General features: G+C 42.3%; 2 long non-coding RNA genes and 1 pseudogene across 3 annotated transcripts; 1 reads left to right on the plus strand and 2 right to left on the minus strand.

Annotated features, from left to right (window-relative positions):
• Window positions 1–20,769: 20,769 nt before the first annotated feature.
• LOC144372685 (uncharacterized) lies at window positions 20,770–34,717 on the minus strand. The gene is made up of 4 exons (XR_013432613.1): window positions 34,139–34,717; window positions 27,509–27,675; window positions 24,645–24,723; window positions 20,770–21,121 (listed from the first exon to the last, which is right to left on the minus strand). It is a non-coding gene; the product is annotated as an uncharacterized LOC144372685 (long non-coding RNA).
• A 10-nt stretch (window positions 34,718–34,727) lies between these two features.
• Window positions 34,728–99,291, minus strand: LOC144372684 (uncharacterized). 2 transcript variants are annotated; one of them, XR_013432611.1, is made up of 7 exons: window positions 96,225–99,291; window positions 85,719–85,866; window positions 82,416–82,564; window positions 76,787–76,958; window positions 72,108–72,176; window positions 46,217–46,378; window positions 34,728–35,348 (listed from the first exon to the last, which is right to left on the minus strand). It is a non-coding gene; the product is annotated as an uncharacterized LOC144372684 (long non-coding RNA). The 2 variants fall into 2 exon arrangements; XR_013432612.1 differs by lacking the exons at window positions 34,728–35,348; window positions 46,217–46,378; window positions 72,108–72,176 and adding an exon at window positions 75,317–76,180.
• Window positions 35,254–36,538, plus strand: LOC101969755 (ras GTPase-activating protein-binding protein 2 pseudogene; annotated as a pseudogene).
• Window positions 99,292–144,179: the final 44,888 nt, after the last annotated feature.

Genomic DNA, 144,179 nt, shown 5'->3' on the forward strand with positions numbered 1-144,179 from the left:
ATCACCAAGAGACTGAAATTAACACAAATCCAACCACAACATCAGCAGGTCAAAGAGGAAACACAGAATCTTACACACACACACACACACACACACACACACACACACACACGAAAAAAAATGCAGAATAAATTCATTTTCTTGTCACCAAAATTTCCTCAAATGGCTTTTTAATTTCTGTCAAAGCAATAAACTGAAAAACCAAACCAAAAGGTTTATAAGAGTTAGGATGGCCTGTAAATATAAATAGCAATTGAGATTATTCCTGAAAACCAGAAAAACACAGCATTTTGCCTACAAGGAAGGTGCAGAGAAATAAGAATATACCAGCCATGTGTAATTAACTTGATGGGTATCACCAGTAAATGTTCAGAACCACAGCTAACTTTTGAGTGTCTGTGATGTGCATCACAATCGGGTTTGCACTGTCCTCTGGGGTGATTTCTTACCCAGTCTTGGAACAGCCCAATGTGGAACGTACAAAGCCATCCCTATTGTTCAGAAGGGGAAACAGAGGTACAGGAGAGTTAAATAGCTCTTCCCAAACACTCGGAGGATGGGAGATGGATGAGAACCCACGTGGTCCGCCCGGGGAACTGGACCTTAGGTGAGCCTAGGTGCTTTACAGGTTGCCCAGCCCCTCACGCACGCTCAACCCCCGTCCGCGGGAGCGCGCCACCGCGCACGTGCCGGTTCCAGCTGCTACCTACGGGTCCTGGGGGCTGGGGATCCCTCCTGCCCGCACAGATGAATCCCCAGCGCCCTTCTCCAGGGGCTGAGCCAGTGGCTGGCTCCCCGCAGAAGCGCCTAGCGCCGCAGCACGCACCTTCCACTGCACACCTGCCCGCCTCCTCTGCCCACAGCCAGACCACCCACCCTACACCCGGGGGATTTGGGTACCTGCCGCTGCTTCTCTTCCCACGGGTTTTTGCAGGAATTCCTCAGCCCTGCTCCTGGCTGGGCAAGGGCAGATCACTGAGAGCCAGAGTGGGAATGGAGAGGCCGGTGTTTCCTGCCTCTAGGCTCCAATCCCTGCTCTCCAAATTAATCACTTTCTGCCTGCTCCCTCCCCACGCACACTCAGAGAGAAAGAGGGAGAGGGAGAGCGAGGCACAAAGAGGAAAAAGGGATCATCCGTGACTGGCATCTCTAGCTCCCCAGGCTCGGCTACCAGGGAGCCATGGCAACCAGACCCCCTGGCCTGCCCTCTCGCCCCCACATGGGTCTGGGGGAGGTGTAGCGCCTGCGCCTCCTGGTTTTCTCAACCCACCCTCCTAACCCATATCCCTAGATCCCTATTCCAGGCTGCGGGCATTTACGGACCCCTATACGTATCTAGCTAGAATCCTCTCCTGAGAATAGGAGCAAGAGAAGGAGTGGGGGGCAGGTGGAGAGCGTCACGGCCGAGAGATGGCCAGGGGGACAGAGGCCAAGACTGATCCCCCTCCTAGAGAGGGCGGAATCTACGGGAGGGTATGGAATCCTCTCCAGAGGGTGGGATGGACACTGGGGGTGGAGGGAGACTGAGTGTCAACCTATCCGTGACCAGAGGTAGTAAGGGGGAGCTGGAGGATTCCAGGAACCCAGTCCAAATCCAGCCTCAGCCACCTCCCGGGCTGAGAGAGGAGGTGTCTCTACCCAGGTTAGGGCAGAGGGACCTGCAATCGCTTCTGTTTGGGGCAAGGACGCAACCGTCTATTGCTCACCATTTCTTTTCCATAAAGGGTTGACCCTCTCCGCCCAGGCGCCAACCCTTGCTTAACCCTCCCTCCATCTCGCCCAGAGTAGGCTCCCGAGGAGTGGGAGAGCCCCCAGGGCTAGCAAGAGCCATGCAAAAGGACACACCTGAGTCTCCTTGGACACCCGATCGGTCCGGTACCTTCCCTCCAGGAAACTTCTCCCCAAGCTGCCCAGGAGTGAGGAGAGGTAGGAGCAGAGTCCGGAGTCTCATGGAAGATCCAGGGGAGTTTCTAGCCGGCCGCCCTCCGCGGATCCACACCGGTGTCTGCACGCAGAGATCCCGCCTTTTCCCTCCAGCTGTCAGCGCTGGTTTCTCGAAGACTGGACCTGTTCGGGCTTGCACCAGGGTCCACACCCTCCTGCCAGAGACTGTCTCACAGCCTCTCCCTCCTCTTTTTCCTCGGTTCTGCTCTGCCACCCCTCACCCACGCCACTGATTTTTCCCTGCCTTCACACACTCCCTTGGGACAGGGAGAGTTGCAAGCTTAAGACTTTTTATCTGTCACTCCAAGCAAAGAGCCTAAGCCAAAACTTGTCATTTGCAACCTCTCTTGGTCAGAGGAGGTAGGATCGCTGCTCCCCTTTGATCTGCAAGAGAGAAATTTAAAAGAAACCCCTCCTCTCTCTCCCTCCGGAGGGTTTCCCTCAGTTCATATTCCGCTCATGGGTTGCCAGTCTGGTTTTCAATGCTCCTGGTTGGAGGAGTGTGGTGCCATGTGTCTATTTAAAAATCCCCTTTTGGCTTTCCTTCGCCTTTAGAGGCATGGTGGGACTACTGAATTTACAGAAGATGGCACTACCATGGGCGATCAGATCAGTACATACAGAAATTAAGAGACCTTCCACTGCCAGAATACTTCAATTCTATGTTCACAATGTTGTTCTGTAAGATTCTTCTTGCATGCTCTCTATTATAGAAGAAATCCCTGTACGCTCATTCTCAAAGCAAAAAAAGACATTTCTGATGCTTTATCAACTCCATGGACAGATAGAAATGTTTATTTTAGAAAAGCCCCAACATAGCACTAAGTTACAGGCTTGGGCATTGTATCCAATTCACACAATTCTTTCATTTTCTTCCTCCACCATGATATTTTCCAAAGTATGCACACAAAAGTATGGAGGGGAGGGGGGGATCCTGTTGCATTTAAGTTCTCTTTGATGGTAACAGTCTTATTGACTTCAAATTTTTACTCCATGGCGGCTGTGAGATTGACCTAACAGTCCCATTTTGTTCTCAGGGAGGGCTTCGAACAATGAAGACATTTAGAGCTGAGAACTCCCCTCGGACTTGGATGCAGCTACAGAGAAGGGTACAGGGAGGAGCAAGAAGAAGGGGAACTCAGGATTCTGTGTCCCAAGCAATTCAATGGAATATTCTGAAAATGAATACACACACGTTTGCATTTTAGTTATTGGTAACCTTGGGGCCTGTATTCTGTCAGTTCTTGTGTGGGCAAGGTTCCTCCCCACTGCCTTGGCAAACTGCAAATGCAAGTGAGGACAGGATTCGTCCTAACTTTAAACTGTGCTGCTGGAGTGATTTCCTTCCCCCGGGGGCCATCATTATTCATGTGGCATGTTTTCTAAAGAAGACACAAAGAATAATGAATAAAATTCCAACAAGGAAAATATTTTGCCTGTAGGAAACCGTTTCCAGGTAAAGAAGCCACTAGAGAGAGACACAGTTCAGTTGGTCTCAGGACTTTACTACCTTCTGGGGAACCATCCAACTGGGCAAGACCCAAAACTCCAATTTTGGCCAGAGCAACAGTGTACTCTTCGCCATAATAGCTCTTTCCTTCTCTGTAATCTGTTTGCCTGACATGAGGCTAATTGGAAGTGTGTATGTATATGTGCGTGTGTGTGTGTGTGTGTGTGTGTGTGTGTGTGCACTTGTGTGTCTGGAGAGAGAGACAGAAAACTTATATTTATTAATCACTGAATGCTTTGGGTGTTAGGGTTATGAAAGGAAACTCAGTAGACAAGACCCATCTCTTCTTTTTAAATCAAATATCCAAAACTATGTTAGCTAACACCAAGGCCCAATACCCCAAACAGGGAGATGAAGTATTGGTTGTTAAATACAGAGGTTTTTCTTAATAGGTGTCCTTCTGAGTATCTGATGTTGCATATAATTGTGGAAATGATACCCACCTCTGGCTCACTAAGAACGATAATTAAGTCAGCATATATGCAACACACTGTAGCCTAGGCAATGAAATTTTAACAAAGAAGAAGAGAGGTAAAGGTAAGGAAGAAGAGAAGGAAGGAAGGAAGGAATAGAGGGAGGAGGGCAGAAGGCACCGAGATGATGAATAAAGAAAAAAACATGTTTGTTCAGAGGTGTGCACTGTGGAGGCCTCTAGCTTTAATTTTGACATCCAAAAGACACCTCCTACCTATTATCTCCAAGGATGGGCTCATATTTTTAATATATTATCAAACACAGACATTCACACGAGGTTTTTCTGGCCCTGGCATCTTCTAGCTCCAATGTTCAGCCTCCAGGAAAGTCAGAGGCAGCAGACAGCTCTCAGCCAGAGCAGTTGTGTGCAAAAGACACCTTCTGCTGTTGCTGGGGACCTCTCTCCTGGCCCTCTTACACTGTCTGACACTTTATTCAGACCCAGTTCCCACTCACACCCAATCCTAATCTACCAGGTGTCACCTAGCTGCCCGTAGGCACTGGAGCAAGACTCCAATTCTGGGGTGTCACGTGGACATGTATCACATGAGCTTGGAGAGGTGTGAATTCTCTCCCATGCAATTGAGGAAAATCATGTCAAGTGAAAATACTCCTCCTTGGGAACCACCCATGGAACAGGGGAGGAGGGAGGAAAGGGTTATCTCCTGAATGGAAGCAGAAGGTGAGCGAGACAGGCCAGTCAAGTGGGAAGACATTAAAGACAGGAAGAGCAGGGGTATTTTTCAAAGCTTTTTCCTGCTGATTTACTGCCCACCCTCTGCCTGAACCATCATTTGGTACCATTCCCAGAGCAGGGGCCATTGGAGGAGTGTCGCTTCCTGGCAAAGCAGTGTTGCTAGTGATAGGGCAGCTTGCCTAGAAAAATCATTTAGCAGAAGAGCGGTAGTTTTGGAAATGCCATTTCAGTCTAGCAGCTGCGAATCGTTGTCGTAGATCGACAGGGGCTTTCTGGCCAACTGCTATCATCAAGGAAAGCAGGCTGTTCCACCGAGAAAGGCGTCCTTCAAACACAACCTTGGAAGTGCAAAAGCAGCCGCCTTCATTCCCTCTGCAGAGTCTCACTGCCAGTCAAGAGTCATTTTGGAGAATCCGAGAGCATTAATTCTGGAACAAATAAAAAGGTAAAATATTCTGACTCATATCAGGGAATCATTCATACCTCTGATTTGGCCCTAGGAGGTCATGAGAACCCTGGCTTTTAGCAGGGATTTCTTCATTTTACAGGCATTAATTAGATTATCCCATGTATCCAAGATAATGGTGTTATCGAATCATATGCCGTCAGGCCTCCATTGATTGCTTGTACAAATCAAAAATATTTGTCACCCTCCAATCAGAGGTGGCTGCCACGGCTTTCCTCTTGGTCATCTGCTGCAGATCCTTGCAGTAAATTCTTATCTCAGAGGCCTGTGAGCTGGCCTATGAAGCAGAAAAACTTTCTATATGTTCTGGGAGAGTCCTGGTATTTTGGGGGGAGGAGGGAATTACCGGGTGTGGGGAGCCATTCTCACACGTGACTGGGCAACTCCAGGTTTGGGTCTGAGGCGCTCTGGTTAAACTGTATCAAAGCTTTCCTGACCCTCTCCTGGTGCGAGAGCCAGTCCGTGTGGGGGTGTGACTGACCACTGGCCCCGGGGGCCAATCACTGACCCTGACCTTGGAGTGCTGCCCCCCCCTCAGCCTTCATTAAAATTGTTCTAAAAAGTTTAGCATAAATATCGACAGGCGTAGGAACTGACTTTTGTTGTTGATGTTTGTTTTGAATGATGATACAAAGGTACATTCTTTGTAGGCGTATTTTTAGCAGTTTCAAAAAGTGCTGTGGAACCAGTTAGTCTATGGAATATTTAGAGGCCACAGTTCATTCTTTTAATTAAACTTTCTTTGCTGCAAAATAAACATATTAATTAGCAGACACGTTCTGCAATCACAGAATACTATTTTGTAATACTCTGTGTGAGTCCAGAGAACACATTGGACTCATTTTCTTTTGAGGGTTAATTAAGAGTTGGAAATTTACTTTTTATATTGTTTTTCAGAATATAGTAAACAGAACCACTAAGACATTCAAAATGCTATTGCCACAGTACAATGAGCTCACAGCGATGGTTCCAAATCTCCTGTTTGTATTGACATAAAAGATTTGTCTTATCTTAGTTTCTTTATCTTCTGCCCTGTCCTTCCTGTTTTTCATCCATGTAATTTTTATTTTTTCCAGGCTTACTAAAACTTAGGTCACATGGCCAGGCATGAGCTGTACTGACCACTTGTATTTCCTACGTATAGCATTTATTCTAGGCAAGAAAGATTTATGGGTCTGGATGTCTTCTCAGCCCATTTATAACAATACAAATGTGAAATAAGTTTGAAATAATTCCTTTCTTGCATATAGGAGCTTCTTAAAAGTTTCCTAAGAGTAGCAGATTTGAATGTCTCAAATGTGAGTGAAAGTGGAAATTTCATGATGAAAATCTCAAGTATCCCTAAACATCTAAAATGCTCTAATACACTTGTCCAAAGAAGAGACGAAGAAGATAACAAACATTACAGAATATATTCAATGTAAATAATAATGAGCCAATACATATCAAATTAAATAACATTTTGCCAATAAAAATATAGCAAAGTCAAAATATAACTGGATTACCAGTTTCTGGATGGGTGCCATTTTGGATACCATAAATGCATGCAAAAATTCTAGAAAAAAATCACATTTTATATCATTTAAATTAAATGATACTGTCAGCTATTTTATTCCAGAGGTTTCAAGAGGTACATAAATTTGGAACCAAGCATTTCAATGTGAGACTCCATGCAATACAAATAACCTGAAATAAAGAATATTTCTATATGTCTATAGATATTCAAGGATAAAATAAATTATAAATACATATAAGTGTATTTACTAGCCTGAGTCATATGAAACAGCCACCATTTCACCATTTCTTATGAAAATGGTTATAAATTTGACTTATAAAATTGACATTCAATTGGTTACAGAATACTGTTCAACCTAATAAATTATTCCATAATCCTATGATGAAACAGTTAATAAAATGATGTTTTCAAAGATGTATAAGATGAGGGCTTGGATTGTGGCTCAGTAGTGGTGCACTCACCTACCACATATGAGGCACTGGGTTTGATCCTCAGCACCACATAAAAAGAAAATAAAGGTATACTGTCCACCTACAACTAAAAAATAAATATTAAAAAACCAACAACACTAAAGATGTATCATGAAAAATTATTTGCAATGCAAAGTTACAGACTTTAAGAGATAGATCCTTTTCAGGACCGGATGTTCTGCAGACAAAACCATGATAGACAAAATACAATAAATACTGAGGGCTCTGGAATGAGACCCACATCAGGAAGTTGCTGAACTAGGGAAGCAACTCTGGGAAAGAGACAGTCCCAGCTGACTTTCCTGATCTGCAGATCTAGTTGGAGGTCAGGATGCAGTCTACCTATTGTAGGTGAATAAAATAAGGAAAGAAAACACATGGTTACTAGCTTCAAGGAACAGAAGACACAGTTTAGGAAACCTGAACAACATAAAAAAATGGAGAAACCTACCAAGCAGACAGCCAGAGAGAGGCTTCTCCAAATTCTACCAATAAGTGCTGTCTGGCATCTGTCCATCCTCTGGAATGAACATTACTAGGTGCTAAGGAATGAACAGTTGGGCCACCCCACCCCCCAGATCCTTACTTTGAAAATGAATCCACAATGAGATGGCGTTTGGACATAGAGCTTGTTGGAGTGACGGGATCATGAGGATGGAGTGTTCACCAATGGATTTAGTGCCCTTGTAAGGAGCTCCTGGAGAGAACATCTAGCCCTTCCACCATGGGAGGAGCTGGTGCAGAGACGGTGCCTATGAGCCAGGAAACAGATCCCATCACACCAGCCAGCCAGCACCTAGAGGTTTGGCTTTCTGGCCTCCAGAACTCCAAATTTCTGTTGTTCATACACCACCAACCTATGGTATACTGTGATAGCAACCAGAATGACATAAGAAAGCCAAACCATCTCTGTATGGCCCTGCTGAGGTTAAAAAAGTTGAACTAAGATTTCAACAACCAGGGGCTGGGGATATAACTCAGTTGGTAGAGTGCTTGCCTCGCATGCAGAAGGCCCTGGGTTCAATCCCCAGCACCACACACACACACACACACACACACACACACACACACACACAAGTATTTGAGATTTCAAAAGATTCATTGGTAATTATCTTATATACAAGGAAATCAGCAAAATTCTTGTACTTCAAACAAGTTTTATTGGCTTTATTGAGTGAAAGACACATCTTGGGGTAGCAGCTTTTTATTCTCAAAATTAGATGGGATAATGAACATTAACATCCCAAAGAGGATGATTATTTGAAGATCAGACACAATCATCTTAAACCAAAAGAAAAAAGAAAAATAATTTTTTTCATGCCATTTCATCCTGTATGGTACCATCCATGCAAGAGTTAGATATCATCGGCAGAAAAGTATCATTTTTAATTTTTCATAATGATGAAATAACCAATTACCTATGAAGGTATAAGTGTAATGCATTTTTATGAGATTTCAAAGTGACAGGTAACTGTTAAGAGTCCCTGGTTACAGGTAGGACAGAAATTCTTAAAAAGTTTGTTTTATTCCCATAACTCTTTTCTTTCCATTACTAAGGGGTTGAAGGCAGGTGTGTTCTACTATTGAGACACATCTCAAGCCTTTTAATTTAAAAAAAATAATTTTATTAGTTGTTGATGAAATTTTTATTTATTTATTTATATATGGTGCTGAGAATTGAACCCAGTGCCTCACATGTGCTAGGAAAGTGCTCTACCACTAAGCCACAACCCCAGCCCCAGGCTTTTTAATTTTTTATTTTGAGACAGTATCTCACTAAGTTTCCTAAGCTGGCCTTGAACTTGCAATCCTCCTGCATTATCCTCCTGAGTTGCTGGGATTACAGGCATGGAGCCACTGTGTCCAGCATAAACTTTTTCTTTATAAAGTATATGTTTAGAGAATACTGTGCTTTTTAGTACATATAAAAACATCTCAAATCTAATGTGACAGAAATAATAGAGAAAAGAAAAAAATAGTTTAATTCATACGAAAATGCCTCATGTAGTAAAAAAAATTTCTACCTTTATTTCATATTTCTTGAAAAATATGGACCTATCAATAAAATGTATAGAAAATACAATTTTCCTTTAAATGATACTTAAATAAAATGCTAAATGTTTTTATACTGGGATAGTATCTAGCGATCCAGTTCAAAACTCAGATACAGTAAAAAAAAAAAAAACTAAATTGCTTCTCAAAACATGTAACAAAGCATAAATAACACATTTTGGGGAAAAACAAAACAAAAAAAAACTTCTTTTGAAATAATGTGTATTTTGGTAATAAGTGTTTTTACTAGGGGTAAAACTGCAAAGCTCTGCTAACTAATCCTGTCTCCACTGATTTGAATATCAAAATTCTGGTGCCAGGTTTTGAAGGTGATGGTTGGCAATGAACTTTCTCTCAATGCTCGGGAATCAAAGCATGGTATATGTTTCACACTTGTCGGATTTGCACACATCCATTACAAGACCTCCAAAAAAAGGCATCCCTATGCCAACCTTCAAACCATGGAGGAAAATCTGATCCAGCCATAACTCCCAGGGATGACATAGCAAACCCCCATAAAATGGGGAACTTCAACAAAGGGAGTGTTTGCAGAAAGGTCAGATGAGGTTCCCTTAAAATGTCGTGGAAGCCCAACTGTTTTGTCCTGTTTTATACCTAACCTAATAAACTCCTAAGTTATAGGGGTTTCTCACGGTCACATGGTCCAAGATGGAAGTGTGAAACACAGCCCCTTTCTGAAGGATCTCAAAGGGGGAAAATACAATAGGTTCCCTGAAACCATGACTCTGGTTTTGTTCACAGAGTTGAGCAAAAGAATTAGCCTCCTTGGGAATTCAGAGTTAAACGGAATTCCAGACCTGGAGAGCTTCACTGGGTTATGAGCCGAGTTCTGTTGGTAGATGCAGTGTTGTGTATTCATTGAAGGTGGCTAACTTTGGTTTTGCCCTTGATTCCCAAGAGATTTAGCTTTAGTACAATGGTATATGAAGTGCAGTCTAAGAGGGCAATGGCAGTGCGTGCTAAAGTCAGGAAAAAAAGAAGCCTGGAAGGTGAGCCAATGTTGCCTTCCTAAATTAAGTAGAAGTACCAGGAAGAAAAAGGGGGAAAGAAAAATCATAAACAGCTCAACATATACTAAAAGATACTTCATGTAGAAAACACATTTTTATATATTTATCTCACATTCCTTAAGAAGTCATTAGCCCTATCTATAAAATATTTGGTATTTGGGGGTTCAAGTGGTAAACTTAACATGAAGTCATCAAGAATTTAAAAGGGAATGAGGAAATACACCCAGACCCATGATGGACAGAGAGTCAGATGCATTTTATGAACTTTATACTTTACAAGCTTTTTTTGGACCTGCAAGTGAAGAATTAGATGAAACCATATTAATGAAGTCATTGATCTTTTTTAAATTAATTTAGTTTTTTCTATTTTATTAGACATGACAGCAGAATGCATTTCTATTCATAGTACACAGAGCAGAATTTTTCATATCTCTGGTTGTTCACAAAGTAGAAGTCACACCATTCGTGTGTTCATACATGTACTTAGGGTATGATGTCCATCTCATTCCACTGTCTTTCCTACCCCCATGCCCCCTCCTTTCCCCTCCCTCCCCTTTGCCCTACCTAGAGTTCCTCCATTCCTCCAAAGCCCCTACCCCTATCCCCAGTTGGAGAATATTTTGCTAAGTGAAATCATTGTTCTTATAAATTATAACAGGAGAAAGGAACAGCATGGAATACCCACCGGATCATTGTCCAATACGAGCAGCACATATACACACGTCCATAATACGCACATAGTCAACACGGTGTCTCTGCTTGAATGAGAATAATTTCCTTTCTAAATATTTGGAACACAGGGGCCATCAATAGGTCTCGAAATTTCCTCTGTGATTAAAGGAGTTGAGATGAAAATGGCCACGACCCTCTTGAATATATTAAGGAAACAATAGCTCCTTTCTGTATCCCAAACCGGACAAAGTCACTACCTAATCCTCACCCAAGTGGTGTCCCGTGGAGATGTTCAGTGTGGACCACTATAGGGATTGCTTTCAGCTCATGAGGCTCTGGACAAGAGGACTTGGGAGGATGCTCAGAGCAACTTGCAGCATGAGCTGCAGAGCATTGGCACCCTACAGGGCCAACTTCAAGGCTCTAAGGACAGTGGTCTTTCCTTAACAGATCCACACAGCTCTCACCAGGTGAAATGCTTTCCCTGTTGCTGATTCAACTTCCAGGACACAGTCTCCGGGGTGCAGACCTGATTCTTCTGCATTACCATTTCATTAAGGCCCTCAGTAAACATGGGCTTGACATAGCAGCCGGCCAAGTTCTGCACAACATTTATTGTCTTCTGAGAGGTGAACTGTTTTAAGTAGCTGTTTGGCATTTATAATCACAGATTGTGATCAAATCAATGGACACATAAAATCGTGCCAAATAAGAGACTTCCACTTAAATTAGGGACTTATTCTCAAAATGAAGAATAAGAGTGAGGATGTTCATACGGAGGCATAAGTCAGTAGAATAATTAAGTTCTCAAAATGGAAGAGTGCTTCTCGGAATGATAATCAACTGATTTTGTACTTTAATTTACTTTTATCGCAGTAGAAATGACGTGGCTGCCATCTGAAGACTTTTTCTTTTTTTTTTTTCTTGTAAGAAAGCACCACACACATTTTTTTTGGACCATAAATCAGCTTCTATTTACTGAGAAAAAACCTAACCCTGGAATAAAATGAAGTCACCTCCCTGATACAATGTGATCCCATGAAAATCCTAAACTATCAGTTCCGATCAAAGAAATTCTATTTCAATCAATGGTGAGTTGCTGAATAGCTCCTCTATACCAAGAGAGGAACCCTTCCCGCAAAAAAGACACAAGTCCTTTATATTCCTCAGGGAACAATGAGATATATAAATGGGAAAATCTGTAATCGGCCTTAACAGAGGTCAACTAATAAGATGATTTTTAAAAGATTTTAAAATAATTTAAAAACTGATTCTATCGTATTTCTCTCCTGCTTAAAAAGTCTAAAACGCCTTTGCATGGTGAACAGGAAGAAGTTCACACATCTGAGTTTATGATCAGGTCATTGGCCACCATATTCTCTCCTTCTCAGTACCACTCTCCAAGGTGAAAACCTGTCCTGGGGTGTCTGGTCATCCAGTAAACTGGCCCTGAGGGCCACAGCTCACCTGTTTCTCTGAACCATCGTAATTCTAGAGCACTGGGTTGTTAGTTGGCAGAACAGTGCAGTAATAGTGTTCTTCTTAGTTTTTTTTTTCAGTGATAATGGTAATGAGGACCATACAGCTAACTTGTATTGAGGGTTCCTTATACATCTGGCTCAGTGCTAGAGCTTAGACACCTCATGTATACTCACAAAACATATATAGTATTTGCATCATTGCTGAGCATTTCTCAGAACTGTTGAGAGCCTTGTATAAATTATGGGTTGGTTTGAGCCATGAAGGCCAGAAAGTTGCTTTTCTGGGACTCCTAGCTAAAATTTCCCAGTTCCAGAAATCCTGGATCTTGCTGGCACCCTGTCTTAGCTCCCAGACTTAGGATCAAACACAGATGCTCCGAGATGGGCATAACTTGCCAAGCCCCAAGCAACCTGGTTTTTTTTTAAGATCCCTGCCACACTGAAACCTTTGATGTACTTCCCCTCAAATAAAGGCTTGGGGCCTTGCTCAGTTGTTCAGTTCCAGTTCCTATGAGGGCTGGAAGAGCCATCAGATGCCCACCTTTTGAATCCAATTTTGAGATTTGTCTTTTATTCCTTACTGATTATTTCAGACTTTTTATTTTCATAGGTGGCTCACACCCTCCAAGCAGAGATCTGCTGTACCTGGGGTGCTGGTAACCCCCACACAGAACCATGAGAAAATGAGCCAGGAAGAGAGAGGTCAATAAATAACCTAAGGTTACAGAGGTGGAGGGATCCAAGGTTTTGACATTAGACATTTTGACTCCAGGGTTCTGGCATGTGGTCAGTGTCCAGACTTCCCCAAGAGAATATATGTTTTCACAAGCTGGGGTGGATTCAGATTTCATGTTTCCCTCATAGTTAAGACCTCCAAAGACTGGACTTGTCCCGTATTGGTAGATTAACAATTGCTGAATTGTTGAATGAATGGATGTGTGGTAGGATGGTGGCGGGGGCGGGTAGGTAGGAGGGACAAGGAAATAAGATTTTGGGGGAAGGGGTGGTACCAGGGATTAAACTCAGGGGCCCTCGACCACTGAGCCACATCCCCAGCCCTATTTGGTATTTTATTCAAGGACAGGGTCTCACTGAGCTGCTTAATGCCTCACTTTTGCTGAGGCTGGCTTTGAACTTTCGATCCTCCTGCCTCAGCTTCCTGAGCTCTGGGATGACAGGTGTGTGTCACAATGCTTGGTGGAAATCAGATTTTGATGCAGAAGTTCCACACCTTTAACAGGCCAGTCACTCCCTCTGCCAGTCTCTCTTTCAGATCTGTCACTCCAAATACCTGGGAAATATAAAAACCAATCTGTGCACTATTAATTAACCTGGTAACAAATAGATTAAATAAAGACAGATGTGATATTTTGAGAAATGTATGATTTAGGGAACTTCTCAGTGTGATCCACTAAGAATGAAGACCCTGTAGGCCTAAAGACCTGGAAATTGTCCAGGTTACCAGAAACTCTCTTAAAACTACCAGATAGACCTAACTCCTCCATGCCTGGCAATATCTACCCCTCACCAAGCTTCCTTTAAAAGAAGAGCCATGAAACCTTTAATCACATCTCTCGCTCTGAAGATGGTCCTCATTCTCCTATGAGCATGTATCCTTTGCTTTACTCAAAGAGAATCTACCTCTCTCTCTTAAGATTGGCCACATTATCCCTTGAATATGTACCTGCTCTCCTAAATAAACCCATGTCTCTGAGAATCTCTCTCTGAGATTCCTGTTCATCATGTAAGTCAAGGACACCTCAGGCCCTAAGGTCAGTTCCCCGCTTTCTCAGATCCCTCTTGGGAGAGACCTCTTCGTCCATGACAGATGGATGGGTGGATGGGAGGTCAAGTGCGGAGATGCTGGAGGGAGAATTCAATGCAGTTATGAGATCTAACGTGCTTGTAAAGGAGATGAGGAAGAAGGATGTCATTGTTGGAATTTAAAATGCGCCCCCCAAGTCCCTTTTCTCAAATTTTTATCTCCAGCGTGTGCTTCCTCAGAGAGGTGGTAGAACCTTTAGTTGAAACCTAGTTTTAAGAGGTGAGTCCTTGGAGTCATGCCCTTGAAAAGTATATTTTGTAATTGGACCCTTCTCCTCTCTCTCTCTCTCTCTCTCGAGATATATATATATACATACATATATAATTTATATATAAAATATATAAAATTTATATATAAATTTATATAACATAATATATATAAATTTTATATATAATTTTTATATATACATTATATATAAAACTTATATATAATATAAATTATATGTATATAAAACTTATATATATAAATTATATATATAACACTCATATATATTTACATATATATTTATTTTATACATATATATGTATAAAATCAAGAAAATATTTACCAAAAATATATATAGAGAGAGCAAGAGATATGAACAAACTAGAAACTAAATGTCATCTTGAGAAGTACCTGAAATATCGATGAATGGTTGTCTCCCATAAAAAAAAAATCATAGCCACTCATTTTAATGCCATGGGTATACCCAGTAGAGTGAATAACTGAGATATTATCCAAATAATTCAGAACCAATCCATTTTAGGATGAAATATCCTGGCAATTTTCCTTTCTGAGTTACTCTGTTAATTGATTGTACTGTGAACTCCAATTGTGTGGAGAGCCTGCAGTTTCCAAATCAATATCACTATTAAATCCGAATCATTAATTAGGTATACATTTTCAAAGTTGAGAAGGAAATTCCATGAGTCGGCTCCCATGTGCACAAGGGGTTGGCTCTGAAGAAAGACAAGTTTTATGATCGACACAGTAACAACACTAACGAAAAATCAGAGTGATTGTCCAAACTGATTTATTTGAAACCACAGAACTGTGTTTGCATGCATACAGTAGCTTGAATCTCACTTTCTCTGGGTGTGAAGAGCATGGTGGCGAAAACTGATGGCTCAATCCACAAAACTTCATTTCCCCAGGTGTATTCTGTGGCAGGAAAATGAGTCTCTGGGCCCCAAATGAGCATCTTTACATTTCCAAGGAACTGTCTTTGTCTGACGAAATGCATATGGACAAAGATATATGGGGTGGTGGCCTTTGATTCTTCCAAATGAGGAGATGCTTACAATGCATGTAGAAGGCATGTTGGCAAAAGGCAAATGAGATCTGAATTTAGCTCGAGCTGGGGTGCATTGGATAGAGTGATTATGGCTGTTCATTCTGATGAGGTTAGTAGCTTGGATCGTGACCTCCTGAGAAAAACTAAGATGGAGCGTTCTAATGGATTTTCCTTAATCTAATGTAGAAATGACATTGAATGATGGTTCCTAATTAGCACCCTCCTCTTCACTCAAAGTTGGTAGGAGACTCCCACGTTTGCCTATGTGTCTGGGAAACCCAGAGCCCAGCCTCAAAAGGCCAGGTCCTGGGAATAATTGACAAATTTAAATTGGTTCTGTGCAAACAAAGAAAGAGGTGTTGGCTTCTCACTTTCCACATGCAGCACAAATTTGTCTTGCTATGTGATAAGGATCATGGAAAGTGGACCTCCTCTCATACATCTAATTCCTTTTTGAAATTACATGGGTCTTGAATTTGTCACTCTTCAGATATATAGCATTTTGAAAAAAAAAAAAGCAGAAAAAAATGAAGTGGGTATCGACTGTTTACAAACACTTTGTACTCCAGAGTGGATGCCTATCTACCCTATGTTTAAGGATACTAGGAATGGGTGCCAGATTTGTTTTCTCCTTATTGCTTAATGAAACCGCCTGTTACCCATCATTCCCCTCTGTGAAACCAGAAAGGATAAAATATGCTCAAAGCCTTTCTTCAATTAACTCAGCATCTGATTTTTAATCTTTCTCTAACATGGTCTTTTTCTCTGAAGCATTTATTTAGGTTTCTTTGAAGGTTTTCCTGGACTGAGGCTACTGAAGCTCTTGGGAAGAGTAGGGGGTTTTGTGAGGGTCAGGGGGAGAAGAGGAGCTTGCTTTTCTGACCCCTGTTTTAAGATAACCCCATATCAGGAATTGAATTCAACATTCAGAATCCATTCTAGTTTCTTATCTTTCAAGCCACCTAGAGCTGGTCATTTGGAAAAGCCGGATGGATAAATGGAAAACTAGATTCTGATTTCCTCAGGAGGATCAGGCTGTTAAATCCCTGTAGGATCATGGAAATTAAGTATCCCCCCCCCAACACCAAACTTTTCTTTTGCCCTAGGATCACCTGATCAAATTTCTTGGCTTCATTTTGTCTGTGCGGCCTGCAATCATGTGAATCTGCAGAGGCTCTGGCAGATCTAAAGCCCATTTCAAAGGAGGGCTAGATCCTCAGGGGAAAGGCGTCCACACAGACTGGAGACCATGTTAATAGTTAAATCTCCTCTTCAATTGTCACCAACCATCTTAAGAGAAAGCAATACAGGCAGCACGCAAAAGAGAGAGAAAAAAAATAAAGCAGAAACGAATAAGGAGGGCACAGAATAGAGACAGAGGAGAATCCGTGGGGAACACAGTGGCAAATAAAAGCTCCTACATGTTCTAATAATCTAGCCACAAGTGAGATTCTACCAGCTCTGCACAAATAATATGAAACATTCTTTAGGCTGATATCTGTGTGAAAATATTAACTGAACGTGGTATTTCAGATTCCTCAAGTTATTTAATCAGATGCAAAATTTCGTGGATATTTTCATAGAAAAAATATTGTATTTAAATAACACAATAAGAATCACTAGGGGAAATAGCTATTGATTTATTGACTTCGTGATACTTCATTTGGTAACATTGACTTTCAAATCCGTTGTGTTGAGGGGGAAAATTTAGCTAGCAGCTATTAGTAGCTGTTAGCTAAATAGTAGCTTTCTATAGTGTTGCTATTAGAGATTATTATTGTGAATTATATTATGTATAGAGTGTTAAATACTATGCTAAGTGTTATGCCACAGCAGTGGAACAACCTCTGCTTCTAGAGACTTAGGAGGATGAGGCAGGAGGATTTTTTTGAGACCCTGATTGAGACCCCCATCTCAAAGTAAATCATAAAAAAGGGCTGGTAATGCAGCTCAGTGGTATAGCGACTCTGGTTTAGTCTTCAATACCAAAATTAAAAAAAAAATACTGTCAAATATTAAAGTACTATAAGGAGAGCTACTTGAAGATATTGTAGCATTATATGAATATGAATGTCGAATAAAATATCATTATTGAGAAAAGGTACAGAATAGAACTATTATTATCTAAAGATCTGTTATTTATTTATCCGGTTAAAATGAAGTGGGAACAAAAGAATCAAAAGGTATGCAGAGGTTAATCTATAAATCCAACATAAATTCAAAATAAAATACCGCAAAATCCACATTGAAATTATTAAGAGCACTGTTTACTTAGGCAGCTTCTCAACAGCTTACTTGAGCTTAATTTATTCTGAAATTCTCAAGGAACCAAAGGAAAAACAAAGGTTTATTTTCAGTTGTTTAATGATCCAAGATATGCAATATGCAGAATACACAAGTCACAATTTCATGCCCAAAGACCACTCATATCCTCATTCATGGGCCAGACACATGGGGGGGGGTGCCATTGTTTATCTTTCTTGCTCTTATGTGTGTGTGTGTGTTCTGAGAAGCTCCCTTTTCCTTTGTTTGCATCAAGTGTAAACATCTAGAATACCAAATCATTAGAGTGACAATCACTGCACAACCTTCATTGGTCATTGCCTGTCTCCTAATTAGGTGAACAATAGTAATGCTTCCAGATTTTCTTCTTTCTCGGCTGCATTTCCATCCTTAATCCATTATGGTTTTGCAGACGGAGCCAAGTATTTAATTAATAAATTATCTGGACTGGTCACACAAAAAAGAGATTCTGTACATGTGCATGCTGGTGTATGTTTGTGCATGAGTGAGAGACAGACAGACAGAGATACAGATGAAAGAGATCCCATATCAAATATCAAGTTTGTCTTTTTAACCCATGACTTTTACCAGAGATTTTTGCTCATTTTATGGCTACATGGTATAGTGGGAATATCATTCGACAATTTTCTTTTGATTATAAATGACAAAAAAAATCAAATTCAGCTATTTTGTTGTTGTTCTTTTTTTTCTTTTTTTTCTTTACATCTTGTGAGTGTGTGTGTGTGTATGTGTGTGTGTGTGTGTGTGTGTGTGTGTGTGTGTGTACGCATGCACTAGGGAGCAAACCCAGGGCTTCTTACATGCTAAGCATGTACTCTAACTCTGAGCTGCAAACTCCATCCGTCACTGTGATGGTTTGGATATGATGTGTGGCCCCAAAGCTCCTCTTACTGTGGGAATATTCAGAGGTAAAATGATAGGATCTTGGGAGCTGTAGCCTAGTCCATTCAACCTAGATTGACTAAGTGGTAACTGTCAGTACAGCTGGAGAAGGTATGTCACTGGGACATGCCCTGGAAGGGTTTTTCTTAGTGTGCTACCTTTCTCTCTCTCCTCCTCTATGCTTCCTGAATCCCCCCTTGAGTTGAGCAGCTTTCTTCAGCTGAACTCTTCGCCCATGATGTGCTGCCTTGCCTCCCCTTAGGTACAGAGCAATAGGCTTGACCATCTATGTACTGAGACCTCTGAAACTGGGAGTCCCAAAGGAACTTTTCCTCCTTGAAGACTTTTCTTGTTGGGTATTCTGGTAATAGTGACACTAAAGCTAAATAAAAGACAAATAAGCTTGTGTCAAAAGGTGGAGTGGTTGCTCACCTTGTAGTTTCCAAGCCTCTGGAAGTGTGTGTGTGTTGGGGGGTATTTACTGGGGATTGAACCCAGCAGTGCTTTATCACTGAGCCACATCCCCAGCCCTTTTTATTTTTTATTTGGAGACAAAGTCTTGCTAAGTTGCTAAGGGCCTCAATAAATTATTGAGGCTGGTATTGAACTTCTGATCCTCCTGCCTCAGCCTCCTGAGTTGCTGGGATTACAGGCATGCAGAACCACTGAATATGGCTAAATCAAAAAATTCTTAAAATGCACAGGGCCAAACTACTATAAAAGAAACCTCCAGTGAACTGATAGCTTTCATTTGCTCACTGAAAATTCCAATCAAAGTAAAATAATAGTAACTTGTTTAATTCCTCAATAGGAAAAATCACTTAAAAATTCAGCAAACACCTCTAACATTATAAAGGTTTCTGAGAAGTAAGGAGAGTTAAAGGCTACCATGAATGCTGAAGAAAAACACTCAAATAATATCGAACTCTTCTAGATCTTGCCCTATCGGGATTATTAGCAATTTACAGAGAAAAAAACCATTCTTTTCTTTGAGATTACAACGAATTTTCATTGCAGTGTTTCAGATGGAAAAATAGGTTTCAAAAATATTTTTGTTTATTAAAAATGTTAGACAACATTTTTCCCTGAACATACCCAACTTGTTCACTCTACTTTTCCATTGGGAAATGGAAAAGTCTTCTTATCAGTTCCTATATAAAGATGACACAAATGTAAAGAAGGAAAATTCCAAACAAAATTTTTAACACAAGTTTAAAAAGGAAAATTTTTTTTTCCATTTTGGCTTTAGAACATTTTTATGTTTCCTTTAGAAAAGCAATGTATTAAAAATTTGAGTTTATAGCAATGTATTAAAAATTTGGGTTTATACTAATATTTTTAATGTTTATAACTAAAAATGTAACAAAAATTTTCATTTTAAGCAAAAATACTAAACAACATTTGAACATATGTAATATCTGTGTTCCAGTATCAAGATGTATATTCTAGTTCTTGAAGGTACATTGAAATCAGTATTTAAGCTGTTTGAATGGAAGTAAATGAAAAGTTCATAATGTGGTGTATATACATCTAAAAACATATAATCCCTCAAAACAATTTAATTACTTTTATTTTTAGGGACAAACTTTTAACTTAAAGGGAAAAATATATTTCAAATAAGAAACCATTGGTTTGACTTTTAAGAAAACTGAGTAAAGAAGCTTTTATAAAGGTAAACTTAAATATTAAAATAATAGGCAGCCTTATATTTCCTCAATAAAGAAACACTTGTCCAAATGTTAGACCTTCCCTCTTTTTCTTTCTTACATTGATATATTCAAACCTAAGGAATTAATCATTTTTGAAGATTTAATCATATCCTTCCTTATTGATAATAAAAATTTACTTCCATACTACCAGAATGACCTATGCTAAAGAAGTTTCCTCCAAATATTTGTTTTAACTCTTGTTAAGAGGTTTATTAAATTCATTTAGAGTAATTTGAGGGGGAAAACACAATTCCTGTACACACTGTCAAAACCTGACTTAGAATTAAAGACTACAATTTTCTACATTCTACTTCTTTGTTGCACAAAAGATACTAGAAATGAGATCTTCAAAATCCTCTAGTTAAAAGTTTCATATTAAGTTTCCACAAAATGCAGATTTGTAGTTTCTACTGTCTAGGCAGAAAATAAATATTCTACATTTGAGTTCAAATTATTTTCATAGAGTATTGCTTATTCTAAAAGAAAAAAAATGAGGGAACTCGTTATACAACTTTCTTTAAACACACACTCCCTGAATAAATGGCAACAGTAGTTAAAAATCTCACTCAATGTTCAACATTTCAACATCATAGCTCTCCAAGATGTGGCCCTCATGATAAAGAATTGATTTCTTTTATTTATTTAAATCTCTGGTTGGAGGCAGTATGCTTCCCCTTATCCCAGTCTGTTCCATCACCTGCACTTCTAGATTCACTGTCTCCTTCCTCTGACGAAACCAAGAAGTCAAACTGCTTCAGAGCTTCTTTTGTAGCTCAGTCTTCACTGCTATCAGGCAATGCTTTTTTTCTAAAAATCTAATGAAAAAACATGCTAAATTAAAATATGAAAATATTTATGAATTTTTATATTGAATTTAAATATAGGAGACCATATCCTTTGGTCACTGAATAAGAAATGTTATTCATTTTTTTTCTTCAGAAAGTATGTCTTTGGTGTATTAAACTGTACTACTTAACCCAGTGAAAAACACAGATATCATTTTTAAAGGTATAAATAATGTATCTTAAGCCAATAATTTAAACTTTGTTCAATGGTATGACGGCTTGTTTTAAATAAACAGAAACCTACTGACGTCACTGGCATATTAGAAACACATTTAAATTGCAGATATTTGGAAGGCTGAGGTAGGAGGATGACAAGTTTGAGGCCAGCCTCAGCAACTTAGCAAGACCCTTTCTCAAAACAAACAAACAAACAAAAAAATAGTATGGTCTGGGGATTTAGATCAGTGATAAAGTGACCCTGGGTTCAGTACCAACAAAACAAAACAAAACTAAGATTCAACTGCAAATATGACAGGGATTAGGTTTCACTTTTATATATTTAGAAGTATCTATGGAATTACAAATTCAGTTAGAGGGTTAAAACTTGAGACTAATGCATGCAGACATGATTTCTGAGACCAGCATGTCTATACTCTTCATGAATTATCTCCTTTTTGATTACATCAACCAACATGAGTCCTAAGAAACTAGGATAATGGGTCTGCAGCTTCTTTCCATAAAATATCACAATATCTCAATTTTCCAGACTTTAGCTTTCTTTTTTCATGCAAAACAGAAATAGCATGATCTAATGAAACTTCACCCCTGGAATCTTTTGAGTGGTATAAAATTGTAAAGTTTCAGTAGACAGATCAATAGGACAGCCTAGTGAGTCCAGAAATAGACCTTAAGAATTAGCAAACACACACCTGACTTGTATGGCCCTGTTCTCACTCTCATATGTGGAATCACTTATCAATCACAGCAATTTACAGCAGAGATGAGATACAGCCTCAGAAAGCCATCTTATAAAGTACTCTAGGAAGCCACTACCAAAGGAATAAAACTGACCTCACAGATGAAAACAATCTGTCTTAACTGATCTGGTATATATAAAAACTGAACAGAAGAAATAAAGATTATTTAACGATGCTAGAATAATTGGCTGAACTATTTAAAGTATTTCCATAGTTGAATTTACTGAACTATTTTTATTAAAGAAATGACACATTTTAAAAATAATTTTATTCTATTAACATTTTAATAGGATAATTTTTGGCCATTCTCTTCATCTATATTACATATATTTTCTAAGAACATGCTTATTCACTGTTACAAAGTTTGATTTTTAAAATGCTTGTCATATAAATTTAGTGTAATATAGTGTAAAAATTACCAAAACTGTTAAAGTCAGTTATTTGAAAAAAATTTTTTTTTCTTGAAATACTAAAAAACTTTTTAGTCTAGTATTTCAAAGGGGATAAGTCTCTTTACATTAGATGCACCTTCATTGCCTGATCACAGAACTGTTATGATCTGTACCAACCGGAAGACAGAACATTTAAAAATTTGATTTCTTAAAAACAAAACAACAAAAAAAACCCACTGGGCCTAATTCCATAGGCTCAGAAGGCTGAGACAAGAGGATCACAAGTTCAAGGCTAGCCTCAGTAATTTAGCTAGGCCCTAAGCAGCTTTTAGCAAAACTGTCTCAAAATAAAAAATAACAAGGGCTGGGGATGTGGCTCCATAGTTACACATTTCTGGGTTCAATCCCTGGTATCAAAACAAACAAACCACATAAAACCCCCAAATGTATAGGAATTAGAAAATTAAACAGGTTGTTTTTTAGAACTTTCTAGGCTGAGAATTCAAACTGTTTTAATAATTTGTTTATAGATTTTAAATATTTAAGTTGATATAATCACTAACAGCATCATAGTTATTTACCACTTAGCTATAAATAAGGTATTTTTTTAGGAAACCAATATTTCAATATAATTATCTCATAGGAATCATAAGAAGTTACATAACTTTCAGATGACTAGGGTAGAAAAAAATGTCACAGAAGCTTAGGCTTTTTTACTACAGTAAATTAAGACACAAGTTATTACTATTCATTCGGATAAGAAAATGTTTGAGTAACTATTCAAAGTTCTAATAATATCCATGGCAGGACTATATCAGTAGAGCACTCCTGCATAGTGGCCCAGGGAAACAATAATCTGGCAGTAATCCATCTGAGAGCACCTCATGGAGCTCAGGAAGCAGAGGGCATAAAAAAAGTTACACTTTATAGTTGAAGCTATCATTTATATAGTGTCTCCTTTGTTCCGCACAAAATCTTCAGGATATTCATTATAGTCTTCATTTTTATAAACTGTAAAAACTAAGCCTGAAACATTAAAAAGCATAATTAAGTGGCAGACCTGGGACGTAAACTGAAGCATTTTAACACTTAGTCTGCTTCCTATTTCTTTACTTTCCCATTCTTATTTAAAATAAATGTGAAAGGAAATTTAAACATTTTTCTGAACAAAGTAAAACATGTCCTCATCTCCTTCTTAGAAATGAAGGAGGAGGAAGAAAAGGAGGAGAAAGAAAAAGAAGTGAAAAAACTGGTGGGGAAGTAGAGGAAAAACTAATGGGGATAGAAGGAAAAGGTGAAGAGAGAGGAAAGGAGGAATGAGAGGGGGAAAAACATGGAGACGGAAAGAGAAGTAAGAAATAGCAATTTAGAGACAACTTTAATTCCAGGAAATTGCTAGGAAAAGGTCAATCAACTAATAAAGACCTGAAAAAATTACAGAAGATCCTAAACAATTTGAAGAAATGTAATCAAAAAGTTTTAGAAATCTGTAGGCCTGACCTACCAAAGAAACTCACAAGAGAGACAAAAACTGCATCAGAGCTGATGTTAGGCACCATAATGGATTATATGCCAGTTCTATTGTTTTACAGCAGCCAATTACATTGTAATAATATTGTAACACTAGACTGCTATAACATGTTTATCATTTTTTAAAATATTTTATTTTTTAGTTGTAGTTGGACACAATATCTTTATTTTATTTATTTATTTTTATGTGGTGCTGAGGAATAAATCCAGGACGTCACACATGGTAGGCAGGTGCCCTACCACTGAGCCACAATCTCAGCCCATATCATTTTCATTATATTTATCAGCTCATAAAATGTTATCATATTCAATAAGTTAAAAAAATTCAAGTGAGGATCTTTATGGCTATAATATTAAAAGCATTCTTGAATTTGAAATCTATACCAAAGCTCTTTCCAATTTCTCACACAAAATCGTAAAAGATTTATATTAAAGAGCATTATTTGTTTTTGGTGTGTGTTTTGTGTGTGTGTGTGTATGTGTTTGTGTGTGTGTGTGTGTGTGTGTGTGATGGTGCTGGGGATTGAACCCAGGGCTTTTTGCATGCTAGGCAAGCACTCTACCAACTGAGCTATATATCCCTAATCCCACATGAATTATTTTTAAAGTAAACATAGTCCTTAAAATATATATTATCTGAGTTATTTAACTCACTGTTGAAGTATCAATGACACTTTTCTCTCTTTCCTCAATATCACCATCTTCATCTTCATCACTGAATTTAGAACCTGCACTTTAAAGGAATTTGAAATTATCCAGCACAGAAGCAGAATCTGTTAACTCAGATTTTCTGGTTTAAAACACAAATAATCATGCTCCTTTACTCTTTTTAACCTCAACATAAAATCAATTCATGATAAGTTTTACTAACTTACATTTATATTATATTATATTATATTATATTATATTATATTATATTATATTATATTATATTATATTATATTATATTATATTATATTATATTATATTATATTATATTATGAGTCTAAAATGACATTGATTCTCATCTATTACAATTCTATGGATTTAGAAAGCAATATAAGAAGTGGCTATTCTTTTAAAAGTACTTTATAATCATAAACTTTTTTTGTACCTGGGCTCGAACCTAGGGGCACTTAACCATTGAGTCACATTCACAGCCCTTTTTAAATTTTTTATTTGGAGACAGGATCTTACTAAGATGCTGGGACTAGCCTTGAACTTGTGATTCTCCTGTCTCAGCCTCCTGAGTCACTGGTATTACAGTGCCAACACACCTGGCTCAATTATCTTAATGGCTAGGATTGTGCCTCACATGGTGGTACACAATTTTAATTCTAGCAATTTGGGAAGCTGAGCAAGAAGATCACAAGTTTGAGGCCAATCTCAATAAGGAAGGCCCTAAGCAACTTAGCAAGAATCTGTATAAAAATTAAAAGGACTGCAGACATAGATCAATGTATAAAAGCACTCTAATACCAAATGAACAAACAAAAATTAGTGATAATCTACTGAAAAGAACTCCCTCTCAAGATGCAGATTTACTTTGATCCTTATATCAACCTTAAGTGTATTTTTGAAAATATTTCTCTCATTATCTCTGCCTCCTTTTTTCCCCTATGTATTTCTTTCTGCAACTTTTCAATTAACTTCTTACATGAGTTTTTATAACTAAGTAACTAGTAAATATGTCATGTTTCTCTCATCTTTTGTTAAACAGCTAGCTAAGGAGGTAAAAAGAGCAAATGTACAAATAAAGTTATTGAAAACAATATACTAAGAAAATTAAAAATGAAAGAAAAAAAGAAAGAAAATAATATACTTGTCAAATTGATATTATTGTAAGATTTGACTCTGCCAATGAATAAACCATGAATCTTTTAGAAATGACTAAATTTTCAAATATAAGGCTTGAACATAGCTCCCTCAAAATAAATTTAGTTAACACTTTCTTAAGGGCCACAACAGAATGATTTCTCTGTAGTTCATCAGAAAATGTTTTAGATGAGAAGGCATTTTTGATGGGGGGGAGGAAGGACTATAGTCACAACTTTAGGCAAATTTTTAAAAATAGCTAAATATTCAATTTCAAATCTGCTGAGAGCTATGATTTTGATTTTTCCTCCTTTTCTTTTTGAGTTTCTGACAAACTCAGACTAACATCCTTTTCAGTTTAAAAGACAGGTAAACACAAAATAGAAAATAGAGTCATCTCTTCTGAAAGTCATTACTGAAGGTTTTGTAAAAGTATGCATTACCATCCCTAAAAATTATATTTATATTACCTAAGTTAACTTAATGACTTAGGTTAATGTAAAAGGTAAAAACAAAACCAAGAATAATACCTATATGGTCTATGTCTACAGAAAAAAAATCCATACTTTCATTTGTAAATACAAGTTAATACATTCTTCTTTTTTTAAATTTATTTGTTTATTTATTTATATGTGGTGCTGAGGATCGAACCCAGGACCTTGCAAGTGTGAGGTCAGCGCTCTACCACTGAGCCACAATCTAATTATTAATGAACACTTTTAAGAAATCCCCAAAGACTTTTTTTATAAAATTCCTACATTGTATCTTTACCTAATCTTATAATTTTAGTTTATATTTCAAATAACAGGAAATATGCTCTCATTAGAAAATTTATAGCATTCAATTGAAACCATTCTACTAGCCTAAATATGGGTTAAAATATAAGACCATCATAATTAAGACTTTCAGAGAATCTTAGGCTTTTTATTCAATTAAGAATCATTGCAGAGGCTAGGGTTGTGGCTCAGTGGTACAGTGCTCCCCTAGCATGTGTGAAGCGCTGAGTTTGAGCCTCAGCACCAAATAAAAATAAAAAAGTAAATAAAATAATAATTTTTTAAAAAAGAAAAAATCATAGCAAATTTTTTTTCCAATAAAGAATGATTACTTTATTGAACTGTTAGTGTTCATTTAATTAGAATTATATACAACTGTATAATAATAATAAGTTCAATAAGAAAAATATTTCAAATTATTAAATTTTTCAATATAACAATATGTATGTTTAAAGTAGATATTTTACATAAAAGAAAAGATGAGTTACAGAATTATTACATTAAAAAAGTGATTAAAAAGGTTTCTTCTAAAGAATTGTGAGGTATTTTTATGATTTCTTGGTCACTTATAATAGAATTTTATTCTTATAGATTACCACTGCATTTCAAATCAAAATATTTTATGAGGTTCTAATAGTAGTTGACTAATCTTCAAGATATTAAACTATCTTATATTAAATAAATTTAAAGCCTAAATTTATTTAATATAAGAATAAATTATATTATTTATTCTTATATTAAATAAAATAGCCTAAATATGAAATTACATTCTTGAACTAAACAGTCTCAAATGCTAACTTCAACCCCTGTGTTGCCTTCTAACCAAATAAAACTTTAACTTATTTCCAAATCCCACCTAAAAATAATATTTAAAATAATATTTCAAAATCAAAAATATTAAATTTGAACTAAGTTACAACTAAAATACTTTCCAGACAAAATACTTACCCAATCATTGCTGTTTCTTTAACTTCAGCCTCTGTGTCATTTATAACTGAATCCTGAATTTGTCATCTTCCCTGTCAGTGATATTACTTGAAAAGCCCAGTAAAGCTCGTACTCGTTGAGATTTCACATCTAGAATAGTATCTGTGTAACTCATCTCCTGCAGATACCTGTGTGAAGAGGATGCTTACAATTCAGTCATACAGGAATCAGTATTCTCAATGTAATGTGTAAATAAAAGCAATTTTTCTAATCCACTGCCTCCATAAGACCTAGGAGCACTCTGCTAGTTAAGACTTCTCAATAATGTTCCAGCTGCAGATGAAGCTGTCTCCTGCAGTACCACCCTCTACAGTCACTGAGAAAAATCAACTCTACAATACACCATTCATTATATTTATACTACGCAGAAACTGTTCCTCAATATTTCATAGCACATTCTTCCCACAGGATCAGAGCATGTTCACTACCAAATTCTACCAAATTATGATTTTATAACAGTGATTGCAACATTTTTATATTTCAAATGTAAATTGTCATGGATCAACTGTTTTTTAAAAATATATTTTTAGTTGTAGATGGACACAATACCTTCATTTAGTTTATTTAGTTTTATGTGGTGCTGGTGATCACACATGCTAGGCAAGTGCTCTACCACTGTGCTACAACCCCAGCCCCAACCCCATATGTTTTCAGTACAAATGGTTTCCTCAACATCATATAAGAATATATTATTTTCCCAAAAGTCACTTCTGTAGAACAAAAAATCTATACTTAAATAACTCAAAAATAAAAATAAACTACAATTTAATTGTGGGATAGAGGGTATGTATGTGAATTCGTGCATGTTGCAGAAAGGTAGCAGCACAGAAAAAAAAGAGCACAGGCTTTATAGTGAGAGTTAGACCTAGGTCTTACATGTATTTCTGTCACTTATTTGCCCTATAACTTTAATTTTCCCAAACCTGAGTTTTCTTTCCTTAAAAACAGACACAACTAATACTGTCTCTGGCATACAGATAGCACTTGAATGCCTATTGTTTTTAATTCTTATTAGTTGTAGTTGGACACAACACCTTTATTTTATTTGTTTATTTTTTCTTAATGTAGTGCTGAGGATTGAAACCAGGCCTCACATGTGCTAGGTGAACTTTCTACCACTGAGCCACAACCTCAGCCCTTGAATACCTATTTAACACCAAAGTTAATCAAAAAAGTCCAAATGGCAGGGGCAGGGCCATGGAAAGGGCAAATGCCATTAATAAATAATAGAAAAATATTAGGCATTAAGATATGTTGATATCAAGTCTACTGGACAAAAGAAAACAAAGGTTGACAAGATAGTTTATTTGTTCAGTTTATTTGAAGATTTGGTTTCAAAAGTTGTTAGAGCAGAAATATATCACAAAGATATGTGATCAAATGGAATAAGTGTATCTTACCAAACCAAGATGCTCATTTTTCAATCCTAATAAATATATATAGAAAGTTTTGATTAAAATAATAAACTTCCAACTTTCCTGAATTTAATCAGTTGTACTTACAGACTACTACAAAAATATATTTTTCTATTTTTAGCAATAATATTTGATGTGTACCTCACTTTGGCAACAAAACCATATAGCCATAAGTAAACAGGCTAATAGTTACTTTGTAACTGATAAAATGTTACCCTTTTTTAAGACAATTATAGGCCTTTTCAAGGTTTTAAAAATATATCTTGGATACATAATTATGAAATCACTTTTTTAAAAAAACCAGCATTTTAAGAAAACTTTCCTATTTTAAAAATCAAAATACCTAAGTCATACTTCAGACCAAAGTGAGAACACTAATAAAATTTAAATTTAAAATTTTCAGATGTGAAAAGAAATGTTGAGATCATTTAATTTCCCATCAGAAGAGGCCTAAATCCTTTCTATGCCATCCTCATATATAGTCAAGTGACTACTTCGGCAGCTAATGATGTTGTGTGAGTATGGTACATTGACTCAATAAGAACAAGGAATGAACAACTGATACCCAACCAACATGGATGATTCTCAAATGCATTATGTGGAGTGAGTTAAACCAGATCAAAAAAGGCTATATTCTGGGCTAGGGATGTTGCTCAGTGGTAGAGTGCTTACCTAGCATGCATGAAATCCAGAGTTCAATCCCCAGCAACACCCCCCCCCAAAAAAAGGCTATATTCTATAAGATTCTTAAATTCGTGATTCTGGAAAAGGCCAAAGTATAAAAATGGAAAATAGTTTAGTGGTTGCCAGTAGATTAGTGGAGAAGGAAAGGTTGACTAAAAAGAATAATAGTTATAGACTATGTGTTTGTGAAAACACTAAGGATGATAAATTTTACTGTACAGAAATTATACTTAAAAATTATGCCTTAATAAAAAGTAAGTTAAGACCAGTCAAAAAATAATGCACTTCCTTCCTCTTAAAAGACAAATTACTCTTATTCTTACATGGTAGGCCAAGTCGTAGTCCTTTCTAGTAAGTAATTATCAACTATCAGATTCATTTTTGCTTTACGAAATTTTAAAAGTAGCTTTATATTAAAGTAAGGATTTTAAGGTATCTCTGGCACAATGGAGAACACCTATAATCCTGTTGTGTCAGGAGGCTAAGTCAGAAGGACCAGAAGTTCAAGGCCAACATCAGTAAGTTGGTGAGATCCTGTCTCAAAACAAAACACAACAAAACAAAAATGACAGGAAATGTAGCTCAGTGGTAATGCCCACCTGGGTTCAATCTCCAGTACCAAAATAAATCAATCAATAAAGTAGCTAATAGTTTAATTTCTTGATAATATGACTTCTACATCCAGTATAGTTTCTGTAACAGGGACTGCATTGACCCTCCTGTCTGAAACACAACAAATGTGCTGGGCATAGTGGCACAAACCTATGATTTCAGCAACTCAGGTAGTAGGATCACAAGTTTGAGATCCGCCTCAGAAATTTAGTGGGTCCTTAGCAAAGCCCTGTCTCTAATAAACAATGGAAATGGCTCAGGTTGTGACTCTGGTTAAACATCCATGGGTTTAATCCCTAGCACCAATAAACAAACAAAAACAAATGAAACAGTGTTTTCCAAAAGATAGTGATCCTTGAGAGAAGGCAAGCAAACGGATGAAACTTTGACTGTTCCAGCTACTGCCTTGATAAAAGAGTTTCTATGAGTTTCTAGCTTTTAACACAGGGAGGAAAGACAAAGACAGTATCTGAAGAAATAATGACCAAAAAGTTCCAGATTTTATAAAAACTGTAAACCCACTGGTCAAAGAAACTCATTAAACCCCAAGTCTAAGAAACACTGTGGAGAGAAGTAACTACAGTACATCATAGTAAACATTTTTAGATCATAATAAACATTTTTATTTTATTTTACAGAACATCATAGTAAACTTTTTTAGCTCAATATGTTGGCACATGCCTATAATCCCAGGTACTTGGAAGACCAAGGCAGGAGGATCCTAAATTCAAGGCCAGTCTCAGCAACTTTGTGATACCCTGTCTTAAAATAAAAGGGCTGGGATGTTGTTCAATGGTACAGGATTTCCCTAGCATATGCAAGGCCCTGGGTTTATTCCTCAGTTAAAAAAAAATAAATTTGTTTAGAACCAATAATAAAGTGAAAATCTTAAAAGCAGCCCCCAAAAGGGGTACATTATATACAGAGGAACAAAGATAAGCATAATAGCAGACATCTTATTAGAAACAATGATAGCAAGATAAAACCTTTATCAGATAAACAAAAGCAGAAAAAAATTATTACCACCATCCCATATCACAAAATATGTTAAAAGAAGTTTTAAAGGGAGGAGAAAAATGATACTAGATGGAAATACAGTTCTATACAAAGGCATTATGAGTACTAGAGATATAATTTTCATATTATTATTTAAATTTCTTTAAAGAAAAATGACTTTTGCAACAAAAAAAAAAACAACTTAACCAAACCCTTAGTTTTTCTGAATGCTACTAACTCCTAGTGAATTTGTTTTCCTCTTCACAAACAGTATTATAAATCTTCTCTGCTTTTCTTAAAAGTCTGATCAACTCTTTGTAGATAATGTCTCTCGTACATAAAGCTAACAAGAGGACATTCCCTCAAATATCCACCAGACAAAGTGAAACTCAAACTTACAATCTGTTACATGACTTTCTATGTTTCTATAATATAATATTATTATATTTCTTGATAATAACAAGAAATATGTTCTTCCTCCAATGTGTCTGCCGTTATGTTCAGAATCCAATCTCAGTCATTTCTTCAGATACCTTCCTAATCTGAGTATATCTACTCTTTCCCTTTTATTGGCTCCTTATTTATGAACCTTCCCCAACCACCTACACACAGTCTCTCTGACCCCAGGTTATCTTTTAGCTGTTGCCCTTCAATCCTTCCTCACTTTCATAAACTAAGCATCTAAAATGCTGACTGCATTTGGTCTTCATTTTATACTGACATCTTTGATTCTGCCCTCACCTATTTCTTAACTGCTTCCAATTATGTTCTCAGTGACCCAATGAATGACCTGTGTGCCACTAATCCTGACAGATACTCTTTAGCCCTCTAGGAATTAATTAATCAGCAGTGATGAACATTCCTTCCTTTGGAACTCCCTTCTGTTAGTTTCTACTCTCCTGGTATTCCTTCTGACATTAAAGTAGTCCTCATTAGTTTTCTTTTTAGGTAGACCTGGATTCAGTTCTACACTCCATCATTTAATGGAAATTTGGAAAATGTGTCCACGTCTGTGAGCTAAAATTACACATACATGACATGAGAACAATATTTTATTTACTGAATAACTATTTTAAGAATTATAGTTTCTATTTGGAATGGAACCACTATTTGACCCAGTTATTGTACTCCTCAAATCAGCATACTATAGTGATGTAGCCACATCAATGTTTATAAGAGCTCAATTCACAATATCTAAGCTATGGAACCAACCCGGTACCCTTAAATAGATGAATGGATAAAGAAAATGTGGTACATTTATACAGTAGAATATTATTCAGGTATAAAGAAGAATGAAATTATAACATTTGCAGGTAAATGGATAGAACCAGAAGCTATCATGATAAGCAAAATAAGCCAATCCCTCCCAAAACAAAGGTTGAACGTTCTGATAAGTAGATGCTGACTCACAAGGAGGGGGTGTTGGTGGAGGTTAACCAGACTGGGACGAGCGAGGGGGGGAATGAGGAAGACAGCAGAATTAATCAGAAATAACTTTCCTATGTTTATATATGAATACATGACCAGTGTAACTCCACATCATGTACAACCACAAAAATGGGAATTTATACTTCACATATGTATGATAAGTCAAAATACATTCTACTATCATGTATAACTAAAAATAATAATAAAATAATTATAGTTTCTAAAGCTCCTAGCATAGGTAGAAATTTCAGCAAGTGATATAAATTACAGTTTTCAGTACTTGAAATATGAAGAAAAAAATCCTTAGATATTTGAGGAATTTAATCTGAAATCATGTGATAACTTCTGAACAGTTTTTCTCACTTTCCCTTATACCTACTAATAAGTGAATTATACCTATATTGTTTACAAGTACTACTTTCTATTATTTGGTGGGTAAAGAGGAAGAAAGGGGAAAGAAAAAGAAGAAATAATATAAAAAAGATAAATGTTTCACCTGTTAAAACATGTTCTGACTATAGGATAGAATTTTCTGTGCATGAGAAAGGCCAAAACAGTCTGAAACTGAGCAGTCAGAGTGGCAGCCACCCCCCCTCCCGCCCATGAGCTGAGCATCCCCTCTCAGCCTTGAGTAAAGGGGGTGTGGACTAGAACCACACTCCATGCACTGTACAAAGCAAATGACCTTCATGAACTTCAGCTGGCAAATAAATTTGCCTCAGCTCTGGACTTGAGCACTACCAATGGAACTGGGCAGCTCCCTTAAAACCTTATCCCCTGCATTATTCGATGTAGAATATTCTATCGAAAGTCCTTTGTTGTCTTTTTCCTATAAATAAAGTGATTCTGGGTGCACTGGCTCTCTTGCCTTCCAGAGCAGCAGAGGACCCTTGAGGTGGCAGAGCCATGCTGTCCCCCACCCCATGGCCGCTCCTTTCTGAAAATCTGTGTCCATGTGGTTTTTCACCTCCAGCCCAAACCACACAGAGTGATCTGGCCTCCATCCCCCATGCAGGCGCTAAATCAGGTTTAAAGGATTAGGAATTCCCCTGTGCTTTGAAAAAGAAATCAATTACCTTCATAGTTCCTACTCTTTCTCAGGATGTCAAGGGCATCATGCACTTTGTACTGTGCATCTCAAAGTTTCCATCAATACTAGAAGGACCCAGCAAGACAAGGTTATGTTGGTGCATGTTACCCCATGAAGCCTGAAACTTTCCAATAAGTGTAGAACATAAGCAGAAAATAGGGAACTAAAAGAAAGAGGAAGAAGGAAAAGGAAGGAAGGTGGTGGGAAATTATCTACAGGATAAAAAATGATTAGTGCCAACAGATTAGCAGATCAGAAAAACTCGCAAATGATTAGAAATTAAATTACATTTATAAATGTTGTTGCTAAAAAATATTAGTCATTAACTTCTTTTTATTACTTAAGCTTCCTTTAAAACTAACTTACCAGATTCATAGTTTGGAGGCTTCATATCTCCTTGATTCAATTCTGTCCCATATTTCAACTTGTGGTATTTGGCTCTAACAAAGAAATGACAAAAATATCCATCATCTGAAAACACATTTAAATGAACTTTATGTTATATAACAGGAGCAGTTTATGTGGTAGTCCTGGCTAAACACTCCTAGAATTTTCAAGGCTTAAGTTCTTCCATGGTGTTAAAGTCATTATCACAAAACCACCTGCCTTTTTTGTTTTTGTTGTTATAATATCAGTGTCATCATAACTAATGAATAGACTAGGAATCATGAATCTTCCTGTAATTTTAAATCAACCACTTAACATTCTAGTTTCTACAGTATTCAAATTTTCTTAATGACTTAAAATTGAACTTTACTATAAATCAAAAGAAATAAAAAGGGGGGGTTGGATTACGAAATAAATGTGTTAAGATCAACTTTTCCCAAAATTGAGGTTTTGTTTTTAAAATACAGTAATTTAGATTATTTACAATTTTCCATGAATACTTATGGTGAACCATTAAAAGTATTGAATCATCAGTATTGAATAAAAAATTCTAGTAGTAATGAAAAAAAATTTCTTAGTCAAGATATCCTTTGTCTTTTATTTAGATCTGTCAATGAAAAGGCTGTGTCCTGCTATAAGTTAACAAACTGCCATTATTTCTGGTTACTGAGAATTACACATCTGAATTAACCATGTCAGATTTAACCACGAGATTAGAAAAATAATCCAGATACAGAGAAATTTTTAAAAGGATGATTTTAAAATGGCCATATCTGATTAATGCATTTATGTATTTTGATTAATTTTCTCCCCAAAATACTGAAGCCAGTGATAAATACTCATTGCTTTAAGACTGAGATAATAATAAAACAAAAATAATTTTAAGATAAGAGGGGGTGGTGGCAAAGGGGGCAGGACATCCGTGCTTATTGTCCTTCGCCGCAGCGTCTGGCGCCCGGGAAGAGGTGGTTGTGAGGGAAGTGATCTCACGGTTCTCTGGCTTCCGAGGCTTCTGGTTTGTCCTGCGGAGGAGGCAGCCAGTGAGAAGAATCCTCTGCAGCAGATCCTCGGCTACTCTCCTGCTCACTTCTGCGCGACGTACCCGCCACGGCTGTTGGTTGGAGGTTTTATGGTCAGCATTCTTCCTATGTTCATGGTGGAGTAGATGCTAGTGGAAAGCCCCAGGAAGCTGTTTATGACCAAAATGATATACACCACAAAGTGTTATCTCTGAACTTCAGTGAGTGTCATACTAAGATTCGTCATGTGGATGCTCATGCAACCTTGAGTGATGGAGTAGTTGTTCTGGTCATGGGTTTACTGTTAAACAGTGGACAGCCAGAAAGGAAGTTTATGCAGACCTTTGTTCTGGCTCCTGAAGGATCTGTTCCAAATAAATTTTATGTTCACAATGATATGTTTCGCTATGAAGATGAAGTATTTGGTGATTCGGAACCAGAACTTGATGAAGAGTCAGAAGATGAAGTAGAAGAGGGACAAGAAGAAAGACAACCATCTCCTGAACCTGTGCAAGAAAATGCTAACAGTGGTTACTATGAAGCTCACCCTGTGACTAATGGCATAGAGGAACCTTTGGAAGAATCCTCTCATGACCTTGAACCCGAGCCAGAATCTGAAACAAAGACTGAAGAGCTGAAACCACAGGTGGAAGAAAAGAACTTAGAAGAATTAGAGGAGAAGTCTGCTACTCGTCCTCCTGCAGAACCAGTTTCTCTGCCACAAGAACCACCAAAGCCAAGAGTTGAAGCTAAACCAGAATTTCAATCTCAGCCACCATGTATGCATGAACAACGACCTAGGGAATGACCTGGTTTTCCTCCCAGATGTCCAAGACCCGGCAGAGGAGATATAGAGCAGAATGACTCTGACAACCATAGAATAATTCGCTATCCAGACAGTCATCAGCTTTTTGTTGGTAACTTGCCACATGATATTGATGAAAATGAACTAAAAGAGTTCTTTATGCATTTTGGAAACGTTGTGGAACTTCACATCAATACCAAGGGTGTTGGGGGAAAGCTTCCAAATTTTGGTTTTGTGATTTTTGATGACTCTGAACCAGTTCAGAGAATCTTAATCGCAAAAACCATTATGTTTCGAGTGGAGGTATGTTTAAATGTGGAAGAGAAGAAAACCAGACCTGCAAGAGAGCAAGAAACCAGAGGTGGTGGTGATGATCACAGAGATATTAGGCGCAAAGATTGAGGTCCTGGTGGTCCACGTGGTATTGTAGGTGGTGGAATGATGCGGGACCGTGATGGAAGAGGACCTCCTCCAAGAGGCGGCCTGGCGCAGAAACTTGGCTCTGGGAGAGGAACTGGGCAAATGGAAGGCTATTTCACACGACAGCGTCGCTGAAGCTCCACGGTTGGCAAAGGCTTGGCAGTGGTACATTATTCATCATTTTTGCATTCTTGTTAATTTTTTGGGCTTTGGAATGTGATACAACCTTTTTGATCATTTCTTTGATGTGAAAAGCATCTTTGGTTCAGTTAAATTGAGGTGGACATTATTTCCCCAATTTCACAACAGGATTTACATTGTTAATTTATAAATCTAGACTTGGAGAAGTAAGGACTGAGAAATGACCATATCTTAAAACTATCTACAACAAAATGAACTTAAAAGGACATGCCCACTGAATTCAGGTCCTTTGAGTCAAAAAAAAAAATCTTCTGCTGCACATTTTGTTTAAGTGTTACTGTTTCTGCCTATTAATGTTGGAAACACAAATAGTGTAATTTGTGCAACTGGAGAATCTTGATTTTTTTCTTGGCTCCCCCCCAAAATACAAACCAGCAGAAACTTATGCACTCATCAAAATGCACTATTGGGTACTCTGAACTCATTGATAATGACATCTGCAACAGGAGGCAACAGGGAAAAAAATCTTTCATCTTTTTTCCAGTAGAGAATAGTTTGTGAATGAGGGCATTTTATCTGCTTGCTGTGACAAGCATGTGTACTCTTAAACCTTAACAAGACTACAGAAATATTCCAGAAGGAAGTCATTTAGTTGTGAACTAAATAACAAGTCAGAACTTCAAATGTTATGGTCTTGAATATTAGACCAGATTTAGTAGTTCCATAAGAGTTTTCTACCTGCCCCTCTCCAGTACAGGGATGGATGGCTGCTCAACACAACACTCCTCCTCCCCTTTTCTTTCTTTAAGCTGTGTACAGTGGAAATTGTCTTTCCTGTATTTTTGTTGTCTGGTAATGTAATAAGCATGATGGTGCCTTGCCTTCTATTAATACATCATTCTAGTCTTGCTGGTAATTTTGTACAGTATAGTTTATGAATTGCTGTGCTGCAAAGCCAAACAGCTGCAAAATGTTGAAAAATCATTGAAGTGTATAAAAATTGCAATATCTTTAAAATCAGTAAAATAGACGCTTATTACTTATCTTGTTTTTCAGTTAACAACTTTTGTGTTTTTTGTGGGAGAGAGTCTTGTGTGTTTGGAATGGAGAGGGAAGAAACAAGTCAGTTATTTGAGTGTCTAGTTGACTTTTAGCTTAAGTGTGAACGTTGAAACATCATTTCAACTCTTGGGAATGTCAGTCAACTTGATGTACATTTTTAGTGACATTTTAAAAGCAGTCAGATTCCATATATGGCAATTAAGCCTAAAGTGAGGATACTGCAATTTTAAGAGGAAAGAACATCAGCTCTTAAGTGTTTGCATTTTCTATTTTGGGGGCAGGGAACTGTCAGTAATTTTGCACAATTCTTGAACTGATGTCAGCCCCCTAATGGCTCCTGAATTTATCTGGGATGACATCTTTTTATTTTTAAATGAATCTCTAAACAATTCTGTAGGCAAAATTTGTAGCTGCTGGATTATTTTCTGTCTTTATAGCAAGTTCCAGTATACCACAAGTATGGCCAAGGTTATCTAATTTTTATGCTTGGAGCAATCAGTACATACCAGTTTCTGATGTTTCAGGCAAAAAGTGGGGTAAATAAGTGTGTAACCACTTAAAGTTACTTGTTGGCATGGAAGACTTCTCCATTCTATCTTAGTAAAAACAAAATCTGCACTTGACATAGTAGCAAATTGGTTCTCAATTATGCAACTGTTTGCTATTTAGTAAACTAGCAAATGTTGCATGTATTTTGTTTTTTGTGAACTGGGCAATATGAATACAATTAAATCTTGTCTCCCCTCCCCTTAAATGAGGTCTTCCATGTTGGAGGAAAAGTCTTGCACTATTGCATATATTTGGGGGGACATAGATTTTCTTTTTTGTGGGCTTAAAGATTTTATTTGTTTGTTTTGTTTGTTTGAAACAGTTTTACACTTTCTAATGTATAGTACTTGAAGTTCTTACCAGAAAATTACTTTGAAGTTTTGAAGTCTTTATCCAAACTACTTTTAAATAAGTGGTTAAGTGGTTATATATATATATATATATATATATATATATATATATATATATATATATATATACACACACACACACACACACACATACACACATACACACATATATGTAGACATTATATATATATATATTTCCAATCCAGGATATTGCCCTTTAACCCATTAAAAACTGTTCTGGCACCAAAAGAAGTGACAAATGTTAAGTGTAATAGAAAAGTAGAGCAAAGAGCCATTCAGCTTCAGTTTTTACATACCAGAAATGAAACATTAAAACATCATATGGAGAAGTTTACATAGTGATTGTTCACCTGCAGTACTGTGGACTTTTAACATTTTGTCCCCTTTTAGGTGAAGCAGTAAAAATATTCATCTATCATTACTATTATTTTCTGATTTTATTTTATTTTTTAATGGCAACATTCTATCCTTATGACACTATTGCAACCAAATTGGCTTTACCATTTTGGCTTTAGAAGGTATAGAAGACAATGTATTACCATCTTTATTGCTATAATGTGTTAAGCATTATATGCTAGTAGAACCTAGTTTAATTGTTTCAGGTGGAAAGTATTGTTTTTGAGCTTCCATTTTGAATGTGTTTGGACTAATCCAACAATAAACTACTGATGTCTGCAGCAAAAAAAAATAAAAAATAAAAATAATTTTAAAAACCAAATGTAATACTATAGAAGTAAGAAAAAGAAAATGGTCAAATAGAATTTTTTCTTTATTAAAAATTATATCAAATAAAGTAGAATTCAAGCCAAAGTTAATAAAAAGATAAAGACAGACATTGCATACTCCTTAAGGGAACCATACATCAACAAGACATAACAATTATAAATATATATGTCCCAAACAATGGAGCATCTATGTTCATCAAGCAAACTCTTCTCAAGTTCAAATAAACCACAACACAATAATTCTGGGTAACTTTAACACACCTCTCACTACTAGCTAGATCTTCCAAACAAAAGCTGGACAAAGAAACTATAGAACTTAATAATATAATCAATAACCTAGACTTAACTGACCTATATAGAATATTTCATTCAACGAGAAAATACACTTTCTTCTCAGCAGCACATGGATCCATCTCTAAAATAGACAGTGTTGGCATTGCAAACTTCCCTATAGGTTTAATGCATGCCAATCAAAATCCCAATGGCATTTCTTGCAGAAATAGATAAAGCAATCATGAAATTCATATGGAAAAATAAAAGACCCAGAATAGCAAAAGCAATTCTAAGCAGGAAGTGTGAATCAGGCGGTATAGTGATGCCAGATTTCAAACTATATTACAGAGCAATAGTAACAAAAACAGCATGGTACTGGTACCAAAACAGGCAGGTGGACCAATGGTACAAAATAGAGGACACAGAGACTAATCCACAAAGTTAAAGCTATCTTATATTTGATAAAGGGGCTAAAAGCATGCAATGGAGGAAGGATAGCATCTTCAACAACTGTTGTTGGAAAAACTGGAAATCCATATGCAACAAAATGAAACTGAATCCCTTCCTCTCGCCATGCACAAAAATTAACTCAAAATAGATCAAGGAGCTGGATATCAAATGATAGACTCTGCGTCTGATAGAAGAAAAATTTGGCTCTGATCTACATATTGTGGGGTCTGGCTCCAAATTCCTTAATAGGACACCCATAGCATAAGAGTTAATAACTAGAATCAAGAAATGGGACTTACTCAAACTAAAAAGTTTTTTCTCAGCAAGAGAAACAATAAGAGAGGTAAATAGGGAGCCTACATCATGGGAAAAAATTTTTACTCCTCACACTTCAGATAGAGCCCTAATATCCAGAGTATACAAAGAACTCAAAAAATTAAACAATAAGATAACAAATAACCCAATCAACAAATGGGCCAAAGAACTGAACAGACACTTCTCAGAGGAGGACATACAATCAATCAACAAGTACATGAAAAAATGCTCACCATCTCTAGCAGTCAGAGAAATGCAAATCAAAACCACCCTAAGATACCACCTCACTCCAGTAAGATTGGCAGCCATTATGAAGTCAAATAACAACAAATGCTGATGAGGATGTGGGGAAAAGGGTACACTTGTACATTGCTGGTGGGACTGCAAATTGGTGTGGCCAATTTGGAAAGCAGTATGGAGATTCCTGGGAAAGCTGGGAATGGAACCACCATTTGACCCAACTATTGCCCTTGTCGGACTATTCCCTGAAGACCTTAAAAGAGCATACTACAGGGATACTGCCACATCGATGTTCATAGCAGCACAATTCACAATAGCTAGACTGTGGAACCAACCCAGATGCCCTTCAATAGATGAATGGATAAAAAAAAATGTGGCATTTATACCCCATGGAGTATTATGCAGCACTAAAAAATGACAAAATCATGGAATTTGCAGGGAAATAGATGGCACTAGAACAGATTATGCTAAGTGAAGCTAGCCAATCCCTAAAAAACAAATGCCAAATGTCTTCTTTGATATAATGAGAGCAACTAAGAACAGAGCAGGGAGGAAGAGCAGGAGGAAAAGATTAACATTAAACAGAGACATGAGGTGGGAGGAAAAGGGAGAGAAAAGGGAAATTGCATGGAAACGGAAGGAGACCCTCATTGTTATACAAAATTACATATAAGAGGTTATGAGGGGAATGGGAAAATAAACAAGGAGAGAAATGAATTACAGTAGATGGGGTAGAGAGAGAAGATGGGAGGGGAGGGAAGGAGGGACAGTAGAGGATAGGGAAGGTAACAGAATACAACAGTTACTAATATGGCATTATGTAAAAATGTGGATGTGTAACTGATGTGATTCTGCAGTCTGAATTTGGGGTAAAAATGGGAGTTCATAACCCACTTGAATCTAATGTATGAAATATGATATGTCAAGAGCTTTGTAATGTTTTGAATAACCAATAAAAAATAAAATAAAATAAAATAGACTGTGTTATTCCACAAAGCAACTCTTAGCAAGTACAAAAAAATAAAGATACTAACCTGCATTCTATTAGATCATAATGGAATTAAATTAGAAATCAATGATAAAAAAATAAAAGCTACTACAACACCTGGAGACTAAATAATATGCTATTGAATGAACAATGGGTTGCAAAAGACATCAAAGAGGATATTAAAAAATTCTTAGAGGTAAATGAGAACACAGATACTACATATCAAAATCTCTGGGACACTATGAAGGCAGTACTAAGAGGAAAGCTTATTGCATGAAGTTCATTCCTTAGAAGAAGAAATAGTCAAATAAATGAACTAAAGTTACATCTTAAAGCCCTAGAAAAAAATAATAAATAAACACCAAAAGCAATAATAGACAAGAAATAATTAAAATCAGAGCTGAAATCAATAAAATTGAAAAATAAGAAATAATTTAAAAAATGACAAAAAAGTTGTTTCTTTGAAAAAATAAATAAATTGATAAACCCTTAGCTATGCTCACAAAGAGAGGGAGAAAACTCAAATTACTAACATCCGTGATGAAAAAGGAAATATGATCATATAATTCTTATCTTTAAGTGTATTGATGTGATTAATTACATTTATTGATTTATTGATGGACACTACAGGAAGAAATTTCTAATTTGACTATTATTATTATTTATTGACAGACACTACAGTGCAGAATACAGAAGATAATCAGAAATTATTATGAAAATTTGTACTCCAATAAAACAGAAAATATCAAAGGCATTGACAAAAATCTAGAGTCATATGATGAATGTGGATGATATACACAATTTAAACAGATCAATTTCAAGCAATGAAATAGAAGACACCATCAGAAGCCTACCAACCAAGAAAAGCCCAGGACAGGATAAATACACAGCTGAGTTGTACAAAAACTTTAAAAGAAGAACTAATACCAATACTCCTCAAATTATTTCATGAAATAGAAAAAAAGGAACACTTCCAAATACATTTATGAGGCCAATATCACCCTGATTCTAAAACCAGACAAAGAAACATCAAACACAAAAACTTCAGACCAATATCTCTAATGAACATAGATGCTAAAATTCTGGCAAACTGAATACAAAAACATATCAAAAGATAGTACATCATAATCAAGTCAGGTTCATCCTGGGTATGCAAGGTTGGTTCAACATAAGGAAATCAATAAATGTAGTTCATCACATCAAGGTTAAAGATAAGAACCATATGATAATCTCAATAGATGCAGAAAAAGTATTTGACAAATACAGCACCCCCATGTTCAAAACACTAGAAAAAATAGAGAAATAAGGAACATACCTCAACATTGTAAAAGCTATCTACACTAAGCTCCAGGCCAACATCATTCTAAATGGAAAGAAATTGAAAGCATTCCCTCTAAAATCTGGAACAAGACAGGGATGCCCTCTTTCATCACTTCTATTCAACGTAGTTCTTGAAACTCTAGCCAGCGCAATTAGATGAAAGAAATTAAAGGGATAAACATAAAAAAAGAAGAACTCAAAAACTATCACTGAAAACATTATTCTGTATCTAGAGGATCCAAAATAAACTCTACCAGAAAACGTATAGAACTAATAAATGAATTCAGCAAAGTAACAGGATATAAAATCAACACATATAAATCAAAGGCATTTCTGTACATCAGTGACAAATCCTCTGAAAGAGAAACTAGAAAAACCAGCTCATTTACAATAACCTCAAAAAATTAAATAGAATGCTTGAGAATCAATGAAAGAGGTGAAAGACCTCTACAATGAAAACTACAGAACACTAAATGAAATTAAAGAAGACCTTAGAAGATGGAAAGATCTCCTTTGTTTTGGATAGGCAGAATTAATGTTGTCAAAATGACCATACTACCAAAAGCACTATACAGATTTAAGGCAATCTCAATCAAAATCTGAATGACATTCCTCACAGAAATAGAAAAAAAAATCATGAAATTCATCTGGAAAAATAAGAGACCCAGAATAGCTAAAGCAATCCTTAGCAGAAAGAGAGAAGCAGGTGGCATCACTATACCAGATCTTAAACTATACTACAGAGCAATAGTAACAAAAACTACATCGTATTGGTACCAAAACAGATTTGTAGACCAATAGTATGGAATAGAGAACACAGAGACAAACCCATGTAATTATAGTTATTTCATATTAGACAAAGGTGCCAAAAATATAATATGTTGGAGAAAAGATACCCTATTCAACAAATGCTGCTGGGTAAACTGGAAATCCATATGAAACAAAATAAAACTAAACCCCTATCTCTCACCATGCATAAAACTCAACTCAAAGTGGATCAAGGACCTAGGAATTAAACTAGAGATACTGTGTCTATTAGAAAAAAAAGTAGGCCAAAATCTCCATTACGTCAGATCAGGCCCTAACTTCCTTAATAAAACTCCTTTAGCACAAGAAATAAAATCAAAATCAATAAATGGGATGAATTCAGACTCAAAAGCATCTTCTCAGCAAAAGAAAGAATCAGTGAGGTGAATAGAGAGCCTACAGAATGAGACCAAATTTTTACCACATGCACATCAGATAGAGCACTAATCTCCAGGATATATAAAGAACTTAAAAACAGCAAAAAAAAAAAAAACAAGAAAACCCAATCAACAAATAGACCAAGGAACTGAAGAGACATTTTGCAGAAGAGAATATACAATCAATCAATAAATATATGAAAAAATGTTCAACATCTCTATCAATTAGAGAAATGCAAATCAAAACTAAGATTTCAATCCAGTCAATGTGGCAGTTATTTAAGAATATAAAGACCAATAAGTGTTGGAGAGGATGTGGGGAAAAAGGCACACTCATACATTGCTGGTGGGACTGCAAATTGGTACAGCCAATATGGAAATCAGTATGGAGAATCCTTAGAAAACTGGAAATGGAATCACCATTTGACCCAGTTATCCCACTCCTCGGTTTATAACCAAAAGACTTAAAAACAGCATATTACAGGGACTCAACCACATCAATGTTTACAGCAGCACATTTCACAATAGCAAAATTGGGAAACCAACCTAGATACCCTTTAGTAGATGAACTGATAAAGAAACTGTGGTATATATACACAGCAGAATATTAGTCAACATTAAATAAAAATAAAATCATGGCATTTGCAGGTAAATGGATGGAGTTTGAGAATATTATGCCAATTAAGCCAATCCCCCAAATACAAATGCCAAAAGTTTTCTCTGACAGGAGGATGCTGATCCATAATGGGGATGGGGGAAGGAGCATGGGAGGAATGTGAGAACTTTAAATAGGGCAAAGGGAATGGAGGGAAGGTCAGGGGGTGTAGAGGTAGGAAAGATGGTAGAATGAAATGGACATCATTACCCTAAGTATTTTATGAAGACACAAATGGTGTGACTCTACTTTCTGTACAACCAGAAACATGAAAAACTGTGCTCTATATGTGTAATATAAGCTGAAATGCATTCTGCTGTCATGTATAACAAATTAGAATAAATAATTTAAAAAATTAATTGAAGCATTTACATTAATGTTTTTATAAGTCAAAAAATATAAAGGAAATGAAAATTATTTGTTCAGATATGTTATTCAAATCTTTCATGATTATGTTGCAATAATACTCATTTTGCAGTTACAACAGAAAAATCAAAGTTTTTTTTTATTTTTTACTTGCCAGTTTTATATAGAGAGGAGTCTTTAAAACACCTATAAAAATTATAGGCAACTAATGCTGGGTACATGAGTATTTCTTATCTGTCTTTATGCCTATGTATATATAGAAAAGTTTTTGTAATATCATGCAACCAATTAAGAAGGAATAAGAAAATAAGAAGCAACAAAATTTATATGCTAATAATAACTGATCTCTAAGCTTAAGCAAAAATGCAAGATCTAAAATATTATACACAACATGCCTCCGTATGTGGTGTGGGTGTAGGGGTATGTGGGGGGGTGTTTGTGTGTGGAAAAGAGAATTTCACATGCACAAAATATTTTGGAAAGATACATGACAGATAAGCCATGAGCTAATATGATTTCCTTGGGAAGAAAATCAGTAAACTAAAGCAGAAGACATCTATTTTTGTAGTTATTTGATTAATTTAGTTTTTGTATCTATCTTTAAATTTTTTTTTAGTAAATATATTTGGTCCAAGTTATTTCTATTTCCTGTGTGTCAATTGTCTTTGTTCACTGGGGATTTCTATTCCCAATGAGAAATATTATCACCAGACTAAATTTTTTTCTAAATCTATTTCAACATATTTATAATAATGTTGATCATAAGTAATAAAGATTTATGATTAATTTGACTTACAATTACCAAAAAGTAAACAAGATTCTTAATGTCATTTCTATTTTTCAGGTTTTCAAGAAATATACTTTATCTTCCATAAGACAAAGTAATACTATTTCCATAGGAGCCCAAATAGCAACTGAACCTACATGGTCTAAAGAAAGGTTAAATTAAGGCTTTTAAAATAAAGTGAGACGAAAATTTATGAATTTATATGTCTACATAAAAACAAAAAAGGAAAAAGAAGAACATTTATAAGCAGAAAATATTACATTCTAGTGGTCTTAGGAAAAACTGCAGTGCAATTAACAAGAAGGAACAGAAAGCATTCTACAAAATAAATATAACAAAAACAATAACATTAAGAAGTAACATTTTTCTGGGCATCTTGGCACATACCTGTAATCCCAGTGACAGAAGCTGAGGCAGGAAGATCACAAATTCAAAGCCAGCCCCAGCAATTTAGTGAGGCCTAACCAACTCAGTGAGACTCTGTCTCTAAATAAAATATAAAAAGTGCTGGGATGTGACTCAGTGGTTAAGTACTCCTGGGTTCAATCCCTGGTACAAACAAACAAAAAGACACCCAACATTTCATAAGAATTTATATAAACATGCACAAGGCTGGTTTCAATGCCCAGCCCCACACATACAAAAACAAAATATGTAAAGAACTATTGAATCATGCTCTCTCTACTGACTTTTTAAATTCACTAAGAAATATTTTACAAAACCCTCCTTAAGCCTAATAATATACTTTTGAAGCCAATGTTAAAATATACTTCCTCACTCATGGTGCTTCCCGTTGTTTTAATACTTCAAGCTCATTGTGCTAACAAAGTATCTTCACTATCCTCTGACTATAGGATAAATAAGCAGATTTCATGTCTAACAACTCATATTTGACAAAAGAGTCAGGTTCCCCCCAATTGGCACTTATTGAAAAAAAATTGTTTGATAACTGTAATAAAATAAAGAATTTTCATTCTAGCTTTGTTGTTAAAGTATGTTATAATAATATGCTGGAAATAAAACATAGTATCCCCAATAACATCTTAAATGTTGATGCTTAAAAAAATGACTAATTTCAATTAACTATTACTGAGTTCCTACAATGTACAAGGCAGTGTGCTGTCTGCTGGGAATAACCTGTGGCTTTCAGTCAGGTAGGGATGGAAGTAAGAAGATGCCTAGGGGACAGGAATATAAATAACTATAGCACACTATGAGAAGAACTTACAAGGGTTATATCAAGTGTTACAGGAATATAGATAAGGGATTATCTAATTCTATAAAAGGTCATGTCAAATAAAGCTATCAAAAAGAAGATAATGATTTTACCTAAGCCTCAAAAGAACAGTAAGAATTTTCTAGTCAGACAAATTAATTAATAGAAGGGGGTATTTCTGTCAAAAGGAGTGCCATAAAAGTGAATAAGAAAAATAGACAGTGGGTCCAACAGAAGTTTTACAGTGTATTTAGTATTAGAAGGAATGGAGTTCTGTGAAGGGACTAGAGAAAGGACCTAGTTGCAAAATAACTTTGAAATTGGCTAGATATTTTTAAGTAGGGCTATAACATAACTATTCCATTTGTGTTTCAGAAAGTGAGTCCTGTGGATAAGGAAAAAGGACTAGAAAATATTAGAGGCAAAGAAGACAGGTGAATTCTTACATTCATTCAGATAAAAGAAAAGTTGCAGTGAATGGAGAAAAACAGCACTGGAGAAATGTTGCAGAACTTTATTTTATATAGTATTTGAAGTTCCTCAGAATAAATGTTTCTGAATAAATCTTGGATTATACACTTTTTATTCTTGAAAAACTAACTGGAAATTTGCTTATTTTGTAACTTTTATTACACTTTAAGGAATACTTTAATAATAGTATAATGATAAAGATTCAGTTTTCAAATATTTTTTAAGAGAGAATTTTTTTAATATTTATTTATTTAGTTTTCGGCAGACACAACATCTTTGTTTGTATGTGGTGCTGAGGATCAAACCCGGGCCGCACGCATGCCAGGCGAGCACACTACGCTTGAGCCACATCCCAAGGTCTCAAATAATTTTTATATTAAAGTGAGACTACTTAGAAAATCTGCACAGCAAAACAACATCACATGCATTAGTTCTTAGGTATTTATAGGCAAAATGATAAGACGTCTGGAATTCACGATAAAACAAGAATGACAAACATTATCTGTTAAATCTTAGAGATGTACATTAAAAGGTACTAGTCTTTCCATTGTTTGGTCTCAAATTTTCCTCAATCAAAAACATTTTCTTTTAAATTCTTGGCATTTAAGCATTAGGAAAACAATTTTAGAATGGAAAATACTGGAAATATTCTAGAGCTCCAGGCCTTGAAGAAATTTTTTTTTATTATTCCTTAATTTATTATACTTAAAAGATGCTGTTAGTTGAAGATCATTTTGGAATAAAAAGAACTTGAAAATTGTCCATGTTTCCTAGCACATGTAAGGTAAAAGTCTGAACTCCTTAGGTAGCTCTCCTTTGGTATTCTAAACTCCATGATTTGACATGGCCCTCCCTACGATGTTATCAGTGATGAAATGACAAGTAACAACTTACTCTTTACAGGCAATGACTACAATTTTCTGAATACACCAAAAGGCTTTGTTCTAGGTCAAACATGTTCTCCTTCCTGCACCTTGCCTAACTGGCACCCACCTTCTTATTATCTATGGTGCTATTGAAGCCTCACCTCCTCTAATTATGCCCTCCTTACTACTTCCAGATAATATCCAGTCCCTTTTTTGTGACCCCTTGTATAGCCTATACATACATCTACCATAGAAACTATCACACTTCATACACTTTAGTGGATCACAAGTCTGAATACACTCCCATGCACCTGCTCTGGTTTCTTCAGTATTTGTGTATTTCAGTTCTACTTTGCAAGACAGTATAATATACTGGTAAACAATATACAACTGTAAAAGCACCAATCCCTTTTCTACCTAGCATCAAATTTCTACTCTTCTCATATAAATACCCCCCTACCCCCGTGTATCCACAATGGGAACTGTGGTTTTGGGAATTTCAACTTTCAGTATTTTGAAATTCAGAAACTTAACTTTTAGGGATTGCCATTTGGGAGACTTTAGATGTTCAGAACTAGTATCACTTGACTTAAGGGAGGAGACTTAAAAATAAACCAAACTCCATTAACATATTAATAAAAATGCTTATACAACAGTGTGTTTGAACTATTGAATAGGAAAATAATAATTTAACAAAAGGGGAGTGCATTAATTTTTAGAAATAGAATGTATACTTAGAATACTCAGAAAGTTAGAAAAATTTAAATACAATAATTTAGCAAAAAAGCAGGACATAAAACCAGTTCATAAAACCAGCACTGTTCCTCTTTTCTACAGTTTAGATGGTCATCTTCCAAGAATAACAATGAAAGCAACATAAGGTAGCTCAATAGTTATTATAGTTCTCTATTTTAAATGCAGTCTGTTAAGTACCTCACTAACAGAACCTTGGAAAACTCAAGTTCAGGTATGATAGCCACATATTTTGAGGCCTAAATTGTATAACAACCTATTTTTCAAAGCAGTGATGTAGAATACATACATGGGAGTCTGCATGGAGAATATAAAGATGGACACAAATTACAAGAATTTTCCATATATATTTAATACAATTCAAGCAAAGGAGATACAATTAAACTGGAAGACATGAGGTTTTGGGTCACTGCACAGGTATATATTATTACAAGAATAGTTTATCAGGATTTTCCATATTCCTTTGGCCCAATCCAAAACCAAATTTTGATCAGTGCATATTAATTATACAGAATAACAAGTTTCATTGTGGTATATTCATACATGTATATTCATAATTACCCTTTCTCACCCACTCTCCCTTCAATTCTCCCCCCATGATGTCCTTTTTCTTAAAAGTCTCGCTTCTACTTTATCTTTTTTCCCTCTAGATCACACATGACAATACATGTGATATTTATCTGAGTCTAGCTTATTCTTTATACCATGTTTTTCTCCAGTTCTATCCATTTGCCTACAGATCACGATTTCATTTTTCTCTATAGTTTAATAATACTCCATTGTGTATATAGTCTCCATTTTCTTTATCATTCATCCATTAACAGGCACCTAGGCTGATAGCACATAAGAGTTAATGTGATATGTGCTGCAATAAACATAGGTATGCAGGTATCCTTCAGGTATACACCCAGGAGTAGTACAGTTAGATCATATGATATTTCTATTTTTAGGTTTTGAGGAAACTCCCCACTGATTACCACAGTGGCTGTACTAGTTTACACTCCCATCAACAGTGTATAAGTGTTCCTCTTCTAACAGGTCCATACCAGCATTTATTTTTTGTTTGTTTTTGTGTTTGTATTGGGGATTGAACACAGGGGCACTTTACCATTGAGCTACATCCTCTATCCTTTTTATTTATTTTGAGACAAAGACTCAGTAAGTTGCTGAGGCTTGCCTCAAATTTGTGATCCTTCTGCCTTAGCCTCTCAAGTCACTGAGATTACAGGCATATGCTACAGTGTCCCGCTATTTTTTATATTCTTGATGCTAGCCATTCTGACTGGGGTAAGATGGAATCTTTTTTTTTTTTAGTTGTATATAGACACAATATCTTTATTTATTTATTTTTATGTATTTTTTTAAAGTCCTTTGGGGTAACTCACAGAACTTGATAGATTTATGACAAAACTTTTACAAAAATAGGAAATCCAAAGAATCCTAGGAAGTAAAAAATAAAAGGAAAATTAACTGTGATGAAAGCAAATACATACTAGATTTTAAAACATGCTAGAACAGCCCCTTCCCAAAAACTTACCAAAAACAAACATTATTTTTAAAAAAAACCTACAACATCAAGAGAGAATATTAAAAAAGACAAATGTCAAGTGATAAACTACCTATTTTTGGAAGGTAGAAAACAGATTCAGAAAAAGTCATTAAACTGGGCTTGGAGGCTCAGTTTACCAGAAAGGCTAAAATATAGTTGCAATTTCAAGCATTGTGAGACATGTCTCAAAATAAAATGTAAAAAAGGTTGGGCATGTAGCTCAATGGGAGACTCCCCTGGGTTTCAATTCCCAGAAATACAAAATAAAAAAATTAAATATTTATTTCTTTAGTTTTTAGGTGGACACAGTATCTTTATTTCACATTTATGTGGTGCTGAGAACCAAACCCAGTGCCTCACACACTCTAGGCGAGTGCACTACCAATTGAGCAACATCCCCAGCCCCAGGAAAATTTTGAAAAAGGTCACTAACTCAGCAGCTCAGAAATCCAAGGGAGTTCCTAAAAGAAGCTAGTATATTTTCTCCAAAGTGTCTTAAAAGCTTAGAAGTCAGAAATATGAAATGCATAGATGAATCATGTATTTACAAGACTTAAAACTTTTATATGAAAATATGTAAAGTAGTCTGATCTCCAAGGAACCTGCCTCTCCTTGCAATGTCTCTAGGAGACATCAGACTTTGGTCTCTGAAGAAACTGAAAGGAACAAGCTCCAACTTAACAGAGTCAGGTATGGTATAGAACAAGAATGAGGCACCTCACCAAGAAATAAGTAAATAAAAGGTTTTTGAGGGTGAGACCTAGAACCTACTATCCATATAGGTTCCAATAATACCTATTAGCTAAACTCCTTCTCCCAAGGAAAGTAATTGGAAAATAATTTTTCTGGAAAAGTGAATAAATCCGAAGAGGGGGCACTTAAACATGACTGACATTGAGGGCTCTCCCCACAAGAAAGGCGATTCACCTAAATAACACTGTCCAAGAGTGAAGGCTGGAACATCCTTTAGGGAAGAGTTCATGTCAATCCACCAAAACTACAAATAGAGAGCTTTGTGTAACATTCTTAGTGTCATGCTTACCAACCCTGAGCATGCTGCTCCAGAGGGCCTCTGCCTACAGAGGGTGCTTTTTTCTAATTAACACAAAGGTGCTGAACGGGTGGGTGGGGCCCTGGCTCCTCTTCCCACTCCCATCCCCACCAAGAGGCCCCGGAGGAGGAAGGGGACTGGAGATGATGCACTCTGCGAGCCTGTCCCAGCTGAGAGCCTGGGTTTGTGAGCTGCATGTGACACAGATCTGGTGAGCGGAGCCAGCTTGGGACAGAGGCTGTTCCAGGTGTGCAGAGGGACTGTGTGTGAGGATCAGTGACAGGAAATGAAAATTGGGGATGGTCCTCGGGGGAATTGACTACAGATGATGTCAGAGAGGAGGTGGCCTCCTGGAGAGCAAGGGACTCAGATGGCTTCAGAATGGCATCTTTGGAGGGGGGCAGGAGGTGTGGGAAGGAGGAGCTCTGTCCACTGTCCCCCAAAGACCACCTTTAGGCCCCACTCAGACCACCTGGCTCTTTGCCCCTAGCCACCTCCTAGCTCTGCTGGCACCTGGGGAGGTGCATTCCTGTGGCTTTGGTGAGGGCCAAGCTTCGGTACCCAAGTCTGTCCTCTTCTGGCCTTCTCTGGAGCCTCTCAGTCCTCAGTGAGGACAATCTGAGGGTCAGCCAGGATCACACACTCAACGACAGGAACTTCACAGGTTAAGGGCAAAGCTGAGGCCAGAATCTAAGACTCAGCCTCCCTGGCTTGCCTTCTCCTGGCTTGGCCATGCTGGGTCCAGTCCGAGTGGGTGGGAGGAATGGCTGGTGGATATACAGAACAGGGCCTGGGATCCCTAGAGCGTAAGGCAGAGCCCTCCAGGGTGACCAGGGAAGGGGCAGCTGGGACTGTTCTGGCATGTGGAGCAAGACAGAACATGGGCATGATGCCTATCAGAGGAACAGGTCAGATGTCACTTGAATATCCTCTGCCTTGGCTTCCTGGAGCTTATCCAGAGCTCAACACCTGACTTAGGGGGAAGGGAAACAGGCAGGAGGGGGACCTAGGATGGGCAGGAATCCCCCTCCACAGCCAGTCCTCCCAGCCTGCCTCCCTGCCCCCACCGACAAGCCCTCACCCTGATGCCAATCATGGCCTGGGGCCTGGCTGAGAGAATATCTGTGAACCTTTACTCCTTGACCCTCTTGTCAAGTTGACTGTCCTACCGAGACCCAGGTGTGAGCATGTGTCCACTTGGCTTCTCCCGTCGACCAAACACGTTGCCTGCTCCTGTAGAGCCATGCTCAGGGCTCTTAGTTTTGTAGAGGTGTCCAAAAAACTGAGAGAAACCATGTCTGTATGGTGACATTGGAGTCCAAGAAGTCATGGGAGCAGATAAGATGTCAGGGCTTGGCCTCAGGGAAGGCCTCGCAGAGGAGGTGATATGTGAACTAGGCTTGAACAATCAGTCAGGTGTAGATGACAGAGGATAGAAACGGGTTCCCTTCAGCCCTGGGAAAGCTGGAATGTGCTTTGCTGTTCTAGTGATTCTTTACAACTTTGGGATCCTGGGGCCAGAAGGAGGCACTTGCCAGACCAGGCACATGAGCGAGGCTGCACTTGAACACAGACCTGGGTTCTCTACCACCTCGGGCAGTGACGGGACCTAAGACAGGACCATCAGCCGTGTCGCACCTGACTTCCCTATCCCTTTATCAGTCGTGGGCCAAGACCACCTGATGTGACCTCAAGTTCCACACTGCACAGACTCCCAAGTCTTCCTTGGTTTTCTTTTTTGTTTTTGTTTGTACTAGAGATTGAACCCAGGGGCACTTAAACCCTGAACCACACCCCAGGGCCCTTTTTGTATTTTATTGAGAGACAGAGTTTCAGTGAGTTGCTTAGGACCTTGTTAAATGTTGAGGTTGGGTTTTAACTTACAATCCTCCTGCCTCAGCCTCCGGAGCTGCTAGTACCATAGGCATGCGTCACCGTGCCTGGCCCCAGGTCTTCTTTGGTCTTCATTGTGAACCTTATCTCTGCCCATTGCTCCAATCTGTTCCAAACCCTGGACCCCACTCTCTAACTACAGGAATTCCATAGATGGAAGGCCCTTTCCATCTTCACTTTTGCTTCAAATGCAGCTTGAAGATCACCTTCCTTTGGTGACTTTTCACCTCCTGAGCTGTTCCAGGACTTACTATAACCTTCCTGGATTATTCCTGTTGTAGGGACTCCAATGGCATCCAGTCCCGGTTTTCTGAGCATGCCTCCCTAGGCTCAGCCAGGGCCACTGTGGAGAGCAGTCAAGGTTGCAAACTGCACAAGGTTAATGGCCAAGGGTGAGGGGGGGCTCCCTTCCCTGATACCCAGCTTGAGCCCAGCAGGAGAGCAGGAGCCCTGGCCTCCAAACTGAGCTTCCCCACTGACCTGCTGAGTGACCTTGCTCTTCTCATCTTTCTCTGGGCCTCAGTCTCCTAAGCTGTGAAATGGGCTCCAAGCACTTTGCCTTCCAAATCACCTGCATGTGTATGACTCAGGGCCAGGATGTGCTATTGGCTGTGCTCCATGGGAGGCCCCCATGTTTCTCACCGGTTGGGTCTGGCAGGGCCCTTGGGAGAAGTCAGGGCTTTCCAGGGCTGTGCCAGGTGCTCTGCATTGGGCATTGAGTGGGAATTCTTCCTGCTAAGGAAAAGCAGGTGGGGAAATCTTAGGTTATAAAGCTGTCTTCTTCCTCCTTATGGAGCTTCTCATATAATGTTGTCATTTATTGAACACAATAATTTTTTATCGAGTATCTTCTATGTGTCAGGCATTTTTGAAGAAACTAAAGAACAAGCAGTGAGCAAAATGCAAGAATTCTTGCCTTCATAGGACTGAGATAATAGGGGATAGATACATAGGAAACAGGTCACGTTTCTTAATAAACCAGTTCATCTGAGTGTGGGGTGCATACTTGTAACCCCAGTGACTCAGGAGGCTGAAACCAAAGGATCACAAACTGGAGGCTAGCCTCAGCAAGTTAGTAAGGTCCTAAGCAATTGAGTGAGACCTTGTCTCAATAAATAAATAAATAGGCTGGTGATGTGCCTCAGTGGTGAAGTATCCCTGGGTTCAGAGTAAGGGTTGATGGCAGGAAGCAAGGCCAGGCGTCTCTGGGTCATGCCAGGTTCTCTCCTCCCAAGTATTGCCCTCAGAGGGGAGCCCCTCTGCCCTTCCCCCACAAAAGCCCCTGTGCCCACACTAGGCCAGCCAATCTCTGTGTCTGGGTCCTGGAAGGAAAGATGGCCACATTCAGAACTGGGAACATGCTCCTCCCTTGCCCACAGTGCTCTACCTGTGTGGAAGAGAGATGCTGCCCTGTGCGGTGGCTCTGAGTGGGCCCCATGTCTGTCCCGTGCTCTTTACTCATGTTCCTGGTCACAGAGGGACTGAGCTGCTAGGGCCCCTGATGCCTGAGAGACATGGTGGGAAGACTGTGAATGAGGGGTCAGATCAGCCAACTCTAACTCCTGCCTGCCACTCACTCCCCAGCACACAGGGGGCAGGAGATGGATCACTGTTCACATTGGTTGTCAGAAAAAGGGTGAATGCAAGGATGTAGGAGAGACGACTTTGCAAATGGCAACTCTTCCAGACATGAGCGTCTATTAGAGTCTGTCCTTGCATTTTCCCAGGTTCTTTCTTGAAGTGGGACTGGAGTAATTCTCTGTGGACTGAGTTCTTACTTTATGCAGCAGCCTCCTGGCTCCTTGGCCCACAGCACCTGGGTTCCCGATGCAGCTGAAGTGCAGACAGTCCAAAGCAGGGGGGTTTGCTCTGCAGACTTGACCCTTTCTTTGGATCTGCCATTTGCCTGGTTGTATGTCCTGGGCCACAAGTCCATTGGCTTTCTGAAGCTCAGGGAATATAGAGCCATTTTGTCCTCCATCAAGGTTTAATTGGGACAATTATTCTCAGGGCCAGATTCAGGAAGGATCTGGCACAGCAGGAAGGGGACTTCCCAAGAAGAGCCAGGCCTGGTGCCACCAGCCAACCATCCATTCTGTCGTGGCTCAGCATGGCCCCCAGACATGGGTCAAAATCCCTGAAAGTGTCACTGGAGCATGTTCCAGATATCCCTGCTCACTCCAGGGAGAGGCAAGATGAGGGTCATTCTCAGCCCTCACAGGGAGCACAAAGAGCAAGGGAGGGCAACTTGGAGAGGAGGCCAGGTCCAGAGCTCAAGAGAGAAGAAGCCCCAGCCACTGAGAGACAGAAAAGTCAAGAAATGGGTGGTGGGTGTGGGGAGAAAAAGTGGCATGAGGTGTACAGACAAGCAGAGACTGGGGGAGTTGGGAGACTGATCGAGGGATCAAGGCAAGAGAAGGATCTGGAAGAATGTCATGTACTAATATGTGTGAGACAGAGAGATGGAGAGATGGGAACTCTGTGAGTCATTTGTCCCATGGGGAGTGAGCATGAGTGTGAATGTTCCCATAAACCAAAGGCTGAGCTCAGCACAGCTCTGCTCACCTGTAACCCCAGTGACTTGGGAGGTGGAGGCAGGTGGATCAAGAGTTCAAGTCCAGCTTCCAGACAGTGTCAAAATGAGAAAATAAAAGGGCAGGGGATGTAGCTTAGTGGCAAAGTGTCCCTGGGTTCCATTTCTTAGAAAAGACAAAACAAAACAAAAGACAACAGAGTTAGAAAGCCATGATGGGGATTCCTTTTGCCTGCCTCTCAGTGCAGGCCCGGAGCCTGGGTTCTGGGAAGCAGGCTTAGGCTGCGCAGGGTGGGGCCAGGTGGTGTGAGGAGTTAGATGTGGCATGTTGAACACTCCAACATGTCAGACTCCCTGGTCAAGAGAAGCCCCTGGGACATGGGGCTTCATTCTCTTTCACTGCATCCCACCACTGCAGTGAAAGATGGAGAGGGTGCTGGAAGGAAAACAGAGGTGGAAAGTGGAAGAGGGTGGAGCTTGGCACAGGTAGTGGACTCTGCAGGGTCAATTGCAGAGGTCCCTACCTCTCTGCCTGCAGGCTTTTTTGCAGGAAATGGGGCAATGGAGATGGAACTCATGGGTGCTTTACCACCAGACTACATCCTTAATTCTTTTTTTTTGAAACAGTAAGTTGATAATGGTTGCACTAAAATGCTGAGGCTGGCCTCAAACTTGTGATCCTCCTGTCTCAGCCTCCTGAATGCCTGATTACAAGCTCGTGTCAGAGAGCCAGGTTCTGCCTGCAAGCTTTTACAAGGTTGCTGGAAAGGGGTTGGGATCTGCAGCCAGTAAACCTGCTGCCCCTCTGGACAAGCTGAGGCTTCTTCTAGGCTTAGGGCTTAGCTTCTGTGGGGCACGGTTTCACCCCCTGATTGACCACTTGTCCTAGCCGAACTGACGTCAGTCACCAGGATCAGGGAAGATGTTTAGAGTTGGTGGTGATTGGCAGAGTGGGCCAAGTGGGAGAAGCCGACAGCTAAATCCCAGCCCTGTTGTCCTGCTGCCAAGGAGGCCTGGAGGATACCCCAGCAGCTGTCCCTGAGTGCTCCTGACCAGGACAGAGGATCCAACACTCTTACTTTCCAGGTTCATGAACGGAGGCTACAGAGAGATCCCAGCCACACTCTCCTCATTGTCTTCATTTGGCAGGAGAAGGTCGTTCTGGTTGGCCAGGGGCACCACTCAGAGCATGCCTGTCCCCCAGAGGCTTTGTTTCTAGAAGGTGCTGGTTCCTTCCCTGTGGTTCTCCATTTCCCCTAAGGATCTGAAAGAAAAGTTGGTTCTGTAGCAAAGACCAAGACATATGATAGTACAGTTCCCAGCACGCAGGTGCAAACACTGCGTCTCAGGGCCCGGGGTGACTTGTGCACAGTCACACAGCCAGTGAGAGCTACAGCTGGGACAGAACCTCTGTTTGTGTTGCTCCAAATCAGCCAGTTTTCTTCGTTGGTTGATTTCTTTTGTTTCTTCATTTTCTTTTTTTGAGGGACAGAGGAAATGATAAAAGCAATGCACACTTTCTATAGAGATTAGAAAACCACACACAAGAAAATAGAACCTAGAGTCCTACTAACCAGGGAAAGCCTTTGGTGACTTTGTTTTCTTTTTATTGGTCTGGGTACTCAAGAGTGCACTACCATTAAGCTAAATCCCCAGACCTTTTCATGTTGAGACAGGACTGTGCCAAGTTGCCCATATTGGCCTTGGATTTGTGCTCCTGCTGCCTCTGGGGCAGCTGTAATAACAGGCATGTACCAATGCACCCAGCTTAACTTATTTTTTCTTTTTGGTACTGGGGATGGAACCCAGGGGCACTCAATTACTGAGCCCATCTCCAGCCCTATTTTGTATTTTATTTAGAGACAGGGTCTCACTGATGTTGCTGAGGCTGGCTTTGAACTTGTGATCCTCCTGCCTCAGCCTCCTGAGCTGCTGGGATGACAGGCATGTGTCACTGCGCCTGGCTAAAATCTTCCATCTTGGAGGCCTGAAACTCTATACCCACTGCACAGCAGCTCTGCATGCTCCCTCTCTGCCAGTCCCTGCAGCCATCCTGTTCTCTGATTCTATGAATCTGACTATTTCACATTCCTCATGTGAGTGGGATCCTGCAGATTTTGTACTGTGTGTGGCTTCTGACACTATGTCCTACAGGTTTACCCATGTTGGAGCATGTGACAGGATCTCCATCTATTTTAAAGTTGGATGATATAATGTTGTATTGTGAATGTGTGTATTAGAGAGAGAGAGAGAAATCTCCAGAAGCAGGCTTGCTGGATCACCTGGTAATTGTATTTTTGTTTGTGGAACCTCCATGCTGTTTCTGGGTGACTGCAACCTTGGACGCTCCCAGCCACAGCACACGAGCCTTCCCTTTCTCCCCGTCCTCCCCAGCACTGGCCATCTTTTGCTCATTTTGATGGTGACCCTTGGAACAGGTGCAGGGCGGTATCTGATGGTGGTTTTCAAATATGTTTCTCTTGCCATAGACCTGCAGGCCATTCGTTTCTTTTCTTTTGGACACCCCCTTTTGTACCCTGGTGTTCCCATATGCCATCCACCACAAACATTTCTCCACATATTTTTTGCTCTGTGGCCAGGCACAGTGGTGCATGCTGGTGATCCCTGCAGCAGCTTAGGATGCTGAGGCAGGAGGACTGCAAGTTTGAGACCAGCCTCAGCACCTTAGAGAGACTCTTTGTCTAAACAAAATATTTTTAAAAGGTGGAGCTGTGTATAGCTTAGTGCTTAAGCACCCCTGGATACCCAAAAAAAAACCAAAACAAAACAAAAAACTAATACTGGTTCTATACAACCCTTTCCAGGAAATAGAAGAGGAAAGAACATTTCCCAATTCATTTTTTGGAACTAAAACCCTGATTCTAAGCTCAGACATGCACAAAAAAATACCCTGAAAAATAAAGAACAAAAATGCTGCCAGACACAGTGGTGCACACTTTTAATCCCAGCGGCTCAGGAGGCTGAGGCAGGAGGACTGCAGGTTTGAAGCCAGCCTCAGCAACTCAGTAAGGCTATAAGCAACCTAGTGAGACCCTGTCTCTAAATAACATTTAAAAAGGGCTGGGGATGTGGCTCAGTGGCTGAGTGCTCCTGGGTTTGATTCCCAGTACAAAAAAAAAAAAAAAAAAAAAAAAAACATTTCTTTTTGCCCCTTCCTTCACCCTGAAGGCAAGGATGTGAACTTGGAGAGCCTAGAATCCCTGAGATGCCTCTGTCAGTTCCAGCACAGTGACAGTGGTGTCAGGCTGCCAGGGGGAGAGGTGGGGATCAATCCAAGGCAGTCTCTGTAGCACTCAAGCTGGGAGAATCAACCTTGGTGGCAGACAATCCGAGGTTCAAGTCCAGATTTTGCCACTTGCAGGCTGCCAAGCTGTGGGCCACTGAGTCTGCCTGTGACCCCCTGGTTTCTCCACCTATAAGACAGAGACAGTGGTGCCCTCCGGTTCCTGGCCCTTGTGTGTGGCCTTGCTTTAGCTGGTGCATGCCACAACCTCGCCCACAGGGAGGCCCTGTGGAAGTCAGCTGTTCTCACTGTGAGAATGGCTCGGCCTGGCCAGTGCCCACAGCTCTCTTGCCTCCTTTTCTTCACTCCTGCTGTTGTCATGGATGCGGTCTTTGAGGCCTGGTGTTCTCGAGATCTCCATGAACAGAGGCAGGAGGGGGGTAGGTGCTGTGGACGGGGTGATTTCTGCCTGTCTTCCCAATCTGGGTGTTGAAACCTTCACCTCCAATATCATGAGGACATTGTCACCCTCCTAAGAAGGGACCCCACACTAAGGAGCTGGCTTCCTCTCTGACATTGTCCATGCAAGGATACAATAAGAAGGCCATCTCCAGACCAGGAGGCAGGTTCTCAGCACACTGGGGCTGTCAGCTCCATGATCCTGGAGTCCCCAGCTTCCAGAACTGGAAGACATCAGTCCATTGATGGGAGAGAGCCATGGGCAGAAATGGAGGTGTGAGGCACACAGGGACCACCAGCTCCTCCTTCTCCTTGTGGGTCAGCCTTGCCTCCAGCAGCCCGTGTCCCTGGGGTAGAGGCTCATCTAGGCTGTCATCCAGCTGGGACGTGGTGGGGCCTCTGGCCAGAGAAGGGCTAGGCTGAGCTACACTGCTCTAGAGAGCCATGCTGTGGGTCTGGGTCCCATCCATCAACACCCCGGGGAATGCAAGCATTGGAGTGTGGCACCTGTAGGGAAAGTTACAGGAAAGGAAGAGGCCGGGGCCCCTGAGGCTGGGATCAAGCAGAACTGAGTTGGCCTCGCCCCATTTCAGAACCAGTTGCTGAATTTAGCTTTATAATGATAGAGGCAACATCTCGTAAGGGATTACTGCCAGCTCTGCTCCCACATTATAGATGACAAAACTAAGCTCAGAGATGGCAAAACACTTCCCTAAGGTCACACAGCTAGTCAGTATCCACAAAGCTGCAGACAACCATCACAGTACTTCCAGGCAACAGGGATATCATCTTTGAGCTCAGCTCTCTGAAGATCTTTCTGTTGTAACTGTGCTAAGGTCAGTCTTTGAAACTGGCCCTCCTCTGGCTTGCAAGAATAACTTAAACATGGGAGAGTGCTTGGAATGTGTTGAATCTAATTCTTCCCATTGTACAGTTAGAGACACTGAGGCCAGGAGAAGAGAAAGGATACGTGTACATTGACCATCACTTCCATGTCACCAGGTAGGGCGCAAAGGTGAGTACTGGTCTAGCTTCTATGGAGATCACAGGTAGAACTAAAAGGTACATGGGATATAGGTCAGGTAAGAGGATGAACTTCCCTGCAAGTCTCTATGATCATACAACCTTAGCATGTCCCCGCAGAAAGGAACCAGAGGAAGATTCTAAGCCATAGGTTTGAAAACAAGTTGCAGTCACTGCATAACTTGAACCCTATGCAGGGAACCCCACTCCAGCATCATTATCAAATAGCCTGTCATGCACAGAAACTTAGAGCTATGGCTCTGAGTCCATGTCCCACAGGAAGCTCTGATTAGCCCCTTTGGGTATCCTTCCTAAGTGCACTATGCCCTTTAGTTGATCCCCTTGGGTCTCCCCGCTGCTGACCTGCCAGCTCTCTGAGAAAAACTCTCCCGCTGTCTTTAGCGTCTCCCTCTAGTCCCTGCATCTCCGCATCCATTGCCAGAGTCTGCATGGACCATGGGTGGCCGGCCAGCGGGCAGGGGACAGGGAGGGCGCAGGCAGAGCCATGGCCAGGGTTTTGGCAGCTGTGGCCATCTGGAGACACAGATGGCTCCCCCTGCAGTCTGGTACTGTGCCCGGGGAACTGCCCTTTGTCTTTAGGCAATAAGATACACTAAGGCGGGACATGTCAGTCCACACAGCCGCCACCTCTGGGGCCAGCGGACTCCTGCAGTCCCTGCACGTGGTGCTGGGAATTGTGACATGAACAGTGCAAGCAGGAGGCTGTTCATTCCTCATCAAGTTCATTCAATGGCTTTCCCTTCGCCCCCCCCGCCCCGGGGCATCGAACCTAGGACTCCTGAGCACATGGGGCAAGTGTTCTACAGCTGAGCCACACCTCTTGCCCTAGGTGACCATTTTGCATCACTCCTTCTTGAGACCCAAGAGTTCCTGGGCCCCTTTCTCTGGGTCACATTCCAAGCAGAGAAGGAGACTAAATTGGACAAACTGAGCACCTAGTATGTGCCAGGTTTTAGATCAGGTGCTTCTCTTCTATGTTTCTCTTTCATCCTCAAACCCATGAGGCAGGTGTGACGGTCCCCTTTTACAGATGAATGACCCAAAGCCTACAGGGGTTGGACAGTATTGTCTAAGGGCACTTGGAGCACACAGCTGTCCCCAAGCCTTCCCCCACCTCCACCGCCCCCACCAAGCAGGAAGACCCAGCAACCTGCATGGGGGAAAGGGGAGTAGGAGGAACAGGCTGGGAAGATGCAGAGAGCTGACCCCAGCCCCGAAACGGCCAGCTCGGCCTCCTGCCCGGAGGGGGATGGCTCTGGAGGGACCTTGTGGGAACAGAGAGAAATTCATTAGCATATGTGCATGTCCCCAAGTGATTAAAGATCAATACTCTGGGCTCCATCAGCAGGGGGTTTGTGTTTATTATCCGACTTGGCCCAAGGCCCCCAAGTCCCACCTCTCCACACTTCTTTCCCCTCCTTCTGAGATGCTCAGGCCCACTCCATCTGCCTCCTCCCAGGCCTCTCTTCAATCCACACAGCCTAGGCCAGTTCCCAGGACAGACACACTGGGGATGGAAGTGGTGGGGAAGGACAAGTGGCAGGGTGCCGGGATTACCTCCTGAACAGCAGGCTCATTTGCTAACCTGAGCTTTGTTCACTTCAGGGACAAAAGAGGACTTCATTTCCACTTTGGGAGAGGCCAGAAGGAAAGAGAGTGTGGTACTACAGCAGGAAAGATAAAGGATGGATAATAAGAGGAACTTCCAGTTGCCATCGAACTTTGATTCCTGGCCTGGGGTACACGTCCTTCTTGGCTGTGGGAAAAGGGCTGAAATGGAAATGACACAGGCTGGGCCTGTAGCCAATGGGACCTTCCCCATAGAATATGCCACTTAAAAGTGTCATTAAACCCTCAGGACTCTTAAAGTGGAGAATAAGGAAACTAGGAACACCCTTTGAAGTGATATGGAGAGTTCCCAAGAGACAGCCTTGTCTTTCTCGCTTCCCCTGCCTTGGGATGGAGACAGGTGGCTCCTGCGATGCCCCCTCCCACCAGTTTCTTCTCTGTCTTCCAGCCCAGCCCTACCCACCCTGGGGCCTTGAGCCAACAAGTCCACGTTAATTCAGGGGCTTCTCTGGCTCCATCTGCCTTGGTTGGATTCTGCCCGTTGAGTGGTTTTGGGGGAAGAAAATAAAGCAGTAGGGACCATGGTCTTCCACCTCCAATCGGCAACTTCAACCTTGGGCTGGGAACATTCCTGGGTTCCATTCTCTCCAGACGAGTAGATTGGAAATTAGGTGCACTGCTACTCCCACCATCTTGGGAGCCAAAGGAGAAATGTCACCCCAACCTCTCCTCGCCTAGCTCTGATGTTACTTCCCCATCCATGGGGCTTCAGGCTCTTCAGTCCAGGTGACTTAGCTACCTGCCTCGGTGGTGAGTCCCACATTCTGGAAGTCTTTTTTGATGTCTGACCTGAAGCCTTCTTGCTGCAACCAGCTCATTTTTTTCTCCTCATTCTGTCTACAGAAGTGTCAGAGGGAGACTTCTTGTTGAAGGTCACCTGTGAATGGAACTGAGAAGACTGGGAAGCATAGGCTGGACTAGGAAGCCTAAAGAAACTCAAGAGTCAGACTGGGGCTGTCGCTCAGTGGTAAAGCACTTGCCTAGCACGTGTGACACAGTGAGTTCTGTCTTCAGGACCACATAACAATAAATAAAATAAAAGGATCGTGTCCATCTACAACTAAAAATAAAAGTTTAAAAAAATGAAGAGCAGAGTCTGCTAGTGTGGGAGCCTCTCCTTAGCTTAGTGACTTTGAACAATGCTACGCCTATGGTCCTCGGCATTGGCTCCCGGTTCAGCATGCTGTCTCTCAACAGTCTCTCCTGCTACCATTAGTCCTGCCTGTTAGTCAATTATTCAGTCAAGGGCTGTGTGCTCCTCCCAACCCGTGGCACTACTGGGGGTAGGGTTGGCACTGTAAAGGAGGGGACCCATGCGGCCAGGCTGTACCCTTCAGGGGCTCCTAGCCTTGCGGTCCTTGCTGGCCTCACCTCTTCCTCCACCCAGGCTGGGGGGTAGGGGAAAGAGGTGCTTCCAGTGCATCAGAATTGGGTCATTAAAATCACTCCTCTACCCCTGACAGATGACCTCCAAGGTCCATTCCAGTCCTGTGATTCCAGGATCCCAGCTGGGGGATCCAGTTAACCCTTGTGATGCTTGGCTGGCGACACGGGCTATAGAGTGGGAAGGGGTGGGGTGGACGAGGCCTGAGGAAGACCACTCTCAGCACACACCAGCACACACTGTCCCCTTTCTCCCGTCCCTCCCTTCTGCACCAGGCCCTGCCAGGGTGCTGTCCTGGGAATTCAAGTGCCAGTGGAAGGAAGGACAGCACTATCAGTGGTTGTGGGTCAAGGCCAGCTCTGGCCATGTGTGGGCTGGACCAGGCCTTTGGATCAGGCTCAGGCAGAGGGTGTCCCCAAAGCTTTGAAGAACAGAGATAGGAGGAGGTGGGGGCTTTGGAAGGAAAAGAGAGAGCAAGACCCCTGGCCAGTAAATGAGCCATCCAGGGGCCTGGCATCTTGGACCATGTGTCACCACCCATGCAGTGCGAGTGCCAGGTGGCTTTCTCCTGGTGGAACATTTGGCCAGTTCTCCAAGGGCATGACATTGGGCAAGATTTGGACTCTGCTCAGGATGCTGATGGAGCTATCCATGTGCCAATGGTCAGAGGTGAGGTGGGCCCCAGAGACGGCCATAAACAGGCATCTTATTGGCCACTTAGAACCTTCTGAGTGTCTCCTTTGGCTCCCATCATGCCTACATCAAGAACAAATGATGTGCCATCATTGAAAGGAGTTTTCTACATAAAAGTCCAGATTTATAACTTTGAAAATAAACTCTAACAATCCAGTAATCCTGGGCTCACACTCACAAGGCCATAGACAGCTGAGGCTGAGTGGCAGCTGTCTGGGCCAGGGCACATACTCTCAGCTTCTCCATGGCCTTCACCTGCCTCAGTTGGCTCTTCCTGGGGTGAATGGAAAGATCAAGGCCCACAGAGAAAGGAGGGCCCTCCCTGGAGATTACCCAGAGTTAGGGACAACATTCCCCCTTCACCTTCCTCCCCAGAGCTTGGCCAGAGGCTCCGAGGCCCCTCTGCCACCACTGTCCCCCTCTGCTCTGGAGGACCGGCAGCCTCTGTGGCCAGGCTTTGCTGGCTGCCTTCCTGCATAGCCCCCTCAGCCACCCGGGCCCCAGCCCAGGCCCAGGCCCCCTTCGGGTGGAAGCAGAGGCACTGCAGGGCCTCCACAGCCCGATCTCCTCTCTCACAGCTTGGAACAAGAATGTCATGAAGTGCAGAGGGTGCTGCTGCCAGCCCTTGGGAGCCTGACCACAGAGCTGGGGCTTCCTTCTGCAAACAGCCCTGACTGGCCAAGCTGGGCGGCCCTGTGTCTGTGAGCCCAAGGGGCACTGTGGCCACCCATCCTGGCCCCCCAGGCCTCTCTTGCTGCCTCTGATTTCCTTGGCCCCTTCTTTCCTGTGGCCACCCCAGTCTTGTTTCTCTGTCTCTCTTCTCTCTGCTGCTCCTCCTTCTCTCTCTCAGCCAGGCTTGCTTTCTGCCTCTTTCTGTCTTGGTTTGGCCGTCCTCTCTGGCATGGCCCTTGCTCTTCTCAGGGTCCTGCCTGCTGGCTGGGTCTGTCTGCTGCAGCGCCATCTTGCTGACCCACAGGGGTGCCTGCCCGGCGTCTGTCTCTTGGTCTCCATCTCTGAGCTGCACCGTTTCTCTCCAGCTCTGCTGTCCCTCGGTCTTCTGCACTGTGGGCCTCTGAGTCACCCGTCTCTCCCTCACGCCAGCTCTCTGGCCTCCCTCAGTCTGTGCTCCTGAGGCCCCCACAAGGAGGGCTTCTGGGAGGTTGGCTGTGCTGGATCAACATGGCCCCAGCAGCAGGATAGGAGGGATTCTGTTGACGGAGCTTTCCTCTGGGGCTGAGGAGGGGCAGTGTGAGCCAGCACCCAGGGGCCCAAGGAGACGGCAATGACCTTTCCATGCCTGTGTCCCTTGCCCCAGCCAGCTCAGGGCATGTCCCCAGCTGAAGAAAAGAAACTGCCTCCAAGGGGCTGCTCCCTACCATTTCTTCCTCACCACTGATGCCCCCCCCAGAATAGATACAGTGCATACACTCCGCCAGCACCTTCAGTCCAGCACCAACAGGACGGAGTTCAGGGGTGTGTGGCTCCTGGCCTGGCCTGCCTTGGCCTCGATGGCAGGGGCTCTGGGGACAGGAAACCATCCAGGGGCCCCTGAAGCAGACCATGGGCTATAAAGAGCTCATGGCAGCTGGCCCTCCTCCCCCAGATGACACCCTGCTCCTCACCACTCTTCTAGATTTAAAGGCTCTGCTCCTGAGGAGGAAAAGTGTGTTGACTTCCCCTCTCACCTATCTCTGAGGCCTGATCCTACTGTGGGTCAGCAGGTGCCTGAGCCACACTGAAATCCTTTACCTGCTGAGGTTCAGGTGAACAGGGTGTGTGTGTGTGTGTGTGTGTGTGTGTGTGTGTGTGTGATGGGGGTGAGTCCATGTGCCTAGACAGTGTGGAAAAGTAATGGTCAGTGTGTGGGTGTGCAGCAGGGACACAGGGAACTCCTAGGAGAGACGATGGGTCCTGTGCACAGGGACTGAAGGGACAAGGCCTAGAATGGCAGGAACACCTGTGGATGCAGATGCAGAGAGAGGAAGAGGATGGAGAAGAAGATGCCCAGTGACATAAGGCCAGGAAGTTTCCCTGAAGAAGAATCAGGGAGATTTGTGGGGGGAGTCTTCTACACAGCAAAACACTGTAGGAGTCATGTGGGTGGGAGGGAGTCTTCAGAGACACATAGTGGAGCCTACTGTTTGCATGACCAGTGTGTCCCAGTTTTCCAGAGACTGTCCAGATTGGAGAACTGAAACCCCTCAGGCCCCAGTGACCTAGGATGACTGAGTCACCCAAATCCCTGCCCACCCTGCCCACCAGGCAGTGCACCCTAATGACAGCTCCTTTCCACCTCCACACAGCCCTGGGCCACGGCTCACAGTAGGCAGGCCCCGTTTGACAGAAAAGACCATGTGAGGACCTGGCTCTAACGTCATGTGGAGAGTGGCCAGTGTGAAGTCAAGGTCTGTGGTCTGTCTGCCTTGGACTTTTTATCATAGTCTTGGAGACCTTCAGGGACAAACTTAGGAACCTCCCTCCTCCCCCCCCACACACATCCCAACCTCAGCAGTTTCCAAGTCCTTCCATGAGGCACTGTCATCTGGACCCACTGCCCACGCTCCCCTGGGCTGGGGCTGGGAAGGGGGTTGGGCTGGGACAAGGGGAGCCTGGGTCCCCTTCAGCCTGAGGCCTACAGGGCTTCACTGTGGACTCCACCTGTTGATTTTTTGGCTTCTCCCCCAGCTGCGGCAGGACCCGTTGCTGGGGAAGGGGTGAGTGTAGGAGGCGGAAACTGGGGGGAGTGCTGAGGGGGGTGTCTCCAGGGTCTTACTGGTTCCTGTGCTCCAGGTGGTGGGTTTGGGGAGGGCTGGCCAACCTCTGAGAGCAAACTGAGGGCTGGCCCCTGGAGTCCCATGCTGTTGGTCAGTGCCTCCGGTGTGCTGGGGTGTGAGGAAGGGGCTACAGAGCCAATAAACAGAGCCTGTGAGCACAGGAAGCCATCACAGAGCACCTGGCCTAGGCTGCTGAGGGGCCTGGAGTGGGGGCAGGCTGAGGCCAGCCTAGGAGGCCAGCTAGGGGTGGCCTGGGGCAAGGCCAGCAGAGCACGGGGACTAGGCTCTAAGCTGTTGAGAGTCTGGGGAGGCCATAGCAGGTGTCCCCTGCTTGGGGACAAATCCCTTCTCCTTTGAAGCAACTCCAAGTAAGGGACAACCTTGGTGAACTTGGGATACTGGTTTCCTGTCAGGAGGCCTTGGTCCTAGGTCTACCATGGCATTCATGAGCTTTGGGGATTATCTGTTCTGCCCTCTGAGTCTTAGTGTGGCCAACTATATAATGAGATGATTGGAATAAACAATCCTGAACAATTCTTCCAGAGTTTATAGTCCATAATACCATAACGTTGCTGAGAGCTAAGGATTGTTTTTTGGCTACGGAGGATTTCTTGAGTGTTAGTTGGATGTATTCTCTGGCTTGACTCGCAGCATCAATAGAGGGAATTATTTATCTATTTATTGACTTATGTATTGATTGGCAGTGGAGGTTTAATCCAGGGTTGCTCCACCACTGAGCTACATCCCCATCCCTTTTTATTTTTTCATTTTGAGATAGGGTCTCACTGTAGAGCCTTGATAAATTGATGAGACTGGCCTCAAACTTTCGATCCTCCTGTCTCAGCCTCCTGAGATGCTGGGATTATAGGCATGGGACTCTACCTGCCTATAAGTATAGGACACAGGCTCTCTCCTTAAAGAATAATGTTATCTTAAAAAAATACTATGTATTAGGCCAGGCACAGTGGTGCATATCTGTAATCCCAGCTGCTCAGAAGACTGAGGCAGAAGGATCCCAAGTTCAAGACTGGCCTGGGCAAAGCAGTGAGACTGTGGTGGTACAGTGCTTGTCTAGCATGTATAAGGCCCTTGGTTCCATCCACAGAATGGAAAAAGAAGCCATTAGCTACACAGTAACTATTTACATGGGCTAGAAGTTTCACTGATGTGGTCTCATTGGGGAATTTTCTTCCAAATTCTATAAAATGAGTATGATTATTATTGCTATTCTAGAGACAAAGAAACTGTCACTAACGGGTGTTGAGTGACTTGCCTAGGTGTGCTGGTTGAGGAAGCGGAAACCACAATTGTACCTACCTCAACCAGACTCCAAATGCAGCACTGTGAATCATGACTCCAAATGGCTTCTCTGGCAGATGAGGAAGCAGTAACTATCCACATTCGCTATGGTGGACTTTCCCACTCAGTAGCTCTGTTCAGCTTTACAATAGGCCTGTGCACCTGCCAAGATGATCCCCACTTTCCAGATGCGGACACTGAGGAGCAGCAAGTGAAAAGCCCAGCTGTCCTCTCCCTATGTCTCCTGTGCATCAGGTTACTGCTATATTCCCTCCACCCCACCTTGCCCACGTGGCTCACACAGAAAGCCAGCAGCACTCCTAAAGTACCTGGGAAGTGCTTGTCTTGTCACCTACCCCCTAGGCTACAGGTGGCCCAGAGCATTTCATGCTTCACTCTGGACTGAGGGTCCATAGTCTTCCCTTTTCTTCCTACCCCAGGGGTTTATTGAGCATCTACTATATTCCAGGCATTGTGGTGGTGTTTCCGTGAGTTATTCCCTTAAGTTCCACAGTCACTCTGTGATGTCATTCAGACCTTAATTTTGTGGATGAGAGACCTGAGGCTCAGGAGCTTCTGTGGATCCCCTAAGTCTCCTGGCCTCCTTCTCTCCCAGGCCCTAGGGCAGGAGCTAAAGAGCCCTTGGGGGCCTGTTCTTATAGCTCTGTCCCCTTCAGAGGACTCATTCCAGGAAGTGACTGGCCACAGTCAGATCTTTCTTTCAGCTCCTGGAAGTGAGTCCGGGGTGAGCAGTCTCACAGTGACCTCTGTCCCTGTCTCTATCACCCACAGCTCCCGTTCCCCACTCTCCTGGAGCTGGGCTCAGGTCTCAGGTGGAGGGCTCTTTGGGACACTGATCTTCAAATGCTCATGTGCCACCAGGGCCTCACCTCATAGGTACTGTTCTAAGCTCTTGACCCAAATTACCTGATTTCCTATTCTGTGTAACGCAGCAAAGCAGATGCTGTTATTATCATCATTAACATTTTCCAGATAAGGAAGTTGAGAGGCAGCCAGGTTCTCTGGATTGCCAGAGGCCACACAGCCAGCAAGTGGTAGAAGCAGGATTCACACAGCGAGGGAGCCTGCTGCGCACAGGCCCTGGGCCTCGTCCAGTCACATTTGTACTCATAGTTAAAGGTCCTTAAGAGCCATCCTCAAGGAGTGTGCCCTTGACTGGAGGCAAGAGGAAGTGATTGAGGGGCTTACCTAGGAGGGACATAGTCTACTTTGCTTGTGACATCAATCCATCTGGCTACAGGAAGAAGGGGGCCTTGGAGGTACCAATGAGAAGCAGGAACGCTGGTGGGAAGACTGGGGCTGCTGCAGTCTCTGGGAGGAAGCCTGGTTCAAGGCAGTGATGATGGCGGTGGACATACAGGGCAGAGATGGAGACATTGTGGCCATGACAGCAAGGTCCCTGGTGTTCCTCACACTGCCCTAGAGGAAAGGAGCATCCACCCTCAAGAACAGGAACCCTCTGCTCAATTATGTGCCTAGAGGGACATGCTTTTCCAGTTGGCACTAGGCACCTTGTGGGCCAGCTTGGTGGTTTGACTGGACAGCCAACTGAGACAGAGGACAGTCGCCTAGGAGGGCCTAGGGAAGGGAGGGTTCCAATGTGGACCTCCTCTCCTCCTTCCTGCTCCCCACTGTTTCCTGGTGTCCCACCAAAGTGAGTCACCAGGGATGCAACAGTGTCCCCATGTGACAATAGGGGACATGCAACAGACCTAAAGGTGTGGGGAAAGAGAAGTCTAGAAGGCTGGACAAGATACTCTCCCCAGTGGCTATAGCTGGGTATTGGTAGAGTGGAGAAAGAGAAGTAGATTTTGGCCTTATGCCCTGAGGCATTCTGTGGGCGTTCTTACAAAGAATGTGTCTCATTGAAAGAAAAATAGAAATGTTTTGAAAAGGAATAAACCTCTCTCTTTGGTGGGGAGTGTGGATTTCAGTTAAGATTTCAGACAGCAAATTGAGGGGCTGGGATAATGGATGAGTGACATTTCCACCCCCTCTCATGAAAAAGGCCAAGGCCATGTTCTCAGGCTGGCTATCTCCACAGCTCAGCTTCCTAATTGACCTGAGCCCTGGGAGGTCACCAAACTCAGCTTCCCTGGGCTCCTCAATTTACCCTGATCCCATCAGCCTCCTGGAGCCAAGCAGAGTGTGCACAAAAGGTATCTCGAGGTGTAGGCCTTTGCTGAGGCTCTGAGAATCAGTGACAAGTTGAATGGTATGATAAGTTAATTGAAGCTATCCCTTATGTATGTGATACTAGGGCAGAGGAAGAGGAAATTACATGGGACTAGGAAATTACATGGGACACCTTGACCTCCTTGAAGAAACAGGCCAGTTGCTCCCTGTGCCTGCCTCAGTTTCCCCATCTAAGGAGGCCAGAAGACATGGTCTCTTTAGGCAGTGCCAGCACTAACATTCCAGGAGTCTCTGATTAAAATTGTCCCCTGTGTATTAATCTTCTTGTCAAGTTTTAATTAATGGCTGATGGAGTCAGAGCAGGCACCAGCTGCCACTCCCCTGCTGGGAGGCAGGGGACACCCACAGGATGCTTGACCTGATTATCACCCCTATGTGGCCTTTATCCCCATACCCCCACCTCTCCACCTCAGACCTCTCCTCAAAGCTCAATGTTTTTTTCTACTATGCTATATCACCTAGGGTTTGAGGGATTGTGTGTGTGTGTGTGTGCGCGCACTTGGTTTGTGGAAAAGGGTATAACCTACATCTCAACTCAAGCTACTAACTAGTTCTATGATCTTTTTTTATAACTTAACTTCCCTGAGCTTTAATTTCCTCTCCCATCAAATGGGAAGAGCATTTGGCCTCAAGTAAATAAAATAAAAGGCTTACATAATAAGCTCATTAACTATCCCACAGAAGTCCTCCATGAGGGTGTTTCAATAGTTGGTTTATTCAGAACCCAGGAGGCCAGTTACCTCCATCATTCTGTTCTTAACTTCTGTGCTCAAGCCTGTCTCCTCATACTCATAAGGTGGCTAATCCGCTCCCAGGATGGCACTCTCATTCAATAAGACCCCAAGAGAGGAAGAAGTCATGGATTTGCTTTGGGTCACTTTTTCAGAACAAAGTGACCTTGCCCAGTACATTCCAGCAGCTTTCTGTTAATGCCTCTCACTGTACAGAATTGTCACATGCCAAACTGAAGCCAACCACGTGGCAAAGAAGTTACAATTATCATGGCTGACTGAGATCAGTACTCTCAATCCTGGCTACCCATTAGAATTTCCTGGTATGCTTTTAAAAACAATACCAGTGCTCAGACTGCTCTCCTGGACCAATTTAATCTCTGGAAATAAGGCCCAATTACTACTATTTTAAAAACCTTTGCAAGTGAGTCAAATATGCAGCCAGGGGAATGAACCACTGGCTGAGACTTACCAAGATCAAGCCCCCATAGTGCAGCCTCCCACATGCTGGCTGCTCAGAAGTGGATGAACAGATTGGGGTCTGAAAGGGAAGAGGAAGTGGTGATGAATGGTTAGCTAGTCCATATCCACACAGCTCATGCTCCCATGTTATCACCAGAAGTAGGGTTGAAATTTGTGGAAATAGGTATCCTCCAGAGGTATCTCTTCCCAGGACTGGCCCTGCCTTTGGAATGGAAGACTCTGGCTACCCTAAGCAGTTATTTCTAAATTTGGCCACATGTCATATTCTCCTGACATGCTTGTTAAAGTCATGGTCCCTGGGCTAGGGTGTGGTTCAGTGGTAGAGCACTTGCCTAGCATGCATGAGGCTCAGGGTTCCATCCCCAGAACTCCCAATGAAACAAAAAAATATTAGTTCTTTCTGGCCTACCTATCATAGTGCCCCAAAACACACACACACACACACACACACACACACACACACACACAAATTGTTCAAGTGGGTCTTAGGCAGCCGACACATAGTGATGTTTTGAATTCACTGCTTCACAAATGTCCCTAATGGCCTTGAAATGGCCCTGGAACTCCATCATCAGGTCTGCTTTCCTAAGTCAGCATTTCTATTACCAACTCCCTGCCCCCAATTAACTCACCATATTCTTGATTTTTAAGGAAAGATAGTTGGAAAGATGCTGTGCCTCTCTTGCCTTTAGTTCTTTTTCTTAAAACTAGGGTAATAATGGTTGCTTCATTTGTAATTGCAAAGGGCCCATGAAACAGCGGAAAGTAGTTTGTCACCAGAACATGCAAAGGGCAGGTGAGAAAATACCTGTGTACTGGGAGACTGGAGGTCCATACTCCAGTTTTGTCTCCAGGTCACCTGGGGTCAGACCTGTCTGTTCTCCCAACCCCTAATCCCCTATGGAAATTTTACTGACTCATGAAGGGCTTGGTCAGTGGGTGGAGTCTTCTCTTTTGTGACATTCTTAGTAACAAGAAGCCCCTCTTCTGCAGAAATCTCTTGGCACTTTAGCAAGTCGCCTTGCCCTGATGGGTAGGACAGAAGTCATCCGGGTTTCACAAGAAAGGGCAGAGGGGAAAGGCTGGACTGGGGAGTTATTCTCAGGGGAGAAAGGCTGGGGAGGTGGTGGGGTCCAGGATGAGGGCTATTTCCAAAGACCCACGTCCCACACCTCGGGATTTCTGCTAAGAGTCTGCAGGACTCTTAGCTTCATCCACTGGCATTCCCAATGACCCTGCTCCAGAGGAAGAGTTTTTTCTCCTTGTCTCCATGTGATCTATTGAACACCTACTATGTGCCAAGTTTTTGAGGGGTTCACTAGGTCTATGGATCCCAGCCATAGCCCCCAGGCACTGCAACCCCCCTCAAGTCCCTGGATCTCCCATTTTCCCACTTCTCTTTGCTCCACATCTGGCTCTGGGTCAAATGTGGATCTCTTTTCAGCCTGAGAACATCCATCTGTAGAGCCAGAGCCGGTCCAACAAGGAGCTCATCCACCAGCTGAGTTCAGGCAGGGGCTGGAAAAGACCACAGGATGTCAGACCACCCAGGATGCCGAATGAAGAGAGGAGCTTCTGGATCTTCTGGCCAGGAGGTTGGTTCTGGCCCAAACATCCAAGGAGTGGGAGGATCCAAGATGGAGCATGAGGACCCCTGAGTCTAGTTTTCAGAGGACCAATAACGCTTTGTGTGACCTCAAACATTCCCTGCGTCTCTCTGGGCCTCAGTTTCCTCATCTGTAGCATGAATAAGTTGAATTCAAATGCCAGAGTCATGGAATCTCAGGGTCAAAAGTACCTTTCGAGGTCATCTAGCTGCAGCCTCCACCCAGGGGTCAGTGGAGCTCTGCTGGCTCACCTCTACTGATGGGAGGCTCCTTCCTTCCACTGGCATTCGGAGATCAGTCATTCCAAGTGGTCTTCCTGTGGCTTCCACCAACAGGTTCAAACTAGTTCTGTCTCCTGTGGCTACACATGGCCTGTGCCCTGTGACAGCCCTTCAGATGGCTCCATCCCAAGTTGACTCTATTCCAAGCCAAATGGTTCCTTCTGCCCAGACTGTTCTCACAGAGACTGCTCTGTGGTCCCTCACTGGTTGAGGCCTATCACTGGACAAAGTTTCCCAGGTATGGTCTTGGCAAGGACTCAGGGGGCCAGAACATCACCTTGCTCCTTCCAGACACAATAGGTCTTACAGCTTGTCACCTTTTAATTTCTAGTTGTAGTTGGACACAATACCTTTACTTTTATTTATTTACTTTTATGTGGTGCTGAGATTGGACCCAGTGCCTCACACGTGCTAGGCGAGTGCTCTACCGCTGAGCCACAACCCCAGCCCCAGCTTGTCACCTTTTGGGGGGGTCTCTTTGGGGTTCTCTTCTAGCTTAATAGTTCCACAGAGAATGGTTTTTTGATTTCGGTCTGTTATCCCAGTGCCTGGTTTAGGTATTTGTTCAGACCTGTATTTGGAACGTAAGTAACTCCTGGTTCAAACCCTGGTACTGTAAAGTTCTGGCGATATGTCGGAGAGGGAGACCACCCAAGAGACTGACTCCATGCAATTGGCAAAAGGGGGTATTTATTGGGGATCCATTCCAGCGCGCTGGGGCTCCGTGCTCACTCAAGAAGGGAGAGCAGCCCAGAGCCCAGAGCAGAGTTCAAGCGGAGCTTAAGTACACTTTTCGGAGAGGGTGGGGGGCTTTGCATACATCAGAACAAATCATCATGAGGCGCGGGAAAATTGAACAACAACCCTGAGTCACGATTAGTGTATACATTGGCGGGTACAATCAGGGCAGGAGTGATTGTGCTCCTAGGTGGGGTACACATTCAAACTGATTGGTTTGGACCCTGAATATCTACATGACAAACTGCACAGGGTCTTGAATGCTTATGTGAGGAGTTGCACAGGAGCCCAGTCCATAAATCACTAAATGGCCAGTAGGGCCTTGTCCTAACTGCCTCAGGAATTTAACCCATGCTTTGCAGTTTTAGAAGCAGGTTTACAAGCCTGGTTCTTTACACTTTAACTCAGGATCTGCGGCTTAGAATCAGCTTGGAAATTTTACCTTTACAGTTCAACAACCACAATAACAACAAAAAGACACCTATGAGAGATGGAGACCTGTGGGTGCATGTGTGAGCACACGTGTACATGTGCATATGCTTGCCCCCCGAGGCAGCCTGAACTGCATGTGTGTACTGGGCCAGACTACCCAGATACATCCAGGCAGGTCCAATACCTGCATTCCTGCTATATTTGTCACACAGTGAGGACCTGGAATAGGGGCCTGGTAACACTGGTGCTCATCAGTTCCCAAGTCCTGAAGAGGCTGGTATCTATATGTGCAGCCTAGGGACCCAGAGTGTTCCTTGCAATTCTATGTGAGACTTGCCCATGTTGTTTATGTCTTGAAGAGGTGGCTGTGTCCCATCTGTTGGCAGGAGTGACATGGAGATGTGTCTGAAGCTGTAGGGAATGACTGTGCCCATCAATCAGCAGGCGTGTTCCTGGCTGGGAAGAGGAGGTAGGATGGAGGTGGAGCCCTGTCCCTTGATAGGGGTATTCCCAGCTATCTGTATTGTGGGTGTGGGAAGCTGCTCTGGCAGGTGACTGGGGGATCCTGTCCATGCCTGCTGTGATGTGGCTCATTGATGTGTGTCTGTGTATGTGTGTTCTTGTGCCACTTAGCTGTCATCAGCCCTAGTCACAAGGGAAGTCAGCCTTGCCAGAACTCAAGGTCATAAGTAGGACACTTCAATTATTTCTATGTCATCGGTCTGGGTCCCAGTGGAGAGGACAGACACAGGCTTCAGGGCTGGCTGTAGAGAGTGTGTGCCAGAGAAGAATAGGGCAGATGGAGGGGAGAAGAGGGAGGGCCATCTTGAGCAGAGGGAGCCAATCGAGGCTGTCCAGGCACACAGTCACAGATGGGGCATTTTCAGAGCCAAGTGACACAGTTGCTGGAGTGGCAGGTGCAAGTGTGGGTCTAGAAGTCAGATAGTCCTGGTTCTGCTGCTTCCTGGCAACTTGGCGCTTTTCTCATCTGTGAAATGGGGTGCCTGGGCAAAAGTGTGGCCTGTGGTACATTTCAAGAAATCCAAAGCTCCTTCCTACCTGTCCCTTCCTCTGTGGCTCTCTGAGAGTGGCAGAGGGTGGCTGGCCATTGCCTTTTGGGGACCGCTACCATGCTTTTCTGCATTCTAGTCCAGAGTTTTTATTCTCTTGGCTTGGTCCCCTTGACTGGGAAGCCTCATTGACATAGAACGAAGGAAGGGACCAGAGTCTCTGTGACCCCTTTGTCATTTGACTCACACTTGGGGATCACTGTCATTCCCCACAGGTAAGATCTTTCTAGAAACCGAGCCAAGAAAGGCTCTTTCTTCTTCCATCCCTTCCCCAGAGGGGAGAATTAGTGTTGGAACCAATGAGGAAAATGAGGCTGTGTTCAGTGACTTCTCTCAGGTCACACAGCTGTGGGACAGACACATGATTCGAATCCACCAGCCCACACCCATTGTCCCTGGCCACGACACACTGACTACTTAGGATTCCCAAAACACTCCCAGTGTTTTCCTGCTACTGTCTTTTCCTCACTCCAATTCTTTAGCCTGGAATGTTTGTTCACCCAGTGCTGCCCTGAACCCCCCACTTCCACCCCTACTCACCTCCTGGGCCTGTGCAAATCCTCTTTATTCTTCAGAGCTGCAACACCTCTTCTGATTCCCAGAATCTGGGGGGCTTTCTGGGCTCCCAGAGAGCTTCGCTCCTCTCTTGTGGCACTAGACGCCATGCCCACAGAACAAGATGAATCTTGAAGATCACTGAGTCAAACTGTCTCTGTGCTCAGAAAAGAAACCCAGGAGAGCCAGGGAAAAGATGGGGCTCATGTACACACTTGCTCTTCTCCCCAACCCTCTGACCTTCAGTCTCTTCCAAAGACTGTTGACGGTCCTCAGGCCTCTAGGACCTCCTCCCTCCTCTGCCTCTCTTCCCCCACCTCCCCTTCTCTCACCTCCTCAGCTCTCCTTTCCTTTTCCTACCCCTTCCTTTCTTCTTTCTCTCCTCATTGGAAGTTCATCTATGACCAAGGCCTTAAGGAAAGTATTTCAAGGGTTGGGGGTATTAGGGATGAATCCCAGAGTTTCTGTACATCTGAGCTATATCTCCAGTTCTTTTTACTATTTATTTATTTGTTTGTTTGTTTATTTATTTATATTTGGGGATGGGGCCTCTCTAAATTGCTGAGGCTGGCCTCAAACTTGTGATCCTCCTGCCTAAACCTCCTGAGTTGCTGATGAGATTTTGAAGCACACCAACATTTGGCCTCCAGCCAAGATAAATTAGAACAGAGCTTCTGGGCCTAGGGCCCAGGCAATGACATTTTTTATAAGCTCTCCAGGTGATTCCAATGTGAAGCCAGGATTGAGAATCTCCTCTTTGGGGAAACTTTATAAAGATAGACCCTGAAGGTATGTTCAAGTCACCTACCATAGCTTTTGCCTTAAATGTCTGTCCCTCTATCAAGCTTTGGGGCTTGCTGATCATTTTTTAAAGTCTGGCTGATGAGTGTATGGGGTACCTCCCAGCCCTGAGAGTTCAGCTGTGCCCCCTTCTTCCCTCCCTTCCTTCCACCTGCCCCTCTTTGAAGGAGGCCGGATGCTGATGCAGAAGAGGCGAGGGGGCTGAGAGAACAGCTGGGATTCCAATCACCTCCAACCACAAAAATCCATGACAAGCCATCTCTTCGCCCCTCCCCCAAGCTAGGCTGTACAGAAGCACCCCACTTCCTGAAAACAGCCCAGAGGCCCCAAGTTGATACAGGTAAAGGGGCTCTTCATGTGGATATTAAGGAGAAGGGGAGGGAACCCCCAGCTGTCCCTTGTTTGGGGGATGTGTGGGAAGCTCTCTGTGTCCCTTGAATCTGATCAGCCACTAAGTTCACACAGCCTCCCTGGCCAAGGAAAGGAAGGCATATGAGGCCATGAAGGAAGGTGAGTTTCTTCACTGTGGGACAATGTCACCCTTCCATCTAAAACAGGACTTCCTGAGAGCAGATCCAGCTGAACCGGTTCCCTTCCTCTTGCCAAGATAGAACTGGGTATCTATCATGGAGTGCAGGCTGTCTCTTCCAGGAACACCCCTCCACCAGCCTCCTTTCCTTACCTTGGCAAGGCAAATACAGATGGAAAACTAGAAAGTTCCATCTGATGCTGCTGGGTCAACAAGTGTGGAGAGCAAGGAAGGCCTGAGAAATGAGGATCACCCTTTGATGTGACTCTTGGCCCAGGAAGATCTTGCAAAGCCAAGGGCTGCCTGGATTGGAGACTGGAGAAACCCCAGTTTATCCAGGGTCTGCTCAGAGCCTGGAAGGAAATGCACAGGCCAGGCCTGATCTTAGCTTTAGGAAGATTCCTGGGGCCTCAATGGGCAAGCTGTGGCCAGAGGGATGAAGCAGGGGCAACAGAAGGTGACAGGCAGATTCACATCTTTATCCTGAAAGCCTCTGGGAGGTACGGACGTGTAGGTGCTCCTGGACTTACAAAGGCCAGGTCCCAATAAACACACTGTAAGTGGAAAAGAATCCTAAGGCAAATATGCACTCACTGTGCCTCCAGAACATTGTGGCTTAGCAACACAGCACACTGTAGAGCATCAGTTGTTTCCTCTCATGATCGTGTGACTGAGAGAGGCTTCTGTTCACTGGCCCTGCCCAGCATCATGAAGGTTATTGCATTGCATACCACCATCCCAGAAAAGATCATAATTTGAAGTGCAGTTTCTACCAAATATGTATCAGGTTTGCACCATCATAAAGCCAAAATATGCATTAGTTGAATCATCATAAGTTGGGAACTATCTGAACCTGAAGGATAGTACGTAAGTGAGATGACAAATTGGAGATATATGTCTGGGTGTGGTGGTGCCCATCTGTAATCTCAGTGACATGGAAGGCTGATGTAGGTGGATTGCAAGTTTAAACCCAGCCTCAGCAACTTAGTGAGACCTGGTCTCTAAATATAAAAAATAAAAAGGGGTCAGGGATGTGGTTCAATCCCTGGTCCCATATTATCTATCTATCTATACCTATCTATCTATCTATCTATCTATCTATATCTATCTATCTATCTATCTATCTATCTATCTATCTATCTATCTCTCTCTCTCTCTCTCTCTCTCTCTCTCTCTATATATATATATATATATATATATATATATATATATATATATATATATATACACACACACACACACTATTTTTGCCTTCATGGTTTTCTTGGTTGGAGGCTGGCTTGGGGTATGAAGGGTTGAAGACCCGAAGATGAAGGACTATCTTCAGACTAGCAGAAAGGTCTCAGTTCATAAGGTTGGTGAGACAGCCATGAAAGAACTAGAATTTTTTTTTGTAGCAGAGATTGTACCCAGGGGTTCTTAACCACTGAACCACATCCCCAAAACTTATTTTTTTTTATTTTTAAATTTTGAGACACAGTCTCACTAAGTTGATGAAGTTGCCCTTGAACTTTAGATCCTCCTGCCTCAGCCTCCTGAGCCATTGCACCTGGCTTAATGAACCAGTTTGAATGTCAAGGTGAGGAAGACTGGGCAATCTTTTGGATATTTATGGCACAGTTTCACTTGCTCACTTAACATGTTCTAATGGCTCCCAGCATTCTTAGGATGCAGGCTAAATTCCTTCCAATAGCCAGTAAGGCCTAGGTGCTCAGGTGCCTAGTGATTTCTGCAGGCTCATCTCCTACCAGGTAAGACCCTATCCCCCAATTTATAGCTTTGCCTCTCTATATCCAGAGCATGATGTGATCAAGTTTCTCAATTGCTGAACGTTCTCTTTTACTTCTGGCCTTTATACATACTCTCAGCTCTGTGAGAAGACTTCACTGATCCACATACAGGATTTGATTAATGGCTTCCTTCCTTCCATTCCTTAATTCCTTCCTTTCCTCTTTTCTTTTTGGTAATGGGAATTGAACTCAGGGATACTCTACCACTAAGCTACATCCCAAGTCCTTTGTATTTTGTATTTTAAGACAAGAGTCTCAGTAAGTTGCTGAGGCTGGTCTCAAACTTGCAATCCTCCTGACTCAGCCTCCTGAGTCACTGAGATTACATACATGAACCATTGTGCCTGGCCTGATACTCCTCTTCTGGGTTCCCTCAGCCCCTGGGATTACACCCATCTCAACTTCTTGTCAACTGATCAGTGATTTTTCTGCTTACTTATTAGATGAGACTATAAACTGAAGTGGGTGCAGGGATCGTTACTTGCTCACTGCTGCCCCCATCTCCTCAGGCAGTACCTGGTACCACCTGTTCATATATGTTGAAGGGACAAAGTAAGGCGAGGGATATCAAATATGATGTCCAGCTGTTCAGTGGTGAAATTATTCCTAGAGTCCAAGGATGAATTGTGTATTAGGAGTGTGGCTGTGGGGAAGGGGAAAGAAGAGCTTTGCTTTAGAACCAGTTGAGCTGGAGGTGTCTGAGGGTCACCCTGGAGGACATGTGCAGGAGGCTGTCCACTCTGTGGGCCAGGAGCTCAAAAGGAGCAGTTTGGACTGGAATGGTCTGCCGAGAGGTGGGAGCTAAAACTGTGGGAATGAATTTGAAACTTGATGTTTTTTATTCCTAAGTCAACATCCAGCCAAGAACCAGTGTATTTAGAAACACTGGTGGCCAAGGACGTGACAGGAAGAGATGGAGGGAGGCGGTGGGAGGTGGTGTCCTCCCCCTGTGGGGTTCAGGGGGATCCCTCCTCTGGAACTGCCCCAGCTGTCACACATCTCTGTGGAGAGAGAGGCCCCGGCTGGGGAGGTGGCTTGGGAAGGAAGGCTGGACAGAGTAGAGGTCCTGCTGGCCTCTCTCTGTAGTCCCCACCCCTCCAGGTCCTCCCAGTTCTCCCTGGGGCCTTCCCCTGGCTGGAGACATGGAACCTGGTTGGCATTGTGTTCCCCCATCTCCACGGGCTCCTAACACCCCTTTCCCTCCTGCCTCTCCCCTGCCCTAAGCCAGCCTTGGTAACTCGATGCACCTTCTTTTTCCTCAGGCGGGCCAGGGACCATGCCAAGCGCTGTGCTTCCTGACCTGGGGTGACTCAGGCTTCCCTCCCCAGATCCCCCACCCTCAGCCCTGGAGTCACGCCATATGCTGAGCAACAGAGGAGCTGAGGGCCGTGCAGACCCACAAGCTGGAGCGCCGCGGAGGCAGGCCCAGGCCCCAACTCCTGATGCCAGCCAGGTGGCATCCAGTGAGGGGGACAAGGAGATGGGTCAGAGCTAGAGGTACTGCTGACAAACTGTCAAGACTGGAGACTGCTCGGAGGCCTGGCAGGCTAACATCAGCACAACATGACCATGCCTCACAAACCAAGGAGTCCATAAGTACGTATTATTTTGCAAGGCCAAGCTCATTTTGCAGCAGGCCAAGTCTTCTCCTGTCCAGACTCCGAGTTCTCCACTGCAGATGAAGGAGACATTTGAGATCCATGGGCTAACATCAAGTCCTGGTGCCACCTCTCCCTTGCTGGACAACTTGGAGCAAGGAAGTCACTTTGCTTGTGGAAACCTCAGTTTGCTCATCTGTACAATGGGGACAAGAATAATCCCTTCCTCCCAGGGTTGTTGGGAAGATGAGATGAAGAAGCACATGGGGAGTGCTTTGGGAACAGTCAGGGGCTGTCATAGGAGGGTGTTATATTTATCTACATAGCTTGGATGGAGAAGAAACAGGTGGCTTTTTGCTTCTCTGTCATCTGAGGGCCCATTCCCCAGTTTCTTCCACTTGATACAGTGGGATTTCTTGAGGCCTTGGCCCATGGAGGGTCAGGACTCAGAACGCTGGGTTCCTGTGTGGCTGGAGGATTTTCTGCAAGCAGCTGGACTCTTTGGAGCCCCAGAGAAGTGTACAAGGAGGGGCAGAGAAAGGGCAATCTTGCTTCTCCACTCCCCCTCCAAACTGCTCTCCCTCCTTGTGGCTGACATGATCAAAGCAGAGGTTCACACAAAGGAGAGGCCCAAAGGCCCAGCAAGGCCCTTCCCAGATGTGGCATGGGGAGGGGGTTGCAGAACAAATGTGGCCACCAGGAGGGCTGGTGCGTGTGTGATGGAGAACAGGGCTGGGTGGGCAGGAGCTGGAGTGAATTCCTTGGTTGCTGAGGGTTTGCTCTTTTCTCTCAGTTACTGGGAGGCCTTGGTCTTCACCCCCTCCCCTGTGCTCCCTGCAGAGCTGTGCCCACGGCCCCCACTCAGGCCCAGTAGGAAAGAAGAGCAGGCCACCTACCTGGCTGGCCACAGAGTGCATTAGCAAGCCACCTCCTGAGCAGCTGGCAACACTCCGCCTCCCGAGTGCCCCCTTGCCTCTCGGTGGGATGTGCACCCACGGGGCCCCTGGATTCCTGGGCCGACAATTGGAGAAGTCTTCTGCTGCCCCTGATGAAAGCAAGGGAGTGAGAGGGACATTATTAGAGGGAAAACGTTGGGTCAACTGTTGTTTATTAAAACAGCAGTAAATCATTTTAAAAAACTATCAGTAACAAATGACTTTTGACACTGTACAACGGATGAGGACACCCCAGTGTACTGCGGCTCCTGAGGGAGAACTGCTGGTGTTTCTGATTGCTCTTTCGGGAATGTGTAAAGTCCCATGCAAATGGGAGCAATGACTAGCATTGTTCTTATAATTAGGATTGTTATAATTGTTCTTAATCTGGGAGGGAGGTTGTCCTGTAAAGATCAACACCAGAGGCTCAGAAGCCAAACCACTTGGGTTAAAATGCTGGCTCAGCCACTTCCTGGCTTTATAACAGCAAACCAGTTACTTGTTAGCTTGAGAACTCAGTTTATCCACCTGATAAATGGGAATAATAGCAGTATCTACTTACCAGGGTTGTGTGAGAATCAAATGAGATAAGTTAAAAGTGCTTAGCACAGTGGCTAGTTCAATGGTCCACAAACTACAACTGCCGGGCAAGTCTGTTTTGCTGCCTGTGTTTATAAATAAAGTTTTATTGGAAACAGCCATTATTGATTAGCTTACCCATGATCCATGGCTGGTTTGTGCTACAAAAAGAGAGATGAGCGGTTGCAACATTAACTCCAAGCCTGCGAAGCATAAGATGTTCATTTTCTGGTCCCAGGCAGAAAGAAAGTCTGCCAACCCTTGTGCTAGTTCATAGGTGAATTACCCAGTAAATATTAGCTGTTGTTACTCCACTTCATTTAATTCTTCCAACAGCTCATTCATTGTGAACATGAAGATCCAACTCCAGAGAGGGGAAGTAACTTGTCCAAGGCCACACAGCTAGGATGGTTCAGGACTGGGAGTTGAACTTTCAGCTCCAGGAACTTTCTAGAATGTGATACTGACCGCTGCAGTCTGGCTGGGCATAATAACTGAGCTGCCACAAAGCCTTATAGATTCAAACAGTAACTCTTTATTCCCCAACTCTCACCGGCACTGCACACACCACACAGGAACACACTCCCTACACTTGGCTCTGTCTAATCTCCGTGAACCCCTGGGGGGGGGGACAGGGACTCACAGGAACTCCAAAGTAGTGGGTGCCTGACACAGCAAGAGCCACCCTATGGCCCACAGTAAAGGTCAAATATACAATTCAATCAACCTAGCATCATAGCAATTATATACAGCTTAACTCAAATCATCATCTCAATGGTTCAATGGCGTCACCTTTCAACCATTCCCTCTGGCAAATGCCAGGAGTCATTCTGACTGGGCTGTGGCTCTCAACAACTGACCAGGGATTCTCCCATGCTTGGAGTCCTTGGGCTTTGAGTTCTTCCCAAATTAGTACTTAGGAGGAACTGGCTTAGCTCCCTAGGCAAGGACGGCCCACTCCAAGCCCAGGAACACCTCCTCCCTCTCTCTGACCAAGGCTCTCCCCAGCCAGCAGGCACAGAAGAGCTTTTTGCCCCATTTAGGCCTTTCAACAGCCTGGTCTGCCTTCCTCTCCTTGGGCCCATGGCCTTGCTAGGCTGGACTGCATTGGACAACTCCCTGGTGATTGACGTTTCTGTTCCCCCCTCAGGACTCTGTGGTCTGCTTATTGGCCTTGCCCTTGTCCTTGTAATGGACTGGTCTGAAGCCATTTCCATTTCCTTGGTGTGTTCTCCTGTCCCATAGCAACTATGACATGATTATGTTGTTCTCCCTTATCATTAATCCTCTCAAACTACCTAGTTATCTTTAATTTCCTGTCCATTTCCCATACCGGGAAGTTAAGTGGAGCTGAGTCAGGCCCGCAGTGATGGAGTAGCATGGGAAAGCTCAGAGATTCTCACCCTGGGTCCCTGGAGCCCAGAGAGGTAGCTTGGGCCCTGGAGCCTGTGGAGGCTGGCAGGATATACCACCCCCAGGCTGGACCCTCTCTGCTCCAAACCAGAAATCATGAGCAGACAGCAGCGCTGGGTTTCTGGGGCCTTCCTCCCACTTGGGCAGTCTAGGTTCTTTTGAACTAGTAGGATCAATAACCTCCAAAGTTTCCACCTCCCCCAGCCACCTATATCAAATAATGCACTCTCAGATACCTACCTGTCCCAGTGTCCCTAAGTCTCATGGACCCAGCAGTGATAGCCCAGGACAAATTCTACCTAGACTGTGCTCTGTGTGTGTGTGTGTGTGTATACGCATGCATATATGTGCAGTCTTGCACACGTCCCCATGACCACAGACTTCCTTTGGCATAGAGTCTGGCATATGCTAGACACTCAGGATGTGGCATTTCCTGCCTCTCTTTGGTGACCATTGTGCCTAAGGTTCAGCAGAACTAGACAGATCAGCACACAGTAGACATTTATTAAATGACTAGATTGACAAAGTGTGTTCTTCCTAAAAGTGTCCTCTGTGCATTTCTACATGTGCACATGTGTGTGTGTGTGTGAAATGGCTGCACCTTGGGCATGGAGTGTGTGTAGAGTATGTGTTATATGTGGGCAACAGTGTGCATGACATGCTGCTCTGTTTGTCCCCAGGGGGTTGGGTGCAGGCAGGAAAGCACAGTCATTCAGAATCTAGGGCGCATACTCAGAAGTCAGAGTGACCCAGACGTGAGTGCCCACTCTGCACTTTCTCATGGTATCACCTTGGTCCATCAATCTATGGAAGTCCTAGCTTTGCTTCCTGTCAAAAAGGGAAACACATTTCAAATACTAAACTCACAGGGATGTAGGGAGCTTAAATGCTCCAGTGTAGATCAAACTCCTACTATGTGAACGACACATGCTGAGTGCCCTATAGGAGACAGTGGCTGATGGTGAGGATGAACAATAGGATGTGGAGCAGCTTGCCTGTCAGAGGCACATGGCGGTGCCCGAGTGGAAATGCAAGCATGTGCATGTGCTTGCTGTTGTGGAATGTTGTATGATGACGAGTCTAGAAGGATTAGGTAGCCCCTGGAGATGCCCCTTGGGAAGGGAAACTCAAAAAGCAGGGGCACAGGTTGCTCCAGGTACAGGGTGATCTGGGAGCTGCTGAGGCTTGGCAAGAAGTGTCTGATGACTTTTTCTTTTTAATACTGTGACTTAATCCCAGAGACACTTCACCACTGAGAAAAGCCCCCAGTACCTTTTAGTTTTAAGACAGGGTCTCACTGAGTGGCTGAAGCTGTCCCCAAACTTGCCATCTTCCTGCATCAGCCTTTCTGAGGTGGTGGGATCCCAAGTGTGTGCCACTGCGTCCAGCAGCATCTGGTGACTCACGGACCGTCTTCCCCCTGAGCAGCAGAAGGAATGGGGTGAAGGGGCTGAGGACTGTTGAGCTGGAGACTCAAGAAGCAGCCTCCAGCAGGGCAGCCTGAATTTCCCCGAGGACCTCCGTGGCTCTCCCCCGAGCACGTCAAACCTTGGCTTATCCCAGAGAGGGAAGGAGAGCCAGAGAGGGCTGGCAGGCAGGCTGCAGCACAGGCTGGTGAAGGTAGAGAGTTTGCAGGGCTGCATAAGGCTGAAGAGCAACAAGGAGCAGCAGGGAGCAGGGGGTGGGGAGGAGATGGAAGGGAAGAGGAAGGCCCCCTCCCCCTCCCCCTGCACCTGCTGCTGTCCCCTATAGGCTTCCCTTATAGCCCCCCAAGGCCACGGGGCCAATCTTAAGGGTCACCTCCAATGCCTGGGCTACAGCTGAGAACATGGAAGGGAACCGGAACTGCAGGGTGACTGAGGGGTGCCAGAATATGTGGGAGACACGATCCTTAATCCAGAAAAGAATCTGAGAGCCAGACACCCTAGCTCTAGCCCCAGTTCTCCTCCAGGACACTGTCCCGCTGTCAGGCCCTCTCCTGGGGCTTCCATGTCTCAGGGCACCATCATCCAGCCTGACTATGGGCCCTCGTCACTTCTGAGGCTCTGCTGAGGGTCATCTGGATGGGAGGCCACTGCCTTTATTGTTTGCAGTCCTGTCCCACTTCCACGTACTCTCCAGGATAGACCTGCACTCCGGCAAGGGATGCCTTCTTTGGCCATAGTTGATGTGGACATCAGAGGCCTCCATACTCCCACACTCTGGGTATTGATCCTCACTGTCTTTATTTTCTGTCTTAGAACCTATCAATTTTCTCTAGGCCTTTGAATGCAGGGACCAAACTGATATATCTCATTAATGATAAAAAATAGTAATGATTTTTGTCATTCTCATGAATGACGGTGATTACCACCAATAAACACGCTGAAAGTGTCAATGGTGGTGATGAAAGTGTCAGTAACAATGGCATTGATGGTGGCGGTGGTGATGAAGGTCATGGTGAGGATAACAATAGAGTCAGTGATGAAGATGATGAGAGTGGTGGTGAGTGTGCTGGGGGTAATGGTGTTAATAGACTTGGTAACGTTGACAGAGGTAGTGATGATGGTGGAGGTGATGGTGGAGGTGATGGTGGAGGTGATTTGGTGGAGATGATGTTGGTGGAGGTGATGAAGGTAAAAGGGATGATGGTGGTGGAGGTGATGAAGGTAGAAGGGATGATGGTGCTGGAGGTGATGATGGTGATGTTAGAGGTAGAAATGGCAGCCAGGGAAAAGAGGAGGGTGAAAATGATGATTGAGATAGTAACAACCGAGGTGATGACAGACATGGGGATAAGAGTGCAGATGTGGTGATGGTGTCAATGAAGGTGGTGTGATGGCGGCTGTAGTGCTTGTTGTCGTAGCAGTGCTGATGATGCTGACTGACGCAGATGTCTGGGACATTGAGCGCAGTGAATGAGACAGTGTCAGGATAGTGGAACTGGAGGTGAGAATGGTTGTGATAGCAATACAAATGGCATTGAGGAGAGAGATGGTAGTGGCAGTGGTGATGACAAGCAGAGCAATTACAGAGAGCAATGATGGTGATGTTCTGATAACCAAGGATCCAAGAAGTCCACTTCCTACACCTCTTATCATCCCTCTTCCTCTTCCTCCAGTAACTTTTGTCATACCCTCCATCTTACTTTGACTTTACTTTCCATGTTTCACAATCTCTGTGGAATTAGAAAATTGGGCCAATAAATAAAGATACTGTGCAGCTGTTGGTTTTCAAAAGAGAAGCTGGGTTCCCCTTGTCTCATTTGTTATTGGGGGTGCCTGAATTTAGGAAGTGGTGTCCCCCATTTACACTAAAGTGAAATGGAGAATTGGCCTCAGAGACTCAAGTTGGGGGTTATGAAGAGCGTCATGATGGTGGGGCAGGCCACACTGGAAGGTGATGTCAGGAGGGCCATGGAATGTCTTGCCTTTGGGGTGGCTCAGAACAAGAGAAGGCCCCCACTGGTGCCAAGGAAGGATGATGAATGGCTTTCAGAGTCTGAATATTTACCTTGCCAGGTGGGGACAGGAAGTAGATTTGTCTACTAAAACCTTGGAATGTGGGCTGGGGTGGTGGCTCAGTGGTAGAGTGCTTGCCTTGCACATGTGAGGCCCTGGGTTCGATTCTTAGCACCACATAAAAAATAAATAAATATTCTGTCCATCTACAACTAAAAAAATATTTTAAAAAAACTTGGTATCCATCTCCAAGGATACCAGGAAGGAGATGAGAAGAGGAGGTCAGGGCAGCAACAGGCAACATGGCCTCGTGGTTTGGAGAAATGCTGGAGTTCTTGTACAGATTTCTTGTGGTTCTGAGTGGGAGGCAACCTGGGATGTGGGCCTCTGTGGCGCTGCCTCTGGCCCTGCATCTGCCAAGAGGTGACCCTCCAGGGACATTGCTTCCATCCCCCTGGCAGGCTGCCCTCAGAAGGAAGGGAAGAGGAAGGAAAGAGGGAGGGGACCCTGCTGACAATTGGGAGGAATCTGATTTCTCCCACAAACTCTCGGAGCTCTTGCCTCCCCTGCAGTTCCCATTTCTAGGCCCTCACCTCAGTTCTGAAGGCCACTCATTAGAGCCTTTGCAGGGACAAACTTTCTGTACCAAGTGGAAGGGTACCTAGGCAGCTGGTCACATGGCGAGGGCAGGGGACACAGAACCTTGCCTCAAAACATGGGTTTTATATAAGCAGGGCCAAGTCCTAATTCCAATACTTACTCGCTGTATGACTTTAGGTCTAGAAATGTCATTCTCTGAACCTCAGTTTCTCTTTAAAATGAGAGACTGTCTTACTGAGTTGATCAGGATTAAATGAGATAATATACACAAGGTACCTAACACACCTCATGGCCCCTGGTAGACAGATGTTCGAGAAGCATTTGTCTTTGTTCCCATATTCCTATCCCTTTCAGAAGAGAGCAGATATGCCTGAATCCCTACCAGGCACCTTCCCAGGAGGGGATGCTTCCCACCTCACTATGACACTCTTTCCCCTGAGTCTGGAAAAGTCACATTCTAAGATTAAGGGGCCCAGGCATCCTGGTAACCCAGATGCTGGATTTGGAAGTGGTGGGTGGACTTGCTGTCGGTGTGACCTTGGTAATTGCTTTGCTTCTCTGGGCCTCCATTTCCTCATCTGAACATAAGGTTAATACTCCCTGCTCTGCCAGCCTCCCAGGGTTATAGTTGGACTTGAATGAGATCATGCTTTGGGAACTGGAAAATGCTGGATATCTGTGGGTGAGAGGGAGAGAGAGAGAGAGGGAGGAAGGTGAGGCTTAGTCCTTGGAGACTGTGTCAACACCCAACTCTGGGGATTTCCCCTTGGAGATAACATTGTCAAAGTATTTGGGGGTTCAGGGGTGGCTGGGGACATAGACTTAAAGCTCAGTTCTGAGACCATCTGTGTTATGCTTGTGAGGAGTGAGACAGGAGAGTTCATTTATGTCCCTTGGCCTGTGTCACATGTATGTATGTCAATTATGGGGTTTGAGTCAACTGCCTGGAGACATCTTGAACCAGGTGATGACCCAAAAGGTCAAAGGCCTCCCTCCTTCTTGTCCTCCCACCTTTTGGTCATACTTGTTGGGAAAAGTATAAACGGCAGCCATACCCCAGAGAAAAAAAACCCAACATGGTGCCTAAGGACTTCTTCTTTCTACCTTCTTCTTCTCTGCAGTGGTGCGAAAACTTCCCGCCCTTGTGAACTCTCCCGCCGGCGCCAATTTCAAATCTCGCTGGCAGGGAACCTTAGCCCCAATGAGAACTAATTCCTGGGCGCGGGAGCTGATATCTGGAAGAACTTGCCAATAAACGGGTGGCCTGCCATTTATCTAAGCCCTACCATCTCCCCTTTAGTTCTATATAAGCACACAGCTTTTTGAAATAAAATTGGAATTCTCCCGGCGAAGTGTCTTTGCATGGGGAATTCTTTCAATACTGAGACTTGAACTTGACTTGACCAGGCAGATCCTTCCCCACCTATCACAGGGCACTGTGGATCCCATCCTTCTGGATGACCCAGAGTCAGAGGAGGGTTTTGTCTGAGTTGGGAGTTTGGAAGAGCTGCATATCTTTCTGGCACCCTCTGCCTGCAGGATGCACACAGGCCCTGCATCTGAGGCCTGGCTGCTGTCACCATTAGTCTCCTTCCTCCCACCTGTCCTCACTGATGGTCCACTCTTCCTTCACACGGTCATGGCCAAGTGCTTCACACCGTCAGTTCTTATCAGTGGATCTTCTTTTTCCTGACTAATGTCTAATTCTTCACTGCAGTGTCTAGGCAACCAGGGTGCCCTGTGCCTACAATGTGCCCCCTTTGTAGGAGAGCAGTGTGGTGGGAACATGTCCCATAGCTGCAGTGTGATGTGAGTGTACTTGGAGACTTGGGTGTCCCAGTGCTGGTGTGTGGTGGGGATGTGCTGGCTGTCTCCACTTTGCCTCTGAGTGTGTTTCTTTGTCTGCTATCCCAGCCTCTCCCTGAAGGTCTCATTTGAAAACGTTGTCCTGGGCCACCTCACAGCCCTGGCTCACCCTGTCTCACCTCCCAATCCCTGTCACTGTCATCCTCCTCTGTTGAGAGCCTGAATGAGCCTGAAGCTTCTCCTTCCACCCTGTCCCTCTGTCCATCCACCTTCCCGCCACAGCACCCCCCTCACCTCAGGACTCAGCTTCTGTCTTGGCCCCTGCTGGTGAGGCCTTCAGAGGCTCCCCATCCCCACCCAAGCAGCCTGGACTTGGGACGCCCCTCACCCTAACTCAGCTTGGGCCCCGCCTGGTCCCCACCCACCCAGCTCTGTCCCATCCGCCCTCCCCAGTGGAGCTGCTGTTCAAGCAGGGACCTCCGAGCATGTGCTTGATCAGCTGAGGCCAAACCCACAGCCTTCCAGGAAATGGCACCCCCAGCTCAGCTAGCTCTGGATCCAGGGTCCCAAGTCCAGCCTGGCAGGGCCCAGCCCAGGGGAAGCACTGGGAAGGAACAGCCAAGAGCGGGGGGAGGGGAGTTCTTTCCCATGTGCGTGCATGTGTGTGTGTGCCTGTGGCCAGGAAGCGGTGAGCAGGGAGGTGGTGTGTGTTGTTCACTCTGTTGGAAACTGCTGGGTGCCACAAGGGTGTCTGCTCAGCCGTCACTGTCACACACTTTTGGTATGTGCTGTGTGGCAGCAAACTGGAGTCATGCAGTGTGTTCATGCTTTGGGGATAGTGTGTGTGTGTGTGTGTGTGAGTGAGAGAGAGAGAGAGAGATGTGTGTAGGTCTGCTGCTACCCACATTGTAGGAGAGCGCTGTGTTGAGGACGTGTCCCATAGCTGCCAGTGTGATGTGGGTGTGCTTAGAGACTTGGGTGTCCCAGTGCTGGTGTATGGTGGGGATATGCTGGGTGTCACTACATGTCTATGTGTGGCTTGAGGTTCATGAACCCCTGATCCAGTTCCCAGTGTGTTCGGCTTAAAACCTGGAGCGTCCAATTTCAGGTGAATCGGAGGCAAATTTTTATATCAGTTGTCCCACTTCCCACCCCCTCCCCCTAGCCCACAGGTCGGGTCACCCTCAGTTTCCGTGGCTTAATCCAAACCATCAGCTGAAGTTCCCTGAATCCTCTGCTTATGATGACCAGAGTGGGAGGCAGAGGGAAGGAAGGAGGGGACTGGGGAGAGGAGGAGGAGCAGGGAATAGAGGAACAGGAGAGGAGATGGGAGGGAGAGAGAGAGGAAGAGATGGACAGGGAGAGAAAGAGACAGATGGGGGGGGAGAGGGATAGAGAGGGTGTGAGGGAAAGCAAGAGAGAAAAAAGAGAGAAGACAGAGAGGGCAATAAAAGAGAGACAGAAGACAGAGGGAGAAGAGAGAAAAGAGAAAGAAGAGAGAGATAATGAGACAAAGAGAAATGAGAGAGAAGGAGAGAGAGCATGTGAGAAAGAGCAATAGAGAGAAAAGAGAGTAAGAGAGGGAGGGAGGGAGGGAGAGAGAGACAGAGAGACAGAGAGAGGAGAGAGGAGAGAGGAGAGAGGAGAGAGGAGAGAGGAGAGAGAGAGAGAGAGAGAGAGAGAGAGAGAGAGAGAGAGAGAGAGAGAGAGAGAAAAGATATCAGGGGTCCCATTAGAGGGACTGGCCAGGAGCAGATACTGTTCCAAGCCTGCAGGTGCAGTGAGCACCAGGGGCCAGGTGAGGCCCACCCTGTGGTTCTGGTGAGGCACACTTTAATGCCGAAGTCTGGCTTGGCACAAATCAGGAGCCACTTGTCAAAAAGAAACTAACTTTATTTTTAGAACTACAAACGCCAAACAAAACAGCTCCAGGGAAAAACCCTCAGAGCCCAACTGCCACCACCGGCTTCCACAAGCCTCTCTCCCCCACACCAGCCTCTCAACCTCCCACAATCCTCCTCCTCTTGAGGCCGATTGGCTGGGTTGCGTGGGCAGAGCCAAAGAAGTCACCCAATGAGCAGCTCCGTGGAGGAGCCAATCAGCTAGATGTTGCTGGGGCAGCTGTGAGCCAATCATCAGCTGGCAGTCTGAAGGGCAGGGAAACAGCCCAATGAACATCACCGCAGAGGAGCCAATCAGCTAGATGTTGCTGGGGCAGTCTGAAGCTTGCTGGCAGCTGGAAGTTTGCTGGGGCCCCTTTGGCTGTGGCTCTCAACATCTCCCCCTCTCTGTTTAAACAACAAGCATGTGGCTTATGGACCGTGCCTGCCTTAGGTTGTCCAATACATATGGTCCTTACCCGTCTTCGGATGAGCTGACCTCAGGGCGTCAGCCTCCTGTCTTAGGTTGGTACCATTGTAATTGGATCTTACCCGTCATTGACTACCGGTCCAGTACAGCCACACCTGTGGAGAGGTCTCAGCGGGGGGGGGGGGGGTGAGGTTCTTTGCCTCACCTCTGTTGACCCCCAAATTTTAGCTGAATGATCATGACAAGCAGAAGGGAGGAAGATATACCAAGTCAATTGACGGCTCCTTTTGGGAAAATTGTACCATTATTTGACCCATCAGTGAATATATTTGGAGCATTCATGATAGGTGTTTTTCTTGTCATTTTTGGAAAAATTACAGGATGCAATGACCAAAAAGACAATAAAGGATTAGATGGTAAGTGGTTATCAAATGAAACATTAGATTTGCACATTATTATTGCCCAAGTATTTAACTCATTAGCTAATTCATCAATTTGATTCATAGTATATGGAGTAATAATTTTATGGGGAGAAATTCCAAACACTGCCTTTGCTGTTTTTATTCCTTTGAGTATTAATTGTCCTACAGCCTCAGGATACCTAGTAAGAATAGTGTTAGGAGAATAAGATAAATGTATCCATAATAATGGACCTTCTTGCCAAAATACTCCTGTAGGAATATATTTTGTTGGTAGTACAATAAATAATAAAGGCAAACTTATATCAATTCTATCCAAATGCATATTTTCCATATATGTTTCAATGATTTTTAATGCCTTTCTTGCTTCAGGCGTTAACATTCGGGGTGAATTTGGATCTGATGGACCTTTTAGGATATCAAATAAAGGTCCCAATTCTCCTGTTGGAATACCTAGATAAGGCCTTATCCAATTTATGTCTCCTAATAACTTTTGAAAGTCATTAAGTGATTTGAGTTGATCTACTCGTATTTGAATTTTTGGTGGACGGACCATGGTTGAGGATAATAGAACTCCTAAATAATTAATTGGAAAATTTAATTGCACTTTATCTATTGCTATCTCTAGATTATAATTTTTTAATAAGTTTGTAAGTGTGGCATAACATTCTAGCAATGTGTTTTTAGCTTTGTGTGCCAATAACACATCATCCATATAGTGAAATATTTGTAGTTCAGGATTTTGATTTCTAAGTGGCTGGATTACTTTGTTAACATAAATTTGACACATAGTTGGGCTGTTAGCCATCCCTTGAGGGAGTACTTTCCATTCATATCTCTGATCAGGACCTTCATGATTTAGTGCAGGGATAGTAAATGCAAAACGTGGACTATCCTCAGGATGAATTGGAATTGAAAAAAAACAATCTTTAATATCTATAACTAAAACATACCAAGTTTTTGGCAAAGCAGACAATTGAGGAATCCCCGATTGAGCAGGTCCCATAATGACCATTTCATTGTTAATGGCTCTTAAATCTTGCAGTAATCTCCATTTACCAGATTTCTTTTTGATGACAAAAATGGGAGTATTATGGGGAGATACAGAAGGTTGTATATGTCCTTCCGCTAATTGTTGTTTGACCAGATCATGGGCTACTTGTGTCTTTTCTTTAGTCAAGGGCCACTGAGGAACCCATACTGGTCTTTCTGATTTCCATGTAATTTTTATTGTCTCAGTGGCCCTTTGTGAAAATCCAACCCATGTCTGTCTGTTCCTTGATCTATTTGTATTGGTGCTGCTATACATTGTTCTTGTCTTTCTAATCTTTTTCCTTTCCTAAAACCTTGTCTAGCCATAATAGTGGGTGCATTTTGATTGATATTATTTGTTAATGTCAAACCTAATTGATCTAAGACATCTCGTCCCCATAAATTTACGGGAAGATAATCCAATACATATGGCTGTATAGTTCCTTCACATCCTTCAGGATCCTTCCAATCTAATAGCATTGCACTTCTATCGGGATTAGTCGCCACTCCTAGGCCTCGAAGCGATTGAGTGGCTTGTTGTAATGGCCAATGTTTTGGCCATTCTTGACGAGAGATGATGCTAAGATCTGCACCTGTATCCAGTAGCCCATTAAATTCATGTCCTTGAATATTTAGTTTTAGCATGGGGCGAGAATCTAAATTTAAAGAAAGCATAGCCCAATCTACACCTGTGGAGCCTAATCCCTTGGAACCTCTTTCTACAACATGACTGGAAAATTTATCATGTAGGCTTGGTATTATTAGTAACTGTGCTATTCTATCTCCTGGTGAAATTACTGATATACCCTTTGGAGAACTGGCTATAATTTTTATTTCACCTTCATAATTGGAATCAATTACCCCAGGACTTATCAAAAGTCCTTTTAGAGTAGAAGAGCTGCGTCCCAATAATAAGCCTACTGTTCCTTTGGGAAGAGGTCCTTTTACCCCTGTGGGAATGATTTGAACTCCCATCTCTGGAGTTAGTACTGATTTGGTGGAGGCGCAGATGTCCAACCCTGCGCTCCCTCTGGTTTGTCTGATGAGGGATCTGATGTGCTGGGCACTACCCTGATGGGGTTGCTGGGGTTGCTGGGTTCCTCCAGTGCTCCGTATATTTGTGGTTTGGGGCCCCGGAGCATTGGGGCCCCCTGTCCATTTTTTGGCAACGGAGCCCGATGCCTTTGTCCACGATATTGTGGATAAACACCTTGTCCTTGTTCGTTTTTTGATAATGGAGTAACCTCTATGGTGGTTTGAGGACGGTATTCATTAGCCCAATATAATGGAGTACCCTCTATGGTGGTTTGAGAACGGCATTCATTAGCCCAATGTCTCCCTCTACGGCATCGTGGGCAAATACCCGGTATTCTACTTGTTTGATACCTAGTTTTGTTAAACCCTCCTCCTATGGGGCAATTCCTTTTAAAATGTCCTGTTTGTTGACAATTGTAGCATGTTCTTGGCCTGGCATCTAAAGCCTGTTTTACTGCAGCTGCCACAATTTGCCCTTGTTCATTAATGTCTCTGGCATCTAAAACCTGTTTTACTGCAGCTGCCACAATTTGCCCTTGTTCATTAATGTCTCTACATAATTTAATATATGTGTTTAAATCTTCATGTTTCCATGGTCTAATGATATCTCTACACCAACGATTCGCTTGGTCATAAGCCAGTTGTTTTATAAATGGCATTGCTTGTTCTGTATTCCCAAAAACTCTGGTAGCTGTTTCCTTGTATTATCTTAGATAATTGTGGAGGAAGTGATATTGGAGCTGATGTCCGCAGGTGTGATGTGTGGGAAATCTTGTGACTGAGCACTTGGGAACACTGACATGCCCTTTCTGGGTAACCCAGGCTCAAGCTGAGGGTGTGAGATTTGGACACTTCCTCTCCCTCTATTCAACCGACTTGGCCAATGCTTCAGTGGCTCATGTATTTAGATCATTCACTCGACAAACACTCCTTGTGCCTGGACTCTGCCTGGCAGTGAGCCAGGGCTTGGAGATCCATCTGTCCACAAGCCAGCAGGAGTGGATGCCTGCTCTTCTGGCCTCTGCCTGTGCCTCCCAGCTGCCCTCCTGCCATCACGGCCTTGCCTCAGGCTTCCAGGCCTCCCCTGTAGAGGCATTCCACAGCCTCCCCACCACTCTCCTTACTTCCATACTCACCAGCCTCCTGTCCCAGCTGTAGCCTGGGGACTGTCACGGGAAGCTGTGCTTACTCAGCCAAAGTCACTGTGGTCCTACCGCAGGTCAGACACAGTTCTAGGCACTCAGGAGCCATGAGTCGAGCAGAAAAATAAGCAAGACAATTTTATCATTAGTGAAGGATGTAGTATGTGAGAAGCCGGAATCCACTTTAGAAAAATGTAACAGATGCAGGAGTGTGAGGAACAATGTTGAATTACCTAAGTGAAATAAGCCAATCCCCAAACCACAGGCAGAATGTTCTCCCCGATCTGTGCATGCTGACTCTCAATAAGGGTGGGGGGCAGGATACAAGTTCACTGGAGTAGACAAAGTGGCAGGAAGGGAAGGGATGGGGAATGGGAATGGGAAAAACAGTGGAGTGAATGGGACAGAACTTTCCTATGCCTATATATGAACACACACAGTGAAACTCCACATCCTGTCCAACCACAGGAATGGGGAGCTGTACTCCATGTATGTGTACTATGTCGAAATACACTCTACTGCCATGTGTACCTAAAAAGAACAAATAAAAAGAATTAAAACAAAACAAACAAAAAACCTCAAACTACCTAAATGGTCAGGGCAGGCCTCATGGAGAAAGTGCTTTTTGAACAAAGACTTCAAGGAGGTGAAGAAGTCTTTATTAAACATCTAGTACATGCTAGGCACTATTGTAGATGTTAGCAGTATAGTAATGCACAAGATACAGCCCCTCCTCTCATAAAGCTCTCTTCCTAGTGAAGGTAGACAAATAATCCTATAAATGAATAAACAATATGACTGATAGATATGAATGCTATAAGGAAAACCAAGGAGGGCAATGATAGAGAGTCCTGGAAGGGATGGGAGGGGCTACTTTAGCTGAACTAGGAAATATCTGAGAAGTGACATGTGAGCAGAAATCTGAATGAAGTGAGGAAGGTAGACACACAGGTGGCAAAAGAAAAATCGTCCCAAGCAATGGGGACAGTAAGAACAAAGCCATTCAGGCAGGGATGTCTCTGGAGTGTTTGAGGAAGAAAAGGGGATTGGATAGGAGGAGTAGGCAAGAGTAGGTGATAAAGTCACAGAGATGGGGTGGTGATGGTGACTGATCACGTGGGCAGTAGTTCTCAACCTTGGACACATCTAGCTTCATTTGTCAAACTCCCACACACAGGATACACCCAGGACCAGTGAAACAAGAACCTCTGGGCCTAAAACCCAGGTACCAGTATTTTAAAAAACTCCTTAGGTGGGGCCAGAGATGTAACTCAGTGGTAGAGCGCTCACCTGTCATGTGTGAGGCACTGTGTTCGATCCTCAGCACCACATAAAAATTTTAAAAAATTAAAGATATTGTTTCCATCTAAAACTAAAAACTAAATATAAAAAAAACTTCATTAGGTAACTCTGAAGTGCAGCCGAGATTGGACACCCATGATAGAGAGTCTTTTAGATCATTGCAAGACCTTTGGCATGGATCATGGTTTATGAGAGGCCAAGAGATGGTTTTGAGAAAGGGCATGATATGATGTAGTTTATGCTCTGTTAAGATCCCAGCATCCTCTGCGCTGGTGATGGACTGTATGCAGGGAACAGGAATGGAAGAAGGGAGAAACGGTGAGGATAGGGGCAGTCATCCGGATGAGAGATAATGAAGGCCTAGGTTATTTTAGAAACTGAAAATCTAAAGATCAACGTGGGCAAGGGACTGGTCCAGGGATTCACTGCCAGTCCTTGGTAGTGTGAGAAGTGCCGCTAGGCCTCTTGCCTTGCTCTGAAGGCCGACCTCATGGCCATTCTTAGAATGGGAGGCAGAAGTAAGTCAAGAACAGGGGCAGGGTTGGCCCACGTTGGACTGAAGAAGCATCCTGGGTCAGGCCACTGAGAGCTGCTGGGCTTCCTGGGCACCCCTAAGGGATTTCTAGGGTTTCTGCTCCTTGATCCCAATGGAAGTGACTGGAAGGAAACTGCAAGAAGGTACTGACTCAACAGTCATCCCTTCCTAATCAATAGCAAATTTCATTTTAAGAAACATAAGGGCAGTCAGCTGTGGTGGCACACACCTTTAATCCCAGCAGCTTGGGAGGCTGAGGCAAGATGTTTGAGTTCAAAGCCATCCTAGGCAAAAGTGAGGTGCTAAGCAACTCAGTGAGACCCTGTCTCTAAATAAAATACAAAATAGGACTGGGGATGTGGCTCAGTGGTTGAGTGCCCCTGAGCTCAATCCCTGGTAAACCCCTCCCCAATTTTTTGAATTAAATAAAAAGGGCTGGAGATGTAGCTCAGTGGGCAAGGGCCCCTGCGGCTCACTATGCCAGGTGCTCCAAGGAGGAGACAACAGAATAAAACTGAACAATGATGGCAGAGCAGACCATTCTGTTTTTGTTTAGGGAGTCAGAGACCCCAGGGCAGATGGAGACTCAGAGGAGCCAGGGAAGCAGTTCACAGACAGTGACCCCAGCAGTGGAAGCAGCAGGTCTGAAGATTTGGGACATGAAAGGTTTGAGGAATAATAGTAAGTACTAAAGGGATATGGTATGGGGAGAGACAGGAGGAAATGATACAGAATGTGTGAACAGAGGCCCAAAATCAGAGAGCTTCTGAATGATTTTTAAGAGTTCCAAAAGCTCCCAAGGGTTTCAGAGTCTAGTAGGGCCTCATCAGCTCAAGTCACATTGGAGTGCTCAGGTGCCTGTTTAATATTGTGAAGGCTTGCTAGAGTGGTGGTACATGCCTGTAATCCCAGGGACTGGGGAGGCTGAGACAGAAGGATTCCAAGTTCAAGGCCAGCCTCAGCAACTCTGTGAGGCCCTAAGCAAATTCAACAAGACCCTATCTCAAAATAAAAAATTAAAAGCGTTAAGGATGTAGCTTGGTAGCAAAGCCCTTGAGTTCAATCCCCAGTACCGAAAACAAAAAACAAACAAAAAATTTTGTGAAGCCTTTGCGGGCTCCTGGAAGAAACAGATGATTCATTTTGGATACAGCAAACTTCCTGAAGAATTCACTCCCATCTTCAGAAGGTCAGAAACAGCTGACCTAGACTGCCGGTGTAGACTGCTGGTATATGTTAAGTTCTAAGTAAAGAAACCCAATCTGGACTTCAACAGTCAGGGCCTGGGTCACTCTGGTCCCCAGTGAAGTACTCCCCTACAACACTGATTAGAGCCATGATTCTCTTTCATCAATCCAGAAACTTAGTGAGAACCATGGGGTATCATTCTTGAGGTGGGAAACAGAAGGAGAGAGCAGGGTTCTGGCCTTGCAGTCTTATGTTTTGAGGACACGGGGAAGGAGGTATGTGGAGGAAAGCAAAATATACATAAAGCAATCAGAAGGAATTCCATGGAAAGGTCTAAAGACATGGAAGGATTTGGTCTGATAAGAGGAAGGAGAAGGAATTCTAGATATCAAACAGGTATCCAATAAGCTAATGGCTTGAAATGACTCTCAGTCTTGAGACCCAACAGGGGCTCATCACAGCCATCTTCTGTAATCAAGGCTCCAAGACAGCCCTTAAAGAACCAGAGGCACCAGCAGGGTGTAGCCTGGGCGCCAGCAGGTAGCAAGGGAAGCCACATCCGGGGTTCTCAGAACACCCACAGAGATGGGAGGAAGCCACAGGGAAGAGGGTAAGGGCTGTGGAGTCAGGCTGGGAAGAGGCAGAGTGGGTGCAGGAGGCAGGACGAGGAGAGGGAAAAGTCTAACACATGTTCCTACATGCTGTATGACTCCCCCCAGTTGACACATGTCCAGCCACACCATGCCCTGATTTAAAATGCTCCTGGCTAACCATCAAAAACAGTCTCGGAAGACAATCTGAACAGCTGACTTGACCCCAGATATTTTGCTGACCATCCTTTGGTCTCCCAGAGATCCCACAGGCCATCTTTGTAGTGCTGGCAGTTCTGGTCATTGCAATGGTGGCTCTCGACAGAGCAGATGATGCCTCTCATCCCATTTGATTATAAAAGGAAGAATTGCTGTGGTTAGGAGTTAGGAGATCCTTCTTTGATGCAGGCCACATTAAGTCAAGTAAAAGTTGAAGTGTAAGTTAAATTTTAAAAAAGCCTCCTACCCTGTTCTGATTTCCATTTTTACTACAGCCCCCAGCCAAGTTACCATCATATGGCATTCCTGGAGAAGCAACAGGGTATTTGTTTAATATGCCAAGATGCCAATGGTCATGAGTTGTAGAATATGTATTTTCCACAAAGGCTGTTTCCCTCTACCAGAACAGTGGGAATTCAAATCTGTAGGCCGGCCAGCTGGAGGCAGCATGCAGAGTCTGGCAGGCTACCTGGGCCTGCACATTTACCTCGCCCTCACCAGGGGAGGTGTGACGGCAGGGCTGCATTTTTATGCTGGGCTCCTACAACCACCCAGCCTTCCTTGGTCTGGAGCTTTGCCAGTGTTTATACTCCTGCCCTCAGGTACAAGCTGCCCTGCAGCACTCGTACTTGGATTTTCCTTTAATAGTGAAGCCACCCTCCATGCCCTGCTCTGATGGTGGACCAGTTTCCAGGGAATTCTCTGTGGTCACCATGCACAAAGAGAGCCATGAGCTGTGAGTCTGTCCAGAAAGAGAGCAAAGGCCCGGTCCATGCACTACAAATGCATGGGCTTCCCTTGAGAAAGCATCTTTCATTCCAAGGGGTGGGATCCATGGGAGTAGAGGGCCTTCACCCCTTTACCAGACTCACAGGGAGGCATTCTGCAAGTTCTTCACTCTGCAGAAGGTACCAGGGTCCCTTTCCCAGGGCAGGGCCAAAGCCATGGCCCGCTCTGCATCCCCTAGGAATGCCACTGCTGCAGAAGAAGCCCAGAACCTCAAGCCACAGCCTCGCCTTTTTTCCTTCATGAAGGCTCACCTGCCTTTTCAGAGAACCTAAGAGCCACCCACACCCCCAGAGGCCCTCGTATTTTTCCATCTTTCTATTAGGCATCTTTTTCTCATTAATGCACTAACACTCAAACTGTGTGCAGAGAATGATGAAAAAGAGACCTTGTGTGAGGCTTGGGATTTGTTCAAAGCCCGGGGAAACTGTTTTAGAGGGTGTATGTTTTTTATTCCTTTTATGAGAGATGCATGTTTTCCTCCCTGACTTGTTTAAAAGTAAAGTTTAATATGCTGCCAGAAAAATTGCTGGTTAATAACTTAATAAGCTATGTGCTGGGAATTATGGGGGAAAAGTAGTATTCAAGAAAACTTTTATTTACAGTTTGGGGCTTGGAGGATATATAGCATCAATTATTACATAGAATGTTAACAGAGGTCCCCTTTCTTTCTAAGAGCATAAAAAGATAAATAGGTGAGGAGAATGGAGCTTCTTGATGTTGCATGAGAAGCCTGGAAACATCAAGATGAGGATTTCTCACAGCGTGCTCCATAGAACCATGGTGACATGAACTTGGCACATGCTTGGACCTCAGCCCCATCAATAAAAGTAATCATGATCATAATAGTAAACTGCATTTTTTTTTACTAAAAGTCTTATCTTCAAAAATATTTCTATTCCATTTCATTTAATCTTTATAAAATTCTTAAGAGGGAGGGGAAATAGGCATTATCATCCCTATATTCCTTTTTTTTGCAAATCATCAAAGTTGTTCGGAGAGCTCAAGTGATCTATCCAGGATCAGCACAAAGCCAAGAACAAAATTAAGGTTTTCTAGACAAACAAATTCTATCTTTGTGTCCCCAACACAATCAGATGAAAGGAAGATACTGTGCCACACAATTACAGCATGTCAGTTTGTACCCACATGCTCTGGTATTGTGCCTGAGAGCCAATCTGGGGAAAAGCAAGGCTCCAAGCACTGCTGCTCTGGTGATGATTGGCCTGAGGGCCTGTTGCAGCATGCTGATGATGTTGATGACAAATTACTGCTGGGTACAGTTGCACACACCTGTAATCCCAGCCACTCAGGAGGCTGAGGCAGGAGGATCCCAAGTTCCAGATCATTCTGGGCAACTTGGCAAGACCCTATCTTTAAAAAAAAAAGATTGTGGGTGGTGGTATTACTAGGTATTGAACCCAAGGGTGCTTTGCCTCTGAGCTATATCCCCAGCCCTTTTTATTTTTAATTTTGAGGCAAGGTCTCTCTAAGCTGCTCAGGGCCTTGCTAAGTTGCCAAGGTTGGCTTTGAACTTACCATCCCGCTGACTTTGCCTCCAGAGTCACCGGGATTACAGTTGTGTGCCACCATGTCTGGCCCTGTCTCAAACTTTAAAAAAATAAACAGGGCTGGGGCTGTAGCTCAGTGTAGAGCACCTCTGGGTTCAATCCCCAGTATAAAAAACCAAAACTTAGGAACAGATACTTTCCATATCTGTGTACTCTTTCATGCTTTTACAGCCATTATTTACTATGTCTTCTCCATCCTCATGTATTTCACACCCACATTTTAGAGCTTTCTATTTTACAGATGAAAACTCAGGACTAAAGACAGATAAGGCCACACCATGCTAGTGTGTGTGTAAGAATACTCTGCCTCTCTCAATGTCAGCACAGAGTTGTTTTCAGACTAGAGGCTTTCCATTCACCAAGCACCTCTAGAAGAGACCCTCTGCACAGTCACTCTAAAATACAGAGCCCACAGGCTGATGGGGGCCCTCTCTGGCTCAGGGAGTCCTGGAATGGCCCCTAAACTTTTGTTGGATGGTGTTACTCCATGAGGGTGCAGGTCCGTCCAATCACTCAGGAAGGCTGGGCAGCAGGGGTAGCTGAAGGAGGGAGAGAACAGGGAGCTGAGGAGGGCCCCTCTCCAAGCTGCTCCCTTGGCCCATTCACATAAGAACAGTCCACGTTCCCCACAAGCCCTTCTGAAGGTAGCCTAAAGCCTGGCCACTCAGGAAAAACATATTAGGGCTGAGTCAGCTCAAAATGAGGGCAGGGACATGTTCCAACCAGGTCTGCACACCGCTAGAAAGCCTTGGTCTGTTACTAACTTCATCAAATGTGCTCTCTCCAAAGGATCACTGCTGCAAACAACTGTGCAACCCAGGAGAACTAACTTACTATCATGTTAGAACTCAGAACCTATTGGCACGACTAGCTGGTCAGATCCAGTGGTAGTCAACCGGCTGTGAGTGGATTTCTTTCTTTTTTTCCTAATATTTTTATTTTATTTATTTATTTTTAGGTGGTACTAAGGATCAAACCCAGCGCCTTGCATGTGCTAGGTGACCGCTGCTGCTGAGCCCCAGCAACAGCCCCTGTGAGTGGATTTCTAAGGAAAAAGGATCTGGAATAGCTATTTTGATGGCAAAGAGGACTGATGCCGAGTGCCCTAGCCAGCAAGGGCAACTACTGAGGGAGGACCCCAGTCAGCTCTGGGGCGCAGGGTTGCAGGATTTTCTAAAAGGATGATCAGGAAGCAGGAGAGGGAAGCAACTCAAATAGCAAAAAAGCAAAGTTGCTATTTACATTCCAATAACTTGAGCCACCTCTTGGGCCAGACACACCTGCCCCCCGCACCCCGTGTCTAATTACCTCTTCTGCAAATATCAGTTTGGATAAGATTTTTTTTTATTAATAGGGAGTGGGAGTGCTTCTCTTAGTCCCTTCTGAGGCTTCCAATAGGAAGGAAGTCATGTAGGTGGGTCTCCTGGCCCCGATCCCAGCTTAAACTGTATTTACCACCTCTACTATCTTCAATATCCCCCATCTTGAATTTCCACAAAAGTTTCTGTTTGAAGAAAGAATTCCACTGGGTTAAGTGACTCTAAATTCCCTTTCCTGCTATAAATTCTAAGGTTCTATGGTCGTATTAGCAAGCTTAGGAAGACAAAAGCGATGTGGTCTCTGGTACATACAAGTGTCTCTATTTCCATGAGTAGTGGCCCAAGCAGAAGACAAGGACTTCCAGGTGACCAAGACAGGAAGTGGGTAGACTGCTACTAGGGAGCTTCTGGTTGATCACCAGGAAAGAATGGAAATTCTGTTGACCAATGTGGGGCTGGAAAGTCTTAAAGCCTCTCTGGGCGGGTTCCATGTAAGCACACATAGCATCCTCTCACCAGTATCTGCCTGAGCTTAGTACTTCCTCTTCACCCTTGGCCACACTCCTCTGGCTGACACTTAAGGGCTGACACAACGGGTCTTGTATCAAATCTTGCACTGCTCCCTAAGCACAGCACCTCTTCTTCACCTTTATCTCCCTGCGGCCCACAACAGACCGACGTGCACTGCCTGCAGTATGCCACACTGCACTCGCTGTACGCTCCCCCTCAAGACCTGCTCTTTCGGCATTGCTTTTGGCATTTCCAAATCAGACCCTTGCTCTAAGGCCCAGCTCAATACCTACCTCCCCCAGAAAGTCTTCCCCATCACAGTTCACACTCGTTGCCCACTCCCAAGCTCTTGTACTTATTCTATATACTTTTATTTGTGCTCCACTGTTGGTTAATCATTTCATAGGAATAAGCTCTCTTCTCACCTCAACTCTGACAACTGAGACCCTATTATGGCTCCATTATACATGTCTAATGTGCTGGCCACCAACGCTCAGCTCTATTCCAAGATTCCTTCTTTGTATCTGGGCAATGAGATCTTAGCGCCAGGCTCCATCCCAGCATCACCTTCCTCATTATCCAATCTAAGATTACTTTATCTAATAACTACCTCTCCCCTAGCCTTTAAAAACTTCCCCTGCCTCCTAGAAGACTTCCTGGGAACCTCTACCCCCATGAGCTGGCACTTATTTCTCCCTTCCCAGCTCCTGTAACACACTTTGTCTCATTCCAATATTTACTAAATTCTTACTTGTTCATAGCTAATTAAATCTGTACCTGTCCTACTCACATGGTTTTTCAAACACAGACTCATTGCTCACCTTTCTACTCCCCACTCTGCCTACTACCTTGCTTTGTTCTGTCTGTGCATCTGAATTGACTTTAGTTCACCAGGAAAGGCTCAATGAAAGTAAGGAATGTGCTGATTTACTCAAAAGATGGAACAAGTTACATGCCAAAGGGAAAAAAGTATCCCACTGCATGAGGGCTTCACATAACATTATGAGAATGTGCTCAGGACACTAAGGCAGCACTCATTGTGAGCTAGACAATGACAACATTGTCCGAATTTTCCAGCAACAAGACCCCAGTGAGCCAACAGCTACAAGGGGAGGAAGATGTTTCTGAGCCTTCTATTGAATAAATTATGATTTCCAGGTTAAGGCTACAGATTTCTATATTTTAAAAAGTTGAGGGCACTACTGGGGGTGAATTCTTGGAGTGCAGTTGTATAAAAGGATTTTATGTTTCTCATTGTGATATGAAGAAGATTTGACCTTGGACAACTTGCTCAAAGTCTCAGTTTAACATACTGATCAGTTTTAACTGATTTTACCCAGACTATGAGCCCAGGCTGTTGATGAGTGGGGGGTGGTGTGCAGAGACAGACAGAGAAAGGAAACTAAAAAGCAAAACACAACCACCAGCAATGCCTGGAAACTTGCTGTGTGACTAAACGTCCCTGTTGAAACTTGCTTCCCTGAAAGTTTTGGCAGGGACCACAAATGATAGCCTTAAAATGCCACACCATCTGAATATTTTAATAACCCTCCTTAGGGATTCTCAGCAGTGGCATGGAAGTGAAACAGCAACCTGTAGCTTGGCAGAGGGCTCAGCCTCTCTTTATTTCAAGCTGTTGCAAAAGAAGGACCTCTTTCTTGGGGAAAGAAAGGGTCTGGGAGGCAGGGCAGATTTGGGAAGGTGAAATCAGACCTAAGCCCCAGTATTTCCGCCTGGGAATTGAATCTCTTGTGTGAATAAATCTGGTGGTTAGAAAATAAATGCTGTCTTCAGCTGCTGGAGAGCAAAAGAGAATCCTAAACCAGATTTTCTGCAGCTAGCCACAGACCCCTTAGGGAAGAACTAGGATTGCCACACAAAAGCAAGCCCAGCTCTGTCTATAAGCATGTTTTCCTTAGGCATTTAAATCCACATGCTCTCAAGGGGCATACCACTCAGCTTGCAGGGACCGGTAAGTAACAGAAAAGGAAGAAGAGATGGGAGTGTGGATAAGGGGTGGCCAGGGGAGGAGACCAGAAGGTGGCTGGAAGCATATGTCCTGGGGAGAAGAAATAGATCAGGGGCACAAAGAAGGGTGAGGAGAACTGGGGGAAAGCTCTGAGGAAGTAGCTGGATCACACGGTACATACACAGCCTGCAATTTAGAATTAACTTGGGATAGTAAATTAGACTCGATGCAGGGTAGCAAATCATTAGGTCTTTGGCAAACATTAGCTCCCCGCCATCATCTCTTCCCCTCATGAACACTATTTTATTCAAAAATTTATTCCCAAGCATGCTTTCCTAGTAACCTTGGGACCCATTCTTATATTGCTGAGAGGCTGTTTTTTCCACCACAGTATCAGACTGTTAGTTTCCAAAATGATAACTGCTCACTGCATGCCAACAAAACACTGGTCCTATCCCAGGCACTGAGGACACAGGGATGTCTACCTGGACCAGGGAATGTGACTTGACAGCACTCATGCCAACAGCTCCTCAGTGCAAGTTATCTGAGGTGGGTGAGGAGAGAATGCTGGGTGGACACCTTAAGTAACCTCGGCCTTCTCCTGAGCTCCCAGTTGCAGCCCCAATCCCTGGGGAACGAGAGCATAAGGGTGGTAGTATTTCTAACCTTGCGCTGGACCACCAAAGGGGCTGGCCCTTGCTCCTCAAAGTATTTACTGAGTCCCAGCAGCAGTGGAGTCAATCACATAGGAACTAGTACAAAAATGCAGGCTCCCAGGCCCCACACCAGACTTAGTCAATGAGGGTCTCCATTTTAACAAGATCTCCAGGGGATTCATGGGCACTTCTTTTTCTTCTTCTTCTTCTTTTTTTTCCCTGAGAAGTATTGTTCTAGCAGATGCTGAAGTTATTGGCTATTCAAAGCCTTGATATAAAAACTGTGTCTGGACAGATGCAGGCAGTGGGGCCAAGAGGAGTGAGTCCCACAGAGAGCTGGGAGCTTAGTCCTCAACAATACTAGCAGTTGGGCTGGGAATGTGGCTCAGGCGGTAGCGCACTCATCTGGCATGCGTGCAGACCCAACCTCCGTGGCTATAGTTTTCCACCTGCATGGTGCTGGGAGTGGATGACAATAAGCTGCATGTTTTTTCTAGATCTAAAATTCCAGGTCTATGAGTATACTTCAGAAAACTCTAATTTTCTGCCCTCTTTACATTGAAGTAGTGGTTTTAATAACCAGGCAAAGTGTTTGATACAGCATGGCATATGGCAGGGCTTAAGAAATAGTTTATTGGGCTGGGGATGTGGCTCAAGCAGTAGCGCGCTCGCCTGCCATGCGTGCAGCCCGGGTTCGATCCTCAGCACCACATAACAACAATGATGTTGTGTCCGCCGAGAACTAAAAAATAAATATTAAAAATTCTCTCTCTCTCTCTCTCTCTCTCTCTCTCTCTCTCTCTCTATCTATCTATCTATCTATCTATCTCTCTATCTCTCCACTCTCTCTCTTTAAAAAAAGAAATAGTTTATTGAATGTTACAGGTTAGATATTGGTGTCCCCTTGAAAACTCATGTGTGAGAATGCATGACAGTTTAGAGGTGAATGATAGGATGATAAGAACCTTTAACTTCATTAGCAAATTAATCCCCTCATAGAAATTAAATGAGTTGTGGGCTGGTAGAGTGTGGTTAGAGGAGATGGCTCTTTGGGGACAGACATGCCTTTGGGGTTTGTATCTGGTGAGGAGAACTGCTCTCTGCTTCCTGGTGTCCTGTCCTAACTAGTTTCCCCTGACATCTGCCTCGCCTAGGGACCCATCTGTGGAATGAGACCACAGAAACCATGAGCCACAAAATAAATTTTCCTCCTCTAATTTGTTAGGTGTTTTGGGCACAGCAATGAAAAAGTTGACTAAATCATCAAATGAAGTGACATAGCTATAGTCCCCTCTATTCAAGCTTCACCCCAAAAATGAAAATGTGCCACAGTTGCCAGGATAACCACCATACCAGAGTATCCATCAGCGTTAAATGACACTTCTGAGGGCAAAGGAAACAAAATATCTAAATCAAAAACTCTAGCTGGGCTGGTGGCACATGCCTATAATCCCAGAGCTTGGGAGGCTGAGGCAGGAGGATCATGAGTTCAAAGCCAGCCTCAGCAAAGGATAGGCACTAAGTCAGTGAGACCCTGTCTCTAAATAAAAATACAAAAAAAGGGCTGGGGATGTGGCTCAGTGGTTGTGTGCCATCGAGTCCAATCTCTGGTATACAGCCCCCCCACCATACACACAAACCCTCTGGGGTGGGGCCTGGCATAGGTTTAAAAAACTCTATCTAGACAATTCTAACATGCACTAAGAATTACTGCTTGGAGTAAAAACTTACCATCAGCCAACCTGGTACTTGATAAATGCCAACACCAATAGTTACAAATTCCTATTTCCAAGAGAGCTCAGCAGGGAGCAATGGTGGGGACAGTGGTAATGCATGAAGAGCATGCTCCATCCAGAGAGCTCTGGCAAACCAAGGCCAGGTGGCAACAGGGGTCTGACGCTGCCAGATCTTCTAGTTTTTCAAAAAAGTTGAATATCTTGATTTATTGTGAAATTTCTTGATCAGAAGATGAAAGAAAGAAAGAAAGAAAGAAAGAAAGAAAGAAAGAAAGAAAAAAAGAAAGAAAGAAAGAAAGAAAAAAGAAAGAAAGAAAATTAAATCATGTACAAGCCGAACAAAGTACATGCATGTTCAACGTGATCCAAATGCACTGACAGTTTGACCCCTCTGACTGAAAGTGCAGTCTGCCCAGTGCTGAGCAGTACTTTGTACAGAGCTTGGGGGAAGACCCCTTCTTAGGCAGATCAAATAAAACACAATACTTCGCAAGTATAGCAGTGACTGTGCTGTGATGCAGGAAGCAAAAATTGAAAGAAAAATTACCCATGCTTGTCTGACTTATCTGTTAACTGAGGCCAAGGTGAAAGGCTAACTAAACTGAGTGCTGTACACACAGGATTTGATTTCTTATACTAAGAAAGTTCTGAGGAGAGTTCTTGAGATAACATATACTAATCTCCTCATACAGAGAAAAGTAGGCATTCAAAAAGGAAAAGTTTCCTTAACCTAATTTTAATTTTAAAAATCCTTAGTAAAATTTTGGTAGAGGTCTACCACAGCATTGTTGGTGGAAAGATGAGCTGAAATTTTCCTTCTGGAAAACAATCTAGCAGTGATATCAAGACCTTTCAACATTTTTGTGTCTCCCAATCAACTTATTCCACTTCTGGAAATCAAGCATGAGACAATCACGTTTACACGCACACAATCACCACAAAGATTTTCACTGAAACACTATTTACAACACTAAAATATGGGACACAAACTAAATGGCCAGCAATAAAATAATGGTTAGGTAAACTTAATGACTGATTATTCAGATGACAGAAATATGCCTTCAATGAATGATGTTTTCAAAGATGTTCTTCATTTGAAAACTGGCAAAATATTTTAGTTTTGGGGTTGCACAAGGGAATAAAAGCTAAGAATTATCACAAAAAGTCAAAACAATGAAAAGCTTGAAGGAGTGATATGGTAAAAGGCTTTATGATTTCAATGTTTGTCATTCAATTTTTAAAAATCATAACAAAATATAATATAAAAATTGCCATCTTAAAAATTTTTAAGTGTATAGCTCAGTGGGGTTAAGTGCATTTATACTGTTGTGCATCTAATCTCTAGAATTCTTTTCATCTGGTAAAACTAAAACTCTACCTCCATTAACTAGAAGCTCCTCATTCTCTCCTCCCCCAGTATCTAAGAACTAGCAACCTACTTTCTGTTTCTATGAATGTAACTACTCTAGGTACCTTTTATAAGTAAAACCAGACAATATTTTCTTTTATTGACTACCCTAACCCATGTTGTAGTTTGTGTCAGAGTTCCCTTCCTTTTTAAAGCTGTATAATATTTCATTTTATACATTTATACATACATGTGTGTGTATACATATATACATAGATATATAATATTCTGTTTAGTCATTTATCATTTGTCAATGAATACCTGAGTTGTCTCCATACTTAGACTACCATGAATAATGTTGCTTATGAATATGGCTATATAGATATCTTTGCTTCCAATTTTTTTGGGTATGTGCCCAGAAGTGGAATTGCTGATTATAGTAATTCTATTTTCAATTTCTATTTTTAGTAAATGCCACCATATTTTCTTTTTTTTTTAATATTTTATTTTTTAGTTATCGGCAGACACAACATCTTTGTTTGTATGTGGTGCTGAGGATCGAACCCGGGCCGCACGCATGCCAGGCGAGCACGCTACCGCTGAGCCACATCCCCAGCCCGCCACCATATTTTCCATAGTAGCTGTACCACAGAGTTTTTAGTGATAATAGTAATGGCAAATGCTTTCATGATACTGTCAAGTAAAATAAGGAAGCTGTAACTTACACATACAGTCTAACCTTAACTATGCCAAAAAAAAAAAAAAGACATAGGAAAAAAGATGAAGTAACTACATAAAATTGTTAACCAATAATAGTGGTTTCCACTGGATTGTGGTCAGGAGCAGATTTCTATTCTCCTTTCCAAATTTTGCACTTATTTTCTGTGTTAAATATATGCTGCACTGACGATCAAAAAAATTGAAAAAAAGTTTAGTAGAAAACTTTTGGTCAACACATCATACACTGTGCTAAGTCAGAATAGTTTGTTCAGTTCACTAAGTTTATTAAAGGGAACACACTACACACACACACACACACACACACACACACACACACTCCCTTTTTTTCCCCTTTGATAACCAAAGAAGGAAACACTAGATAACTAAATTCATCTCTCAAAATTTTTAGCCCACTATAATAGTAATCCCAGCCCTCGACTGAAGTCAGCCAGTCTTTTGCTCCTCCTAGTCCTACTTTACAGGGCTTTTAAAAGTCTTTTCTACTCAGGCAGGACCTGAGATCCAGCTGGGTCAGCTGACCTGGAATCTGCAAACAGCAAGGCTTGCAGACTGTCTACCTTTGGGGACTGCGCGGAATTCTCTTTTAAGGGCCCCCAGCTGCTCTTTCCAGGCCAGTGGCTGACCCTTATTCTCAGCGAGTCCCTGACCTGGGTCAGCTTAGTTTTCTTTCAATAGTTGGCAAATTGCCTTAGCACCAGGGAAGAGACAGTGAACTAGATTGAGGAGGGAGGGATGGAGGAAAATGGGAAGGAAGGGACTTGAAGGATTAATGAGCTGATTTCCATAAAGGCTTTGACATCTTGGGATGAAAAGCAGCCTGTAAGAGCAGAAACCCAGTCCTTTACTTAGGCCACGTTGCCAGCTGGCCATTCATCACCCAAAATTCCCCAACAGCTCCATGGCTATTGCTCAAAGACCTCATATAAATCCTTATTAATCTTGCAAAGTCAAAATACCAAATACACGACAAAAGTCTTTATGTGCCCTCAATTTCAGAGTCAAAATTTAAAAATTGAATTGGTGATCCCCTGGCTCCAATGAATTTTTAAAAAATCTTTTCTGGGAATAAAAGGACAAATAAATGACACACCCACTAAAATTTTTGTACTTATTGGACTGAATGAACTGAGGCTGATTATCAAATAAATTTAGGAGGAAAAAGGTGTTGGTGCTAAAATTTAAACCAACATTTTCTTTTTTCCATAACATCATTTTTTCATAGCTTATATTAAAAAGATACAGAAAACCCTTAGTGGGCTCAAAAGAACATCATTCTTCTTTCATGTATAAATTTCAAGGGACATAAAGGAGCAGTGGAATTTGGAATACTCTGCGTTGTAACATCTTCATGGGAAAGGCAGGTGAAGGGAAGATGGGTCTGTTTTCAGAGGGGACCACTAGGACCTGAGTGGGTTAGCTGAGCATGGAGCTAAGTGGTGTAGACAAACACCTCCTGAAGCAAGACACCCTTAGGGACATGGAAGGCATGGGGCAGGCTGATGCTTCATCACTTGTCCCCAATTCTATAATTTCCTCTTCAGGATCATCAGGGTTATCCTGTCAATGGTGTAGACAATATAGAAAGACAGATACAAAGCTTTGGAATGCACTGTGCTTTGGCAGCATGTTTTCCTTCCAAACTCTATTCTAGTCTCTAAACACATCCTGACTAATACTGGTAAAAGTGAGTTGGGGAGCAAGAGGAAGCTGGTGTTAGGAACCATCCACAGACCACCCACCAAGTGGAAAGTTCACACTTGGATAATAGAGAGTTGACTGTACTGGAAACAGACTGTGGCTTTCCTGGATTCTGGGCAAGGAAGGTAGAAGCCCAGTGAACTGCAGTGATCCATGTCTTTATTTTCTAGGGCATGGAGAAAAATCAAGAGAAGGGTGGGGGACAGTGATGATGATGATGAGAAGCCCAATTGGAGAGTAATAATAGGGGCCACCGGGAAGGCTTATAAAGAAATTCCCCAGCTGAACAGGAAGCTGGGGTGACTTTGTGAGCCAATGGCTGGTGGGTCACTATGCCTTCTCCATCCCAGGCAACAAGAAAGGCTGGACTCAAGAAGCAGGTGGGCAATGACCTTCTATGAGACCCATGACAGAGTAGCAAGCTAAGGGGCCAGAAACTTCTTCACTATAGGACTTGAAAAACTGGAGAGTTTGGAGCTTGGGATAGTTCTGGCTGGAAGGAGGGTTTCAACAGGATAATTTCTGGAGAGTCCCAACTTCCTGATCCCCCCGAAGGAGGATTTGACCTGATAATAGGTAACCAGCTGAGTACAAATATGACCACAAGTCCCTGTTCTTCCAGGAAATGTGTTCTGGGGGAGCTAAGAGTCCACTGAGGGCAAATAGGACAAGGCTGAGGGGAAGAGTTTATGGTTAGGCAATTTTTATCCTCTAAATAAAATGGAGAAAACAAAATTTAGATTAAAAATGAGAGATTCAACATAACTTTGTTGGCATTTTAGATGCTAGAGAATTTCCCCCATCAACATCCCTGTCCAAAGCTATTGCTGGTCAATCACTAAGGCCTGCTGTGTGGGATATCTGCCACTGGCTCCCCTTCCCCAAGCTTCCTTAAGGAACTTTCACTGTGGCTTCTGCATGTTTCCTCAGCCTTATTCTGTACCACAGAGAGAGCTAATTTTCTTACACTTCTTCAAACCTACCCTGCCATTTCAAACTGCCATATTTCTGCTTATGCTATTACCTAAGTCTGGAATTCTCCTCCCTGCCTTGGCCATTTGGCAAAATTTTCTTTTCTTTTCTTTTCTTTTTTTTTGGTATTGGGGATTGAACCCAGGGGTGCTTAACCACTGAGCCACATCCCCAGCCCTTCCTTTATTTTTGATTTTGAGACAGGGCCTCACTAAGTTGCTTAAGCTGGCTTTGAACCTGCAATCTTCCTGCTTCAGCCTCTCAAGTCACTGGGATTACAAGGTAATGTCACAGTATGTGGCCAATTTGGCAGATATTCAAATCATCTCTTGATGGCTGGTTCAATGTCAGCCCTCCCTGCTTCCTCCTCTGGGCTACTCCTGTACCACATACATTTGTCACATAAAAATGTTGAATGAAAATCATCTACTTACATATCTCTTACCTCTGGTGGCCCTTAAAGCCAGAACGACTTTTCTCTGTGTATCCCCACCTCTCCTAAGACAAAAGTTGGCCTGGAGTCTTTGCTTAACAATATTTTCTTGGACCAAAATGATCTGTGGGCCTCATGTCACCCATTACTTGATTTGCCATATAAGGTGGGGGACCTAACGAAAGTAAAAAATAAGCACATTTTTTAAAAAAAAATAAAGAATAGAGGCTGCTCTCTCAGCAGACTGCAGCATGGAATGTGGTAAGGAAGTGTGTGGGTCTTCTCTGGACCCAGTCGCTGGGCACTTACTGTCCTACCAGTATCAGGTACACCAACATACATTTGAACACAGTGTTACAGACAACTCTTCCTGTATATTAAATGCAGAATTCTTTTTATTCCTTCATCTTTCACATACAAAAAGTTCTAAGTTCTAAAATAAATGAACAACAGCAAGGATGAAAAAAAAAGTAGCCCCCTTCTTTGCCTTGCAATGTCAAGCTATCCTAGTGCCCACCTGAAAATGGTGACTTCCCTCTCCTGTTCCTATCCTTGCCCTAGGATATCTCTCTGAGCCTCAGTGCTGCTTAAGTCTGACATCAATCCCACAGCTGTGAGCTGCCAGGGTACTTAAGAGTTTGTAGCACATGATTGAGAGAATCACTGTCTTTCACTGTTTATTTCTAACACAGGGCACATAAAGGGTATTAGCTACTTGGTGGGCAGTAAAAATCCATACTATGGGCCGGGGCTGTACCTCAGGGGCTGAGGCTGTAGCTCAGTGGTAGAGCGCTTGCCTCACATGTGTGAGGCATTGGGCTCGATCCTCAGCACCACATAAAAAATAAATAAATAAAGATATTAAAAAAAAAACTACATAGACTTTTTTTTAAAAATCCATATTACATGCCCTCCTAGTAACTCAGCAATTTTAGAAAAATATTTTTCTTCTTTCTTTACTACAACCTAAAGTTCTACAAGGATACATACTCCAGTAAGTTTAGAAAAGTCATGCCAATGACTTTTAAAACTCTTCACAAGTAGATAATGGCAACTTTCGAATGTGCTGCTAACCCCAATAACTCCTTGCTAACGTGGGGTTTTAACATACCTCTTGGCCAGCCAGAATTTGGCTTTGGTACAAACAGTGATGTCAGTCAGCTCCTGAAGAAAGTCTGAACTCGTTCTGTGTTTGGAGTCCATGTAGGCTTTCAACAAATGAAAAACCTAAGCCGAGAGAGAGAAAAAGCAACATTCTGCTGTGAAAATGTATCTTTCCTAAATGCTCAGTTCTTCCCTTTAGGTTTCCTCCAAATACTTCCCTTGGAGAAAACAGACACATGAAGAATGGGGTGCTGCTCTCTGCAGAAAAGCATGTGGATTTTGGAGGAGGGAGCAGTGGTGTCAAACCTGTGGCCTTGACCCATAGTTGTGCTCTGTGTGCCTCACACAATTCCAAAAATTGGGGACTATTCTGTGACCACACAAAAATTTATTATTAGAAACAATCTATCATTTATTTCAGCAAAGAAACACAAATATGTCAGTAGTTTTACATGCAAATAAAATGTGCATTTTCAAGTCAGTCTTCCTATAGGAAAAATAATTTTGAGTGTCCAAGCTGGTTTAACACTGTGGGTTCATCAGAATAGTTTTGACTAAAAGAGCAGGCACACCAATGCTTGCCTTGCAAATATTGAATAATGATATGTGGATTAAAATTATGTATATATATATATATATATTTAGCAGATCTATCCTTAGGGGTCAGAAGTGGGGACAACAATGCAGATGTGTAACCCCCAGCCTTACATGACATTATACATTAGAATTAAACAGAGCAAAGCAGGTCCTGTTGTGCCTATATTTAGAATGATGGCCATATTCCAACAGATAAGTGACTAAGGCCAAGTGCAAGTGTGTGTGCTCAATTCACACTCAGCAATGACATCCATGAAGCTCTGAGAGGAGTACAAATCTGCAGGGAATGAAAGAGAATAAGGGGTGGGCAAGAGTTTTTGACCTTAGCTAGTGCCAAGGAGAAAGATACATGTCAGAGAAATCTTTGGTCTCAGCTCCCTTATCTAAATCCAGGGGAAGAGGTAGGTGGGTGGAGGAAAGCAAGAAGAGATAAATGCACCAAGAACTTTGAAGCCTATTTTAATGGTATTTGTTTTCTTTCCCTATTCAGATCCTTTGCTGAAGCTGCAGATAATTTTTTCTAAGTAAACAGAATCAACTTTTTCTTCTTTCCCATCTGCCAACAAGGGGCTGGGCTCACGGTAGTAAAATAATTGAGAGTTCAATATGGAAAGAAGTAACAAGAAATGTGAGAGGCCAAGATGAAATAGATCAGGTCAGGAACAGTGGTACACCCCTATAACCCCAGGAACTAGGAAGGCTGAAATAGGAGGATCATAAGTTCAAGGCCAGATAGGGCAATTTAAGGAGACCCTATCTCAAAATAAAATAAAAGGGTCTAGGGATATAGCTCAAAGGTAGAATGCTCCTGGGTTCAATTCCCAGTCCCCCCCCCCAGCCGCCAAAAAAAAAAAAACACAACAAACAAATAAAACCCCCCAGAGCTGTCAGAACCTTGCTGGGTGACCTGCCAGGTATTCTGGGGTCAGACATCTGCAATCACTACCAAGAAATACATGCTGAACACATTCTGTTTGGAGAATCAAAGTAAGTTTTGATTACTCTGCTATATGTTACTACTATTTTTTTTTTCTGAAACAGAAGTAACTGTATAGAATAATGCACACAGTCCCAGTGTGGAGACTGGAAATGCTTTCTCTAATAAAGGATCTGTTATTTCAGAAGCAACAGATCAAATGTCGCTCCCTCACCACACCCCCGCAGGGACCCAAACCACCCGGCCTGGAGTCTGCAGAAGTGGGTCTGGCTGGGGCTTCTGTTCTTATGTGGTAACTGCCAGAGGGAAAAATACCTCCCTCAGCCTCAATCCCCACTGTCCTGAAAGAGCTGGCACAGTCACTGGGCCTTGCTTTCTTTTCTCCACAGCTGCACAAAACGAACCACCAGGCTTTTCATGGTGTCACAGGATTGTAATCAGCAGACACCACAAAATACATGACTTTGGAATTTACTTGTAAAGAAAGCTGTGAGATTTTCAAATGCTTCTCATTTAGAAGCAATCACTTCAAAAATAACTCCTGATGGATGTTTATACTTAGTCCTATATTTGCTCACCTTGTTTGGCAAAAACAAGACTGTTTTTGAAACGCTTGGTAGCTCTGGTTTAGGAAAATCAGCCTACAGGCCCATCAGTTCTGTTACCCTGGGCACAAACCAGACAACAATTGTGATCCTGGTTATTCATCAGGAAGGGAAAGTGATCTGTTCCCATGGGTCAAATGAAGAGAGAGGTACACTTAGAAGAACTGGCAGAAAGAAGCAAGCAGAGTGACAGAGTAATATAAATGAAGCACAGAATCGGAGCAGTCACAGAGGAAATGAAGTAGAAAAGACAAGGAGGAGAAAAACAGAGGAAGGGGAGAGGGAAGAAAAGTTTTAAAAGCAAATGTATTAAGTAAGTTGGTGACTTTCAGATAATATTTTTTCTTTAAAAAAATCAATGAAAATATTTGAACACACAACCACCTTCACATGACATTTAGTGTTGGGTTCAAGGAAAAAGAGGCCATCTTTTGGTGTGAGGTCCAGGCAGACAGCCAGGCCTCTGGAACTGGGATCTACAGTGAGATCCAGGCATACTAGGCAGCTCCAACCTGAAAGGTCATTTGTCCACCAGCTCTTAAGGCTGCCAGAGGCAAGGCTACTCCTTCTCCTTTTACCTCTTGCCTATAGTTCTGATCCAGAAGAACTTCTGGGCTAAGAGCATGGTTGGGCCCAGGCCTGGGATAATTTGCAAACAGCCTGTATCCCACACTGTCCTGAACCAAGCACAGAAAATCCAAAGCTGCTAGACCCAAGGTGGAGGGTGATTAACTGAACACACATGAGAAATCTGAGAAGTTTGGTGGGGTTTCTTGTTGTTGTTTGGTGACACTGGGGACTGAACTTAAGGGGTGCTCTACCACTGAACTATATCCTCAGACCTTCTAAGTTTTACTTTGAAACAGCGTCTCACTAAGTTGCCCAGGCTGGCCTCCACCTTTTGCTCCTCCTGTCTCAGCCTTCTAAATTGCTGGTTTGCACAGCTGTATGACCATAACTTTCTCTTTTATTTTATATCTTTTTATTTATTTATTTATTTTTGGTACCAGGGATTAAACCCAGAAGTGCTTATGCACTAAGCTACATTCCCAGACCTTTTTATTTTTTATTTTGAGACACAGTCTTGTTAAATTGCTTAGGGTCTCACCAAACTTGTTAAGGCTGACTTTAAACTTGTGATCCTCCTACCTCAGCCTCCTGAACCCCTGGGATTACAAGTGCATGCCACTGTGACAAAAAAGATTTTAAATGGTATCAAAATATTGGCATTGCCAACAGAAACAGTGAATCTTAACATAAACTATGGACTTTGGTTAATAATGATTATCAATATTGGTTCATTAGCTGTAACAGATGTACCACTCTAATGAAGATATTAATAATAGGAGAAAACTGGTGTGTCCAGGGAGGAGAGGAATATATGGGAACTTCTAATACTATCAATTTGATTTTTTGATAAATCTAAAATTATTCTTGAAAATAGTCTAGTCATTAAAAAACATACATATTCATATAGCTTGGGGGACAGCAAGCATCCTGTGTGACAAGAGCACAGCCAGGGTATGCAGAGGGTGGTGGGGTCAGACTGGGAAAGTACTTAAAGGTAACCTGCTGGGATGAGCATTGCCCTGTGGACAGCAGAGGCCTCTTCAGAGAGCACTTCAGTGGGGGAGCTGTGACCTGGAGAGGAAAAGTCAGTGGGCGGGGGAGGGGGGTAAGGTGTGGAGGGCCAGAACCACAGCAAGAGTCTAGACAAGAGATGGGCGCATTGAAAACAGGGCTCAAGGCCAACAGTCTGTGGGCTGAGGCTTTACTTGGCCCCTACAATACTTTTAAACCAACATTTATGAATTGGGAGATCACATCGAAATCATCCTGATTCCCCAGTTCTTTTGGAAAGTCAAAAGATCTAGCTGTAGCTGGCCCACCTTCTTGCTGGCTGACAGTCACCTGGCTGTGGCTGAGCAAAGTGTGGACAGAGAGGGCCATGAGTTTATCCTCACTGCCCGTCTTGGCTCACTTAGCTACCTGGCCTGAGCAGGGCTCTCATTTTGCAACTTTCCCATCTCACCCACCCTATCTCAACTCCAGCAGCAATGGTTCAGAGGAAAGGATCCATTCTTCTGGGGGCTACAAAGTAGGGCTTGACAACTGCTGTGGACATGGAGCTGAGGGGCAGCTGGTGAACCAGGGGCATCTTTCAGGACCAGGTTCATAAGAGAATACACAACAGGTCTGAGAATGAGGGAGGGGACTTAAAGAGTCTGGCTGGGAACATCAAGGTTATGGCTGCTCTAATTAGGGCAAAACCAGGAATTCATCTGTGAGGAAAGAAAGCTCAATTAATAATCACATCAGAACAAACAGAGAAAAGATAGTTATTACCCCCCTAGCTACAGCATGCCCCTTGGAGAAGGGTGAGGGGTAGACTTAGAGTTGTCAGCAAAAAAGAGACCAAAAGTACAGAAGACCAACAGCACTTCCCATGACTATCACAGGCATGGGACGGTCAGCCCTGCCTTGGAGAGGGGTGGTCACTGAAGAAGCAGGAAATGCAGAAGAGGGCCAGAGAATGTGCTGGATTTCTTGCCCCTAAGACACAAGGCTCAATGAAACTCCATGTGGAGAACCTGGAAGTGGTTACCTTCTGTCCCCAACCCCACCCCAACTCTAAACAGAGAGGGCCAGGGGAGCCCCAGGCATCTGTACAAAGCTCAGGGTCCACTTGGGCAGCACAAAATCTTAAAAGCAACTCCAGAGAGCAAAATATAAGGCTCTCTGAATAAATGCCACAGGATTAAAAGGAGTCATGAGGCAGTTCCCTGAAAAAACTCACACTGCACCAGTAAAATATGTCTGGTTTATGCTGCTGGACTAAAATAGTGACTTGTGTTAGACAAGATCAAGGTGATATATTGCTGTTTGGGAATGCAATGCTGAGATGGGTTTTCCTCTTCACCAAGCATGGCTTCCAGGCAATTTTCCCCCTTATAAAATCAACAGCAGCTGAGCTCCAGAAACCAGCAGGATCCAGCAATAATAGGACAGTGAGACAGGCCATGAAAAAGGCTAATGCCAGTAAGAAAAGAGATTCTCATTTCAAAGGCTAGATCTCTATGGAGTGAATGAACTGGAACCATTAGCAATCCCAAACTCTTCAAGATCAACCAGTACCTCCACTTTTGGAACTGTATTTTCTTAAAATCAAATTCAATCTTTTCCTTTTGCAGCATGCAGACTGTGAGTGCGTACTTTTGACCCTATCACATTTAGCCAAGTATAAAAGTCCTGTCTCTGCCTTTCTGCCTCTTCTCTCTGCTTTGCTCTAATCCCCCAGCTAAGTCAGTGCTGCATTTTTCTAAGCTCAGTGTTTACACAGGGTTTTATTTCGGCTGGTAAAACATCTGTATTTTTTCAGGGACTTAAATAAATGATCTATGCCGGGAATGTACAGTATAGGGTGATGTCAGGCCCCCTTTTTTTCTCGACTCACTGGGCAGAACAGGCAAACATTGTTTCAGCCTGTAGTTGGGAAGGTGAATATTTATCCTATCGACTTAATTCATACAAACAGAACTAAAGGCAGGCAGGCAGGCAGAAGTATTTTATGGCTGTAAGTGAGATTGCAAGCTGGAAGTGGGGGGAGGCTGAAGGAGGGTCTAAACTTTCTAATTCACAGAAACATGCCTAATCACATAACTGCTGGGAAACGGATACAGCAAAAGTCATTTAAAAGGCAGATCTGTGCTTGCATGTGTGTGTGGAGGAGATGGGAAAGCAAGAGAGAAAAAAGTTGTCTAACCTATATATCATTTCTAATCATGTCAAGGTGGGTTAGGATTTGCTTTCTGCTTCAGGCATATCAATCAAATCCCGGCCCAACTGTGTTTTCTCAGGAGCACCCCTCTTGCTACAGACTTCCAAATTCAGGGCAATGCTTGCAAGGCATATGTACCTGCCTATGTCACAAGAATGGAGAGCTCAATGTCCTATTTTTTATTGACAGACCAACTATTACCAGTCTTGAGGGTCAGTGTGGGCTACAGACAGAACCTTAAGAAACTGGAGCCCCTTGGTCCAGTTATTCCCTAGAAGAATGACTTAGTGGGCATGTGCCACTCACACTCACCCACCGACTGAACCCTTCGCCAGAGGGCAGGCCAGGAAGCATTTCAAGTGGTTGCTCCCTGTCTACCAGATGAGACCACATCCTTAGGAAGGTCTTGGTAAGTTCCAAAAAGGTGACTTCACTATATTATGTTGATGCTACCAGGAAGAGGACACTAATTACAAAGTGTAATTACTTCCTACCTAACTCTGGCTGGGGGAAGAGAATTGTAGGAAATAGGCCATAAATATCTTTAAGGACTATAATGTACAAAAATACCATCTCTGTGAGAACTGAGCAAATCATTTTGTGTCTCAAATCTACCCCTCCTTTCCAGAACATTCCCACAGTCCTGTTCAGAATCCAAAAGACCTTGTACCTAGATGATGAGAACAACCTAATCTGGCAGGTCTCTCCCTCTTACACAGATTTCACACACAGCTGTCAGAAGTTCTAAAGCCAAGCTCAGAGGTATCACTCCCAAGTTCAAAATCTGTTAATGACTTTCAATCTTCTTAAGAACATACTGGGAATTGAAGATTCAACTAACCTTTCTGGTTTCACTTCCTGTACATTCTCTATTGCATAAAACCTGTTCTATGACCACAGGAGATGATTCCCCATTCCTGACAACCTATCATCTTTATAGAGTGAGTGAGTATATATTTATCTTGGATCATCTCTGGCCTGATGTTTCAATTTTTCAACACAATCAGGAGTCTTGTCACCCAGCAGTAGTGTCAAAGGCCCCTACATTGACATAAAATTGGTTCTAACCAAAGAATTTCTAATTTCACTTATGAGAAACTATGTATAAAAAATTAAGTTATATTTATTTGCAAAATAAGGCTCTGTTTAGATTCCTTAGGAGAACCCTTTTCTATACTGGCTAATTTAACTTTTCTGTCTATCTGGATCTTCAACTATTGAGATTCCTTAAAGATAGTACTGAGATCTGTAAGGAACTCTTTGATGTAGCAAACTTATTAATTAATGAAAAATAACAATTTGTTCAGTCAAAACACAAATCAGAGCTGGGTGCCATGGCTCACGTCTATAATCCCAGTAGCTTGGGAAGCTGAGGTAGGCAGATTTCAAGTTCAAAGCCAGCCTCAGCAATAGCGAGGTGCTAAGCAGCTCAGTGAGACCCTGTCCCCAAATAACATACAAAAAAGGGCTGGGGATATGGTTCAGTGGTCAAGTTCCCTGGGTTCAATCCTCAGTTCCCACTCCCCCCAAAAAACAAACAACAGCAATGCAGGAGGGGGTAAGTGGATAGAAGAATAAATGAAAGGAAATTAGTCAATAATTGATCACTGTTGAAGCTGAGTGATGGATACACTGGGATTAATTATATTACTTGTATACATTTAAAGTTTTCTACAATATGAAGTTTAAAATATTCAGAGAGGGAAGAAAAGAAAAAACAGTAAAATGTATGTAAGATACAAAGATGAAATTAGTAAAGAGCTATGATCTTGTGAAGGAAATAAGAAATGTGCATAAATAACTGAAGTTTAAGTGGAAAAAATATAAGTGCTATAAGATAGAAAATACAAGGTCCAGAGATAAACTTGCTGGAAATTCTGCATATAGAAATAGAATACATAATAAAAATGACATTCAGGCTGTAGAGAAAAGACGGATTCATTCAAGAAAAAAATACTAAAACAATCAACCAGTCCTTTGAGAAATAATATAATTGGAAAACTACCTAAAGCCTTGTACTGAGGTAAATTCCAGATAGATAGAAAAAAAGAGTCCAATGTAAAAAAAGAAAGTATAAAAATGCTAGAGAAAAAATGTTTTATAATCTTCAGGTAAAAAGGGTTTTTATGAAGAAGCTGGGTGTGGTGGCACACCTCTGTAATTCCAGCTACTGGGGAGGCTGAGGCAGGAGGATCACAAGTTCAAGGGCATTGTCAGAAATTTAGAAGACCTTATCTTAGAATACAATATAAAAAGGGCTGGGGAGTGGCTCAGAGGTAGAGCAGCACTAGATTCAATCCATAGCACTCCACACAGACACACAAAAGCAGAAGCCATGATGGATACAAAGGATGTATGGATGTGTAAAAAGCACTGAGAACTTCTGCATACCAAAATCTACTGTGAATATTCAAGAGTGAAGATAAAAACTGGGGGAAATATTTGCTGATTCCTTATCAATAACAAAAATAAAGTTAAATACGGCAGGGATTCCAAGAGTTTTTCAGTTCATAGCCCGTTCAGTACCTCAATAATATTTTAATGGTGCTCTCTTGGCCAAAGGAAATACCTAATAGTTTCATTAAGTAGGTATATCCAAACAACCCAATAAGTATTTATGCCCTTACAAAGTAATGGTTGTTTAAAAAAGTGACACATAAAAGTTAAAAGAACGTATGTGTATCACTTCATTCTTAAATAACCACAATACTTAACTCATGGGACCCGTGTGCCTATTGGATATTTCATAACTGCCCAAGCCTTAGAATCATTAGACTGTACCACTTTAATTTCTGTTCCATGTTGATTTCTCATGGCTCTTGCTTTTTATCACAGTAACTATCAAATACTCAGTTTTACTACTATCAAAAGGAATGTAGTATAATTTAGAGTTGTTAACTCTAAATTACTTCAAGTCAGTCATTCACATATCATCTGACAGATGGCAAGTGTCACTGTGCTTCTCCCCCAAATTTAAAATTTGGCATACACTTTGGGAACTGCAAGTATTTAGCAAATAAAATAAACAAACAATTCACAGATGAAATATAAATAGCCAATAAACATGAGAAAATGTTTCATTATTGTTTAAAGAAGTACAACAATGTTTTTTTTTCAACTCATAAATTTGGCACAGAATCTTTTTTTATTGAATGGGTAAGATCCAATTAATATCTGGATAAGAAAATAAATACTCATTCATCATTGGTGGGAATATAAATAGGCACTACCTCTTTGGAGGGTAACCAGCAGAGCCATGTTGTTGCATACACAATGTGTCCCCCATGTTACTGGGGCAAAGCAGCAATCTAGAGGTCTAGCAGTTGCCATCAGAATGGAAAACACATACTTTCTTCAATCTTGCAAAATCTACTTCTAGGAGTTTATTTGCAGACATCCTTCCATGGGCGGACTAAGATACAGATGCTCAAGGATAACCTTCAGCAACACTGGTTGTACCAGGAAAGTTTAGAAATGACCAATACAAAACCAGATGAAAACAATCATGGGATATTCCTACAAGTGGAGCCAAACTATATAGCCATTCAAAAGAAGTGTTGGAGATATATATGGACAGAACTGGAAATATCCCCAAATCATACTTTTCTTTTTTTGGGTTGTGGAGGAGGAAATGTGCTGGGGATTGAACCCAGGGTTGTTTTACTACTAAGCTGCATCTCCAGCCCTTTTTAATTCTTTTATTTTGAGATAGGATCTTGCTAAGTTTCTGAGCATCTTGCTAAGTTGCTGAAATTGGCCTCAAACTTTCAATCCTCCTGCCTTTACCCTCCTCAATTGCTGGGATTACAGGCATGTTACACCATATCAGCTCCAAATCACACTTTTAAGTGAAAAGACAGGCTGTAAGGCACTGTGATCTCATTTTTATTAATAGTGGGGGGTGGGATTCTTATATTCAATGTTTCATATTTTTGTAATTTAGAAAGCTTTTACAGTAAGAAAATACATTACTTTAAAATCTTTTCCTTTGAAAGAATTATACTCATTTTATTTGTAAAAACAGTAATCTGTGTACATTTCCTTCAGCTTATTCCAACAGTGGTACCTTATATTAGTTTATATCAAAATTAGAAAATGAACAGAAACATTACTGTCAACTAGGCTATGTATCTTATTCAGTTTTCACCATTTTTTTACACGCATTGTGGCAGGGGATAATTTTATACAGTGTATGGATTTGTGTAAGTTCTACCACAATCAAGATACAATGTGGTCCTATCATCAAAAAGGAAGAGTATATTACTTTTGGAACCAGAAACATTCATATATTTCTTAACTCCATTGTTAGAATGAAAATCCACATACTAATTATTGGGACAGGTGTCTATGTGGTATTTTCACCAAAAGATGGAATTTTCAAAGCATCAGTACAACGAAGATCTCATGATATCGCCAAGGCATCTCCCTGGTGTCCTCCTCTGACATCTAAGTTGCAGCCCTGTGGCCCTGGAAGGGCAGATCAGAGGAGAAGACCATTGAGGGGAGAGAAGGCTGCCCCTGGTGTGAACATGCAGCAGCATTCTCAAAAGTGGCAGTGAGATTTTCAGCGAACAAGGTCCAAGGACATGTAAATCTATTAAATTAATTTGCACTTTCCAGAATTTAAGGCAGCTCTAAAATTTGTCTTGTAAAGAGTTTTAATTATGGAAATTAGATGAGCATTCAGCATCTGGTCTTCAGGCTGGTAACTCACATTATCCGAGCTGTCCAGAGAAAGGGTTTGGGGCAAAAACATTTAAAAACCAGGGCCTGGACTGTGGCAGCCATGGAGTCTGAGGGTTTCCTGTGTACCGTGGTAATGAACAGACTCCTCTTTTTGAAAAATGAGGATGAATTTTTTTTCTTTTACTCTTTCGGTTGCAGCTTATTTCAAGGGTCATCAAAGTAAACAAAAGGAAAAGACTGTGAATCTTTAAAAGTCAAAAAGTGACAACTGTTTATAAAGTGTTTATATTTTCAAATGGAGGAAGGAAAAAAATTATCCCTCTAAGCCCTGAGAGACAGGACGGGGGTGGCCACTCCACCCCCCTCCCTGCAGTTTGTTTGTTCATTTGCCACTCAACACCTTCAGCAGCCAGTCCCAGGAACATCTGCTGTGTCCATTTTGTGTGGAATTATAAGTCTACTGGATGGCTGGGGTTTGTGGAATAAACCCTTCTGTGTCTCAAGTGAAGGCCTCTTGTAGCCCTTTTATTAATAACTGAACCTCCCATAATCCTGCTGAGCTATGTGACATCCAACATCCCACAGACAAGTAGCAGTAAGGTCTTTCCAAATCCTGAGCTCCGCTTCCTAAGAGAATATCACTGTTCAGAGAAGGCAACTCTATAAGATCTAAATGAAGCAAAGGGCCAGTGAAATCAATCCTATGAGCCTCCTTTGATCCCTAAGAGTATTCAAAACCTCTTGATTCAGGAGTGTTCTTAGGTGAGCTGACAATGAACTCTGAGCAGTCATCATGAATGAGCTTCTAACTGAACTTTGTAACTGTTACTAGGCAAACTTCTTGATAACAAACCTCACATGGTATTAAAATAATCACCTAAAAGATACCTTTTACATCAGCATGCTAAGCGAATTAACCAAAGTACAATTCTCAGTCTACAGCAAAGACTTCATATCATTTCTCCTCGTCCATTAGGGCTCAGCTCCCCAACTCCCTCTGCAAAGTTCCAGGTCATGGCAATCTTTCCATCCTCTCATCCCACAGTATTTATTATCTGAACCACTCATTTGGCACATAAGAAATGTTGCTTTGATTGCTATTTATCTTTTTAAGTAAACCATGCTGTTTTATCTCCTTACATAACCTTGCCGGAATGCAAAAGTTTGTTGATTTGATTTTAAATTTAAGGCAATTACCTTGCGGGCTGAGATAAACAATACTTGCAAGGCAATAGTTAACTCCATAGTGAAAGTAAACAATGAAACTCCTTGCAAATGGGCTGGTGAACAAGGTAAGATGCCCAATGAATGCAAGTCTTAAGACTGGATATGCTTGTGATAGACCATCTGCCTGTTCCTCCTCACCTACTGACAGGCCATGGGATTTGTGTGAATTCATCATCTCCCAAACTCATTTGAGGAAACTCAGAATCTTTCCTCTAAATCTGCTCCATCGAAAACACTGATGCCGGGGCTGGGATTGTGGCTCAAGCGGTAGCGCGCTCGCCTGTCATGCGTGCGGCCCGGGTTCGATCCTCAGCACCACATACCAACAAAGATGTTGTGTCTGCCGAGAACTAAAAAATAAAAATATTAAAAATTCAAAAAAAAAGAAAACACTGATGCCTCTATGAAACCATTCTCCCTGGAACTATTATTTGTTGGACGCACAGCTGAGTGAAACAATGACGTCACTACCCACCCACCATGCTATGAACATTTTTGGACTTTCCTTTTTCACTATATTGCTGGAAGGTTCTGAGAACCAGGTTTTTAAAGTTCAAAACTTTGATGGATTTTCCCTTTAACAACGCCCCCCACTCCCGGGACTGACAGCAGTGGGACAAGAGGACGTTCTTGGTTTCCACCAGACTCATACTGATAAACTTCAGTCTTTAAGTCAGTAACTGTACCTCTGGGGGATATCTGGCAATGTCTAGAACATTCCTGAGAGTCACAACTGAAAGTGGGAACTACCAGCACATAGTAGAGGTCAAAAATTCTGCTCAACGCTCTACAAGGCACGATACAACATTTCGGAACAAAGAATTATCCAGCCCAAACTGTCACAAGCACTGAGGCGAGGAGCCCAGGACAACTGTCAGGTCACATGCTTTGTAACCAAGAGTAGGCTAGTGACCTTAGAAAATTACTTAAACCTTTCTGAGCCTTCATTTTCTCACTTATAAAATGGAGCTAATAAGACAACTCATCTAACAAGGATGCTGTGAAGTGCTTTGTAATTACTCTTTAAGAAATTTGTCTACCATGTTAATGGATGGTATGCTCTATGTGGGCAATTTGCAGCATCTCTCTCTGTGTTAGCATCTCTCCTCACTCCTTCTAGCCATCTCTTGACACTGCTCTTTTAGAATCTTTCCTATGCCTCTGAGTTCCTACTCTTCTTGTTTTTTTTTCTTTCCTTTTTTAGTGGCATGTTCCTTAGCAGCACTTACTTTCTTAGTGGTCTCTGATGATTTTTACAGAGACTATGCTTTTTGGCTAATCATCTTACCACACTTCCCAACAATGACAGGTGTATGGCAAAGACAAATAATTATTATCCCTTGGGTGCTTTAAGAAGTATAGTCCTTATTACCAAGTTTGCCCTTTTTGCCTTAAAGCTAAATTTTCAGTGTTTGTGGTTTACACCTAAGAGTTGTGCCGTTAGATGTCTCAAAAGAATAATTTGGTGATTCTTGAAGGTATTAGCTTTGTTAGTTATGACCCTCTAGAGGTTTATCCTTAATAGTCTCCCAACTGCACATGTTCTATAAATTCCCATCTTCAGAGGTACAGTTTTGAGCTCCTTTGTGTTGCTTTGAGAGGCACACTCTTTTAAAACAGGTGAAGTAATGTAAGCACATTCTTGTTTTCCTAAGTATTTCCCAAGTGACCCAAATCAGGTAACACTTTAACAAATGCTTCAGCTTCCACTTAGGTCATTTTCTGGGTGAATCTGTCCAGTTTGCCCTTGCTTTATTCAAAGGAAGCCAAGTGTCTTTCCTATGTATATTAGTCTCAAAGAATGGATAGTTGGATATTTATAAAATGAATTTAGGCTTATGATCACACATTATAGTGTTATTTTTAAGGTGTATGAATATGTATGCATGAACCATGTCTCCACAAAAGGAAGAATCCTGGTTATCATGAAAAAGTTGTTCACTCAAGAAACCTCTGAAGTGGTAGGAGAAAGAGAGAGGGATTTCTAACCTGATCCCGAGGGATGCCTTCAACTTCAGTGGTCAGTGAGCTACTTTATCATCGGGAAAAGAAATGTACAGCAGCTGAGCATTATGAGGAAATGAGCAAGGTGCCCACCAACAAGGGAGTCTTGGTTCATAAATTTGTGGACTAGGTACGTTTACCCTTCTAGAGAGAAGCATCTCTGAGGTTGAGGGAGGTTGGTTTTCATCAGGAGGATACCTTTTCCTCATAGTCAAGTAAGCTTTTAATGTAATACAATAGACTTGAAGGCCCAGCAGAGCTACTAAACTGACTTCTTGGGTTGGGGATGTAGCTCAGTAGTAGAATACTTACTTAACATACACAAGATCCTAGGTTCAATTCTCAGTACCAAAAACCCCCACAAGAATAAAAACCCTGACTTCTCTGAGCTCAACTCTAGTAGCCTAAGCAGAGTTTACATACTCAGCAGTACTCACATTTGGGGCTGGAAGATGCTTTGCTGTGGGTGTTGTTCTGTGTATTGTAGGATTGAGAACCATTGCACTAAGCACTCTAGCCTGTATGCACCCACACATCACAGCCACTTTGGGAAGGTGGCATTTAGTACAGTTTCTGTCCTTATGAAGCACTAATTCACTCTGCAAGTATCTGTTGACATTTGCTTGCATGCCTTCTAAGCAGAATGAAGAACAAGTATTGAGGCCCAGGAGCAAGAAAAAGCCTGGGGATTAGAGAAAGGCCTATGGGATTAGGGTTGAATAAAAGGAAGAAAGCAGAAAGGGGTGAGACTGGAGACATGAGCTGGATCAGGTCTTTTTGGTGCTTATAAACTATTGTAAGAAAGATGATTTTAAGTGTGATGATAAATTACAAAAGGATTTTATGCAGGGAATTAAGTTAATCTCACCTGTTTTAAAAAGGCCCTTCTGTTCTATATAGAAAATAGGTTAGAAGGGAGAAAGAACAAGCAGTGAGGTCAGATTCGAGGCAAATGCAACTGTCTGAGGAAAAAGTGAGCACTGGAAAAGAACAGCAGTGTGGAGGTTGAGAGGAGAGAAGTACAGATACTGGTAGATGAGAAACCACACTAGAGAAAAGGGAGAGATCAAAACGTGATCTTGAGAGGCTGGGTGAATGGTAGTGCTATTTACTGAGGACCAGAAGATCAGTGGAGGGCCAGGTTTGTGGCTGGGCCAGGGGTAGAGTTAGATTACATTTGCCTCCTGACCTGGAGGTGCAAGGAAGATAATCTTATGAATTTATGGTTTATTTAAGGAAACAGCATACATCCTACATGGAAAGGAGGGTCTACAGCCAGTGACCAAGGTAAATATTATATACAGTTAAAATCAGCACTGAATCATATTCAGGACAGCCAGAAACACTAAAGAGATAGTATAGTCCTAATCTCCATCTCCGGTTAACTCCAGGGCACATACTTACTGAGAGAGAAGGGAATATTTAAACTGCTAATCCTTTTCTCCCTTTTATTTCTTAATTTAGTGCAGACTGAACTAATTAAATATGTTCTATGCAACCCCAATAAATGCAAAATGAGATTAATTTCACTTAAGAAGTAAAAAATACCAGCAAGCAAAAATTACTGTCCAACAAGTTGAACACAAAACCTCAGGGGTTTCAGTTAGTGAAAGTTCTGAGGAAGGTGAGTGAAGACGGAAAGCTCACTACCTAAAGGTCATGGAACTTTATTAGGAAAAAGTTACAGACAAGAGAGGACCTAAAATTACATTCACAATATTAGTAATTTCCCTTTGTGACCACTGAATCTCCAATCTCCAACTACTTCTCCAGATCTTCAAACAATTTAAGTGAAAAATGTAGGAGGTTTGATTGTTTCAATAGGATTGAGATATGAAGGTAGGGCAGAGAGGGGTTGGAATCCACAACACAGTACCAGAGGACAACTGGGAAAGCAAAAGTTTATATATAATACTTCCTAATATTGGAAGAATTAGAGGCCAAGAAACAAACCACCAGGATTTCAGTGAAGTTACCATCTAAGTAAAACAGGAAATTAAGATTCCCTACGTTTCTATGGACAACAGTATGATGATTCCTAAAAACATTTTAAACAGGATTACCACATGATCTAGCAGTACAGTTTTTGGGAATATATCCAAAAGAACTGAAAACAGGATCTTGAGAGATAGCTGTACACCCATGTTCATAGCAGCAATGTTCACGAGAGTCAAAATGTAGAAGCAACCCAAATGTCCCGTGACAGATGAACAAAACGTGGCACAAACATTCAAAGGAATATTATTCATCCTGAAAAAGGAAGAAAATCCTAACACATGGTACAACACAGATGAACTCTGAGAATATTATGTAATATTAAGTAAGACAGTCACAAAAGGACACTCTATGACTTCATTTACACAAGATATTCAAGAGTAGTCCAGCTCCAAGGCATAGAAGGTAGAATGGTGAGTGTCTGTGGCTGAGGGCAGGGAGAAATAGGGAATTTTTTTTTTAATTTTTTCCCTAGCTGTAGATAGACACAATATCTTTATTTTTACTTATTTATTTCTATATGGTGCTGAGGATCGAACCCAGGGCTTCACACATATGAGGCAAGCACTCCACCACTGAGCCACAACCCCAGCCCAGGGAATTGTTTAATGTGTGCAGAGCTTCAGTTTTGCAGGATGAAAAAATTATGGAGATTGGCTACATAATAATAATATATGATTGCCTTTTCTATTTTTATGAAGAATATCACTGAGATTTTAATAGGAGTTGCATTAAATCTGTATAACATTTTGGTAATATGGCCATTTTGACAATATTAATTCTGCCTATCCAGAAGCATGGGAGATTCTACATAGAAATCATGAAATTTATTTGGAAAAATAAGAGATCCATAATAGCTAAAGCAATCCTTAGCAAGAAAAGTGGAGTGAGAGGCATCACAATACCAGACCTTAAACTATGCTACAGAGCTACAGTAACAAAACAGCATGGTACTGGCACCAAAATAGACTTGTAGACCAATGGTGCAGAATAGAGGACATAAAGATAAACTCACCAAAATATGGTTATCTCATACTAGACAAGGGTGCTAAAAACATTCACTCAAGAAAATATACCCTATTCAACAAATAGTGCTAGCAAAACTGGAAATCCATATGTAGTAAAATGAAATTAAACCTCTATCTCTCACCTTGCACAAAAATCAACTCAAAGTGGATCAAAGACTTAGGCACTAGAACAGAGACCCTGCGCCTAACAGAAGAAAAAATAAGCCCAATTCTTCACCATGTCAGCCTAGGATCTGACTTCCTTAACAAGACTCCTAAAGCATAAGAAGTAAAATCAGAATCAATAAATAAGATGGATTCAAATTGAAAAGCTTCTTTTCAGCAAAGGAAACAATAATATGAAGTGAGAGCTTACAGATTAGGAGAAAATCTTTACCACATGCACTTTTGATAAAGCATCAATCTCTAGGATATATAAATAACTCAAAAAACTTAACACCAAAAAAACAAATAACCTTAAGGAACTGAACAGACACTTTATAGAAGAAGAAATACAACTGATCAACAATGTACGAAAAAGTTTTCAGCATCTCTAGCATTTAGAGAAATGAAAGTCAAAACTACTGATTTCAGTCTCACTCCTGTCAGAATGGCAATCATCAAGAACATAGGCAACAAGGGGTTGGGGTTGTGGCTTAGTGGTAGAGTGCTTGCCTTGCATGTGTGAGGCACTGGGTTTAATCCTCAGCACCACATAAATAAATAAATAAATAAATAAATAAATAAATAAATAAATAAATAAATAAGAATACAGGCAACAATAAATGTTGGTGAGGATGTGGAGAAAAAGGTACACTCAGGAACTGCAAATCAGTGCAATCACTATTGAAAGCAGTATGGAGATTCATCAGAAAACTGGTAATGGAACTACCAAAGACTGAATGTATTCTCTAATATGAGGATGCTAATTCACAATAAGGTGGGGGGCACTAGGGAAGAATAGCGTTACCTTAGACTAGGTAGAGGAAAGTGATGGGATGGGGAGGGGAAGTGGGGCTAGGAAATATAGTAGAATGAAACAGACATTACTACTGCAATATGGTTCTGCAACATGTACACAGAAAAAATGAAGTTATATCATCTATGTATGATATATCAAAGTGCATAAATGCATTCTACTGTCATGTATAACTAATTAAAACAAAAATATTTTAAAAAAATAATATCAATATACTTAACTCTACTGAACCGTAAACCAAAAAATGGCTAAGATGGTAATTTTTTTGTAATATGTACTTTATCACAATTAAACATTCAGAAAGATTTTTTTTTGGTACCAGAAGTGCCCAGGGGTGCTTAACCACTGCACTGAGCCATATCCCCAGTCCATTTATTTTTTTATTTGTTTGTTTTGAGATAGGTTTCACTAAGTTTCTTAGGGCTTTGTGTAGTTACTGAGGATGGCTTTGAACTTGTGATCCTCCTGCACAGCCCCCCAAGTTGCTGGGATTATAGGCATGCACCACTGTGCCTGGTCATTTATAAAATTTAAAAAACATTCCCTAGGGACTGGAGTTGTAGATCAGTGGTAGAGCACTTACCTCACAAGTATGAGGTACTGGGTTTGATCCTAGCACCACATAAAACCAAATAAAGGCATTAAGTCCTTAATGCCTTTAAAAAAATTCCCTATGATTTGATATTATAATACTGTATTTGATATTCTTTCTGAGATGTGTTTGGATTCTGTTTATAGAATTCATCTATTAAAAAGTCTATGGATGAACTACACATTTACTTTAGATTAACCAACTGATACTTTGTTCCTGAGTTAAAGACTCTTAGAAGCCCATTTTGATTTTTTTCAATCCCTTACTAAAGAGAAAGAGTGAGAGGAAAGTTGAGAGAGAAAGGGGGGTGGAGAGGACAACAAGTATAAGGTGCGGATTAAAAAAGAGGCAAGCTAGAACTATAACATCTATAACAAGAGGCAAGCTGGAACTATGCAGTAACGGAGGGAGGAATAATTCTCAAGTGATTCTGAGACACTGGAATATCTGCATGGATGGAGAAGGCCTGCTCTATTGCTTTTCTAAAATCCATTGTTTCCAACCTCTCTACTACTATATTGGGGGCATGGCATAGAGCAAATCTTCAGAAAAGTTTTACTGAAAAGAAAAGGAAAGGTCTCCATTGCAGACTTTAGAAGATGTGGTAGAGACTCTTATGATCAGTATGTCACCTGCATCATGTTAGGGAGATACAAAAGTTTATTCTTACATCACACACTTGTGCTGAACTGTCAACTTTTCTTGCCATACAAAATCTGTCTTCTCTCCGCTCCCAGCTAAGAGCCTTCTCAACCTGTTCAGCCCCCTGCCTCCATCATCGCCATCAGCACCACTTGTTACACAATTGGTAACTTCTCTCCATTGTCTTATGTTGAAGTCTGCTCAAAATTTTACAACTCAACTCACCACCTCCACTCAATATCAAGGCATTTTTTCTGCTCTTCTTTATCCTCCCAACAGTCATGCAACCTAACATCGTAGGTCAGAAAACCTTGGGCTCCAATCCTCTTACTTTCTTTTCTACCTCTCCACCCTTTCTCTCTCAAGAGTAGGGAATTATCTAATTACTGAATTTTAAAGAAGCAAAATTCTGCTTCTTTCAGAATTGCTAGTGGGCAAAAGAACATTTTTTAGGGACTTAACCCTGCGGGAGAAGCTGGAAATTATCAATACACATTAGGGACCAGGTATATAAGCAGACTAATGTAAGGTAAGACAAAAGGAGACTCCACATGCAGGCATATGTGAAGTTACCTTCTCCCATCTGCTTCATGATAAATACATAGGTATAGGAAAAGAAGGGTGTTGAGCTGTCTGCCCCAAACATCAAATGTATTTGAAAGTGACACTGAAAATGTGATTTGGGGAGAGGTTGCAAGATCTTTGTGGCCAAGCCAAAAGTGTGAATTTTATCCATAAACAAACACTGAGGATTTCTAAGAAGGAGAATAATATAATAAAAAGAGTGTATGCCCAAGGATGATGAACCTGATAATATTTTACTTGATTCACTGAAGTCATTTTATTAAGTAATTTTCAAACTGAATTTTTTAAAAGCAGAACTGTTAAGACACTCATTATTATTCCTTTTTAAAAAAATCAGTTTACTCCTTCAAGAAGAAAAATCAAAAGAAAGATTTGATGATCAGGGTCTATATAGTTATTAGCTTCAAAGAGAAAAAATCCTCAAATATGAAAATTGTCTGAAAGCAACATCAAATCCAGATTAAAAAAACTCTGTTACATTAAATACTTATATAGTGCTTTCTACATGTCAATGATTTACAAAAAATTACTAACACTACGAGGTAAGTACCAATATGCCAGCTTTTTAGGTAAAGGAACTGAGGCATAATGAAATTAAGCAAAGAAACTTTGACATAATAAGATCAAGCAACTCAGACCAAGGTGGGAACAAAACTAAGATTCCCACTGAGGGGGTCTGCATTTGAGTTCATTCTCCTAACCACTATACTGCTATCCTTGCTATTGTTTTTCTTTTTATGGCACTGAGCAACATTTCCATGTTATTGTTTCTTTCCTGGGAGGCTGAAAAGAGAGACAGAAGACAAATTCGGGCAAGATAAAAAAAAATCACTCTTTTCAGACTTCTATCTTCATAATTTTCCTTTTCTTGACTGTTTCCAGACAATTATCTGTGAATTACAGCTTTCAAATAGAAGAGAGCCAGTCTACTGTACCAGTTCAGTCCCTAAGATTCCTACAAAATTCACATATCCATTCACTGTCTATTCAGGAATTGGGACAATATTGGTATAAGGCAGCAATTCCCCAAGCAGAAGCAAGATAGGTGCTATCTTTATCTTCATTGCTGCTAATCATCTTGAGCAAGAACTTCCTCAAAGTTTTCCAAGAGATCTAAAAAACTGGTTATTGGCAACTGTGCAGAATCAAGGTGCACACCCCAGGTCCGAGGCTAAGTGTAAATGTGACTGCCTAAACGTTATCACTGGGGGTCCTAGATCTCATCCACGGCCCACACTCCGACTTGCACGGTCCCTGGGAACCAGCTAAGACACGAAAGACGCTCTCTCTGGATAGCAAAACGGACAAGAGTGGAGTGCTCATGAGGGTCTCCAGACTGGGAAGGGAGGGGTCCCATATAGGGTCCAGTTTAAGAATGGCTTGGTGCGGGGCTGGAGTTGCTGGGAGAGGTGTCATCCAGGGTTCTACTAATTTAAACAACAAACGAGCCTTCGCTCGGCTGGTGCGCTTTGGTCCCGCTCGCTAGGCCAGCCGGCCTACTAGAACTCGAGCGCTGCCCGAGAGTTCCGCCCGCCTCAGGGACCAGAACTGGCGCCCTGCCCCTCTAGCGCCTCCTAACCTTTGGGCGGGTGCTCATCCAGGCGTCCGCCGGAGTCCACCTGTGAGCGCCGCCGCCATCGCGAACGCCGCCCGAGTCCAGACCACTACAGCCCGGGGTCGGCTCAGAATCGCCACTTTCCTCCATGCCCGCCCACGCGGCGCTCCCGTGGTGCACCACGACCCAGGCCCGACCAGAAGCAGGGGGGCGCGCGTCAGGGTTCCGCCTCCCACCCACCTCCCCCGGCGCCTGCACAGAAGGAGCGCCGGAAAGTTGGGTCGGTCACTCCCTCTGACCAGGTAGCAGCACCTGTGCGATCGCACTTTAGTTTGGTTCTAGTCTATTCCAATCTGGGCTACCATGGCGTGAAGGAGTTTCAAGAGTACCCTGAGCCCAGAAGCTCTTAACCCTCCTTCAGCCTGTGCGCTTTGTTGCTCTCTGGAAAAAGTGGGGGACGCTTAAATCCTCTTTGAGTTCTCCTTTGGGGGTGTGTGTGTGCTCATTCAGTGTCCTTGTCATAGAAATGTAAGCAGAGCCGTAAGTTTAGGGCAGACATACCTTTCAAGGTAAGTAGCACAGATGTTTATGGATGGTCAGAAGTCAGCATAAGCACGAGACCTGGAGGCCATGGACGAGCAGTTTCCACCAGCATTGAGGACATTATAAACATCTTTATGGATTTACCGAATGAAATAGGGGGACCTTTGGAGGCAGGATCACTCTAATGTGTTGAGAATGGACTGTAGCAGGCAAGAACAGAAGCAGGGAGTAGTTAGGAGGTCATCACATTAACCAGGACAAGAAAGGATTAACAAAAAATCCCCGGCAGGATAGAAATTCTGCTTCCAAACATGAGAGACTAAGAAGCTGTTGCTGAAACTGACACGTAAGGATTTTAATGTGACTCTTGTAACTATCCTCAATGAAGTAAAACAAAACATGTTTTCAGCAGATGAAAATCACACGAGGAACAAAATCTCAGCGGAGGGGCGGGGGAAGGACTTTTAAAAATCAAATGGACTTTCTATAAATAAAGAAGATAGTTTCAGAAATTTTAAAAGTTGCCTGGCGCCTTGGCTTAGGCCTGTGATATCCCAGCGGCTCAGAAGGCTGAGGCAGGAGGATCGTGATTTCAAAGCCAGCCTCAGTAACTTAGCAAGGCCTAAGCAATTCAGCCAGATCCTGTTTCTAAGTACAATATATAAAAAAAGGACTGAGGATGTGGCTCAGTGGTAAGTGCCCTTGGGTTCAAAAGGAAAGGAAATTATAGAGGAAGAAGTAAGCACACTTGACAGTAGAGCAATAAGAAATCATCCGAGGCAATAAATAAATAAATAAATAAACCTAAACAGAACCTTGGTTTTTAAAAATGAACAAAGACTCAGAGCCTTGCTAACATGACAATTCAGTATACATTTTCTCAGCAAGAGAAAAAAAAATGAGGAAGAAAAAAAATTGAAGAAATAATGGCCAAGATTTTCCCAATTAGATAAGACAAAAATTTACCAGTACAAATTCTAAATGAACACCAATTAAAATAAATACTGTTCCAAACTGTTGAAAGTCAAAGAAAAGAAGAAAACCTTGAATCTATCAAAAGAATCATACCACATTACCTACAAGGAGAGGCCACAGATGAGATTCATAAATTGCCCTAGAATATGTTGCATTTGAATGAAGTCATTAACCTTTGCCACATAAAGCAGCTACTAAATCCCAAAGAAGCAAACAGCACTGACATTGATAGGCTTATTGAAGCACTCAACACTGACACTAATTCAAGTAATTGGAAGTGAATGAATCTCTCTGGTCCCTAAGATCTAAATCAGTTGACATGATGGTATTTATAGAAGCATTAAGAGCATGTTGTTGCTAATCTGAGTACTGGGGAAATTTTATAAATCAGTAATGAGATCTAATGGAATCAGATCCTGTGTGAATAAGGCTCAGACATCTTCAAGAAAAGATTTCCAGCTTAAGTTTAAATTGAAAAGGGGCTGGGGTTTGGGGAGAGGCAGAAGGATAAAAAAAGAACCATAAACTGAAAAAACAACAAATAAGTGCCATCCTTTGGCAAATAGACTAAGTACTATTGCTTAGGAAAAAACATGACATATTCAAGTATTCAAAAATATCAAATACTTCTGACTTATAATATCATTGCCTATTTAAAGAGTTGAAGAATGAAATTGGAGTGTCCCTTGGCTTCCAGATTAAGCAATGAAAGAATTTAAATAGGTCTTGCTGATTGTAAATGGCTATAAATGGACACAAAGGATTTGGAGACACTTAGACAACCAGGTGTTTTAAGTACAGAATCAAGATGGCTATTGTTTCACTCTAGAGTGAAATTTGTCCTAGAATATGTTGCATTTGAATGAACAGGGTAAAATTTCAGCTTCTGATAGAAGGAGGGAATTCTTTTGTAAATGCTTCAATAGTTCACTATATTAGAGAAGCAAAGTGGTTAGAAAAAAAAGCTAGGTAAGTAACAACAAATAAAGTTCCCTCCAGAGTATACTGCATTTAATCAAATTCTGTGTAATCTGGCACTTTCTATACTGATTTCCCAATTTGATATCCTGAGTCAGACCATTTTATTCCTACAAAAAATCTATATTGTCTAGGCAGAGACATATTAATTCAATTAGAGTCTCAAGAGGAAAAGAAAACATTGAATTATGATGCAGACCTTTAATGTGTTTTTTAAAAAGGAACAAGAAGAAAAAGTTTTTTCACAATATAGTATAAGACAATGATCTCAAGCTGAAAAATGTAGGCTAGCATTCTAGAAAAGCTTTTCATTCATTAGCTGTTCATATATATCTTCCTGTTTCTAATACAAACCATGCAATTTCCCACTCTGTTTCAAGAATGGCTGAGATATTAATTCTTCTAATTAAATATTTAGAAAGCTATAGTGTTTTGCTATTCATATGCATGAGCATATGTGAGGAGTCTCCATCATGTAGAAAAAAATTAGAATAATCCAGATGTTATTCTTCATTCCCCATAAATTTAAGAGTGCAATCTATTCCCATTTATAAAATCAAGATATAGTATATTTATTTATTTATTTGTACTGGGGATTGGACTCAGGGGCACTTAACCACTCGAGTTAAGTCCTATTTTGTATTTTTTTTGTAAGAGATAGGGTCTCTCTGAGTTGCTTAGTGCCTCACTGTTGCTGAGGCTGGCTCTGAACTCTCCATCCTCCTATCTCAGCCTCCTAAGCCACTGAGATTACAGGCATGCGCACCCAGCTAATTATTTAATTTTTAAAGAGCTGCTTACACTTTGAACAAAGCAACTACAAAAACTTAGAAGTTGTATTTCATATTTGCTTTGCAGATGTGAAAAAGCATTAAAAGCAATTCATTGTTCAAAAAAAATCCCAACTCTGTCTCTAGCTGTTTATTCAATAAATGATATCAACCTACCTTACTGCAGACTGAACAGAAACCCACACTGAAAATTAGCAAATTGAAAATACCATATTAAAATTACTCCAAAATCTTAATAATGGTTCTGGTGGGGTAGTGGATTATGGAAGATTTTCCTTCCTTCTTTCGTTCCAATCCTTTCTCTCTCTGCCCTCCCCCATCTTTCTTTTTTTTTCCATTTCCAACATTAAAAAAAAATTATTTAGTAAAGTAGATTTTTTAAACAAATTATTGAATTTTAAAGACTTTGGCCTAAAAAGACAAATCCAGCCCTCCATATTCATGTTAAAATATCTCTGGGCTGGGGATGCAGCTCAGTGGTAGAGCGCTTGCCTAGCATGTGTGAGGCACTGGGTTTGATTCTCAGCACCATATATAAATAAGTAAATTAAATAAAAGCTCATCAACAACTAATAAAAAATATTTTTTAAAAAATATATCTGACATTTAACCTTGTTTTAAATGCCCCTTCCTGCTCCTTTCAAGTGCTCCCTCCTCTTTCCATCTCTTCCTCCCCCTTCCTTCCTTCTTTTCTTCCCTCCACTTTTCCTTTCTTCCTTCCTTGTCCAAATCCTCCAGTACAAGATCAAGCAGAAGTGATGAGACCTGACATTCCTGTTGTTCCTGATCTTAAGGGCAACACTCTCTGTCTTTCACCATTAAGTCTGATGTTAGCCATAGGCTTCTTGCAGATGTCCTTTTCAGGTTAAAAATGGTCCCTTGTAATCCTGTGAATAAGAGGATTTCAGTGAGGATTGAATGTTGGGTTTGTAAAATGCTTTTTATGCTTCTCTTGAGATAATCATACTGTTTTTCATTTCAAGTTTATCAATATGGTAAATTGTGTTGATTGATTTTTTCCAATTATTTTATTGTGATTAAATACATATAATGAAATTTATTTCTCGACCAATTTTAAATGTACAGCTCAATAGTGTTAATACATTCATATATTGTGCAGCTATCACCAATATGTATCTCTAAAATGCTTTTCATTTTGTAAAACTGAAACTTCATATTTCCTAAATAGTGACTCCTTGTGTCCCCTACCCCGGCCCCTATCAACCACCAGTCTAATTTCTCTATGATTTGTCCTATTCTTCATTCCACATGTAAGTGGAATCTTACAGTATTTGTCTCTTTGTGACAGGCTTATTTCACTTAGTCTAATGCCCAGATTGACACGTTGTAGCTTACATCCCAATTTCCTTCTATATATAATATTTCATTGTAGGCATATAGACAATTTGCTTATTCATTCATTAGTCATTGGGTACTTGAGTGGCTTCTACCTTTTAACTATTCTGAATAATGCTGCCATGAACACAGGTGTACAAATATCTCTTTGAGACTCTGATTTCAATTCTTTTGGTTATATGCTTGGAAGGGAAATTGGAGTTGTTGGATCATATGGTTAATTCTATTTTTAATTTCTTGAGAAACTGTCATGCTATTTTCCACAGCAGCTGTAGCTTATTCCTACCTCCAGTGCACAAGGGTTCCGTTTTTTCTACATCCTCTCCAATGCCTATTATTTCCTATTTTTTGGTAGTAGCTATCCTAATGGGTGTTAATGTGAGTTTCAGTTTGAATTTCCCTAAAGATTACTGATGTTGAGAAACTTTATGTGCTAACAGTCTTTTATATATCTTCTTTGTCGAAAGATGTATTCCAACTCTTTGCCCATTTTAAGAAATGATTACATATTAAATTATATAAAACCATATGATCTTCCAGCTTTCATTCTACTTCCCATGCTACCCTGTAGCCATGCTCCATAACTTCAGTGCAGTTTCTCAAACATGCTATGCTGTTTCATTCCTTGGTTGTGCAGTTCTACTTACTTGGAATTCAACCTCTGTTGCCCTTTCTGCCCATTGTCCTTTCCTTAAGATACTCTCATTTTTCATGGACAAAACTTTGAGACAGTTTGACTTGAGCTCTTTGTAACTCAGTAACTGCTCTTCCTCCCTCATTGCCTTTCCCTTTCTAGGACCCAGAGTCCTCAAACCCACACACCAGATATCTATAGAGATTGCTTTGTCATCAAAATGTTCCATGCTCCAAGTAGCGATCCCATCGGCCAATCTCTGCCATCAAAGCTTCTTATAGTACCTTTCAGTTTAGGTGTTAAGATTATGAAGTCTGATGTGATCATTTTACAAATGTAGGAATGACAGAAGATATTGCCTAAGATAATGCCTATTTCTCAAGTGTTTTATGTTAAAATTAGCATAGTCTCAGTTCAAGTGGATTTTACATTGTAGGATTTTAGGCTGGTTAAGATGGGGAATAAAAACTAGTCAGGTAGTGAAAGGAAGCTAGAAACAAACAGAAGAAACAAACCTGGATGATTCTGCCTCAAGATTCTCTCTGCCAAGTGCCGCCCAGCAAGACTATATGGAGGCCAGGGACCTTTTCTCCCCCCCCACCTTTTTTTTTCCAGGAGGGAATTCAAATGCACAACACCCAAGTGAGAGACACTAAGTAATTTTATAAATGTCTGTTCAATGAAAAAATAAGGCAAGTCTTCACTTTTTTTTTACATAGGGAGAAATTGATTTTCAGAGAGGTCTTCAACTTCCCAAGGTCACAAAGAAAATAAGTGACACAAATGAGATGGAAATTCAATTCAAGCATCTATCGCTCTTTCTAGAATGTCACAGCTGCCACAAAGGCAGCTTGCCTACTGGGGGCACTGAAACCTTAAAAAGTTTTCCTGCAAGAATCCCTCTGCCCACCTCAGAGGCTTTCCTCCTGCCACTACTAGGCTAAGGGTGACAGTCAATGAGGCTTTATTGTCCCCAAAGGAAGCCCACTGTGCTAGAAGAGTGTGAGGAGGGGTTATGAGAGAAAGCATGTACTTCCAACCTCACGTGGGGACTGTTGGGGCAGTCCAGGGACAAAGAGAGGTGTGCAGAACCCTGACTTCCCATACCATCAGTTTCCATGGAGAGAACACCATAAGCAATGGATATTTTAAAAATACAATTGGCTTTCATTTTAATTAGGTTTTACAAAGTAAATATCTTAGAACATTGGTTCTATGAGAGCAAAAAATCCAAGATCCACATGACTGGTTTCTAAAGAATTTATGGAACAACTCTGTGAGTAAATTGGGGACCCAACTTTTCCTAAGCTTTTCCTCCTCCTTTCCCACCCCACCCTGCTCCTATATTTAAAATGATCTTCTACTTTTAACACACCCTGCTGTGCCCTTAATATTCTCAGTGACTACATTAGCACACTAAGTTAGCTAAAAGTTTTAAATACTTGTTTTGCAATTTATATAACTAGGAAAAGTTTGATTTCATCTACAGACAAGATTTTGATTCCTTCAGGAGAACTCTGTGGAGTTGATTTCATTAAAATATCAGAAATGGCCATAAGGCCCAGCACAAGTAGGACTTTAGGTGTTTCATCCATTGAAACAATGAGCTCAGCTAAGCTGTGGACTTCAGGTAGCTGAAGGAAAATAAGAGAGAAATGTGGTCTCCTGGCGTTAATCTCCCTCTATTAGCAGTACAGTGGACAGATGATGAATATTAAACCAAGTGTCTCTAAGGCATGGGAATCCTAGTCTTGAACATCTCATGACATGCTAAAAAAAGAGAAAAGAAAGAAGATACAACAAAATGGAAATTATCTCTGTGAAACACTTCTTCTAGTCCACCATTACCCCCCGCACTGTAGAAGTGACCAGGCCTTCCTCTCTCCCTCTGATGTAGCTGGTACAAAGTTTTGTTGTGACAATTCCAAGAAATGTTTAACTCAAGTTTCTCTACAAGACTGTGAGTCCCTTAAGAACAGCACAGTTCCCATAGGATGGTGGAGGCAAGCAATGTCTTTAGGCTGTTAGATGTAAGAGTAGGAATATTAGACATGAAGGAAGGGCAGGAGGCATAGATTTGGAAAATGAAATCACTGCAGGAGAACCCAAGGAACAGAGGATCAGCACATGGGAAAACGGTACACAGGGAAGGGGCTTGTGGACAACTAGGATCAGAAGAAATCATGAAGAAGAGATTATGTAAGAGAGGTCAGAGAAAGTGAAAATCAAAGAGAAGTCACTGAATTTGCCAACACTGAAGTCATCTGTGGGCTCTGCCAGAACAGTCTCAGTAGAGAGAGCTGGAGCCACATTGGCTGTGGCAAGAGGGCTGAGAGGAGAGGAAGTTGGAAAGGATGGCAAACCTCTCTTTCAAGGAGATGGCCAAAGGGGTTTTTTTGGGTTTTGTTTTTTAAAATAAGAGAAAGCACTGACTCAGGGTTTTAGGTTGAGAGAAAAGAATTGGTGGGAAGTCACCAGTTGAGGATTCTGTGGACAGTGGAGATAAATGAAGGCGAAAAATCATGGTAAAAAGGGAACAGAGGTTATAGATGACCCTGGAGAGAATAGGAACCTGCAAGTAAGGAGTGTACCAAGAATGCTGGTTAAGGGAGAGTGTTAAGGGAGTTGGATGGAGGAAGCCATGGTCTTCCAAGGAACTGAGCAGGTCAAAGGAGAGTGACCAAGGCTTAAGAGCTGAGAAGGTTGACAGAAAATACATGGGCCAAGGGACAGAGCCAAGGACGAGTGGGATCCTCCACATTTGGTTAAAGGAGTTCAAACAAAAAGAAGAAATTTCACATTTCAT

This window comes from Ictidomys tridecemlineatus, unplaced genomic scaffold (assembly GCF_052094955.1).
Source record: "Ictidomys tridecemlineatus isolate mIctTri1 unplaced genomic scaffold, mIctTri1.hap1 Scaffold_145, whole genome shotgun sequence".
NCBI classification, from domain to species: Eukaryota; Metazoa; Chordata; class Mammalia; order Rodentia; family Sciuridae; genus Ictidomys; species Ictidomys tridecemlineatus.